The following is a 116484-nucleotide window of genomic DNA, read 5'->3' on the forward strand; positions in this document are numbered from 1 at the left end:
GTCTGTAGCAACTAGGTCTGGGTTGTTCAACAGGTCCTCCCCTATTGCTTTTCCACACTGTCCGTAGTTGTAGTTCCTACAGTCCAAATACACATAATTATTCTAGCTACATAATTCATGATAATATAAATTTCCGCATCACCGCCGTTCGTATACAATCATGTACCTATTTTACATAAACGGACACATAATTGTATACAACCGGTTACACTTGAGATTTTCTGATAACTTAAACGATAAAGAATTTAATTAGATGTACTTACCAAGAAAGTTGAATTGGACCACGGCCATAATACTGCTTACCAGCAGCACATGGATAATTAGGATCCCAGGCACAATAAGATCCAGGGTTTTGTTCCTTGAGATAGCAATACCCCCAAGAGTATGGTCCATCAGGTGCACTTGCCCAACCCCCTGGACAGTTACATATAATCATCATGCAAAGTAAGTAATTTAGTTGAGGCAAATAAAATAAATGAATCGGATTGCAAAAAAATAAAGGGTAGTTAATTACAGATATAGTTTGTATGAAATGAAAATGGTAGCAATTTGTACAAAAAAAAATTGACCCTGGTCACTTTGGGATAAATCAATCTCTTGTGTATATTTCTGAAATGGTAAATTGATAATAATTTTTTTAAAAACTAACTGAATTACTGACCTGTAGTTTCATGTGAAGTTTGGGCTAAGAAAGCAGCAATTTCCCTTTTTTGGGTGGCAGCATCTCCAGTTTTAGCAAAGTTAGGAAAGGACTTGGCAGCTGCAATGAAAGCATCATAGGTATAAAACCCCTTAGCTGGGCAACCACCATCATTCCTATGCTTAAGCATCTGATTAAAGGTGTTACGTGACACAAGGCTACCAATGTCACCGCCACCGCCACCACCGCCGCCGCCACATTGGCTTTGGCAACCAGTGCTGCAGTAATCAGGTGCAGTGCCACACCACCCATACTTGCTGCAGCATTGCCCTCCTGGACACAGAGCACCCCCTGCCTGCCTCCCACACTGCTCTGCTGTGCCTCCTTGGATGGAGGACAACAAAAAAAGAGAAACAAATGCCAAAAGAAAGCACCACATTGTTGTGTCAATTTGTTTGTGATATTTGGTTGAGTTTTTAAAAGGATCAGTGGATGCATGGGTGTATATATAGGGTGGAGGAACAGAGGAAGTAAGAGACTTTTTTCTTTTCTTTTTGGGTAGTTTCATGAATTATCCAAGTCTTTTCGGGCATTTAGTCAACATTGGTGGGAAGAACAGATTTTCTGATCTTATCTAGCAAATCATAGCTCAAGTCTAAAGAAAGGTTTAAAAGAATAGAAATTGTGGGGTATGAGGGCGGCTGTTGGTGCATTTTTTTTAACTTCATGTTCATGAATGCTAGTGAAGGATATCTCCAGTGCTAATTGACATCCATGTCTCTGTGTCCATAAAGCTCATGTCCCCAAATATAGACATATACTACACAGAATTTCAGGAATTGAATGGTATAAAAATATATGTATAGCCAAAAACTTATATTATGCATGAAATGGTGGGAGAGGGATGGATGGCAGGTTATGGGTCAGCAAAACATGTGAAAACCATCCTGAATTAGTTATGCTTGTGACAGAAATGCTTCCACAAATAACAAAAAAATGGTTCATGTTTTCTAAAATGTTTGGTTGAAACTTGAAATAGACAAAATCTCCTTTTGGAAAACATTGATTGAAACAAACACTTTAATTTTAATTGAAACATTGTCAAATAAACCTTATATTTAGGGTATTTGACATCAACATATATCGAGCGGACAAATAAAATGCGATTAGGTCAAGTGATAAAGGCGGATCATGTTAAAAGTTCCTTTTCCTTCCATTCCATTGTAACAATAATTAATAATAAAAAAAACTTTTTGGTTACATAAACAACTCTTAATCCTGCTTAGTCCACGTCTTAAATAAACTCTTCATTTAATTGGGCTAAAATAAGTCCAGCTAGTGAGCCTTTAATCCTACTTAGTCCAGGTCTTAAATAAATCCTTGTTTGACGCAAGGCATGATTAGTACTAAATGGTCCAATCTGTGTCGTAGTCTTGTGTAACAAAGAAGGCCTAAAAGTCTCGTTTTTGGCTAATACAGATATCTATAGAGTTGCTAAAATGAATTCCGTATGTGGCAAGGAACATGGTTCAATCCTTTTCAAGTACACCAACAATTCATCACGAAGTTGAGAAATTAGGTTTCGATGCCTTGCACTTGGACAACTTTAATTACCTATTGATCCAAGTTCCTGCTCTATAAAATGCACAAGTACACTAAAGACCAAAACAAACTTTAATAAAAGTGTGTTTGGAGAGAACTTTAATGATAATGAATTGATGTCCAAAACGAACGTGTGAATTAAAGTATTATCCTTATCTTGGACACAACTTAGGACTATGAAAATGACTTCGTGCTTGTCTGCTTGCAAATACATTGTATGTATTGTTTCTAATTAAGCAAAATTATGGAACATGATTTCATTTTGTCCTGGCTGACAGAAATCAAATCATCTTTTTTACTTTTTCCATCTTAATTGCACTTTCCGGCTTAGGATCCTTGTCAAAAATCTCCATGTCTTTGATTCAGGGTGAAATTTGCGAAGACAAAAGTGGGCAAACAATAACATTTGTTTATGTATACAAGCAATGAAGGGAGAGAGGGAATTCAAACTCAAAACCTCGGGTGAAGAAATAACTATTCTTAATCACATGAGTTATAAGTCTTTTAGGGACAAACAATGACATTAAATATAAAATAAGCTTCAAGGTTGGAAATGAAGAAACACTAGTGTGCAACGGGGATAACATTGTTTTTCCATCTTCGACCAATCCCTCTACACCACGCGTGATAATTTTTCTACTTGACATAACGTGATTGGTCGAAGATAGCAAAACAGTGCTATCCCCATTTCATGTAAGTTTTTCTGTTGGAAATGCCCCATCTCCCACCCCAATATCATAATGAGTGACATCATTTGTTAAGCATATGATTTGGCATATACTTGGGAATCATTCCATATTATACCTATATTCTCTAACAAAACCACAGAATCGTACTTGGGTTTTGAGTGGATTTGGGCTTTCTTTATCAAGATGAACAGTCAATAGTGTTTCAGCCCATTTGAAACTTGGTTTGGCTCTTTTCATGGAGGTTCACCATATTTTTTTGAAGATGGTTTGCTTGTTAAAATTTTCAAACTCCTAAGGTTGATTGTTGTGCATGAGGCAGACAAAAACAACAAAGACGAGTTTAGTATGCGTTTTCCATGATGTGGAGGAACAGCATGAGATTGATAATGGATTCTATTGTCCCTGCAACAGAAAACCAGCCAGCACTGTTTTCATTGCTTAACACGTATATAATCTCTGTTCATATTTTAATGTAGATGCCATTCAACTTTGGTGAGTGAATGTGAATGTGATAATTTTTCTCGACACAGGAAGAATCTTGACAGCTCTGAACTCTGATATTAAATCTTGATGATTATTAACTTAATAGTTATTTCTGTAACTACTTTTAAGATGAATGTGACTCAAAACTTAGAATTCAATCTTGAAAAACAGAGAAATTTTTTCATTATTGTTGTGGAATAAGTTTATCAATTTACTCAATAGATTGTATCAATTTGATATCAAAGGATGTATTTGTAGTATACACATGTATGTTTTTCATGTACAAAATCGAAAAGCTAATATCTCTCTAGTGGTTAAGGATGTTGAGGAGGGAGACTCTTGTTTTGATCAATTGCCTAAATAGGCACTCAACTCCTTCTTCTTGGTCTTGAATGCATGACTCCAGCTTCTCGAGCTGGTTCTGGGCATTTTCGACACTTTTGTTTTGACTTTTGCTTGTCTTGTGTCCAATGAGTGAGTTCAATGCAGCATCCACTTGTGCAAATTCATTGGCTTCTGTTTCTTCCTCACAAGCAACTTTTTTGGAGTGCTTCATCTTGGAGACCAATGACCAGCTGCTTGGCTGTGATTTTGGTCCAGAGATGAAGGAAAGCAGTGACTCATACACTGCAAGAGTGACTGCTTCAACTTCTCTCAACTTGTTAACAATGGCAATAGACTCGTTGTCCTGGTTTGGGGAAGAGAAGATGGATCTGTTTTCGATTCCCTTGAGATTCTTCATAGCCTTTTGGATTGTCTTTTTCACCATCTTCCTAGAGGTTAAGTATTTCCTAACCTCACTGGTGAGTGCTCCAGATTCATCTCCTCGTGTTCTTCGTATGATCGATTGAAGATCCTGTACGCATTCCTTGGTTTGCAAGATAGCATCCTTGGTGCTGCTGCAAACATCCAAGAGCCTGAGAGAGCCATCTAATAGCTCATTAGTCCATTTCTCATTCTGCTCTTTGGCCAAGGCTTGCTGTGTGAGAGGCAACTGAAGCAGCTTATCAACACAATCATGCAAGTCTTGGAGGCCACTTAGTTTGTGGCATATTGATGATGAAGATATGGAGGCGATCTCAGAAGACCTCAGTCTACACAAATGTTCGTCAACTTCTTGAATGATCGGGTGTGGCCTTGAGGGGAAGCTGTTAGAGCGTGTGTGGAAAGCCATTTCTTCTTTGTGTGTTGTGAGAAGATAGAACAGAAGACTTGGAAACTTTTGATTGATGTACAATTCAGAGTGCTTAATATATAGTGTTGATTGAAGAGGGCGACACGGAATCTCATCCACTTCAATCATCAGTGAGAGGTAACATGATTTGGATTTGGATTTATATATGTTCCCTAGGCAATGTTTATGCAATGTCCCTTCCCACCCCATCATTCCAACTCATGAATTGATTAATTTAGCACATTAAAATTCTACAACCATTTAATCAATCATAATTAATATACGATACCATGATGTTTACACAAATACGTGGAGAGGCAAAAACCATTTAACTCAATTATGCTGATCAATGCATATGATTAGTTTAATTCATCTTGTTTTGCAGGTCCTTCATTCACATGATTGTTTGCCAAGGAGGAGGCATGATCTGCAAATATGCAATATTCTGCATTAAAATGTCACCATCCATTGTGTTTCTAAAATGTTGAAAAATGGTGACTTGCTTGTTAATTAGCAATGTTCCCCAAACATAAAGAAAAGCAGCATAATTTTTATTATAATAAGAAGGGTGTGAGATCTGAGTCTGCCATGTTTATGTTTACTATAATCTGTGTTTACTGTTTCCTGGAAGAAGATTGTTTATGTCAATGTTTGAACTGATGTTACTATTTTCACCAGCCAGTGTTACCGATAACAAGGTCTTGAGGATCCTCTAGCACCCACAAGAATCGTTGTAAACAAAATCGAGCAACACTATAAACTTTCTTTTAGTCTCCCTTGAATGTGAAGTGTTTATTATTGGTTATCTTCCTTGAGAGAAATGGAATCTTCAACACTCAACTCCCTAAATCGCCACTGAAAAGTATTGACGAAATTCTGAGCTTATTCAATATCTGATCTTAAGGTTCAAAGGGAGTGCAACTTGTCCCACATCGCTTGATTCATATTAGACACTACGCTTTATAAACGTCAGTACCGCCGAGCTTTGTAACGCAAGCTTGTAACCCGAGTGGGGGCTTTGAGGTGCTGGAACATTGGCCCAGTATTAGCTGGCCGGGTTCGGGTGGGCTCTTTACTGGCCCGCCCATTCCAAGCCAGGAGTTGAACCCCGTGGCTCGAGCGAAGGCTCTGGGTTACTTGGTTTCTAGAGCGGAGGGAACCGCGTAAGGCTGGCTTCACAGAGCAACGACTACCTCTCGCTCTTGGCAGTGGAAGGATAACGGGTCGGTGGTCACTTGGATCCATCATGGCTCGCTAGACTGTCCCAATTGAACCAAAACCTTTTTTGGCTCTTGGCGAGAGAGCCATCTAGCTCATTAGTCTATTTTTTTCATTCTGCTCTTGTGCCAAAACCTTGTGGCAAGCCATTTCTTCTTGTTGTGTATTTTGAGAAGATAGAATAGAAGACCTTGAAAGAAGTGGTTAATGTAAATATCTTTTCCATGTGTTTGCTTAATATATAGTGTTGGTTGAGGAGGGGGACATGGAATCTCATCCTCTTCAATCATACCAGTGAGAAGGGTAACATGATATTGAATTGGATCCCAACTCATGAACTCATTAATTTAGCTCATAACTACATATTGGACAGAGTTCTATAAACTAACGTGCTTAACCCTAATGCATAAACTCAATTATATGCTGATAAAGTTCATGTTATTTTTCGGGTCCTTGGCATGATTGTTAAGCAAGTAGCAGGCAAGATTTGCAATCTGTATTTTTCAATGATCATGTGCAATTGCGTTATGCTTCCATGATGTTGAAAAATGGTTTGTAGCTAGCAGACTTTATGAATTGGACTGCTGCCCAAACATTTTATTTCGAATTAATAAGCAAAGCAAAAGTGGATTGGCTGCCTACTGTGGTTGGAGAGATTGACAGAAGTAAATGTATAGGTTTTGAATTAAATCTGTACAGGTAATGGAAAATCGCAAAAAACTTAAAAAGGTGGCGGTCAGGTGAAGAGCGGACCTAGGCCTAGTGTAATCGACATCTGCTCTGATAAGCCACCATGGTTGCTACTGTAGAGTAGTCCACAACGCAACCATGCCGAGAGCACTGTGCCATAGGTTGTCCATGTCTTAACACTAAGTTCCAAATTCCACCTTTAATGCCCCCACATTGGGTCACAAGCTCACATTACTAAGCTTGGCAAGCAAAGTTTTAGGAGTTAACAATATTAAGTACATAACACATATTATACTTTTCCAATGTGGGATCTACAATTTTTTCAAGAGAGCAGGAAAAGCAATAAAACTCTATTATGAGCAGTTCGGTAATCGTCTCGTATAGAATTGAAGGCCTTTGGAGAATTTATTGTGTATGCTTCGTGCAAGTATATATACATCACAACCGTATGGCCGAGTTTAGACATCCTTCTTGGTATAATGTTTATTGCTCAAAGCGTGTGGGAGTCAAATACTCCTTTGAATGCTAGTAGACATTAGTTGTTGATTATTTACCATCTCCCTTGAGATATTTGATTTGCTTGCAAAATTCCCATGTGATCTCAATCATAATTTCAGAAACTCCTGTGAATTTTTTGAGATTATCCCACGTGAGGATGAAACATTTGCCTTTACAAATTTGTTTCGGGGTCAAACACTGACTTTCCTTTTTTTGTAATTTTTCTTAATCTTGGTCTCTATCTGTTAGGAAGATGTTCTCTGAATTAACTTTAACTGACGCCATGGATAGCATGATAATAATTGGAATATTTACAAAGCAAATTGGGCACGAATTTGATATCAGATAGATGATGTACTTGGGTTGGCATCGTGGGTTATGGGAGGAGGGAGGTAAAAAGGAGGTGGTCATTGGTCAAGTCAAGAGCGGATCTCAGTCGGCCCAGAGTGAGATTAGATGCCGTTATGTCAGCCACAGCTGCTCTGACAAGTCAACTGTCAGCGGATCTCAGTCGGATCTCAGTCCACAATGATGCCAACCAGCCAACTGAGATTAGCCGTCAACTTGGGAGCCAGATACGTGGCCCCTCAGCATCTTTGTAGAAGCCTACTATAACCATAGGGGCAAACACCGGCACTGGACCTGCTGTCCGCGTCTTAACAAGAGACCTTCCCACATTCCACCTTTAATGCCCCCATGTTGGGTCACAAGCTCGTTACTAGGCTCGGCAATCAAAATTTTAGGAGTTAGCAGTATTAAGTAGTTAAAAAATGTTATGTTTTATTCAATGTGGGATTTACTGTTTTTTTTTATTTTTAAGATAGAAGCAGAAAAGGACTCTATATTTATTACAAAGCAATCTTCCTTCCGCATTGGTTAAAGGGATGATTAAACCAAGGGGAACATGCCAAATTGTATCCTGTTTGTCCTTCCAACAGAAGGAAGCCCTAGCCTTAAGGTTCATCCAAAGGTCCAAAATTTCTCTTGGTATTATGTTTTCGACTGAAAGTGGTTGATTATTTATGAATGGTTGTATGTGACTTTTGGACACCAATGACCAGCTGCTTGTCTGTGACTTTGGCCCGGAGATGAAGGAAGGAAGTGATTCAAACATTGGAAGAGTGACTGCTTCTACTTTCTCTCAACTTGCTAACAATGGCAATGGTCTCAAGATCCTAGTTGAGGAAAGAGAAAGTTGATCGGTTTTCTATTGCCTTGAGATTCTTCATAGCCTTGTGGATTGTCTTTTTCACCATCTTCCTCGAGGTCAACTATTTGTTAACCTCACTTGTGACTCCAGTTTCTCACCTCCCTCCCCGCCTTCTTCGTAGGATTGATTAAAGTTCTTGTGCACATTCCTGGGTTCGCAACAGGGCATCCTTGACACTGCAGCAAACATCCAAGATCCTAGGTGAGTTATCTAATAGCTCATTAGTCCATTTCTAATTAATTATGGGCCAAGTCTTGTCGAGTGAGGGGCAACTGAAGCAACCTATCAATACAACCATGCAAGTCTTGGAGGCCACCTAGTTTGTGGCTCTGATTGATAAGGAGGATGCGGAGGTGGCCTCAGAAGGATCTCAATCTAAACAAATGTTCATCGACTTCTTGAACGGGTGTGGCCTTGAGGGGAAGCTGTTGGAGCGGATGTGGAAAGCCATTTCTTCTTGCTGTGAGAAGATAGAATATAAGACCTTGAAGAAGTTGTGGTTAATGTTCTTTTCCATATGTGTCTGCTTAATATATAGGGTAGGTTGAGTTGGGGGACATGGAATCCTGAGAGAGGTAACATGATTTGAATTTGATATCAGAGGATGTATTTGTCAATGTTTTGAAAGGCGAGGCGTTAGAGTGAGGCGTTTTATACCTTATGAGGCGAGGCGTAAGCTTTAAAGCGTTGAAACGTAAGCCTTTCGGGTATTGAGTTATTATAATTACAAAAATATAAAACAGCTATTTAATGTATTAAATGCCACTCTAGAATATAAATTAACCATCAAAGCATGTTTATTTCAAAATTTCTCTTACTATTGCTCAATTCTTTACTATATATCCTTTTGGTTAAATTATCTCTCTAAGTCTAGTGCCTTTCTACCTAGTTCGAATAGATAAAAGAGTAGATTATGGAGGTGGACTGAACTGATGGTGGAAGGCGGGAGGCGGTTTCTGTTGGTCTGTTTAGGAACTTTGGCTTTTGGGAGAGGGAAGGAATAAATGGGTAAACTAGTTTCCTTTGAACAAAACGGTGCGTGTCTAATATTAAAACTTAAAACTGAAACGCACAGCTTAACTAAAGGGAAACAAAACAACACAGCCCGTGCAAATGACGTCGTCTGGAATCAGATTTTTCAAATAAAGGAAGTCTGTCTTCCTCGCGAGGCTTGCGCCTTTTACAGCGTATTTGTGTTTAGCGGCCGCCTCGGACCGCCTCGACTTCAAGGCGTACGCCTTTCATGACATTCGCTAAACTGAGCTGCGCCTGAGGCGAATCACCTCCGCCTCGCTCCGAGGCGCGCCTCAACGCATGCCTAGGCATGCCTTTGAAAACACTAGTATTTGTATACAAGTAGGATGTTGAGGAGGGAGACCCTTGTTTTGATCAATTTGCCTAAATATATAGGCATTCAACTCCTTCCTCCCGATCTTGAATTAATGGATGGCACTAGCTTGATGCATGCTCCCTCCACAAATTAAATTTTAATGCCATAAAAAAAGAAAAAAAAAGTAAGTTAAATAAATAAAGATTAAAATTCAAGTTAAAAATAAAACTTGTAAAATGGTGGCGGTCAGGTCAAGAGTAGACCACCTCGGCCTGGCCCAGTAAGTTCGTAGTGGGCGGGCTCAGCTGCTCTGATAAGCCAAACTGCTTTTCCACAAATAAGCCACCAACACAGGGCACCACAAATTCCTGGGCACTGGCGTCTTTGAAGAAAGCTACTTTTGTGGCTGGGCCACTAAGTAGTGCAATTAGATAATGGGCTGAACTTAGGGCATTGGGCCGTCGGTTTTCTACGTGATAAGACCAATTTTACATTACACCTTTAATGCCCCCACATTGAGTCACAAGTCCACATTACTAGGCTCGGCAATCAAAATTTTAGGAGTTAACAATATTAAGTACTTCACAAGAATAAAATCCCAGACCAGCATATCAACTCATGAGCTGATTCATTTTGCATATAAAATCCCAGAGTCTGCTATTATAATTGAAGAATCATTAAATTTTAATGTGATGATCGCACATGGAGAGGCAAAAACCATGCATCCTATTAATGTAGGTGATTAGTTAATTCATCTTAATTTCATGATTTTTGCTCCAGGAGCTAGTGGAAAAACCATGCAATTAATACCTACAGATTAATTTATATAACCATGCGATATTCTGTTTCCATATTGTAGAAAAATGCTTTGTAGCAGACTTGATGAACTGTTCCCCGAACAACACGAAAACCAGCACAATTATCTCTATTGGATGTGAGATCTGAGTTTGACATTTGAGTGTCATTGATTAATTAGTCCCACTGATTTGATTATTTTCCTGGAGATAATTAGGCATGGACAAACTTGACATCGATTTAACATGTTTGTGAAACTTATGAGTTTTACCAGCAAATGCTTCGTGTTATGATGTTATTAAGTTTTATCAGAAAGAAAAAAAACCTAAAATAAAATTGAGGTTAATTCATTGAACAGTGATCCTTCCAGTATTAGAATCAATGTTCGAAAAATCCGCCTAGGTGGTGCCTCCTAGGTGTTAGGCGGAAGGACACTGCCTAGGAGCCAGGCGAGAGGACGTCGTTGCCATTTCACCCTAACCGTTAGGGGTAGGTGCTAGGGAGTTAGGCGGCTCCTGGGCGCCTTCCTAGGCAGCCTGGGATGATCTGGGGGCTTCGGTGGGTTGGGTGGCTGCTTCTCTACTCTTCTCGACCTAACTAGTGATAGCGACGACTTCTTTTCTACTCGTCTGTGGTATCTTTGAATTTTTCTTCTTTTCTTTGTAGCTGATGCTGAGCTCATCTTATTTCAAAGGTGCGCAAGAGGAGACGATTGAGATAGAGAGAGATGGGAGGTGATGGAGGCGGAGAGATGAGAGATAAGCGAGGATAGGGTTTGTCCGAAAAAAAGTGAAGATAGGGTTAGTGAAACACTGTGTTTCACTTATGGGCTGGTATTTTAATAAGGTTCTCTCATGAGCTTGGACCCATATACTAAAACATAGCCTAATTGTGTTTTATACAAAAAATACTGTAATTGAAGTAAATTGTGGAGAGAAAAGTATTGATTGAGTATCCGAGAAAGTATATTGTAAGTGTATATATTGTTCATGTACAAGCATGAGCCAAAACAATTTTGGATAAATCATCCAGAACTAAGTTAACATCCTAAGCTAGTGGTTGAGGATGTTGAGGAAGGAAACTCTGGTTTTGATCAAAGGCCTTGAAAGGTGTTCAAGTGACTCTTCTAGATCTTATAGGCACAACTCCAAATTTTGCATTTGGTTTTGTGTGTTCTCAATGATGTTATCAGATTTTGCTGCCTTGTGACCAACAAATGAGCTCAAAGCTCCATCCACATTTGCAAATTCATTTGCATACGTTTCTTCTTCCTTATATGCTGGTACTCTTTTACGGTGCATCAAATTGGAGACCAGTGACCATCCACTTTGCTTTGATTGTGTCTTCGGACCCGAGATAAAAGAGAACATCGTTTTAAATACAGTCCGAGTAACTGCTTCCCCCTCTTTCAGCATGCTAACCATTGCCACAGCCTCAATCTCTTTACTGGAGGGAGAAGCACCCTTCAAATTTCCTAAGGCCTTCTGAATCGCCTTTTTCATCATCTTCCTGGTTGCCAAGAATTTCTTAACCTATCTCAACAATGTCCACGCCGTGTTCCCTATTTCCCCCAACTTTCGAACTCATCACCCATTTCTTTTAACATTTGTTAGGCAGTGCACTAGTGGCATTGACTTTCTTTGATACAAGAAATGTCTTTCACCATAATTTCTCACCTTCTGCCTTTTTTGTGTATTGAATTTTGGGTGAATGCCCAGCTAATTGAGTTGATGAATGATTGCTAAGTTCAGCTCATCTTACGGATCGTCTTTCTCATTGTTGTCGAAATGGAAACCAATAGCACCTCCCAGACCTCCATATCAAGTTTGTTTGGCCAAACACACATTGTGCGTTATTGTCTGGTGCGTCGTATGATAAAGCAACATGCATTTCATCTAGGAAAAAAGAACATGAAAATGCCAATGCGGGTGGCAGGCAGGGGCCTAGAGCCTATAAGAGCAATAAGAGCCTAGGCGTTTCTTTTTATTATTATTGTTTATAATTATTTTTATTATAAATTATAAATTTATACCAAAATCATGCAAAATAAAATGATTCATAAATTAAAGGCCTAAATTAGGAAGTGCCTTAATTAATATAAAACATGGGGAAAAAGTTAAGCATAAAGCATATTAGTTAAAAATAGGGAGCTTCACTAATATACCCAAAATATGGGCTGAAATTATAAAAAAAAACCTCATATGGAATGCACTTTAGAAACACATCAAAAACTCATCTATTACATAAGAAATTGATGTTTAAGTTACTATAAATTACGTGACTGCCATTGATCAACTTATGACATCTTATTTCTAATGCATATATACCCTTGTAATGTTCCAGTCTAGGGTAATAACATTGCTAGTTTACTGTCATATTGATTAATGACTGTAATGTTCCAGTCTAGAGTAATAACATTGCTAGTTTAATGTCATATTGATTAATGGCTGTAATATTCCAGTCATAGTCATATTGATTAATGGCTGTAATGTTCCAGTCAAGGGTAATAACATTGCTAGTTTACTGTCATATTAATTAATGGTTGTAATGTTCCAGTCTAGGGTAATAACACTGCTAGTTTCCTATGACATCCTATTTCTAATGCATGTCTACCCCCTATAATGTTCCATTCTAGGGTAATAACACTACTAGTTTTCTATGACATCATACTTCTAATACATGTCTACCCCTGTAATGTTCCAGTCTAGGGTAATTACACTGCTAGTTTTCTATGACATCTTATTTCTAATGCATATCTACCCCTGTAATGTTCCAGTCTAAGATAATAAAACTGCTAGTTTCCTATGACATCCTATTTCTAATGTATGTCTACCCCTGTAATGTTCCAGTCTAGGGTAGTAACATTGCTAGTTTACTGTCATGTTGATTAGTGCTTGTAATGTTGCTATTTCTAACACATGTCCACTAAAGAAAAGATGAAGAAAGAACAAACCAGACCAACTCAAAACAAGCCAAGCCCAGATTGTTAATACTATTATATCATAGAAGTACATTGGCAATACTCTGTCATAGAAGTACATTGTTAATACTCTATCATAGAAGTACCCTTTTGATGCACGAGTCTCTATTGTACCCTTTTGAGTTTTTACTTTTCCAAAGTTAGTAGCAGTATAAATTTTTTTGCATTTCCATGTTTAATACTTGTATTTTACAAGCACGTATATTTTTCATGTTTAATACACTAGATTTTGTACAAAATTTTCAATAATACACATAAAATTCACGTATTATGCACACAATTTTCACATACTATTGAATAAAACTAATATATATTAAAAAATTTAAATCCATAAGGTATATATATCAAAACTAGCAAATTAATATCTATAAAGTATAAACTAATGCAAATAGAATGGTTTTCTTTTTAAATAAATTGTATAGCCGCATGGCTATACTACGGTTTTTTATTATAAAAAAGGGAGACTTTGGAAAAGCCCAAAGGAGAGAGAAAATTTTTAAAAGAAGCCAAAATGGACAAAATTGCCCTTATTTATTTTTTGATTTCCTAAGGAATCCTTTACATTTGCATGTCTTTGGTTTGAAAGTTGAGAGGTTTTTCTGTCTTTTTTGAAAAAGCTTTGGCTTTTTCCAAAAGTGAAAGTTTTTTTATGGGTAAAACCTAAATTTACTTATAAGGAACTAGTTTAGCCGGTGGCTATACCCTATGCGTTCCTTTAATTTTTAATTTTTTTTTTTTTAAAAACAAATAGTATAGCCACGATACTCTAGATTTTAAAAATACAGTATAGCCGACCGGCTTTACTAGGGTCATCTTGTTTATAGCCGCGCGGCCCTTTTCTAAACCCTAAACATAACTCCATCGTCATCCTCGTTTCTCTCTATCTTGCCTCATAGCATCATCATCATCCTCATTTCTCTCTCTCTCTCTCCAGCGCCCGCCTAGAGCGCCTAGCCCGCCTAGAGCCTGCCTATCCCCAGCCTAGCCCGCCTAGCCCCCGCCTAGCATGCCTAGCGCCCGCCTAGGCCATTTATTCAACTCCATTCAATGCTTTTTATGAAATAGCCTTTCAGGTGACCTTAATTGCTCCAGGGGATGTTCCTCTGTCTATTGTAATGACGGTATGCACAACTCTTGGGGCAGTAGCCCTGACTTCTCTACTAACAAAGATATTGGCTGGGACTTACGCCCCTGTGGATGCTGCCAAACTGTCAATGAGCACCAAGCAGGTTAAGTTAAATATAATAAACTTCAGTAATATTATATTATCCATCAGCTGGGGCTCATTGTCTCTATTCTGTCATCTGTAGGTCGTTGTTGCTCCAATTTTGTTAGGTTCTTGTATGTCTCTATTCTGTTATCTGTGGTTAAAATTGTGATACCTTTTGCACCACTTTTTGCTGTTCTAGCTAGCTGCATCACTGCTTGCATGCAGGTACATTTGTTGTGCATATAAATATCTTTTTAATTACTTATATGTAAAATATGATTGTCTTGCCTGTGGTTCCTTCCAAATGTGCTCTCTTTCTCAAACATACTAGATTTTATTTTGTGGGCCAGTATATTATCTGAGAATGTTGGGTGGTTATTCTTTCTGTGCTGTTAGTACATATTGCCGGTTTCTTTGTGGGGTAAGTTGCCTTTAACTGTTGGTGACTTTAATTGTTAGGTGTGTTGTCGTGGAAAAAGCTCAAGGTAATGTATACCATGCTTTCATTATGTAAAGATTCACTCTAATTTTAGCTCAAAAATTCTAAAAAAATTGCGTTGTAGCCTTGTATTAGTGTATTATTGCTATTTGATTTAGCTTCTGTCAAGTTTGTATAAATTATTGAGTGAAGTTAACTATAATTTGAAAAAAGAAAGTATTCATAATTTGTAAGCAACAGTTGAGAAACTATAGTTTGCTGTCATAATGACTTCATAGCCAAAAAAGCTTTCACAGTAAGAAAGTATATATTCAATCTTCTCTGTCTATGTGGATTTTAATTTGACATATGAAGACAGAAGCTAGTTTTGTATACGAGCATTGTTGGCAGAGTTTGCACTCATACAAATATTCTTTAAGGTTGTGGTGCCGGGCATGTTTGTTTAGTTTGTTTTGGAGTTTTTGCGGTGCAAATGTGCAACTTGAGGAGTCTTTTTTTATCAAGGAGAGTCTTAATTTGCAGGTATATATCAGCAGCTGTTTGCGGGTTTAGAGAAGCACAAAGACGAGCAATATCAATTGAGGTATTAATCAAATAGAATGTAAACCTTACGAAATGATCTGGCTTTCGGTGAATCCTTGTGTTCCAGTTTTGTTTCGGCTTTGGTCAAATTGGTAATAAAGATATAAAAATTCTCTTCTTAAACTTTATTGTAAGAACATGGAAGATCTTCATTGTTTCATGCTCAGATTGAAATGTCGAAACTTTCATAAATTTTGGTGGGCATGCAACACTAATCCTTTCGAAGTTTTCCCTAACCTGGCAATATCTGCTGTGAGTATGAACACAATGGGCAGCAGCAGTCTGGGTGTCCTTGGAGATATGTATCCTTTTGGCTCCATTAAGTCTCTTACAGTTGATGTTAAGTGACCTTAAAAGCCTTTTCTAAGTTTCCTGGCATACTTATGGAGTTGAGATTCTCTATTTTATTTTTTATGTGAAGATATTGTTAACTAATAGTCTAAAAACAATGTCGTTTCAGGTCACACATCCTATTTTACTCTAGCACATCTTGTGGTGCTTAGTTTTGAGCCAGATTTGAATTCTTCTACTGGAAATAGTATAGCCGAGCGGCTATACTCGGGATTTCACACATAAAAATAAAGAGTATAACCCTGCGCGGCTATACTCTTTCCACAACTTTTGTTTATCGTTAGCTTAGAGCATTTTTCATTACTATTAGGCCTTTACATGAGTCTCTATTGTACCATTTTGAGTTTTTACTTTTCCAAAGTTATTAGCCGTATAAAAAATTTAGCATTTCCGTGTTTAATACTTGTGTTTTACACGTACGTATGTATTTTTCATGTTAAATACACTTGTTTTTTACAAAATTTTCAATAATACACATAAAATTCATGTATTATGCACCCAGTTTTCACATACTATTCAATAAAAATAATATATATTCAAAAATTTAAATCTATAAAGTATATATATCGAAACTAGCAAATTAATATCTATAAAGTATAACTAATGCAAATAGAATGGTTTTTTTTATAAATAAATCGTATAGCCGCACGGCTATACTACGGTTTTTTTATTATAAAAAATAGTATAGCTGTTCGGCCCTTTTCTAAACCCTAAACATAACTCCGTCGTCATCCTCGTTTCTCTCTCTCTCTCTCTCTCTTTCTCTCTCCAGCGCCCGCCTAGCCCGCCTAGCCCCCGCCTAGCTCGCCTAGACCGCCTAGCCCCCGCCTAGCCCGCCTAGATGGCCTAGCCCCCGCCTAGACCGCCTAGCGCCCTCCTAGCCCGCCTAGCCCGCCTAGGCCATTTATTCAACTCCATTCAATGCTTTGTATGAAATAGCCTTTCAGGTGACCTTAATTGCTCAAGGGGATGTTCCTCTGTCTATTGTAATGACGGTATGCACAACTCTTGGGGCAGTACCCCTGGATTCAGGTTTTGGGAGAAGCTTACCAAGTCTTAAGTGACCCAGGCCAACACCAAGCACACGATGCTTTTGGAAAATCAGGGATCTCAACGTTAGTTTCTTGCTCTTAATCTGTGAATTTATGAATTCTAAGATTGAAAGGTGTCTGACACGCACTCATAGGTTGCCTGCATTTGTCACAGTGTATGTGTGTGTTAGCTTAACACATAGTTGCGTGTTTCTGACATTTTTTGAATGGTTCCCTTTCTTTCAGCGACACAATTATTGATCCTGCGGCAATCTTCGCTATGCTTTTTGGTAGTGAGCTTTTTGAGGAATATATTGGCCAGCTAGCCATGGCATCAATGGCTTCACTAGATATTTTCTCAGAAGGGGAGTAGTTCGATCCCAAAAAGCTGCAAGAGAAAATGCGGGTACTGTTTTGTTTATTTATCCTCACTAACCCAGTGATCCAAATTCTGCCATTTATGTAACTGATTCTGCAAAGGAAACTAAGAACAAGGTTTGCGTTTGCTGTTGCTTTGGGTTTATTTGTACAACCTTTCTATTTACTGAGACTCTTGCACAATCATTATCGATGTTCTCTTATTCTAGGGCCAAAGTCTTTAATTGATGCATGGTTTCAAATTGTAACCTTTTAAACTCGGTGAAAAACATGCTTCTCTATTTCTTCAAATAGCTGTCTTCCCTTTCCGAAACCATCATCTACTCTTGTCTTAGCTTTCCCACACCACCAAACCGTAGTTTCACAGTGCCAAATTTTTCTACCTGAAATGACACAGTCCAAATGGTCCAAAAATTCTTCAGGATTAACAAAATAAAGAATTTGGGTGCAGTGCAGATAAACAGGTATGCATTTTCTGGTGGAAAAGATTCAATAGAGAAACATAGAGAACTTGGAGCAAATCTCGAGGTATTTGAATTGTCTCACATGTTATAATAGAAATTTGTCGTCCTCAATTGGTTTGAGAGTGATATTTGTTGCTGGATCTACTACCTTCCCTTCTCATTATAGATTGTCCAAGCAAGAAAAACAATTCTGCTTATCTGTCTGCACTTACATGCCAATTTGATTCATGTCTTATAAGATTTGTCTGTCAGTACTTGGTGCCTTTTAAGTTATTGAGGAAAAAGAAATTTTGTTGGCTTGTAATTTAGCTACTCATTTTATGATTTCATCAAGGATGGCATTCCTTTAAAGTCAAATAAGTACTGTTACTTTTAAAAAAGAGGACCCCTAGCTCAAATAAAAACTGAGTATGCTACTTAAAGGGTGTAGCCTACCTCTTATTTATTTATTTATTTATAAAAAGGTAGGCTACACTTTTAAGTAGCATAATATGTATTTTACTTTTTGTTTATCCGTTTTGTGTTTGTTCCTGTGATGGAAGGGTAAAGTTCCCCATTGCCTTGAAAATCTTTGACTGGTCAACAAGTCAACTTTCTTTAGTGTGCGAGCGTGCCACTGCTAGTAGTAAAAATCCTAGCAAACTTCCTTAAAAATGGATAACTTGCGCCCCAAGTTACTAATTTATAAACAAGCGATTGTGAATTTGGGTGAGGAATATCTCCCAAGTAAGTTATTTTCCTGCCTAAGACTGATGAAGGCTTCATAATTTATCACAATACAAAATTGGTAGTTCTGGCCAAAATAAATTATAGTAAAGTTGACTGTTTTAGGCAGAACTGACTTTTACAAAACTAGAAAGGGAAAAATCAACTCTAGAAAGATAAAAAGACAGCTGGAATTCCATTTCTGTATGGATAGAAGCTTCTGATCTGGGCTAGACTGGGTATGTCAGTGCTGGATTAGACTGTAACTAACTTTAACTGCTAAGCTTCAGCTGTAAATTGATACTAAAATTTGAGTTTGGCAGAGTTTTAATCTATTTCGAGCCCTGGAAGGCTTTTTGAATGGGCGGAATTGTGGCCTCTTCAGTCTGAAAGGGGCAGAAGTGGCTGGACTTGGGGATTACTGAGCTGGAACTGCACTGTGGTAACTGTTCTGCTTGGTCAGGGCTCTCCATAAATTTTTTGAGGTTTTCATATTTGTAAAAACCTGAACTGTAACACCCCGACCCCAAATTTAACCCTTATTTAATTATTTAATTATTTAAGGGCATTTTGGTCATATTTTTAACCGGAGAGAGTTTGGGGCAGTGACTAGTATTTTTGGATAGGTCGTACTGAGACGAGTTCATAGACACGTAGTGGGCTCGAATCGGAGTTGTAACGAGAGAGATATGGTCAAAAGAAGCCCAGTGGCATAATTGTAAATATTTCAAAATGAGATTTTTTATAAAAATCTGGTTCTCTCTCTCTCTCTCTCTCTCTCTCTCTCTCTCTCTCTCTCTCTCTCTCTCCCGCGACCTCTCTCTCTCCTCGTAACTCCGGCCACCGGCCACGGCTGTGGACGGGGCCGGTACCAAAATGACCAGGGCGTCGTCCTCTTCCTACCCCACCCATCTCCCGCCGCCAGCCGCCGCGGATTCGCCGGAATTTGGAGATGAAGCGGCCGATGTCGTCCAAACTTCAAAGTCGCCGATCTCCCTCCTCCGGCCGCCAAATCCGACGAGCAAGGTATGGTTTCTCACCTATTTTTCATGCTCTAGCTGCCTGTTGGGTAGGATTAGATCGATTCTTAGCGTAGACAACTCGATTTTCGAATTGAAAATCGGCCGAACTTCGGCCGCCGTGATCGGCCATTTCCGGCCACTTTTTGAGGTAGGTCCAAGAACAAAAGTGGCTCCAAATAGGGTGTTATACCTAGGGTAGGAGTTTGGAACCGTGGTTTTGAGATTTTCCGGCGAAGTGTTATCGCTTTGGGCACCCACGCGCTGCCGGCACGTGCGGCGCCGCGTGGGCACAGTAGAAAAGTAGCGATGTGTTCCGATGAGATCCTTAGGTTGTCACGAGTGCGTAGGATTTCGCGGATCTCAATTCGGACGTCGTTTGACTATCAAACGGATAATCGCATATTGCGCGTTATCCGGGTTCGATAGGTTGGGACCGTCGGATGGTCCCAAATTTAATATATGTTAATCTAGGTATTTATAGGATCGTGTAGGAATTCACGGATCGTGAATCGGAGTCCCGGATGTTCCGAATAATAATTTTAAGTTTATATTTTATATTAACCGTCAGATCGTGCGATCGTGAGCAATCCGACCGTCCGATCTGAACCAAACTCGCAGGACAAGTGTCCTGTACCTGGTAGAACCCATAGAGACTTTCGGATCGAAAATTGGAGGTCGTGGGTTCTGCAGGTCCGTTTGACCAGGGTTAGAGTAGTTTGACCCTTGGTTGACCGTGAGTCTCCCGGAGTAATCTCACCATTCTAGGGGGAATTTATCGGGAGCTAGACTATTGTGGAGAGTTACAAAATATTAGAATTATTTATATAATTATATATGGTTGTACAAGGGTACAACAGAGTCTAGAATGTCAGTTTGGAGTGCTATACGCACTACTTTAGGTACCTCCTCGGATGTTGGATTTACTACAAGTACCACCAAGTGAAAGTGAGGTCCCACGTGGTGTAGGTTATCCGGTGTGCGGACAGGCCCCATACGTGGCGTTGGTTGTACCGGCGTATGGGGAGATTTGAGTGCCTGTTCAGGCGCTTAATCAAAACCAGAGTTTCCCTTCTCAACATATTTAGCCATTAGGCATGAAAATCCTCATGCAGTATAGAATAGGCATCCAATTTTGTAGAGATTAAACAAACATACTTGTATATTAAAGAGATATATACTTATTTTCTTTTCAGATTCAAAAGTAATATGCCCCTTTGACACAACATATCTGCTCTCTGTCTTTGCTTTTTCCTTTTTTTTTTTAATTTCAATACCAATGCCATGATAGGAAAAATCAAAGCTAATTCAACCAAGTGCCCGTTTTGTTCAATACTTAGATTTCAACCATAAGCATCAGAATATGAGGCTAGCTTCTGCCAAATTTTGTGTAATTTAATTCGTCTTATCGTTGTCAAGATTCCATTTGTCTCAAATTGTGATTAAACACATATAACAATTCTTAAGATTCACATCGTAGAGTAATTAAGAATGATAAGTTTAACACAATGTGCATGGTAGATTTAAACCTCCACATGTCTTTTTCCAACAGTAGGGGACATAGTTGCTCCAAGAAGCCTAAATTATTTCCTTGCATCATTCAAAGACAAAAAGATCGTGGCGTTTGCAGGTCTTGCTTCCTCTGAACACTCAAAATTTGATGGATTTAACAAAATTAATGTTATAATTGAGTGTTGTGTTTGCCTGTACATGTCAGCTATGCAATGGAAGTTGGAACTCACAACATGGGTTATGGCAAGCTGGAAACTTTCTGATAATTTGTTAAATAATGAGGAGATCAAATAACAAGAAAAGAAGTTGGAATACAATAACCAGCTAAGGTGCTGGAAGTGCATCCCAAAATTGGGACCACTTAAATCATCAAGCACTCATCAAAACCCAACACGAAGAGAGAGAGAGAGAGAGAGAGAGAGAGAGAGAGGCAAATAAACAACAACAAATTTCTGGCTATTGAAAAAAAAAAAAAAGCAAATCATCCGATTTGGGTTTTCATTAATTTTAACCCATAACACCTAATTTCATCCAATTACAACAGTATCAAAACACAAGAAATTAATACATACGTACCACATTTTGGAACTTCTATATGTTTTCTCAAGTTGGGAATTGGAATTTATTTTCTTATACAATCGACAATTTTTTTATTTTATACAAATGATATTCAATTTTAATCTTTGGAAAAAAAAATATTCAACTTTAATCTAAACTAAATTAGTGGGTGGAGGATTCGAACTCTAGTGTCAAGTAGGGAGCTGCTGAGTGGGGAGCATATCCGTTCTAACCAACTTGGCTAAGCCCATTAAACAACAAAAAAAAAACAAAAATTAAGGTAAATACTCTTAACCGCTCCACAAGCTCTCGACTTGACTTTTCTACTTGTTGAGGCATTTCATGTTAACGAAGTAATATGGGGCATTATCAAGTTGATTACCAAAAGCAGTCATTCGTCATATTCGAAAATATGTGACAAACCCTTATGAAAAAAGGGAATAAAATACTACAAATTGATGATAGCAGAGCAGCCCAGATAAACACAAGCATTGCTTTGCTGTATCATCAAGGAAGTCACACGTGACACTGAGCATTGACAGGTGATTATAATTAGTTAATTAAGGTAAATTGTTGCCCTACAATTAATCTCACACGGCATTATGGTACCATTGTGGTTAAAGTATGCACGTGTGCAAGTGTGAAGCAGCCTTCTCTTGTCTTCCAGAGAGGCAGGGCTTGCCTAACCAAGAGGCTTCATCTTTGTATTTGTCTGCAAATTAAATTAATTAAAGACTACACCACATTACAATGCAAATTTGAGTTTGCATGAATTATTTAAGCCAGCCCCCCTCGTGCAGCCACATCACTAACACATGAACCAAATCTCAATGGTTAAAGGCTTTGGAGATACATTGAGATATGGACAAGCTAAAATAATTGTGTAATGAGTTGGAGTTTGTGTTGGTGTTAGGGAGCATTGCATGAACATCGCTGAGATGGTGTTTTAGATCCAAATCCAAATCATGCTATAAACTCCCATTGATTTGTGTGTGATGATAAGATAAGATGCTCTCTGTCTCCTCCTCTTTGAGGCTTTGCTCCATTATATATATACATGTAGAGTAGGTGTTGAAGGAAAGGAAAGCAAAAACCCAAGTTTGAAATTGCTAACAAAGCTGAACAATATTTCAAGGCCATCATCTCTCTCTCTATCTCTCTCTTTTCCTAGCAAAGAAGAAAAAAAATGGCTTCTGCCTCAGCTTTAAACCCGAAATCCAACTACCATATTCGGTCGATCAGCCTGCCTTCGAAACCACACCCTCTATTTCAGCAATGTGAAGATCATTTGTTGCGAATAGCAGCTTCTGATGCCTCCTCTTCATCCTCATATTCGTCATCTTCCATAAGCCAGAAATTGAGTGGCCTCTTGGATTTGCATAACTGTCTCAATGAGTTGTTTCAGTTGCCCCTCACCCAAGAAGCCTTTGTCCGAGAGCAAAATGAGAAGTGGGTAGATGAGCTTTTGGATGGCTCTCTTAGGCTCTTGGATGTGTGTACAGCAGCCAAGGATGCCTTGATACACACAAAGGAGTGCGCACGCGAAATCCAGTCGATCATGCGCAGAAGAAGGGGAGGCAAAAGCGGGTTCACAAATGAGGTTAGGAAATACTTAGCCTCAAGGAAGGTGGTCAAGAAGGCAGTCTGCAAGGCCCTGGGGACTTTAAGAACTTCTCAGAAAAAATCCACCTTCTCATCCACCAACAAAGACAATGTAACTGTGGCTTTGATTGGTGTGCTGAGAGAGGTTGAAGCCGTCTCTCTCACAGTGTTTGAGTCCCTTCTGTCCTTCATCTCTGGAGCAAAGTCAGCATCAAAGATGAGAGGCTGGTCTTTTGTTTCCAAGCTGATGCTCACCAAAAAAGTTGGTTGTGAGGAAGACAAAACAGAAATAAATGAATTTGCTGATGTAGATGCTGCATTGAGCTCCCTTGTGTGTCAAGAAACAAGCAACTCTGACAGCATGGTCGACAGTGAGAACGTGCAGAGTGAGCTGCAACAATTGGAAATGTGCAGTCAGGATCTAGAAGAAGGGCTCGAGTGTCTTTTCCGGCGTTTAATCAAGAATAGAGTTTCCCTCCTCAACACCCTGAGCAACTAATTGTGAAAATTTTGCTGCAGTATCATGAACATCCAAGATTTTTGTTGCCTAAGATGCTAGGTCTTATGTACATAAATGAATATACATGTATTGTCTTTTGTAATACAAAATGATGAATACTCTTTTGCTTAAATTGCGTCTACTTTTTCTCTCTCTTCATAATCATTTATTTTTCGGATCCCACAAGGTTCGTTCATCATACTGATCATGAATTCCTGCAAGCTCTCATTCTGTTGATTACCTTTTAAATTTTCCAATTATGATCCTATAAGCAAGGTATCAATTAAGACATTTAATGGAAAGGGGAACTTCCTTATAGTCCAATTACAAGATGAATAAGTCTTTAATTTTTCACCCCTTCAACAAAAAAGCTATTTTAACCATAGAAGTTAGTTCTTCTCTGTCAACTGGGAGTCTTGAGAGGTAAATTTATAGGAGTTTTCAAAATTATGATTGAGATCACATGGGATTTCTGAAAGCAGATTATATCAAATGTCAAGGCTGTCAAGATGCTAATTGTCCCAAGAGAGATCATCAATAATCAACATCAATTAAGGCTATTCAAAGGAGGACTTCATTCTCACATGCTCTAAGCACTGAGCATATGCTGGCTGTCCTTCTGTTAGGGGGACAACAGGATAGCTTGGCAGGCTAGCTCTGCATCTCACACTATTTTTTTTTTCAACAAAACAGAGATTAAAAACCCGTTTTCAAGAAGAAGAAAAAAAAAGAGAACTAAAAATAGGTGAAGTCTAAGATACGACGTTGCTTGCTTTCTTGCTATACAATCTTTTTGAAATCCATAAAATCCATATGATCTTTATATCAGCCAAAATTATATTTAAATATTGTTTTTTCATGTAGTCATGGGGTGAGTGTGGAACTTATTTAAATTGTTGGTTATTGAAAAGTGTTTACAATTTGTGCAAGTTGAGCCATAATGAGACATTGGATTGGAGAAAAAGGCATCATCACATTCAATTCAAAAGGAAAAAGATTTTTGTGCCTAGTGGAAATATACAACCACCACAACCAGATAGGCAGATAGCAGGAACTTCACACATAAGCTTCACAGTCTGGTTTGTTACTAATGTAAACTACATTACAGCTTAATGTCAATTAATTAAGAAGCTTCATCTGTGCCGTATTTCTCGATCTAATATCCAGGATTACAGCGGCGATTAGCATAAAAAAACGTATTTATTTTCACGTGCAAACGTGTCACACACCATTATTGCTGCTGCATGAAACAGAAGAGAGAGAAAAAAAACAAACAAACAGGTGCAAGTACAGATGGGGAAGACACTAAATAATAGGTATTGCCTTTTCTTGGGTATGAGGAAAAGGTTTCAATCCCTTCGTGCCCTTGTTTATTTTTTATCACCATTGCTCAAAATATAATATAGCATGGCATCAATATGGAGCATTATCTTAAGGTTAAGAAACTTTAGTCGTATGATTTTATATGTAAAAATAATTGGAAATGAGTTAAGATGCCAGTGAAGGGGAGACCATGCTGAGATAACACTTGGCCAAATCAAAACAATCTTGTATGGGAAAAGGTTGATAAATTTTTTTGTTTACCTTGGAGTCTTCTGTAGATTAGGCAGATGCAGCCTGTAGGCATGGCGTGGAACTATTGGAAGAAAGGTAAATCACCAGAATGTATTGTACATTCAACCCAGAAACCTTCTCTTCTCTGGATGGAAAGGGAAATGGCTGCCACAAATTAAAATTTTCTTGCTCACTCTGTCGAACGCGGATTAAAGTTAAAAAATGAGTGGGGCTAACTAATGACAATCACATGGCAGACTCAGATCTCAAACCCTTCTAATTATAATGGCAATTGTACTGGCTTTTTTTTCTGATTAGGGAACAGTCTAATTTGTCTAGCCTGCAAAAAAACCATTTTTAATATTTCGGAAACACAATGCATGGTCATAAAACTAATGCATATTGCAGATCTTGCCTGCTCCCTGCTTAACAATCATGTCAAGGACCTGCAAAGAGTCAATGCCACTCGTGCAATCTCATATTTAATTTACAGATCTCTCTGTCCAATATGTTCGTCATGACTGAATGGTTATTACATTATGAAAGCATGCAATGAGATTTTATAAGCAAAATGAGTTGGTGTGCTGGTGGGAGAAGAGACATTGTGTAAACATTTCCTAGGGGACGTATAGATCCAAATCGAAATCATGTTATCTCTCACTGATGATTGAAGTGGATGGGATTCCATGTCCCCTTCCTCAACCAACACTATATATTAAGCAGATGCATATGGAAATGAACACATCAATCTCAATTGTACATTAACAACAAGCTCTTCTCTTCTTTCTTCTCACAAGACACAAAAAAAGAAATGGCTTTCCACACTCGCTCTAACAGCTTCCCTTCAAGGCCACACCCAGTCGTTCAAGAAATTGATGAACATTTGTGTAGATTGAGGTCTTCTGAGGCCACCTCTACATCATCATCATCAATCAGCCACAAACTGAGTGGCCTCCAAAACTTGCATGATTGTGTTGATAGGTTGCTTTAGTTGCCCCTCACTCAACAAGCCTTGGCACAAGAGCAGAATGAGAAATGGACTAATGAGCTATTAGATGGCTCTCTGAGGCTCTTGGATATTTGTAGCGCTGCCAAGGATGCCTTGTTGCAAACCAAGGAATGCGTACAGGACCTTCAATCAATCATGCGAAGAACACAGAGAGGTGAATGTGGAGCACTCACAACTGAGGTCAGGAAATACTTGACCTCTAGGAAGATGGTGAAAAAGGCAATCCACAAAGCTATGGGAAATGTCAAGGGATCGAGTTTCTCATCCCTCAACAAGGACAATAAGACTATTGCCATTGTTAGCACTTTGAGAGATGTTGAAGCAGTCACTTTCACTGCGTTCGAGTCCCATCTTTCTTTCATCTCCGGTCCAAAATCACAGCCAAGCAGCTGGTCATTGGTCTCCAAGATGATGCAATCAAAAAAAGTAGCTTGTGTGGAAGAAAATGAAGCAAATGAGTTTGCAAAGGTGGATGGTGGCCAGCTTCTCAATTTCTCTTTCAGGTTGCCTTTTTGATCCAAAGATGAAGTCTTTCACACAACCTTCAGCAAACTCTGCCGCCCTCTTAATCTGCCATCACAACTTTGTGCCATTAACCTTCGAAACACTTAACGTACACCAAGTATAGAAATTATTCAATAAAACCGATATCTATCAAAGGAACCTATGACAATCGCCAATTACCAGTGAAGAAATTAAAAGTTTTCTAAGACAGAGGAAAAAGGAAAATGAACACACAGAAGAATCTCAGCTCAGCTAAAGGCATCCTGCCTTATAATATACACGGTGAGACAAAACATGCTTTATGTTAAACAATCTAGTCTTTAACCACCTAATAATACCTCAGCACTAATCTTAGCCATAATCTGTTTCAAAGGCCATGATGCTATCCTTACAGACAGAAACAACAAATTTTTAAAAAAGACGATCAACAGCACCTCTAGCAGGCAAGGTACTTTGCAATAACAAACCTTTCATGTCTGCACCTATTTCTAAATTCTAACTCAGAAAATTTGCCACTATTCCATTGAGCATCATATAGTTCTAGTTTCATGAACACTCCTACAAGCAGTCCACTACACAAACTGGTTCACATTATCATTTTTATAATGAGATATGGCAACAGGAGAGACGTCGTATAACAAAAACAGTTCAAATCACATAACCCAAATTTGGTCAACAACTAGCAACTGAAGTTCAAGCCCAAAATCTAAAGACCCCAAAATTTTGAACTAAAAGTGCAAACAAGAAGAGAAAATTGTAACCCCAAGACTAATTTTCATTTTCTCCCTACCATTTCTTAACAAGATCCAGTAGTAATTTTACAGAAAGAAATCACCTGAAGAACAAAGAACATACAGGGTCGAGAGCATTGGGCTCAAAGCCATAATCAGTAACCAAAGAGTAAAAGTACAGACTTTGACACTTGTTCAAATTTGAACTTGAGGGTCGAGGTCTTTTAAGAGTCATTGTATATAGTTATTTTTGCCCTGTCTATATATTGGGAGGAAAAAAAATCTGAATTTGTCCTAACCACTTGAGCTACAAGTCTTTTGAATATATATTGTTTCTCACATTACTTATTTCCACAAATCACAATTTGGCACATTTGTAAAAATAATTTTATCAACAACAAAAGAAAAATATTTGCACACCTATCAAACTGAATATGGCAGGAAAATAGGACGCAAATTCCCACCATAAAAGCTTGAAATACTTAGCCAAATAATTGGTAAGCAGAACAATGGCCATGTTGCATTACTTTCCAAAATGACTATAGACCATTTACTATTCAAAACCAGATATTAAGAAACTGAAAAGGAAAATGCAGGGGCTGTATATCTCAGTAGCATACTAGCAAATCATGTTAATGAATCACAAAACTGCAACTCAATCAGTTTAATCAGAGTTTCCCTCCAGCATTGGTGGGTAAAGAGAAATCTCATATACCTGTATTGCATCATGTATGCTGCTGCCACTAGTTTGACTCGAAAGGAAGCGGAGCGGGTGAGCTTTGGCTTGGCTATCTTCTTGTCCTCTTCAAGAGAGATTAGTGAAAGATTGGCTGGGTTCTTGATCATCAGTTTAGCTACCAGATATCCTGAGATGCTCCAGGTCTGGTACTTCCTCGCTTGCTTCCCGATATATCTCCCTGCCTTGCCGTCATAGTATTCTGGCCACCCATCTTTTGAGAGCCGCTGCTCCACCTGTTCAACTGCTCTCTTAGCAGTCTGAGGCCTCCCCGTCTTGATACATGCTGCAGTAAGCAACCACAGCAGTGCTACAAGACAGATGCAACAACATTAACCAATTGTTTTAGAACAAACATATAAGTCAGAATTCTGCGAACAAGGATCAAAATATCATGAATAGAACAACCATTTGGCACGCTTTCCCAAATTACATTCAGAAATGTATCCCACAACATTTATATACCAGAAGATTTCGATTGGAAAAGTGGTTACAATCAGCAAATAAAGACGTTTAAAATAAAAGATACTATGTCAGGTAAGTAGTACTTGTAGCCTAGTTTACTAAATAAAAACAATAACTAGCCTACTCATATAAAGTGGGTACTAATGTTCATGAAATGTAATTGAAAGGTCTCAGTCAAATAGAACTAGCACAAGGCTTCAAGTAGAAAAATAGAACTGCAAATTGTAATATCAAGCAAATAGACATGGGACATTATATGAAAGATTTACAAATCAAAGGAAACTAACAAAACCAGCCTTGAGCCACCGATACTTAAGCAAAAACCTTTATACTGTAATGGTGAAAATGACTAGAGGTGCTAAAATGAATAAACATAGCACGTAGCAGAGACAAATCAAAACAAGACGTGAACAAAAAGAACAGAAAAGATAAAGAGCTAATGCAAATAGCACATTGTGATAACACCATCTCCATGAGACTTACTTGGCCAAGAGCCACCATTGTGATAACTCCATGAAACTTCGCTGGATTATTTGTTGTTGTTTGGAAATCTTCTTTACAAGTTATATCCTTGAACACACTCACTCATATTGTTAATATTACTGAATAAATGGCCTAGGCAGGCGCTAGGCGGGCTAGGCAGTCTAGGCGGTTGCTAGGCGGTCTAGGTGGTCTCTAGGCGGGCACTAGCGCCTATAAAAAAAAAGCCATTTTGGAATCTCCAAGGTCAGGGACGAGATGACGATGGTGCTATGTGAGAGAGAGAGAGAGAGAGAGAAGAGGGGGTAGAAGACGGCTCGTGTTCGAATGAATTCATGTAGATGCATTCTATCTCGTAATCATTATATTGTATTTATAGCGTATAGCCGCACGGCTATACTGTTAGATATTCTATTTTTTTAAAATTAAAATATATATAGTGGGATCCTTTTTTAAAAAAAAAATTTCTCTGATTTTCGTATCGATAAGAGTAGTTTATAACATTATCCATTACTATTAGGTCATTACCCGAGTCTTTATTGTCTCCGTTTGATTTTTTACTTTTCTAGAGTTATTACTAGTTCGAAGAATTTAGCACTTTCACATTTAATACTCTATTATACACGTACATACGTATTTTTCAATAATACATCCATGTTCTGTACATGTCTTAAAGACTCGGTAAAATTAACATTTTTTAAAAAAGTAAACGTACAATACTCGTATTGTAAATATACGCAAGTATTTCTCATGTTTAATACATGTATTTTTTACAAAATTTTCAATAAGACACAAAATTCACATATTATACAAATAATTTTCACATATTTTTTAATAAAAATAATATGCATTAAATTATTATATAGTGGCCGAGTAATATCTACTTTGGATATGTTGAAACTAGCAAATTAATATCTATAGAGTATAAACTAATGCAACAAAGATGGTGCTTTTTTTCTTAATTTTTTATTTATTAAATTGTATAGCCGCGCAGCTATACCTTTTAAATATATGGTTAATTATGAGTCCCTAAACTTTGACCCGATTTGCATTTGAGTACCTCAATTTTCAAAATGATTCTCGTGGTCCTTTAACTTTAGTTTCGTTTGGATAAATGGTCATGCCGTCAATTTTGTTAACTTTTTCTGTTAAATACAAGGACAAAATAGGGATGGTAATTTTCCTCACGGGTAAGGGTCTTCATGGGATTCGACCCTAATGGGTCAGGTATGAAGGACAAAAACCGAGTATGGGGATGGGTACGAGGAATTTTTTGGGTATGGTGTTTGGGGAGTGGTAGGGATGGTATTTTAATCCCCAACCCGAACCCTCCCCGTTTAGAATATATATATATATTGATGAGGTATATATATATTATAGTATATATAAATATGCTATTAAAGTGATTGTACCGACTAAGTTTATATTTTATATTATTATATTATATACTTATATAATTTATACAAATCTTAAGCCATAATACTTATTTATTTAGTTAACTTCCAATACATATATATATATATATAAACATTCTTGTCTTGTAAATATGTATTATTTATATTCATTATCTTGCCTTAGTACGTTTTTTTATCTTTCAACAAAGTAGTTATATATTAATTTTTTCTTCCCTAATGGGGAGGGTCGGGGAACCCATTCCCCAACGAAGGTAGGGATGAGGAATCCCTGATATGAATATTGCAGGTATGAAGGCGGGGATGGGGGAAAAAAGCTTAACAGGGATGGGGATGAGAATGACATACCCATCCCCGATTCGACCCATTGCCATCCCTAGGACAAAATGGTATTTTCATATTAAAACAAAAAAATAAAAAATAAAAAATCATATCTTTAAAATAACAATCAAATCAAATCAAATAAAAAACCAACAAAAAAATAAATTCAAGTTTGGGGAGAGTAGAAATTGGGATAGAAGGGGAGAGAGAGTTTAATTTTAATTTTTTTTATTCATATTTTAATCAACTTTAATACAAAAATACCATTTTCCCCCTGCATTTAACAGAAAAGTTAATAAAATTGACGACTAGACCATTTGTCCTAACGAAACTAAAGTTAAAAGACCACAGGAACCATTTTGGAAATTGAGGTACTCAAATGCAAATCGGGTCTAAATTCAGGAACTAATAAAACGATTAACCCTTAAATATAATGTATTCCATTGGTAGATTCATCAAAGTTTATGTAGCGGAAGTTTGATTCGCTACATGATCAGGACAATGAGTGGAGCAACTGTTGTTCTTGGACCATGGCCAGAATTAAGAGCCGAAAACTGGCAGAAACTTCAAGCGATAAAACAAGTTCCAAAATGCAAAATTCGATCCCAACCAACCCGACCATCAGCTAAGTCACGTTGAAAGGATGAGAAAGCATACCTGGATCGACAAATTTGGTGGCCGGAATTCGACGGAAAGTTTTGACAAATCGGAACTTTTTCGAGCTACCACAGGCGAAGAAGTGGCTGGACTCATCGGAGAAGGGGAGGAACAGGTAGAGGAGGTTGAGACGGTTCTAATGCAAGTGGTCTCGCAGCCAACGGTGGCCGGACGGAGGCGATGTCGTCGGCCAAAGATTGGTGGTTGTTTTGGTCGAGAGAGAGAGAGAGAGAGAGAGAGAGAGAGAGAGAGAGAGAGAGAGAGAGAGAGAGAGAGAGAGAGAGAGACTACGGGAGGGAGAGAGAAAAATGAGGGAGAAAAGAAAAAAAAAATCTAGGTTTTAAAAAAACTGACTTTGAAATATTTATGATTATGCTACTGGGCTTCCGTATATCATAACTTTTTTGTTGTAACTTCGATTTGAGCTCATTACGTGTCTACGGACTCATATGTCCCCACCCACTTTATCTTTCAAATTTTAAAGACAAATTTACCTTTTATAAAATGACCATTTGCCCTTTCTCTTTGAAACACAATGTTTTCATAAGGCCAACGCCATTTCCATTTCACCCAACGCCAATGACGTTTTCCTCGAATTTGAAAAACACTGGGTACAATATAGACGAAATGGGATTGAATTCTTTTCTAGCAAAGCTTTTCTTTAAATTCTTCTTCATTATATGGGGGGTTCTATTTACCCCAGCAAACATCTCATGCCATCTAACAAGCCCACAACAAATCTGTAGAAATGGTTGAAGAAATTAGTTAAATGGTAACTTAATTGCTAATCTGGTGGGAAGAAGGTTGCTGGCAATAGCTCTTTGATTGTGGGTTAGACAAAGTATATATCTTTAGTGTCTTTATTGGATATCAGACCACAAACTGACTGCAATTCCAAATTATGCTTCCAATTGGTTGCCTTTCTATGCACTCTTCTTTCACTCCAATTTCGATCTAATTCCAATTATCAGTTCTGTGCAACCTTACAGAGAGAGGGTTGTTTTCCATAAGGACGAGGGGCAGCTTTGGGGAGGTGGGGTTGGGGTGGATTATTTTTTACGTTTTTTAAATTTATATATATATATATATTTGCCATAATATTATAGGTTTTGCTTGAATTAATAATGAATGGATATTTTAGGAATTATGGTGGGTGGAAAGATAGGATTGTATTTTTTCAAATTTATATGATAGGTGAAAAGATAAGGTGGGTAGAAATAGTAGCACTCCGCAATCTACGTCATGGTGCCATTCAATTCCCGAAAATCTTTTCCGAACAAAAAGTCAACTTTAAGCCTATTAAAATATTCTCGGGGTAAATTTTTCCTTTACTTGAATAATTTAATAATTAAATAATTAGTTAGGATCAAGTTATTACATCCATTATCTTTAATTATCTGAGTTTAATCATCTTCTGAATTTTGGGTTGATGAATTGTTTATTCTGTTTGATGGGTTATTTACGCATGGGAAAAGAGATCATCCTATTTTAGTTTTACAATTTTATTTAACTATCATCAGTATTGCAAATTAAAAAAGATGGACAAAAAGCAATCACACAGAGCTGATATGTTTTGTGTCAAAGGAGTATATTACTTTTGAATCTGAAGAGAAAATAAATATATATATCTCTCTTTCATATACAAGTATGTTTGTTTGATCTCTACAAAATTGGATGCCTGTTTTACTGCATGATGATTTTCATGCCTAATGGTTGAATATGTTGAGAAGAGAGACTCTGGCTTTGATCAAGCGCCTAAACAAGCACTCAAGTCCTTCTTCAATGTCTTGAATGTTTGCCTCCAATTCTTGGAGCAAATTTTGCAGATTCTCGGCTTGCGCTGCACAACCAGATCTGCTTGACTTGTGACTGATAAGGGAGTGCAATGCAGCATCCACCTTCTCAAGTTCATTCGTATCCGCAGCTTCCTCACCCTCACAAGCTACTCTTTTAGGCTGCACCAGCTTGGAAACTAATGACCAAGAGCTTGATTTTGATCTCAAATTTGAACCAGCTATGAAGGAGACCAAGGATTCAAACACAGTGCCGGTGACTGCATCTAACTCTTTCAACATGTTGACAACTGCTGGAGTCTCATGGTTCTTGTCTTTGCACTTACTTTCCTTGACCTTTAAGGCCTTGTTCATTGACTTCTTGACATCCTTCCTAGATGCAAGGTATTTCCTAAACTCACTCATGAAGCTCATGTCACCTCCTCGTCTTCTGCGCATGATTGATTGAAGTTCATGTGTGCATTCCTTTGTTTGTAAAAGGGCGTCCTTAATGATGCCACACACATCCAGGAGCCTCAAAGATCCATCGAATAGTTCATTGATCCCTTTGTCTCCACACTCCTGGGCTAAGGCTTGTTGACTGAATGGCAAGAGAAGAAACTTCTCAACACACTCATGCAAATCTTGAAGGCCACTGAGTTTGTGGCTTATGGATGATGATGATGAAGAGGCGGTTTCTGATGCCTTCAATCTGCACAACTTCTCATCAAATTCTGTAACGAAAGGATGTGATGTTGAAGGCAAGCTGTTTGAGCGAGCATGGAAGGAAGCCATTTTGTTTTTTAATGAGAAAGAGAGAGGCCTTGTGCTTTGCAGTTGAATGTGCAATTGGGTGTTTCAGTTTGCTTTCCTTCCCTTTGGCATCTGCTCAATATATATTACATGGTTAGGGAGACAAGAGCAACTCATCCTCTTCACAGCTGAATGAGTCGCAACGTGATTTGGATCTGGATCCGAAAACTATATCAGCGATGTTTATGCATTGTCTCCCAACACCGGATCAGCAACCCATCACCAACCATATTTTACTTCTAATATAGCATGATTATCTTCAATTAGGTAACAATATTATGTAATGCATTGCACTATTAAACATAAAATATGTAGAACACGAGTGGTATTGTACCATCTTTCTATATGTAAAAGAAAGATAATAGCTCTTCTATCCAGCATTCCAGCTCTTCCTGCCTGCCTCTGTGGGGACGAGTTCTGTTAATTCAATGTCTCGATTATCATGTAACACAATATTTTATTTTTGTTTATTAAAATCATGTGGTTTCATTGTCTATGTCAGAATCACTCATCATCTTCCAATTCCCACCAACTAGTTTTTATATCAGAATCAGATGCATGCATATGCATTTTCTGTTTTTTTTTTCTCTTGATGAAATGCATTTTCCTTTGCTTTATATTCTGTATGTCTTACAACGCATTCCAGACAACCACCTTACATGCATTAACAAGTTGGTCATCAGGCATACCATGATTGTTGTTTGGCCAGACAACTTAATTTGCAGGTATTGGAGATGCTTGGTCACATTTCAACGACAATGACGAAGATGATCTATAAAATAAGCAAAACTTGGCAATCACCCAGCAACTCAATCAGTTGGGCATCCATATCTGTCACAAAAAATTCATTAAAACTAAGAATGCAAACGGTGAGAAATTATGGTTATGGCAGCTTCTTGTATGACACAAAGTCAATGCCATTCGTGTACTCTCTATGTAACACAGAATGTGGCGTCACAAATATTAAATGACATAGGTGCTGAGTTGGGGAGTTGAAAGGTAGGGAACAGGGCAGGGACATTGTTGAGATAAACATATTCAAATCACAAAGATCCAAAGCCATTCATTGTTATATGAATAGGATGAGATTCTTCATGTTTCCTAACAATCCACAGTATACTTGAATAGTCAGTCATCATCCTCTTGTATATATTAAGCAGATGCCCATGGAGGAAGATAAACCGCTAGATGAACTTGTACAATAATTCACTGCAAAACTTTCTTCTCTAAACAGAAAAAAATGACTGCCACAAAATCCAATTGCCATGCTCGCTCAAACAGCGTTCCCCTCAACAACGCACCCTCTCATTTCAGAATTTCATGAGCAGTTGTGCAGATTGAGGACTTCTGGAACCGCCTCTTCATCCTCTACATCAGTAAACCAAAGCCTAAATGGCCTTAAGGATTTGTATGATTGTGCAGATGAGCTGCTTTTGTGACCACTCACTCGACAAGCCTTAGCTCAAGAGGAGAACGATGAGCTATTGGATGGATCTGTTAGGCTATTGGATGTATGTAGTGTCGCCAAGGATACCTTGCTCCAAACCAAAGAATGCACGATAGAAATTTTATCAATCATCCGCAGAAGACGGGGAGGAAAAACTGAGCTTGCAAGTGAGGTTAAGAAATTATTGATAATCAGGAAGGTGATGAAAAAAGCTGTCTGCAAGGCCTCAGGAAATTTGAAGGGTGTTTCTCCCTTCAGTAAGGAGCATGAGGCTGTGGCTATGGTTAGCATGTTGAAAGAGATGGAAGCAGTTACTCAGACTGTGTTTGACTCCATATTTTATTTTATCTCGGGTCCAAAGACACAATCAAAGCCAAGTGGGTTGCAACTAGTCTCAAACTTGATGCGCCATAAAAGAGTAGCATGTAAAGAAGAAGAAGAAGAAGAAGAAACAGATGCAAATGAATTTGCAATGGTGTATGCAGCATTGCACTCAACTGTTGGTCACAAGACAAAAGAATCTGATAACATTATTCAGAATGCACAAACCCAACTGCAAAATTTAGAGTTGTGCATACAAGATCTAGAAGAGTCACTTGAACACCTTTCAAGGCGTTTGATCAAAACCAGAGTTTCCCTGCTCAACATCCTCAACCACTAGATTAAGATATTCAGATAGTACTGGATGATTCATCCAAAATTGTTTTGGCTCATAATTGTACATTAATGAGATATACACGTACAATATACTTTCTCGGAAATTAATCAACACTTTTCTTTCCACAATTTACTTCAATTACAGTTTTTTTATTTTATAAAACTTAATAACGTCAAAACCTGTAGCATTTGCTGGTAAAACTCACAAGTTTCCCAAACAGGGTAAACGGAATTTGAATCTATCCTTGTCTAATAATCTCCAGGAAAATACTCAAAAACAGATAACCAATCCCTGGGGCTAATTAATTTATGACACTCACATAACAAACTCAGATATCACACCCGATAACAATAATTGTGCTGGTTTTCGTGGTGTTCGGGGAACAGTCCAGTTCTTCAAGTCCGCTACGTATACAAAGCATTTTTCTACAATAGGGAAACACAATGCATGGTCATAAATTAATGGATATTGCAGATCTTGCCTGCTCGTAGAGCAACAATCATATGAAATTAAGATGAATTAACTAATCACTTACATTAATCATAATCAGCATAATAGAGTTTGTAGCATATGAGAAGGATGGCTAGGATGCATGGTTTTTGCCTCACCACGTATTATTAGAAACAGAGTCAATGCTGCTCGTGCAATTACATATAAACTATATATTTATTATTTATGTCCAATTGTTAATAGGGATTTTGAGCAGACCTTGAGATTTTATATGCAAAATGAATCAGCTCATGAGTTGTTGTGCTGGTGTGGGAAGAGACATTGTACAAACATTGCCTAGGGAAAATATATATCCAAATCGAAATCATGTTACTGCTGGCTGGTGATTGCAGTGGACGGGTTACCATGTCCTGTCCCCTTCCTCGACCAACACTATATATTAAGCAGATGCATATGGAAATGAACACATCAATCTCAACTGTGCATTAACTACAAGGTCTTCTCTTCTATCCTCTCACAACACACAAACAAGAAATGGCTTTCCACACTCGCTCTAACAGCTTCCCCTCTAGGTCACACCCGGTCCTTCAAGAAGTTGATGAACTCTTGTGCAGATTGAGATCTTCTGAGGCCACCTCTGCATCTTCATCTTCAATAAGCCACAAACTAAGTGGCCTCCAAGACTTGCACGATTGTGTTGATAGGTTGCTTCAGTTGCCCCTCACTCAGCAAGCCTTAGCACAAGAGCAGAATGAGAAATGGGCTAATGAGCTACTAGATGGCTCTCTCAGACTCTTGGATGTTTCTAGCAGTGCCAAGGATGCCATCTTGCAAACTAAGGAATGCGTACAGGATCTTCAATCGATCATAAGAAGGAGAGGAGGTGAAACTGGTCTCACAAGTGAGGTTAGGAAATACTTAACCTCTAGGAAGATGGTGAAAAAGGCAATCCAAAAGGCTATGAAGAATCTCAAGGGAACCGAAAACAGAACCACATTTTCTTCCCTCAACAAGGACGATGAGACATTTTCCGTTGTTAGCAAGTTGAGAGAAGTTGAAGCAATCACCCTCGCAGTGTTTGAGTCACTTCTTTCCTTCATATCCGGGCCAAAATCACAGCCCAGCAGCTGGTCACTAGTCTCCAAGATGATGCAGTCAAAGAAAGTGGCTTGTGAGGAAGCAACAGAAATAAATGAATTTGCAGAGGTGGATGCTGCATTGAACTCACTCATTAGACACAAGGCAAGCAAGCCTAGTGCTGATGATGCCCACAATCAACTTGACCAACTGGAGTCATGCATTCAAGACCAAGAACAAGGACTTGAGTGCCTATTTAGGCAAATGATCAAAACAAGAGTCTCCCTCCTCAACATCCTAAACCACTAGACGTATATTAGCTTTTTTAATTTTTGTACATGAAAGACATACATGTGTATACAAATACATCCTCTGATATCAAATTCATATACATAATGATACTTTTTCCCTTGAATTGCCACTTATCTTTCCTCTTTTTTCAAACGCGTTCCTTTCCGAAGCTTGTATGGTTAATTAATGCAAGTACTGAAGATAACTTTCTGCTTAGTCTTAAAAACTAATTCACAAAAGAACTTCTTTTTCTCCAATTACAATTTGAAAAAGAATTAACTGCAATTTCTCAATCGTACACAAGGCTGAGTGGTATTTCACAGGAGTTATAACAACGTATGATTGAGTTCACATGGGATATTTGTGCAAATTATATCAAATGTCAAGGCTGTCAAGATTCTGTTTGTCTCACTCTCAAGTAAGTAAGATAATCAATAATCAACAGTTGATTACTTTCAAAGGAGGACTTGATCCTCACATAAACACATGCTTGCTGAATACAATTTTGGTTACAGAAACATCCTCTGATCTCAAATTAATACAATTTTGGTTAAATTGCGCTTGAAATAGTATTCAATTTGGTGCCGATCCTAATCCTGAATTCCTTCACTATTTACTGAAACTTTTTTGCACTATTTGGGTTGTAAATGTTCTAATTGTCATGCCATCCAAGGCGTCAATTAAGGCAGAAAACATCTTCCTAAGAGGAGTTCAAAGATTTGAACAAACAGAGACCAAGCTTAAGAAAAATTACAAAGAATAAAACAAAAATTAAACAGCTATAATGTGAGTGTTCAAAGCAAGCACTGAGATCATATGGGATATATTACAAGAAACCATCTTCCTAACAGATAGATAGAGACCAAGATTTTTTTAAAAAAATTACAAAGAAATTTTTTTTATTTATAAACAGTTGGTACTGAAACCATTAAAAGAACGCCCAGTAACTTATTTGGCACGGTATGAAGTATTTAAAATACAAGAAAGAAATATCATTCAGGCAATATTTTAGAAAGTGAGTGTTCAACCCGAAAGAAATTTGTACTCGGTGGAAATGTTATTAATGCAAAATTTTCATCCTTGACGTTTGATACCCTCAACAAATTCACACGACTCTCTAAACTTATGATTGTGGTCACATGGGATTTTTGCAAGCAAATTATCAAATATCTCAAGGGAGCTTCCTCTAATATTGGACTCGTGCGTACAAGATCTAGAAGAGTGTTGCTTGAACACCTTTCAAGGCGTTTGATGAAAACCAGTTTCCCTTCTCAACCACTAGAGTAGAAAGAAAAAACAAAAACTCAACTAGTACTGGATGATTCATCCAAAAGTATTTTTGCGCAATACTTGTACATGAAGATAGTCAATAATCAACAACGAATTGCATTCAAAGGAGGATTTGACTCTCGCATTCTTGAAGCAGTGAACATAAAACATCATGATATAGTTTTATTCCTTTTCTCTTTCTATTCTGAAAAAACAGTAAATCCCACATTGAAAAAACATAATGCTCGTTAAGTACTTAATATAGTTAACTCGTAAAACATAGTTTGCCGAGCCTAGTAACGCGGACTTGTAACCCAGTGTGGGGGCATTAAGGGTGGAATGTGGAAAGTTCTTGTTAAGACACGGACAACTTACGGCCCAATATGTTCTCGGTTAGTGCCTTAGATACACAAGTCTAGGCTCGCCGTATGTTTCCAGAAGGACTACATTGGGCTCCTATAGTCTCTTTAGGCTGCCCGGTTGACGTCTTTGCCCACGATGGCATAAGGATGTTGGCTTATCAGAGCAGCAGTGGTGAACACGACGGCATCCAGAGCTATCCGAACTTACTGGGCCGAAGAGGTCCGCCGCTCTTGACCAGACCGCCACCTTTTTAGCCAATTCCTCTTTTTTTCTTTTTCAAGTTTTATTTTTGAATTGAATTTTCTGTTTTAATCATTTTTATTTATTTAATTACCTTTAGAAATACCACAGCGCTGCAAACATCCAAGATACCCTCAACAAATTCACAGGACTCTCTGAACTTATGATTGAGGTCGCCTTCTCAACATCCTCAAACCACTAGATTAGACAATTCAACCAGCACCGGATGATTCATCCAAAGTACGTTGAAAACCAGAATTTCAAGGCGTTTGATGATTCATCCAAAAGTATTTTGGCTCATACTTGTACATGAATGAGATATACAGTTGTTATATACTTTCTCAGATACTCTTAATTGAGGCCCTTTCATGTCTAATTATATCCAGGGAAACAATCAAAAACAGATTAACATTAACAAATCAATGGGACTAATTAGTTAATTATTACTCCAATGGTAGACTCAGTTCTCACACCCAGTAATGATAATTCTGCCAGTTTCCGTTTCGTTTTGGGGACAAACAGTCCAGATCACCAAGTCTGTTACGTACCATTTTTGTACAATACTTATTAATACAGGTTGCAGATCTTGCCTCCTCCTTGCCCAGCAATCATATCAAGGACCTGCAAAATACGATGAATTAACCAATTATAAACTCTGATCTGCATAATTGACTTTAATAAATCATATAACACTATGGCTAGGAAGGATGCATGGTTTCGTTTGGTCGACATAGGGTTATTAGGTTAATGCCACTCGTGCAACAGCATACTCTGAGATTTTTATATGCAAATGAGTTGTTATGCTGGTGTGGGAAGAGACATTGCATAAACATTGCCTAGGGAACATATAGATCCAAATCGAAATCATGTTACCTCCGGCTGGTGATTGAAGAGGATGAGATTCCATGTCCCCTTCTTCAACCAACACTATATATTAAGCAGATGCAGATGGAAAGGAACACATCAGTTTGAATTGTACATTTAACCTATTCTTTCAAGGTCATCTATTCTCTCTCACACAAGACCAAAAAAGAAAAAAGAAATGGCTTTCCATACTCGCTCTAACAGCTTCCCTTCAAGGCCACACCCGATCGTTCAAGAAGTCGATGGACATTTGTGTAGATTGAGGTCTTCTGAGGTCACCTCCGCATCATCATCATCAATCAGCCACAAACTAACTGGCCTTCAAGAATTGCATAGTTGTGTTGATAGGTTGCTTCAGTTGCCCCTCACTCAACAAGCCTTGGCCCAAGAGCTGAATGAGAAATCTACTAATGAGCTATTAGATGGCTCTCTGAGGATCTTGGATGTTTGCAGCAGTGCCAAGGATGCCCTGTTGCAAACCAAGGAATGCGTGCAGGACCTTCAATCAATCATGCGAAGAAGGCGGGGAAGTGAATCCGGAGCACTCACAACTGAGGTCAGGAAATACTTGACCTCTAGGAAGATGGTGAAGAAGGCAATCCACAAGGCTATGGGAAATCTCAAGGGATCCAGTTTCTCATCCCTTAACAAGGACAATGAGACTATTGCCGTTGTTAGCACGTTGAGAGCTGTCGAGGCAGTCACTCTCTCAGTGTTCGAATCACTCCTGTCCTTCATCTCTGGCCCAAAGTCAAAGCCAAGCAGCAGCTGGTCATTGGTTTCCAAGATTATTCACACCAAAAGAGTAGCTTGTGAGGAAGAAACAGAAGCAAATGAATTTGCACAAGTGGATGCTGCTCTGCAATCATTCATTAAGACAAGCAAATCTGACCACAAAAATGCAGACAACCAGCTCGACAATCTGGAGTCATGCATTCAAGATCAGGAAGAACAACTTGAGTGCCTTTTTAGGCAGTTTATCAAAACAAGAGTCTCCCTCCTCAACATCTTAAACCACTAGATGTTAGCTTTTTCGATTCTGTACATGAAAAACATACATGTGTATACAAATACATCCTCTGGATATCAAATTGATTATACAAAATGATTTACTCATTTGCTTAATTTTCAACTGTTCTTCTTCTTTCGTCAAAGGCATTCGTTTTCTGAACAGATCATAAATTCTTGCAACTACAGCGACAAACATTTTACCATTTATGTTTTATATAAAAATAAATAAATAAAACTTACCCTAGTCTAATTACAAGATGAAAATTGATTTAACTCTAACTCCCCAAAGTCAAACCTGAGGTAAACTCACAGGAGTATCAAAAACTATCATTGTCACACCTGGGATTTAAGCCAATTATATCAAATGTCAAGGCTGTCAAGATTCCAATTGTCTCAAGAGAGAGAATAAATAATCAACAATCAATGGCATGAAATGGAGGACTTGATTCTCACACGCTCCAGCAGTAAACATATGCCGACTGTCTCTGTTAGGGGGACAATTAGAGACTAAAAAAGGGATTAAGTCTATGATCATATGGCCTTACTTGCTTCATGCAATACATTCATTTAGAAAGCCTTAAAATTATTAGATCAGGCTTGCTGCTTGTTTAACAATCATGTCAAGGACCTGCAAAATAAGATTAACTAATCACATACATAAATAAGCATATAAAACTGCTGGACATGGGATCATGTCCACTCGTGCTATCACATATATAAGTAATTGATCTCTGTCCAATATGTTAATTATGATTGAGTGATTGTAACATTATGTAAGGAAACTCCGAGATTTTATATGCTAAATTAATCAGTTCATGCGTTGGAATGCTTGTGTGGGAAGAGACAATGCATAAACATCGCCGCTGGAGCATCTATCATGTTACCTCTCACTAATGATTGTAGTGGATGAGATTCCATGTCCCCCTCCTCAACCTACACTATATATAAAGCAGATGCATATGGAAAGAACCCTTCAGTTCTGAATTAGACATCAACCACAACTACAAGGTCTTCTGTTCTATCTTCAAACAATACAGAAAGAAGAAATGGCTTTCCACACTCGCTCTAACAGCTTCCCTTCAAGGCCGCACCCAATCCTTCAAGAAGTTGAAGAACATTTGTGTGGATTGAGGTCTTCTGAGGCCACCTCCACGTCTTCATCATCATCAACAAGCCACAAACTAAGTGGCCTCCACGAATTGTATGATTGTGTTGATAGGTTGCTTCAGTTGCCCCTCACTCAACAGGCCTTAGCCCAAGAGCAGAATGAGAAATTGGCTAATGAGATATTAGATGGCTCCGTCAGACTCTTGGATGTTTGCAGCAGTGCCAAGGATGTCATCCTGCAAACCAAGGAATGCGTACAGAATCTTCAATGGATCATATGAAGAAGGCGAGGAGGTGAAACTGCAGCTGTTACAAGTGAGGTAAGGAAATACTTAACCTCTAGGAAGATGGTGAAAAAGACAATCAACAAGGCTGTGGGTAGTTTGAAGGCAATAGCAAACAAATTCGCTTCCTCTTCCCTCAACAAGGATCATGAGAAGTTGAGAGAAGTAGAAGCAGTCACTCTTGCAGTGTTTGAGTCACTTTTGTCCTGCATCTCTGGGCCAAAATCAAAGACAAGCAGCTGGTCATTGGTCTCCAAGATAATGCAATCAAAAAAAGTTGCTTGTGAGGAAGAAGCAGAAGCAAATGAGTTTGCACAAGTGGATGCTGCATTGAACTCCCTCATTGGACACAAGACAAGCAAATCTCAACACCAAAATGTCGATAATGTGCAGAACCAGCTTAACAAACTGGAGGCATGCATTCAAGACCAAGAAGAAGGACTTGAGTGCCTTTTTAGGCAATTGATCAAAACAAGAGTCTCTTCTCAACATCTTAAACCAGTAGATATATATATATATATATATATCAGATTTTCAATTTTTAACATGAAAAGCAATACAAGTAATGTATACAAATACAACTTCTGATATGATATGAAATGGATATATAAACAATGACATATATGCTCCCTTTTTCTTACTTCAAAAGCATTTTTTTTCCAAACCTCAAATGGTTAATCGGTACAAGCAGTACCCTAATAATTTCAAAGAAGAAACTAAAATAGAAGCAGAGTTCCCCAATCAGGCAAAAAAAAAAAATTTAAGAAGAACCTGACTTTGATTTTGGCATTGTAGCTTCCCAAATCTGAGGAAGAAAACCGCAAAAAGGTTTGGTTCAATTGGGACAGTCTAGCGGGCCACGGTGGATCCGAGTGACACCGACCCGTTATCCTTCCACTGCCAAGAGCGGGAGGTAATCGTTGCTCTGTGAAGCCAGCCTTACGCGGTTCCCTCCTCTCTAGGAACCAAGAGACCCAGAGCCTTCGCTCGAGCCACATGGGTCAACTCCTGGCTTGGAATGGGCGAGCCAGAAGATAGTCAACCCGGAACCGACCCTCTAATACTGAGCCAATGTTCCAGAACCTCAAAGCCCCCACTTGGGTTATAAGCTTGCGTTACAAAGCTCGGCGGTAGAACCTCCTCGTGTAGGGTTTATAAAGCGTAGTCTCTGATATCGACCAAGCGATGTGGGATAACTTGCACCCGCTCTTACCTTGAGATAATGACTTTAGTTTTAAGGTCTATTTGGAAGCACAGAATTTCATCAATACTTGATCATTTGTGTGTTTCAGTGAAAATTTAGAGAGTTGAATATGATCGCAAGACTGTCAAGATTCCATTTGTCTCAAGGAAGATAACCACCAATAAACACTTCACGTTCAAAGGAGACAAAAAAACAAAATTGTTTATCGAAAAACTCACTGAAGCATTTTAGAGGATCTTCAAAAGACACTGTTAACATTGGGTGGTGAAAAATAGTAACGTCAGTTAAAGATTGATTTTGTTTTGTAAGAACACACTGTGGGAATCTAATTAGATCAAAACCCTAGGTCATATAATTCCTTTCATTTGGGGATTATTTGACCTAATTGGGAATTATTCAATTTAATTGGGGATTACCCGAGTTACCTAATTAAATTAGGAATTGATTTGATACCTACCACAATTAGGGATTTGATTTACCCTAATAAATTAAATCCCTAACTAATCAAATCAATTCCAAATCGGGGAGGAATAATTCCGTATGAATTATTCCTCTGAAACCCTAACCTTCGAGATCACTATAAAAGGATGACCACACACAAAGGTTAAGGTACGTCTAAATTCCTACTGAAACTCTGCATAAATTATTTCTCAAAAACCCTAGCCACCTCCTCTCTTTCTCTCTCTCACACAAGGCTCCGGCCACCGCACACGGCTCCGGCCACTTGGTTTTCCTTGAAACACCCTACCTAACTTAGGCATCGGAGGGCCTTTAGCCAACACCCCCGGGTGTGGTCCTTTTACTCCGATCTATTTTGCAGGGAGAAAGAGAGGCGGAGAAGATGAAGGAATCTTGGGCGAATATTCTCGTGGGACGGAAATTTGCTCCCACACACACACACCTTGGAGGTGGTTTATTTTACTTGGTATTTTTTGTTCAGGTAAAATTTAAAGTAACATCAGAGAAAGCTTCCTTTTTCTGGTGAAATTCACTGAAGCATTTTATTACTTAGCTGCCTTATTTCATATCTGCATTTTATTTTCTGAGTTAAGTACTTGACTCATAAGAAAAATCTCTAAGCACTGCAGAAGTTTTCAAAACAATAAAATGGATATCAAATCTATCAACCTCTAATTATCTCCCAGGAAATATTAAACACAGATTGGGACTAATTAATTATGCTGGTTATAGTGAAAACTATGCTGGTTTTCTTTCTGTTTGGGGGAACATTGCAATTCATCTATATGATGGAAACATTGCAATTCTTTCTGGTTTGCTAAATAACCAGCAACTTTCAATTTTTCTACATTATAGAAACATAATGGATGGTGACTTTTTAATACAGAATATTGCATATTTGCAGATCATGCCTCCTCCTTGGCAAACAATCATGTGAAGGACCTGCAAAACAAGAGGAATTAACTAATCACATATGTTGATCACCATAATTGAGTTAAATGGTTTTTGCCTCCCCACGTATTTGCGGAAACAGGGACGTCATTGCCACTCGTGGTATCGTATATTAATTGTGATTAAATGGTTGTAGCATTATAATGTGCTAAATTAATAACTTCATGAGTTGGAATGCTGGTGTGGGAGGAGACAATGCATAAACATTAGCTAGGGAACATATAGATCCAATCGAAATCATGTTACCTCTCTCACTGATGATTGAAGCGGATGAGATTCCATGTCCCCCTCTTCAATCAACACTATATATTAAGCACTCTGAATTGTACATCAACCACAACTTTCTAAGTCTTCTGTTCTATCTTTTCACAATACATAAAGAAGAAATGGCTTTCCACACTCGCTCTAACAGCTTCCCTTCAAGGCCACACCCAATCGTTCAAGAAGTTGACGAATGTTTGTGTAGGCTGAGGTCTTCTGAGGCCACCTCCACATCTTCATCATCAATAAGCCACAAACTAAGCGGTCTCCAAGATTTGCATGATTGTGTTGACAGGTTGCTTCAGTTGCCTCTCACTCAACAAGCCTTGGCACAAGAGCAGAATGAGAAATGGGCTAATGAGCTATTAGATAGCTCTCTCAGACTCTTGGATGTTTGCAGCAGCGCCAAGGATGCTATCTTGCAAACCAAGGAATGTGTACAAGATCTTCAATCAATCATACGAAGAACACGAGGAGGTGAATCTGCAGCACTCACCAGTGAGGTCAGGAAATACTTAACCTCCAGGAAGACGGTGAAAAAGGCAATCCAAAAGGCTATGAAGAATCTTAAGGGATCCAATTTCTCATCCCTCAACAAGGACAATGAGTCAATTGACATTGTTAACAAGTTGAGAGAAGTTGAAGCAGTCACTCTTGCAGTGTTTGAGTCACTTCTTTCTTTCATCTGTGGGCCAAAATCACAGCCAAGCAGCTGGTCCTTGGTCTCCAAGATGATGCCCTCAAAAAAAGTTGCCTGTGAAGAAGAAACAGAAGCAAATGAATTTGCACAAGTGGATGCTGCATTGAACTCTCTCATTGGACACAAGACAAGCAAATCTCAAAACAAAATTGTCGATAATGCGCAGAACCAGCTCGAGCAGCTGGAGTCATGCTTTCAAGGCCAAGAAGAAGGAGTTGAGTGCGTATTTAGGCAAATTATCAAAACAAGAGTCTCCCTCCTCAACATCCTAAACCACTAGATCCATATATCTTAGATTTTTCGATTTTCTACATGAAAAACATGTTTGTATACAAATACATCCTCTGAGATCAAATTCAGATACATACTGATTATATACTCTTTTGCTCAAATTATCAACTAGTCTCATCCTTCTACGAAAGCATTCACTTTGGGAACTGATCATGAATTTTTGTAGTACTGAAACTAACACGATTTCCATCCTCTATATTCCGATTATCATCCTGTGCATGGAAAAAATGAACTTACCCTTATTGTCTAATTACAAGATAATGAAAAGTGAATTAACTCTAATTTCCCGAAATCAAACCTGAGAGGTAAACTCACAGGAGTATGTAAAACCATCATTGTTGTCACATGGGATTTGCGCAGATTATATCAAATGTCAAGGCTGTCAAGATTCCAATTGTCTCAAGAGAGACAATAAATAATCAACGATCAATGGCATTCAAAAGAAGACTTGATTTTCTTTAAGCAGTAAGCTCTGTTAGAGGAACTATTAGAGAGACTAAAAAGGGTTTTACGTCTATGATCATATGGTCTCGGTTGCTATACAGTCATTTATTTCTATTTCTTTCTAGTAAACTTGCCAGCATATCATTGAATGAAGAATTTTCTGGTAAAACTCTGTGACCACTAAACAAAATTTCAAAACTGAAATGGATGTCAAATTCCGGTTATCTCCCGGGGACTAATCAAACACAGATTAAAATTAACGAACTGTTGTAACTAATCAACGACACTAACACGGCAGATGCGCATCTCAGATCCAAGAATGACAGTTGTGCTGGATGTCGTTCTGCTTGGGAACAGTCCAATTCATCAAGTCTGCTACACACCATTTTTCTACATTTTGGAAACACTGACGCTATAAAAAAAAAAATGCAGATTGCAGATCTTGCCTGCTGCTTGCTTAACAATATCATGTCAAGGACCTGCAAAAATAAGATGCATTAACTAATAACATACATGAATCATCATAATTGAGTCTATGCATAAGACTTAAGCATAGAAGTGGCTGGACACAGGGCCATTGGCACTCATGCTTAATATTTAATTTATGGATTGCTGTCCAATATGTTAATTATGATTGAGTGATTGTAACATTATATAAAGATAGTATGAGGTTTTATATCCTAAATTAATCAGTTCATGAGTTGGAATGCTGGTGTGGGAAGAAACCTTGCATAAACATTGCCGAGGGAACGTATAGATCCAAATAGAAATCATGTTACCTCTCACTGATGATTGAAGTGGATGAGTTTCCATGTCCCCTTCCTCAACCAACACTATATATTAAGCAGATGCATATAGAGAGGAACAAATCAATCTCAATTGTACATTAACTACAAGGTCTTCTATTCTATCTTCTCACAATACACCAAGAAGAAATGGCTTCGCATACTCGTTCTAACAGCTTACCCTCTAGGCCACACCCGATCATTGAAGAAGTTGATGAACTTTTGTGTAGATTGAGGTCTTCTGAGGCCACCTCCACATCTTCATCATCAATATGCAACAAACTAAGTGGCCTCCAAGACTTGCATGATTCTGTTGATAGGTTTCTTCAGTTGCCCCTCACTCAACAAGCCTTAGCCCAAGAGCAGAATGAGAAATGGACTAATGAGTTGTTAGATGGCTCACTCCGGCTGTTGGATGTTTGTGGAACTGCCAAAGATGCCTTGTTGCAAACCAAGGAATGCGTCCAGGACCTTCAATCGATCATGCGAAGAAGGCGGGGAGGTGAAACTGGAGCTCTTACAAGTGAGGTTAGGAAATATTTAACCTCCAGGAAGATGGTGAAAAAGACAATCCAAAAGGCTATGAAGAATCTCAAGGGAACCGAAAACAGATCCACCTTCTCTTCCCTCAACAAGGAGAGTGAGACTATTTCCATTGTGAGTGAGTTGAGAGATGTTGAAGCAGTCACTCTCGCAGTGTTCGAATCACTGCTGTCCTTCATCTCCGGCCCAAAATCACAGCCAGACAGCAGCTGGTCATTGGTCTCCAAGATGATGCAATCAAAACAAGTAGCTTGTGAAGAAGAAACAGAAGTAAACGAATTTGCAGGGGTGGATGCTTCATTGCAGTCACTCATTGGACACAAGACAAGCAAATCTCATTCCCAAAGTGCAGATAATGCACACAACCAGTTGGAGAAGCTGGACGCATGCATTCAAGATCAGGAAGACGGACTAGAGTGCCTACTTAGGCAAATGATAAAAACAAGAGTCTCCCTCCTCAACATCCTAAACCACTAGATATTAGCTTTTTCGATTTTGTACATGAAAAACATTACTTGTGTATACAAATACATCCTCTGATATCAAATTGATTATACAAAATGATATACTCATTTGCTTAAATTCTCAACTAGTCTCTTTCTTTCTTGAAAAGCATTCACTTTGGGAACTGATCTTGAATTCTTGCAACTACTGAAACTGACACGATTTCCAATCCGACTATCATCCTCAGGTCTCTGCATTCCGATTATCCCTATTGTCTAATTACAAGATCACAAGATGAATTTACTCTAATTTCCCAAAGTCAAACCTGAGAGGGGTAAATTCACAGGAGCATTTGAAATTATGATTGTCACATGGGATTTGCGCAAATCATGTCAAATATCAAGGCTGTCAAGATTCCAATTGTCTCAAGAGAGATAATAAATAATCAACCATCAATGGCATTCAAAAGGAATTGATTCTCACAAGGTTTAAGCAGTAAACAATGCTGACTCTCTCTATTTTAGAGGGACAAATAGGGAGTGCTAAAAAGATTAAGTCTGTGATCATATTGTCTTGCAATACAATCATTTAGAAAACCCATACAATTCATATGATTTTTTTCAGTCAAAAGTTTTGTTTAAATAATGTTTTTACGTGCAAATTTTGTCACATACAATACCATTGTTGCCATTGCCTGAACAGAAAAGAAAAAGAATGTATAAACCTATAAATACACATGGGAAAGACACCAAGGAAAATTTATCTCCTTTCCTTGTATCTGAGGAAAAGGTGTTGATTGTAATATAACTTGCCCTGCTGATTTTATCACCATTGTTCAAAATATAAAGTTCCATCTACAAGCCTGAGTAACACACTTTCGCGGGTGCACAACAAACGTGACACCCTTGTCACGGTCAGCATATTAAGACGGGTTGGAGTCACTTAAATTATATCCACCATTTCTAAATCACAACGATAGTAAGTAGCTGTATTTGGCTTCTATATAAGACCAGTGAGGCAGTGAGAGAGTGAGAGGAGAGAAGCACACATTCACTAGTGCAACAAAAGATATCGATGTTTCTGTATAAATACATTCTCAATGGTAAAGACAATTTGATTCCCAGCTCAGATTTTATACAAATTTTCGTTGGCCTCAACAACTGTCAATTGGTGGTGGTGAATAATGGACTATCACTTATTACATAGTTGAATTTCATGATCCCCGGCCTCCTCGTTGCCGCTTTTCTTCTAGTGCAGTTGCTTCATTTAACATGTCGGCGGCGTCCTTGTGCATGTCTAGCTTGGCTAGAGCAACTGACTGCATGTAGAAGGCCGTGGGCCAGTCTGGATAAACACATTGTGCTTGCATTGCATCTCGAAGAGCAGCATCAGGTTGCTCATTTAACAGATAGCATAAACTGCGTCGTGCAAAAACAGTTGGGGACACCATAGTTCCAACATCTATGAACTGCACGCAAAAAACCCAAAAGGAACCACTTAAGTTAACATCACTACTTAAGACCCAGTTACTTCAAGATTATAACTCGATGAGCCCATCATAACACATTAATAAATAAATAAATAAAAGCTTCATAGCCATCGTAAATCTAATCAACAAAAGACTACTAAAGACTACATCAGCAGTAATTTGATTCAAAAGTGTTGAGCAAGAAAATAAATATGGTAACACTTACAGTTGAGGGCATAATATTATGACATAATCTACTGGTGGAAGGTTCCAAGTCAAACGTTCAGTCAAGTTCTTGACATATTTCCGGCCCAAAAGATTTACCATTATATCTAAATTAAAAAGCACACACGAGCTACAAAGTTATACCTGGGAGTAACAATCAATGGCAGTTTTAAAATCTTTGTCACGAAATGCATAGTCCCCTCGCTTTCTTGCCTCCAGCATGTCTCTCATTTGTTGAGTCCACTCTTGGAAAGATAACTGAACCCATCCAAATTCAAAAAGATCTCTTAGCACAAATTGAATGAACAGGGATATGCAAGACCTCTAGTACCACTCAACTACCTCATTGGTTCCTTCATCATCTCGGTAGTGCGTCATAACCAAGATCTGATGGATTGCTGTGAGGTCCATCCGAGAACAGGCCTCGCCCATTGCAGAAAGGGGACGTTGTGGGGTTGCAGGGGCTTCCTCATGCTTTGGAATTCCAAGCATGACATAAGATGGGACCTGCAATCCAGACCTTTGTTACTAGCTTCTTAATGTGAAGTAGTGCTCCTTTATCATCTTAAGAGCACATCCATCGATTACAAAACATATTTGACCTCATATTAGGTCCACAGACAAACATAGTTTTGGCCATGTAAGAATATGTGGATGCCAGGGAAATGCAATAAAGGAGGTTAAACTAGACTATTTCATAATCCAATTAGAGAAAAGTATCTTACTTCAGGTTTGGTCTGCAGTGGAGCAAGTGTCGCAACAAGGTCCTTCGTATTAGGCCGCTCTCTGGGTTCATATTGGAGACATTGAGAGGCAAGATTAACAACCACGGTTGCTTCCTCCGTAGAAAATTTCCCCTCCAAATGTGAATCCATTAAGAGAATGATATTTTTCCCCCGTATCATATCAAGAGCCTGTTTACATGAATATACATCAAATATATACTAGACTATGTTCCGTTTATTAAAAAAAAAAAGACCAGCACTGAACAAATCTCACCTTAAATCTTAAGTGATATGTAACTGGTGAACAACTTAAACTTCTAGCATGATGGAGGAATACCCATCATTTGTTAAGTATTGTTATAATTCATAAAGTCACGAAAAATCTTCTCATATACTGAAATGAAAAGTAAATTGAAATTCACAATTCCAAGAAGAGATTATGTGAGAACTAAGATAACCATGAAAATAGTTTTTAGAAGAAGCGAAGGGAGTGTTTTTGCATAACATCAAGATGGGTGGATTGCACGGAGACAGAATTAAATTATATAAAACAGGGATGTTGTTCAATATTATTTGTCCACTAAGATGTGGAGGTTATGAAGAAAACTGTTTCTCAAATCCAGCATGCTGAAGAGCTTGAATACTCAAATATATATCTGCATATCTTATTCGAACAATCAAATTAGTATAAAAGATCCACTAAAGAATATTTGTAATTAATTAATTTCAACTTTGAGTGACAAATACTAGTAGACACAATCCAAGAGGACTATAGCATCAAGATACATTTGCCCTAAAACGCATAAAGCATGTTATATAGCAGTGCACTTACATGACTTGGAGGGATGTGCTTTCCACTTAGCAGATCTAGAAGGACAGTGCCAAAGCTATAAATAACACTTTCTGGAGTGACCCTTCCTACAATGTAAATTAAAAGACAACTGAAGGCATATCTCATGCAGGAAAATTCCTTTACATAGGAAAACTACAATAATAACTAGACAATGATCAAACGGATAGGTGATATTTAGACTAGAGATGTTATTACCATTTCTTAAATACTCAGGCGGCGTGTAGGCAAGATTCGTGCTATAACTCTTCCCATCCCTACTATTTCTCATCAAGCCAAAACAGGAAAGACGAGGATCACCATCCTACAGGTCACATTCAAATACTAGAATATCACCCTTAATATTAATGGACACTGAAGTAATTGAAAATATATATATTTTTAACTATGAGAATCAAATTTGAGAAAGGAATACCTCGTCAAAGAGAACCCTATAAGCATTCAAATCGTGGTATAATGGACGGCCCTCAGTACTACAATAATCTAAAGCTTCAGCAATATAAAGACCCACTCTTAAACGCATAGCCCACTCAATGGTTTGATTCTCCCCTGTCAAGAACAAGTCGAGACCAAAAATTTAATCTTAGATATAACAGAATGCAGCCACTAATTTCTCAATTTGGAGGCACAAAACCCAAAAGTAAAATTGATCTCCTATGCAAAACTCAGGAAATTAACAGTACGAAGACAAGCACAATACAGTCACATTAAATAGAATACTATAGCAAAAACCACCTCGCCGCACCTTCCCCAAATGAAAGGCAATATAAAACATCATCTAGGATTAGCAAAACTACTAGATAACAACATGCATAAATAGACCAGCTAAGATAAATGGCATAACTTGTCATGTTGTAGAAAACTAATGTCAATGTTACATTTCAATGTTTGATTGTTTAAGAACTATGTACTTAGAGATACTTCACAAAAGTGTCACTGAGTAATCTTAGAAGCTAAGCTAAAAAGCAGCATTCTTGATACACCAGTTAATGTATAAAGTGGGGTAAAAAAAGGAAAAGAAAGGTGTTGACACATACAATGAAACAAATGCTTAGCTAAAGTATCAGTAGGCATGTACTCAGCAACAAGCAGCCTCTCATCACCATCACAGCAATACCCAATTAAATTCGCAAGCCTCCGATGCCTCAGCTTCCCAACACCCCAAGCTTCCTCCTACAAAAGCAAAAGCCCAGAAATTTAAAAACCCACAAAGTATTTCACATACCCACTTCACAAAACGATTGAAAACCACCAAAACGACCAAAAGTCCCAAACCCAATGAAGCCAAAAGCAAAAACAAGCTTACCGCAAACTGCTTGGGATCAGGCCAAGCCATCTTGGTGAACTTCTTGACGGCGATCCAACGGCGGTTCTGCAGCCGCCCTTTGTAGACAAGGTTAGGGGCTTTCTCACCGCTCTCTGAGACTATGTAGTCGGAGCTGAAGTTGTTGGTGGCTGCTTTGAGGTCCGAGAAGGAGAATTCAGAGAAGGGTGGAGCTCCGCCGGTTTCCGGGTCGGATCCGGGAGATGGGTTCGGGTGGTGGGTCGGAGTCCGGCTGTTGTTGGCATGTGCTTGGGTTTGGAGCTTCTCTGGTTGCTTCTCTGTAACCTTTGATTCACAGCAACCCATGACTTGGTTTGTGTGTTTGTGTGCTTCAGCAGCTTCTTGGAGTTGGAAGAAGAAAAAACTAGAGGAAAACCATGAGCTGGTTCCTAGCTGCCTCCTCAGCTTGAGTGCCTAGTGGGTTAAGACTTAAGAGAGACTTGAAGAGAGAGAGAGAGATGAGACAGTTTTGTATGTGCTCTCTCTCTGTCACAGCTTCCTGGCAGTTTAATGCTAAAGGTTTAGCTTATGGTAATTAAAGCATTTCTAGTTGCTACAGTTTTATTAGTTAACCTTCTTTTATTTCTTTCCATTTTTCCACTGAACACTTTTGGTCATTTGGTTTCAATTTTCCTAGAAGCAAAAGAATTTAATTAGTTCCTTTTTTGACAAAAAGAAAAAAAAGATAGGAATGCAATGCAACATGTATCTCTTTTTACATCAATCATCACCATTTTAGTACTAATCTTGTCCGAACAATTCTTTTCCTAAATGTTGGTAATTTAGCAAGTTTTATCACATTAATATCATTAGTTTGTGAAATTCTATTTAGGATTATAAGATTCTGTCATCTGTCTATATATGTGTGTAGTTTTATATATAATTTTTCTTTATGCATTTCATGCGTGTAATATTGATTGAGAGAGGAACCGAATAGATAAACTCGGATGTGAAAATAAATGCTCTTAACCTACTTGTGCTACATAGTCCTTACTTTTTTCTTTTCTTTTCCTTAAACCCCACAAGAATTTCCCCTTTGAAATTAGATTTGGAAGGTTTATGCTTTCAATTAAATTATGCTCAAGTGGGGTAGTTTATTATCATCACAAAGTAAAGACAGAAGAAAACATGGTTAAACAAATACCAAGTTTCCTGGTGCAGTTGACCACAAAATAAAATATAAGGGCACACACACAGTAAACAGGCAGATTGCAGAATCAAAGCAAACCCTTCTTCCTTAGTTTCTTCCTTTTAATAATAGTATGTGTTTGGAACAAACACAGAATCTCATGACCTGTTATTTTGCATCATAATTGACCTACGGATTGATTTGTATAAGAAAAGCCAACTGATTTTTCCCATTACTCAAGTTGTCTTGTTCTTTTGCTTTCCTTGTAGTACTTCATCATGACAAGATACCAGAACTTGTTTGGTTGTTGCATTTTGTTTTCTTTAATGCATATAATCTTGATCTGTATTAACTATTTTTAAGTGTGGCCTATCCAATTGAAAAGGCATATATTCTCTTCTCATAAAGGTCCAATTTTTCTTTGTGGAGACAAATCATTATATGCCACTTACTGTGTTTTAACAGTTGCATTCATTCATTGTAGGCAGGTACCATTCAATAATGTTATGTTATGCTCAAAAGTTCGAAAACACAATTCACGTTTCTTTTTTGGTTTTTTTTAGTATATACGATAGTCTAAATTGTAAGAGACGAAGGGTTTTTTATACTGTCAAAGTATTATGAGGATTCGAATCTGAAATTACTTGTATGCAAATCAATGTCATTTTCTACTCGACTCAACTCCGTTGAGTTTTATTATTTGATATCAACATTGTGAGTTTTGCCAGCATTGGCTTGGTCTTGATTAAATTGTACCCCAAAAAGCAATAAATAAATAAATCCTTGGTTATCATAAAAATGCTGATTATAATGCACATAATTTTAACTCATTGGGTGGAAACTCAAGACTGCCAGCAAAGTTTGTAGCCAAATCAAATCTATCTGCAGATTCTGCACAGATACCAAAGAGGGGAAAAAAAAATAGAGTGAAAATATGTCAATCATTTGTTTGGTGGATGATGAAAATGAATATTTTTCAAGACCTGGTGAAATTGAGAAAAAGACTGGCTGGAGTGGTAGTTGTTGGTTCCCAATTCCCATTCGTCCATTGCTTTTAATTCCACTCGCAAAAGAGAATAAGTTAGACAATCGAAGAACTATAGAAAATTGTTATTTACCCATGATAGTCACAAGTTGTATTCTCATACTCTCTACTTGTACAAACCCCATTTTATATTTCATATGGTGATTTGGAATTGGGAAGTGTGACTTCAGCCTAGCTTTTTTAACAATTTGTAGAGGACAAAATAACCAAAAATGTTGCATGAGCAATTGATCCTAATATTATAAGAGCAATGATAAAGTATGAGTGACTAAATTGTAATATTCTAAGAGTTATGAGATTAATGTTTAACGTGATCGACTGACAGTAGCATTCTTCAATGTTTATATTCATACCATAATATTGCAAAAGCAATGTTAAAGCGTAAGCTTTAGCATTTTTTAATGAGTTATGATAAGCCAAAAAAATTTAATGAGTTATGATAAACCCTAAATTATTTGCAACGAAAATAGTACTGTTTTGTTATAACATTTTAAGAGTCATGATTCATTGACCATAACAGTGTAAAAGCAGCATTAAACCGTAAAGCTTAACATTCTTTAACGAGTGATATTAAGGCATGAACGACTGATCATAACACTCTTGAATGTTTATGTAAAAATGGTCAAATGGCCAACCTATGGTTCTCATTTCAAGGAAAGAGGCACCCTATGGCTGCCTAATGTCGTGTGGACTATGGACCAATCGATGGGACGTTTGGGGCAAAGTCTTGCTGTATTGGATGAAGAGGAATCATAAGCTCATAGACGCATCCCCATTCTGAGATTAACATGAACGTGTTTAACTGAATTGGGCTTGGCATCATATCTTTTGGACTTTTCAACACATATAAAAACCCAAGAAAGTGAATTCCATTCAACTGTCAAGAAGCAATGAATTTTGTCAACTCTCAAGTTCAGTCTGTTCAAGGGTTTTTTTTTTCACAGTTTTCTGCTGAATCACGGAACTGGAAGCAAAGTGAGCTAAGCATAAACATTAAAAAATATATATATAAATATTCCCAAATCCAAACGTAGTTTTTACTCTAGAGAGTCTATAGGATGTAAACCTCAATAATTGAAGAGACTAAAGTCACATTTCACACTTCACTTCACAGCTTTTTACTTTGCATCCCCATTCAAACACTCCATGAAACGTCGCCGTTTAACAGAACTTTTATTTGGTTCGTTTTCTTATTAAAGGTGCTGTCACTTTGTTCAATTGCCAAAGGTTGTCTGTACAATAATTGATGTAAATGAAATACTGAAAAAGAAAGAACAAGGAAAGAATAAATTTTATACAAATATCCAACTATTTTTGGGCATAGAGAGAGACTTGCGTCACTCCAAGCACCCCATACAGACTACACTGAAACTCATCATCATCACAAAACTGAAAAGGACAGCCGCTTACTTGAATTATTTTGGCCAATTTGTGCAAAGTCTTGGTACTTTTGATTTGAGAAAGTAGCTCTCTTCTTGCCCTTCATTCCACGTCTCTCATATGCTGCCAAATTGCAATATTTAGCTCAAGAAAGGAGCCCCCACTCCATAGAAAGTAGATTTCACTGATTCACGGAGCAGTAAGAGTAGTTCAAAATGTGATTCTACGAGCAATCGTCGATTCAGCAAACACTTTGGCCAGAAGCAGCTTTAAAATCATTTCTGTTGTCAGGCAGTGGACCAAGTTGATTCATAATCAGCAATAACTTATCTTGTGCTTGCCCCTCACCTTTGCCTGTGTGCATTGTTGCCCATTGTCTTTGCTCGTATAAATATTCAGCCATTGTCGTCAATCAACTGTACTGGTTGTCTCCTTAAATTAAAACTGCAGAGCCAGCCCAGATAAATATCTTGCACTGTAAATGGGGAAGCCTCAAGCATGGCTTACTGCTGAGCTATTACAGATTATCCTGATTAGTGTTCTCTCAGCAACAATAACTAGCCAAGCAGACAACGAAATGGCCGCCAACAGATGGAGGAAAAGCTTGCTCCAAGGAATGAATTATTGAGCTCCATGGTAATAGACCCTCAAAGAACTAGAGAGCTTCCATTCATACGCCTTGACAGCTGACATGTGCAGATAATAAACCAAGTCATCAATGCAAAAGGGATAGTTATAACTCCATCAAACAACAGACCCTATGAAACCCTCTCTTCCTCTCTCGCAAGCCTATCTTCTTCGTTACGTTGCAAAAGCTCCTCGTAAGCTTTTGTGGAGTTATCGGTGAACCTTTCCATGGCCTCAAAAATGCGTTGCAGACTAGCCTGTAAAGTACTATTTCTAGTGTCACTCTGATATACAATCTGTCCACCACCTGAGAGAGTGTCAACATCCCCTGGTACTAGCACAATTTTCTTGTCTAATGCCTGAATTTCCTTCTGTAATTTTTGGTCCTTTCTATCCAAGTTCTTAACTTTTTTCTCTAGATCCTTGTGTGCTACCATCCTCTGGCGCATTTCAAGCTTATCTTGTTCCCAAACCTGTAAGACACTCGTGGTGAAGACACGCATAGTTTCAACGACCTCTCTTTCTGATATTCTCTCCAAAGCTTGTGACCATTGGTTACAGATTACAAAAACAGGAGGCGCACCTATCCTACCAGGTGAAAAAGGAACTATTCCATCTGGTGTTTCTTCGGGTTCATACAGAAGACATTTTAGAAGCCAATTGTTCAAAGCTCTCACATAACCCTTTTGAGCACTAATCCAAGTAGAGAATCTGAAAGTCCAGTTAATAAGCTCATGCTCAAGCTGCGATGTAGCATCAAGATGAGCATCACTAAGCCTTTTTCCAGATCCAATAGGACCTAAACCCCTGGCTTCTCTAATTACTTGGCACTGAGTACGATGACAATCAAGCATGCATTTCCACATCCGGGTTAACCTGAAGAAAAGAAAAGGAAAAATAATTAACCATAATGTCACACAGATGACATACACTTTGTCGTCCACAAAGTATACACTTCCAAGTGAGCGATCATTGAGAAAATAAAAGCACAAATAATAAATATAAGCCTCCCCAATATCGCCATCACCTAGCCAATCTTCCCTATTGCAAAATGAGGTTCATTGATTACTATAAGTACTTGTAGTCTTATTAGGAGTCTTCTATTAAGGTAGGTGTTCTTTAAGACACCACTATATGAAGTAAAAACTTCCAACATGAGACTTACCCAATTTCATATTTTTGGTACAAGTTATATAATTTTAGATTTGTCACAAGGGTTTTAGGAAGCCCTACATGAGGATCTCAAATATGACACACCAACCGACAAATATTATAAGGAAACTCTGATCAAGCTTTTTCCATTCTTCTAATTTTCCCCAGGCTCCTTCTAGCGTAATTACTTCTATTCTTTAATCACCAAGCCTAATCCTTATTAGTCACGTGCCATTCTTAGTCTTAAAGAAATCTAGCACAACAAATACGGGAAGGAATACCAATGGACCTCACCAATTCCATGGAGCTGACTGTTTTTGGGTTAACTGGGATTAGCAAATAGAAAGGTCCATTAAAAAGATTAAGAGATCACATTACCTGTAACATCATGATATCAATAAGATTGATTATGATATTTCGAATTTGAAATTATTAGTTATAAGTTATATCTAAGCTTAGCACAAGATATGTGCTCAATGACAATGAAAAGTAATCATATGAACAAATAGTATCCAGAAAAGAATTAAAATTAAAAACAGCCTCAAATTTTAAAGCTAAAACCCCATACAAATATACTAAAGAAGAGAAACTATTCATAGCATGGGTTGTGAGTGAAACAAATAACAAAACTTACAAACAAGCGCAGCAGAACTAGGAACATTGATAACATACCCTTGAATTAATTCATTCAGTTGTGGCCATAATTCTTCATCCCTAATCTTATTTATGGTCACAGATATTTTGTCAACAACTTGAATTGCGATTCTGATTTTTGTGGACAGACTCCTTATTAAAGTTCGAGTTGTATCAACTTTGTGAGCCTCCGCTCCCTTTTCATCTAAACGCTTCAGCTTACGGACCTTCCTGTCATGGATTACCCGCATCTTTTCCTCAGACTGAAAAATTATAAGAATGGAAACCCATCAGTCACAACTGACAAGGACACAAATTAGGAAGGGCAAAAACCTTGAATACGCCCAGTGCTTTAAACTTTTGGATAGTAAGCAAGGCAAGAGTACGTCACCAAAAGAACTAGTCAAACTCATGTAATGGTTAATGCTTGAATAAAAAAGAAAATTTTTCTGTTACTTATTCAGATAGACCCATGTTGGATACAGATTAGCCAAGTTTTAGCCAGTGAATTAAGAAGATGCTCTATCAATAAAGAGGCTCTTCTGAAGACAAACATGCACTGGTCAGACTTCAAATTAAGAAGATGCTTTCATAGAGATCTTGATCCAGGGGGGGAAAGAAATTAAATATTTGAAATTTCACATTCAACCAAAATAGAAAGTAAGAGACTTATTATGAAGAAGGAAACTAAAATACATTTGAACAAACGATCACGAACCATTTGTCTGGCGCAGCATAATTAGAAAATTTTGATTTGTTAAGAAACCCAGATGGCCCAGAAATTTCAAAGCCACAAAAATGAGCAAATAAACATGCAGCTAGTAACAGGAACGGAGGAAGCAACATACCTTTACTTCATTATAGAGTTTCTTCTCCCAAAGATACAGCTTGGCTAAGGTAGAAGAGAGATTTTTGGACCTCATCATCATTTCTTCATCAAACCCCAATTGAGCAGGACCAGCTATTTCAGAGGAGGCCGATGGCTCAGCACTCTTAGAAGTAGAAGGTTGCGAAGACACTAACGACATCATCTTAGAAGAAACTGATCATAAAGACCCACACAACACAAAAGTCAAATCTCTGCTAAATAGAGTTCAAATTCAACAAAAATTCAACAAAAATTCAACAACATAAAATCCCGATCTATAAACTTCCCATTTTAGGAAACTAAAACTACTACACACCAAAAGCATAATAGTTTAAAACTTCCCAGATAGATCAAGATTCAAGCAAGCAAATTTGTAGCAATCTATCCATTAAAAGGTGTATAATCCCATACCCACCGTGTTTTCGATTATGTGGAAGCCTTCCCACCTCGAGCATCTTGGCAATTTCGTTCCCGGACTCGGAAGCTCTCTGAAACTGAACCTCAATCTCTCGAGCTACTTCAAAAGCATCCCGAGACCCCGGTCGAACTTTAGGTGCACCGCCGCCATTGCCACGGTCCTCGCGCCTCTCGTCCTCATCCACAACCTTCTTCTCCACCACATGGACCTCATACTCAGCCCCACCACCATCGGTCTCCACGCTCGGCCTCGATTGATAAAGCGAGGAAGGCTGCGTTTCAGCTAACTCATCGTCCACAACAGCCTTGGAATGCTTCCCGCCATCGACCACGTGCTTGTGGTCTCTCTGCACCTCCTTCACCACCTCCTGCTGGTACTCCTCGTCTTCCAAATCGGGAATTCCCTCTTCGTCTCTCACTTCCTTCGAGTCTCGGCTCGGCGTGTAGGCCGAGTAGTACTTATCGTAAGTCTCGAACGGGTTCAAAAACTCCCAAGCCGAAGCTCTAGGCGGCGATGGCGGAGGCGGAGGCGGCTTCGCAGAGGTGGAAGCCGAAGCCGGCGGCGACGATATGGCTCCGTAAGGCGGCGGCGGAGATGAATTACCATAATACCCCCCACCCCCGCCACCGTAATTGTTGTACCCACCATAATAGGGGTAAGGATTAGCAGTGTTGTTTGGATTAGGATTTGAATTTGGATATCCATAATGCGAATTTGAAGAAGAAGAAGATTCACCCATGTGATACACGTTCTCTGGGCTCATGGGTTTCTGCTGATACACCACAGACGGTGTCGCTTTGTTCCTCATGTAATTCATGCGCATGTAACCATCTGGGTACGAGCTAAAACCCTCCTGGAAACCCTCCTGGCCGTTGCCCATGTAATCAATATGGCTGCCAGGGTGAGTATTGTGCAGCGGCGACGAGTGGTCCGAGTGGTGGAGCGAGCCCAAGTCGTCGTCGTCGGAATCGGAGTGAAAGTGAAGATGGGAGCCTGAATTTGAATGAGAGTGGTGCAGCGGCGACGATTTGGTGTCCCCTTTTCGGACAGGAGGGAGGTTGAGGTGGGGAGAAGGAGGTGACCCAGATGAATTGCCCACCTCCTGTTCGATGAATTTATGCAGAGAGTGGCCGATGTCTCTGAGGGAGTGAATATAAGCGAAGTGGGCTTCTGCCAGAGCATAGCGCTGGTGAATCGCCTCGTCGAGATAGCCGCAGCGCTCTCGGCATAAAGCCACGGCCGGAAGATCGTCAAGCTTGGAGCTCGTGCAGCCCATCAGGCTCGAAAAAGAAGACAACTTTAAGAGTGTATGGGGAAAGAGACGTGTTGGGTTAAGGCGAGATCAGCTGAAACATGACGGTGGGATTGGGATTCTCTGATAGTTGTTGGGTTTGCCTGTTTGTTTCTCGGAAAAATTTCAGAGCTTAGGGTTTGTGCGGAGGAAGATAAGAGAAAAGGAAAAGGAAAAAAGGAGGACAAAGGCGGGGAGAAGGGAATCTTGCCAGCGCGGAGTTTGTCGTCGGCTTGTAGCAGAGAGACACAGAAAGCAAACAGAGAGAGAGAGAGAGTGAACAGTGTATTTGTGTTTATGTGAGAGAAAGAGAGTGAGAGGCTATGTATGGTGGCATTGTGCGTCGGTGTGTATCAGTTTAAAAACTATTTTTTTAGTATTTTTATATATTTTATGGGTGTACTTTTTAGGCAATATTTTTTAGTTTAAAATTTTTTAATTTGGGTAACAACCAGATTAGTTGAAGATTGAGACGAGGGTTTCCTAAAGTTTCAGATGGTTTATGGGTGGTTAGAGAAGCACATAATTGGAAATTCTCAGTTCTAATTTGAAATCGGAAACCAAAAAGCTTGTAACTTAAGTTTTTAACACCAGCCATTCTCAATCCGAGATTCTGTGTTCGAATCATATCGATTGTATATAAAAATTAAAATTATAAAAAAATCAAATTTGGAAATGTTGTGGGTTGGTTGGGGATTGGGGATTGGGGTTTGGGTTTGGGTTTGGGTTTGGGAAAGGTCTCTGAAAATATTCTATTTCTGGGGGCTCTCAGACTTGGACCAAAAGCTACAAAGACTGAGTGACAAAACGAGACCCGTATGGGGTGTTTGGTTTGACGGAAAGTTTGACGCTTGTTGCCCCCTCTACATTTTCTCGCGGGTACTATTCCAGAAATACCCTTGTAGTTTCTCCTGCAGGTTTCTCTTTCTGCTCAATTTACGTAATCATTGACCAGAGTTTTTACCGTGGACTTGAATTTTTTTAACAGGTTTAGACGGCCCTGGTGTTGCTTCTGGCAACGTTCAAATGCAGTCATAAACCCTCTATTAAATTGTGCAACTTAATTATGATTAATCTTAATAATTTCATTTAATTTTGGGATACCGTTGGTTGGACTAATCTTTCAGTTACAAATTAAGCCATTACTAGTTGAATTATCTGGCCGTTGTTTTCTTCTTTCTTTACAATTAACTGGCCATTGTTTCCAAATCTTTCAGATTAGGTTGTCATGTCACAATTTTTGTGCTACGTACTTTCTGTTCAAATGAGATCTGCATAAGAATTGCATGACTGCCTCTTGGAATAACATGCTATTTAGGAGGCTGGTTCAGGAGCGGACATCTACAATAACGGGCTGTGATAGCCGATCGTCCAATTTCTCACAGTCCGTAGTCCGCACTTGATTATTTTTGTATAAATTAGTGGGTTGAAAGAGTGTTACCAAATGTGTGAAATACAGTGCTATGTACAGTACAACTCAAAAATTAATGGAGATTGCCTGAAAGAGGTAAAAGAGACAGAGAAGAAAGAAAAAGTGAATAAAAATAAAATTGTGAGCTGGGTTGGCATCTCAGAGATAGCAGCATCATTCACACAAAAGGCTAGGCTAGGAAGGTTAGCTAAAGGTGAAAAGAAGAAGACTGGGACCATATAACAATGAATTCCAATTTCATTCAAGGCTCATGAAACCTTGTGCTTTGTACCAATGTGTCGAAGTAAACAAATAACCAAAACTCAGCACTCCAAAAGAGAACCCAATTTGCAAGCCAGTGTCTAACCAGCAACAATTTCCCTCTTTTTTTTTAGTCATCTTTTTTCCAAATTCAATGACCTTGTGGTACTTGATAAACAGTACTTGTATTTAGAACTAAATTAAAAGATTAATTGTGTTTAGATGTGTTTAGTAGATGTCCACAAAAAGTACATAAACTAGCACTTTACTAAGATTTCATAATTGTTAAGGGACCATATATGATGCTTCTATTTTGAATGTTATGTCCCTCTTAAAGATCAGGAGGACTTGGATTTCATTTCCAAAAGAGTGTGGTGGTTGAAACTTCAAGAGGGTAGTTTTTGTGTTGTGTAACTTTTGTTTACTACCAAATGTAAATAGATTCTAAAGCTTAAATTTTCTTTTTATGTCTTGTTTTTCGAGTAATTTTTTATTACATCGCGTGGTTAGTGCACCGTCCAATAGACGTAGGATCTGTGGAATATTTCAGATACAGCCAACCACATGTCATAAAAAGCAATGTAGTAAGTTAGAGAATAATTTCACATGTCCTATGTGCACATCTGATGTACCCGAAACATATAAAAATTTCCCCTAGTTTTCCTTTTAATCCTTTCCTAAAAATCTGTTTTCCATATAATAATCTTTCTTCACTTTGAAGAATCTTCTTTTTTTGGGTTTTTTTTTTCTTTTTAAATTCAAAACCCCCCCTGACAAAAGTTTCCATCAGAATGTTTATAATTCCTTACTATAAATGCTTGCATTGCATATGCATGCTGGATATGCTGTAACAAGGAAAACCCTTTTCCAAGGAGAAGAAGAGGAATAAAATTTTGCTAAATTTTGGTTGTACCTAATTGGAATTGGGAGGTGAAAAGTTGTGGTCTAGTTGAGAATACTATATAAAAAAAATCAAATATAATAATCTCAAAATTAATCATTCTGATTCTGCATCAAAAAGAAACTGCTCACAGAGACTACTATAAAAGGTAAGACTGTGTCACTGTGGGAGCCAAAACCCAAATATTATATAATATAACATATATATGTATTTTTGTATGAGTAAAATCACTTCAAAACATGGGCATTTTGGTCAAATCATTGAGTCTAATTTGTAGACTTTTGAAATAATTAAGCAAAACGGTGTTTGGTCTCCCTTTATATTTCTAGGGTTTTAAGGATTGAGAAAGAAAAAAACTATATGTCAAAGACGATTTCATAAAGTCAAAATCATGCATTGACCTCCTTCTTCTTCTTTCTTGCAAATAAAATAGTGTCAAGCAGACGTGTTCAACTTGGTCAATACTTTGATATATCTGTATTGGAGCCTTCTCGGAGAAATCCAGAAGCAACCTTCCTTGGACTTGGACGCATTGTTCTCCAATTGGCTTCACCACAACCCACCAAGTTTTTCCCATCATTTTCCTTGTCTTTCCCAACCCAGTTTATGTGCTCCAAATCTGAACAAGAATCCCAAAGCTAACAAAGTACGGTAGGAGAAAGTCGTTACACGTTAGTTATATTATCTGACTATATGTAAATTGAAGTAGTAACCTAATCTAACGACATAACATATCAGATTATCTAGAAAAATAACATTACCTCGGGACAATGATTCTGAATAGATAATACCAATATTTTTCTTTGTTTTCAAGGATAGCAACTTAATTAAACAAATTGGTTATACCTTTTCTTCTCAAAAACCAAAAGCTCTTTGATTTGGAATATTCAAATTCCAACCCACGAGTGCACGTGCGGAAGGGTTGGTCCAAGACGGAAACTATAAAGTATAAGGCCAAGACATTGGCCTAAAATACCCATGCTGACCATGCACAATAATCCCGATTTAGTAATGTAAATTATGTATAATTTGAGTGTCATACATCATTATTCATCTTGAAAGGTGATTCCATTCCATGTCAGATTTATAAAATTTTATGTATAAAAAAAGAAGAAGAAAAAAAGATGATTCCATGCATTAAATTATTTATAGGAAATTATTTATAAAAATCCTAATGAGACACCTTGTGGCATATTTTTTTGGGTGCAGTGACCTGTCTTTCCTTTTTATGAATTCTATTTTAAATATACATATAAAAAAATTATATCATACATCATACTTCAATCTTGATCTAGAATTTAATATATTATAATTATGTAGTGCTAGCAAATTTTTTTTCTTTGTAGTTTAATCATATACTTCCTAGTGAGCACAATGAACAGGTTAGTGGCCAACTAGCAATGATGGAAGGTTGCTCAAAACCCAGTTGGAATTTGGTTATCAAAAGTTCATCTCAATTCGTTCATGATTGGAAGATCGAGTGCAACAGACTTATTTTGAAATGCAAATAACATTTCTTATATTAAACGAACCAACTCTAAAGAAAAGAAAAGAATATTACTATGTTTAACGAAAAAGATTCCAAATTTTGTATGACTATGTAATGTGATTGTACCTTATTTTGTTTTGAGTGTTTGGACACAAATCATGGATGAAAATGAGCATAATCTTGCATCGGAACCAGAATAATCTATAACTTAAAAATAGGTGGTACGTTACTAATTAAACCGATTGTTTCGAGATAAAATCTCATTAAGTTAAAGTATATTCTCAAATAATTGAATAAGAGGAAACATGAAATGAACTGTAGGGTGCTTCAATCTTGTCAAGATAACCCATTTGCCCAACCAAGTGTGCTCTTGACTATTTTACTAACACATGGGCAGTCGACTCGCCTGAACTTTACGTCCCTATCAATCAAAATGAATGATCAAATGATACAACCTTAGAACGTGGTTTTTCAAAGTGCCATCCAATGTGGGGAATTGACATTTTTTTAGAATAAAAATATAAAATATAAAGAATCTTTAGGTCCTATTTTTCTAAGCGTGTATGATTATTTGCTTAAATTTCCTCATCTGTTTGGTTCATATAGTCGTATACATAATCGAGATGGAGAGGGAAAGAATTGCAGAAAGCTATAGCCTAGAGATATCCATTCTATTCAAAAGTTGTTGAACATAAAGAGTTTTGAAAATAAGAGCAATTTACTAGAGGAAGGAAGCTCCTTGTAATTACTTTTTTTTATGGTGGTTTATCTACTGCTTCTAATTTATTCTTTTTTTCTTCTTCAAGTTTCCAAAAGTTAAAAGTACAATAGGGGTAGATGGGACTGGGAGCAATGCAACATCATTGATCCACAATCATTGAAGTTGCTTATTAGAAATGGGGAAAGAGGTGGTTATTTACACGCTTAGTCAAGGAAAAAGAACCGTAGAAAATGTCATTTCAATTTTTACGGTAAACTGTGTACATCATGTTATATTGTTTGATTATGAATATGAACTATTAATCAAACATAGCGCATATACTCATTGCTTTCTCCCAAACTTAAATTCTTTGTCTTAATTATTAATTTGAAGTAGCATCTCAGCTCTTTTTTTTTTTCTTCTTTCCCTTTTGGGTTTAGTAACTAGCTAATTGATAATAATGAGCTTAAAAACTTAAATATCTGAGAGAGAACATTGATAGCTTGGCTATATCACTAAAGTGCTCATGTGGGGACTATGATCTACATGTTCATCAGGTACTAGCAGAATTTAATTCCACTTGAGCACCTAATATTTCCCGCCCCACCTTGTTATTATTCGATTTAAGTACCTAATCTTAATATGTTCTTGCTGCTAATGGACCACTAATTACATAGGATAATTTTTTCTTATTGATTTTTTTCCTAGCTTAGCTAGGAAATGAAGCAGAATGATGATGACAAGAGATTAACTAGGACTCTGTCTTTTCTATTCAATAGATTTACCATTCAGTTGTCAATACATGGAACAATCGTCCAGCCATGATTGTGCAGTAAACATGCATACATGTGAAGAACAGAGTCAGAACCGGCTCTCAGATTTTGAGAAATTTTGTGCGAAATTTAAGACAAATAATATATATTATTTAAAATTTGGAGTCAAGTGTGGGGCATGTACAGTGACACCACTTGCACACCTTCTGGTACCGACTCTAAATAAAATGTAAAATAAAAAAGAAAAAAGCCAACGCAAGCATAACGATTCCTAACAATTGATAAATGTGAAATTAACAATGCATTAACGGTTAGAATTCACCCACCTACGAGCTACCGATTGACTGTAACTTTTGTTTCAACCGAGGTAGCTCCGTCTCAAACTTTATTCACCATGCTGGCGTGTATGTAATGTATCTTTTGGGATTAATTTCTTTGCTTTGGTCCCTAGTTACCTTAGTCCACACTTCAAGACAAAGTAAAGAGAAGGGGGTCAAAGGCCATGATTGCGGAATTGTACCAACCAAGAATTAACAACGCCATAGCATTATGATGACATACTACTATAATGTGTCGTTTTCACGTACTTACGCCATAATACCATGTCGTTTTCACTTACTTACGCAATGTTTCAAAGCTTTACGTATCCAGTCCAGGGTTTGCTTTTCTTTCCAGTATAGTTATGTTGAGATCCGACAGTTCGAAGCTTTTACATCTCTCAACTATCACAAACTCCAAAATCACTTCTTCTCACGACCAAAAGAAAGCCTTGTTGTGAGCCATCACCAAAACCCACAACCCATTTCAAACATCCACTCCTTTCACAACTCCAACACAACACTGAATTCCTTCCTACGTACTACCTACCAGATGGGATTAAGCTTTTTATTGGTGGGAGGCGGCAAATTAGTTCTCCTCTATCACCGTCGGCATACAATTATGTGCATTTTTTCTTGACTATGTGTCTATCTATGTCATCGAATCGTACATATAATATAAGATTACGTAATATAAGAGATTAGACATGTGATTCTATAGTAACGACATGTGGTAGCCTTTTGACTTGTGGGTTTCTTCATGGGGGTTAGGCTTTGCACATTGGTTTCATTCACATCCCCTATCATGATCCTCCTATAAGAATTAATTCAATGGTAAAGCTGGTCGATTAGGCTTGGTCAAAAATGGGGTCTTCATTTCAATATTTCATGGCAAGATCATTGCAGTGCACACCTTTTTAATGGATTTGACATGAAACATAAAACAAAACAAATAAATATTTTAATCAAATTTATGTTTGAGACCAAAATAATAAATAAATCCAATTAAGTCGAATTGTCTAGTTTAAATTGCATTAAATCATATTGAAATTCAGAAGAAAAAAAAGAATCAATTGAATGGATTGGATCTTATCATGTACCAAGAGATAGATGATAATCTTTGTTTTCTAAAAATTATATATATTTACTTTCTATGTTATTTCCTCAAGCGATCGATACTAATGTTAAATTAGACACATGTACGGGCAAGGTTGAGGATCAAATAGTATTTCTTGGTATGTATTGTAATCGTATAGTATTGCATTTGCCTTGACTCGCATATACGGAGCATGTGAGAAGGAGCAACGCCAACTTCTGTCGGCTGCTGAATCTTCTCGCAGGACTTGCTGTGGGTATGGGAAGATGGGTGGAGTGGAGTTGATGCACAGTTGGAAGGGCACTTTTGTCACTTAAAAAAAATGCTTTTCACGACGAACAACAATTTGTTGGGAAAGAACAACTTTCGCCGAGAAAGACCTATCCCGAAATAATTCGCTGGGAAAGACCTATTTTGAAAATTTCGCCGGTAAAGATATATCCCGATAAATTTTGTTGGGAGAGGCCAAATTTCACTGGGATAGATCTATCTAGAAAAATTTTGCAGGGAAAGACCTATTTCACAAACTTTCGCCGGAAAAGATCAATCACAAACCAATTTGTTGGGACAGATCAAGTTTTGCCGGGAGAGATAAAAATTTGCCGGGAAAATCTTGAGGCAAGAAAGAAAAAAGCTAGGCTTCACCCAATCTTCCAATCAAAATCTTACACTCATACCCTTAAAAGGTTGGGAATTTCAAGAAACAATCCCTATAAAATTAATCTACCCCGATAAAATTCGCCGGAAAGCACACCGTTTTGATAAAAGTAAAAGGTGCCAATGAAAGTATCTATCTTTACCTGAATGGTAACAGAGAAAAGTTACAGCACAATTACTTGTTCATGCTCAGTACAAAAACACATTCACACTGAAATAAAGTGGTAAAGAGAGCATGATTGGCTCCTTCCATGCAAAAATTAATTTGGTGGAGGCAGCAAGCAACACTAGTTGAAATTTAAAAGAACATTTGCAGAAACATCCTCAAACTTACATTGAATAACAGTAGAAACCCCCCCAATTAGATGGTATTGGCAATTAAGCCAAGCTATAGAAAACATTTTCATTTTCTTCTCTCTCTCTCCTCTGAATTACAGAAAGAATCCAATGTGGTAGCAGCACATACTGGAATTATTGGCTCATCACACATCTGCAGCAGCAGACAAACACAAGCAAAAGGGTTGGTACTTAATAATATTTATATGCCTTCTGTCCTTTAGTTTAATTATGCATGCTTAGTTTTGAAGGATCAAATCATCCGTTGATGTGCGTGATGGATTTTGTTGATCATTTACACAATAATTACCAGCCTTAATTCTCTAGCAATCATCATCAATAATATTGAACCCGAGGCTATATCTGTAATTATGTATAATTATTCAAAAGGTTCTGTCTCCAATTCGAGTACTCCAATCCAACCCTACTAATGTCTTTTTGTGGTGTACTGGTTGTACATACCACGTGCCATGAACGTGGACAAAAAGTTATTACAAGTAAAGTAAAATTTGGCTTCCAAAAATGTTTATATTTTTAAAATTTAGCATCATGTCTACGAACCGAGCTTAATATTAAAACATGAAACAAAAGTGCAACGGTCGGATATCTCACCTCTCAGTCTCAGTTCAGCCCTTGATCATACGTAAATGTGTTTTCTTTTTATAAAAAATTTAGCACGTTATGTTGTCTGACTTTTAATTTAAGACTTTTTTTTAGAATTTTTTCTAAGAGTATTTAGGGTTTTTTTGATGATTAATCTTCTTTTAAATAGATAACGGGATTATGTTTGATGAAATATATGATTGGTTAGGCAAATGGAATTACCTTAACTTTTGTCATCTGCATGACATTAATAACCCAACATCTTTTGTCTAACATCAGCAATGATTTGACAAGCTTGCAAGATCTTCAACATTTATGGCAGAAGCCAAAGAGCATTTCAAACAAAGTGAACAAAGTTGACCCATTTGAACACTGTGAAATGAAAATGCTTCGTTTTGAAACTACCGCGCTCACTTCTTGGTTGACATTATTTTTTGAGAGTCACCAGTTTCTACAACAATCCCTTCAATTTCAGTGGCCTTCTGTGTGGCATTTTCCTATACATATACATACATACGGGGAGCAGAGTTTTACAGAGATATAGTACATTGCAGATCAGTTTGTAAGCACATGAAGAAGTATTATCCTCCTGTCTTCTTCCTTCATGTGAAAATTAAATAAGAAAAAGCTACCTGTGATTTGATGAAAAGTGACTCAGCTGATTCAGAGAGTCAACAATCACTTTCACTTTCTCTCTGAAACCCCTCCATTCATTCACGTTGGGGAGGCAAACTGCCATGAAATCTTGTTGAAGAACAGAAGAATGTTAGGCCCTTTGCCACTTTTAAGGTCTTCCCATTTGTTTAATCAAAACATATATATATATCTAATCTTTAAAAACACAAAGTTTGAAGTCAAATAAAGGATCAAGTGAGAATATGCACACTGCCCTACCAATCTTTAAAGCCTGGTGTTGGGGAACTTTGTGCAGGGGTTTCTGATTGAGGATCTCCTTTAAAATTTCTTCCACTCAGCACACACATTCATAGTGAAGAGGTATAAATCATGATGTTCTTATAGAAGTAAGGGAAAGTTCAAGAACAACTGTAGAACCCCAAATTCCAAAATCCATGTAAACTACTAGGAGGATGTGAGGGGGTGACAATTTTCATGCCACTGCAGTGCTACACCTACTGCACTTGAAATTGTGGGTCTAACAGTAAAAGGACACTTAATGGGCTTAGCTGGACCCATTAGATACATCACATAAAAGAAGGCAAATGGGGACCATTTCTGCATCCCAATTACACAAAATAATGATATCAAATAATACTAAGATTTTCAACTAGCCTACGCTATTTTGCCCTATTTTGCCCCAAATTAAACTGAGCACATCAATTATTTGTACCATCTTTGGGCTTAGGAATTAATCTAGAAATTCTTAATAATCGGTTGAGATGTTACAAATCTTTCGTAAAGTGATAGGTACCGTCTAGTTCAAATGACGAAAGCGATTTGACTTCTTTTTTTTTTGGGTCGAAAGGAAAACTTCATTTGACATATGCATCAAATTTGAGATAAAATTTACAATCTGATTGAATTGTGTGCTTGGTTTTGTACTTAATTGGCAAAGGGATTTTGTTAATTTTGGTTGCAGTCAATTTTGGTTTCTATAATCTGTGATTGTTGGGTAGCTACCTGGAAATTGTAATAAGAATCATTTTCGAGATTTCTGGACAAAAACAGACAACCATATGGAGCAGGGAATGAGTCCCATCCTAGTGGTTTATTCACTCTAAAACTCCAAAAGAGAAAAAGGGGAAATAAGGAAAAGACAGCCAAAAAGGAAATGACCCAACTCTATAATTGCTTGTCCTTTGCTTTATATATACTACTTGAGAATTGAGAGATTGATTTGTATAGGTGAGACAGAAACGGTAAGAAGTGAAAACAAAAAGAAAATATGTGTGTATAATAATGCACATTCATAATTGTAATGATAATAAGAGTGAGTGACATTCCACCTTTACAAAATCATTATTATTTTTGATGGATTTGCCAAATTACATCAAATTAATTTTTGTAAATTGATTCTTTTTTTTCTTTATTTCTCTAAACGTTGTGTGTTTTTAAATACGTAACATTAACTTGATTCGTTTCTTAACCTTAATTTGTGAATTTTCGATTGGAGATCTATTTAATGTCACAACATCTTGTCACACCTACATATTTAAGGTGGCCAAAAAAACTTTGGTTTTTGTGGGACTACATCACAGGCATTAGATTGGTTGTCTAACTGAAAAAAAGGCTCATAGCCCTCTTTATCTTTAGTTCTTTGACCAGTAGGTTGAGATGGAAAACTCAAAAGTTCAAAAGAACACAAGCACGCACGCCCACATGCAAGCAATAGAAGAAGAAACAGCACCAGTAAGAAACAAAACCAAATGAAAATAATTCATACACCATTAACTTCTCACAGAATAGGAAAAATTAAATACCACAATGCACTGACACAGGTACATTGTTTTGTTTTGGTTTTTTTTTTGGACCACTCAAGAATTAATGGTGGGTGTGATGAGGAAGGTAACCTTTCAAAGGTGGGTACTTTGATGGATTTATGATTGGCCCCCTTCCAAGCTAAAACCTGCAACTCTCAAATACCATCAATTAGCTATCCACTTCTCAAAAGAAAAAAAAAACACCCAAATCATCTTTTCAGTCCATATATACTCATGGATTGTCTCCCAGTGGCGCCTACATGGCTTGTGTTTTGAAACCCACTTCTGTCATTACCAAAACTTTACAAAGTTTGAAGATTGTTTGCAGAACACAGAGATGGGAGCTACTTCCATGCACCTCTGTTTCAATCATTGTATGATAATCCATGAAATGGTATTTTGAGATGATGACTTAAAAGGATAATTTTTTTAGGGTTCTTCAAATGTAGGCCATGTCACGTGTAGAAACAAAGGCTCTTAATCACTTGGGTTACAAGTACAAATGAATATTTATAAAAAATAAATAAATTTTAAAAAGTTTCTTTGTCTTCCTTTAGGGCTTGAAATTTGAAATTGTGAGTACTAAGGTGGGGGAAAAGACATGTTACATGTGACAAAAGTTTAACTTATTTGAGAAATTAACTAGACTACTAGTGACTCAAATCAAAACTCATATGAAAAGCAACTTTGATAATACAAGGATGGTTTAGATTGGCCCACCTAGTAATAATCACTCTCTAACTTTTAATGTAATGTAGAAAGGGGAGGAGCGTAGAGATTCCTCAACCACCACCTAAATTGCCACTTTGAGCCTACATTCACTCTCTCCTCTATCACTCACTGAAGGATAGAAGAAGTAGGGCAAAAACCAGTAACGGAGTCAACACTTGACTAAAATCTTCACTGGGGTCTTGCTCTCAGGTTCCTCAAATTTCGCCCTTTTTTTTTTCGTCTTTGGTTCTATTTTCTCCAATATATACTTTCACAAACACCAGCAGCAAAAGTAAGTGTTTGCATATTTGGAGGAAACCAGGGGATATGTGAACCCATAAAAACGTTGGGCAGATCTTGCATTAAGTAGCAAGGTTTGAGCACGGCCCTTGGACCCATTTTGTGAAAATAATCCGAACACATAATAGTATTGGGTCTAAACTATCTGGAAGAAAGAAATTGGGCCTCATAGTTCTTAGAATATATATAATACATTTTGATGATCGTGAAAGCAGAGGTACTGCGATTTCTATTTTCATTTGGCAAAAAGGAAAAGCTTACATCTTGATGTTACAAGAAAGTACGCCACGAACACTATGATTTGAGATTCAGAAATTTGAAAGCATCTCATCTGAATTTTTGCTCTCTAATTGACTATATAAAGAAGCAAAAAATATGGAGATTCTACAAGAACTATGTGAACAATAGAACACAAAAGAAGGAAAGGTGATGCAGGAAAAAACCAATTCAAGTGTAATACCTCTGCATGAGTGTTATCAGGTATCATCAGACTTGTCGATACATACATGGCTTCATTTACAATTATACAATGCTCCTTTTTCAAAAGTAAATGTCAGATTGCTTAGATTGTGCTTTGAGATCTTTCAACTTCTTCAAAATGTTGGTGAAGTAGTCCTGCAGATATTTCTCGAGTGTGACTATGTCTTTTCCGTCAACACCAAGAAGACTAAATGTCTCGTTCATTGGAACAGAGAAAACAGTATCACTTGAAAGAACCTACAAATTCCAAAGAGATTATATTCAGGCTCCAAATGTTGCAAACCAACAATTACAAAACTGCAGTGCAAAAGCCATCAAGAATATAACAACTTGCTTTCACATAAATAAGTGTCAAAAGGCAAAACATAAGAACTTACCTCTGAAAATGCCAATCTATCAGCAACATCATTTGTCCACTCAAAAAGCCTAGTCAGCTGACGGGTTACTCTCAAGACAGAGACTGGGACTGTAGTTACATTTGCCTCTTGCCCCGCAAACCTTTCACACAATGTTATTACCTAAAAGCAAAAGGTACTTTAAGAAAAACCTGCACCTTGTTTCATAGAAATAGCTCAAAAAATTATCTGCTATTATCTATTTCTTAAGATTATAAATGAGTGCTGCTAATATAAATAGTAGATCATAGGGTGTACTCAGTTAATTTTAGGGGTCGTTTAGCAGCACTCATTTATATTTATCCCAAGTTTTGGGATTGATACGTAATCTTTTGGTCAATTTCGTAATAATGGGGTGAGGTACAATCGCTGTTGGAGGAAAGAACAATTTTATACTGTACAAATTAGAGGAGGAAAGAACAATAAAGGGTCTGATGGTGGTACATATTCTTACTCACCTCTTGGGTTGTCCATGCTCGAGGGCCAGCAAATGTGAGAAGCTTCCCATTGACTTTCTCATTTCTTAAAGCTACAAAGGTCAGGCGAGCTACATCCTAATACAAAATGAATGTATTCAGACACCGTGTGTAGAGAGGTAATATAAAATGTGGATTCAATCATCAGGGAAACAATCTAGCATATAACCAACCTGAGTGTCCATGTACGCAATTCTTGTGGGGGCATCTGTTCCCCAAACTGATTTCTCTTCCAATATAGGTACCGCATACTGCCCAATAATCCCCTGAGAAGTGAAAAAGAAAAGATAAACTTTTGCACTTAGTACTAACATCAAAATAGATATTCACAACCGAACACAAGAAACCATAACTATGGGACGATACGGTACATGATTATGATTGTTTTTATGAAATCATGTCCCTGGCTAGATTCTCTTCAGAGCATATGGACAAATCTCCATGTACATGCATATACCGTTTCAGGGTGTGTGCGCTTGTATGCATGCCTGTGTCTGTCAAGTAATTGAAGGATATTTAGACATGCTACTTGTTATCACTCTATCTAAATTAACCGTTCTTTCTGATAAAGAAAGTGAATGGGGGTTGGAGGAGTATCATATGAGACTAATAAGAAGATAAGGAAATTGATTTGAAACATCAAGTTGACAGGTGAAGCACAAACTTGGTTATTCCAGTAACAATATCGTAAAAGAGGAAGTCCAAGTTTCAGTTTGAGTGACACTTACTTGCATGAATCCACATAAACGAATTATAACGTGATTTAGGCCTGAATCCTGGAGAAACTTTTCAGTGCAATACTTGATCTCCATAAGGGGAACTTCGGGATGCTTGTCACAGTTGTGGATAGAATAGAATACAAATTTTTGGATTCCCATTGCTTTTGCACATTGTATAAGAGCAACTTTTCCTTCCCAATCTACCTAAACATAAAAAATGGTCAGAGAAGAAAAAATATACCAGACACGTTATTAAGTCTGATCATATTTTCTGCCATGGATAAAATAGCCCTCATAATCGCCAAGGACCTTGAAATGGAATAGGTAACAAGAATCTCTCAACAACTTTCTGGATTCATTGGGACCATTTATTGAACGGTTACACCTTTTTCAATTTTTTCTTTTTCAGTTTCTTCATTGAACAAGAATAAACACAACAACTTATTGCTGAAAAAAAAAACAAAAAAAACAGAAGCAAGTCCATATGACAATGTCACAACACTGTAAAGCAAGTAGGAAAGGAGCAGTAGACAATGACATTCTTTGATCGAATGTAATGAACTAACTGCTCATCCTATGATCAATGGTAGCCTCAAAAGATGATCTACAGTTGGGAATTAATTTCTAGGCTGATTTAATCTGTTTCTATTGACGAGCAAAGAAACAATTAACTGACAATTAACTGTAGAAACTTACCGTTTTGATGGGCTCCTCCGGACGGCCAGTGGCACAATCAATGACAGTATGAATACCAACCAAAGTTGCAGGTATGGTCTCTGGTTTGCTAAGGTCTGCCTGTTTATCACAATTTTACATCACACATTCAGCAACAAAGTACTTGAATTTCAAAGAAGCAAAACAAATTGTCAAACCAAATATCCCTGATAGTAAGAAAAACCAAGAACCCTAATAGAACTTAAACTATAAACAAGAATTTAGAGTGAAAATTTAGAATTGAAGGGAAGTTGTATTTACATTGACAACAGTAGCACCCCAATCTCTGAGGAAGTCAGCAGGGGCTGGTCTAGGCCTAACCAGGCACCTAACATCATAGCCTTCATCTAATGCTCTTCTCACAATCTGCCTACCCAAAGTCCCAGTGGCACCAACCACTAGAATACTGGTTGGCCTCACAGGAGTCCCTGGAGCAAGATTCACAGCCCCAACCCCTGCCCTGGCCGTACATCTCACTAAACGCCGCGTATTAGTTCCTGCACACACAAAATAAAAAAAATGGGTTCTTTTCAATTTTGTAAAAAGAGCAGCAAAAATTAAAGCTTGCCCAGTAGAAGTAGGAAGATGACGAACCTATAATGGTGGAGCGGGAAGAAGAAGAAGATGATGATGAAGAAGGAAGGAGATGGTCGGCAGCTAACGTACGGCACCATGAGAATGAGCTCTGATATGCCGTCGTTTTGGAGTCATTATGATGATGGAGTTTACCGGGTGTTGCCAGCTGGGTAGGAAGCCTCCAAGCCATTGCTGCCATGTTTGAGGCACTCTCTCTCTCTCTCTCTGTGGCTGACTGGTGGCAGACTCGTTTTCTTCTACAGAGTGAGAAGGAGCAATGGATCCCAATGGTGCCACGTCCTTCTCCAAACTGGATTAGGAATTTAGGATTTTCCACAACGTGTCACAACTTTTGGGGGACTCGATCCGACCCGACGGCCCATAAGCAAAGGTTTCTGTCACTAGGCTGGTTCAAAGCTAAAGCCCAATGTTGGAGACGACGGACTTGGTTGAGACGCGAGAGAGAGGGAGAGAGAGGGAGAAGTTCTTCCACGGGGCAGGTCCTGTAGGATTGTAATTTTAAATTTAATGTTTGCTAGATTCAATTTGGGATGATTGGTTGGGAATTGCGCTAATTGTGAATTTGCAAACTTAAAAATTTTTAAAAATTCAGTTTGGCTTAACTCTCTAAATATTGAGAAAAAAAAAAAAAAACCAACTGGAAATTGAACTGGATATAAACTAGTCCGGGTTAGTCCAATTCTCTTAGGCATTTTATTGAGAAATCGGACTGAATTAAATCGGTTGAATTTTTTCAGTTTCGAGTTTTGAAGAGAATCAGGCCGAATCAAACTATGCCCACCCCTAATGTAAACCCCACTCTCCCAATAATTTGTTAAAAAAAAAAGGTGTCTTGAAACAAACATTTCATCCTCACATCACATGCATTAGAATTTAAAGTTGGACCGTGTGCATTAATGGGTGCAAAGTAGTCCTAATTTACTTGAAGCCAAATCAATATTTAATCAATTGATAAAATCCTTACTAAGCCTCTTATGCAAATCTATTACGATCATGATTCATACACAAAGACTAAGGTTTAAAGTGATTACTTGCAAGTTGCACAAAGACTCACAGCGATAATCCCAATTTTAGGCAAAAGCATTTGCGTGGGTTTTATTTCTGCAATTCTCTTTTCGATTGTTTTTTTTAAGCCAAATTCTTTTCGATTGTTAGTTCATCACTTTCAATGGCTTGTCGGCCACATCTCGGATATTGTAATTTATATATACTATTTTCTTTTGTTTCAACAATTGTTGCCCATGGGGTCAAAAGAAGATGGTCATTGCTCACATCTCATTTTTTAAATAAAAAACTAGGATACATTTTTATTTTATTATCCTCAGTTTCGACTTTTACTCGGAAATTGTAGAAAAGAAAGAACACAAAAGCTAAAGTTGGTAAATCACGCTCCTCTATATTTTAATTTATTTATTACTATTATATATTCGGTCGGATTTTCTAATTAAATTTTTTCTGATATAATCTGCTTGATTTTTCCTCTACTTAGATATATCCATATTATAATAACAATATGTTTACGATCATTTACATACTAGGAATCCGACATACCAATCAAAGTGCATTATAAAATGCCTTTAGCTTTCTTTCTTTTCTTTTTTGTTTTGGTACTTTTATTTTGCTGTTGAAATTCAATTTGGACTTTTGTTTTCTTCTCCCGGGAGCTCCACTGAAAATAGAGTATTTCGTTTCTTTTTTGTATGGAGCACATTTGACGGTGGAAGACTAGAAGTCTACCACTAGAAAATTTCCTTGCATTAGGATGTGGTTTTCTTCGAAGCTTCTTCCCATAGGGTTGTAGTTGTTGGTCATTGTGTATGAAAACCTCCCGATGAATTCCAACTCAAAAGCAAAGGTTTGTACGTGAAGCGTGTAAAGGGAGGGCCATTGTGTTGTCACTCCCATATGCCTTTTTCTTTTCCTTAGGTCCTGTTTGGTTCACGAAATAGATTTGATGAGAAATCACTTCCCATGTTATTTCTTCAGAAATGAGAATGAAAAATTCATTTTCCATGTTTGGTAATGTCGGGAAAGTAACCGGGAGATTTCACTTTGTTTTCTTTCCCAAGTTTGTTTTGAGTAAGAATGGAAAACAAAGTTTGTATAATTTTCTAATTATACCCATATTAAATCAAATAAAAAAAGAATGCATTTAATGATACGTTGTAATTATAAATTGTTCATAAAGACAAAATAGTCATGAAAATTGTGCATTGAATATTGGCTCATTTTCCTAAACTTTCACATGAGAAGGGAAAACAAAACCCAAGTTAAGATGAGGGCTTCACTTTCTCATGTGCCAGGCAACCATTTTCCATGCCTAGACTTACCAAACATAGAAAAGCAATTGAATTCCCATTCTCAAGCCTCATTTTCCATGAACCAACAGAGCCTTAGTGTGTGAATGCCTAAATCTTTCTCTTTAGTTTAGTGGGCAATTATTTCACTTCTAATTTTTCCATCCCTGATGATTTTCCTAGAACCTTTCGTAACTAATTAGTTGTGTAGTCTTGTAGCTTCTGCTTCTATTTGTATGTCGTCCTCTAATTCTCAACATCCCTCCAAGCAATACATAGTGCTCATGTTATTCTCAATATCTATCAACCTCAATTTCCTCGCAAGAAAAAAAAAAACTATCGAACTATAGTGAGTTATTCTCATTCATTATTGTTATTTAATATTCATGTTTATTATTATCTATTTTACATATTTGGTGGTATTATATTTTAAATTGTGTCAATTAAGTACTTAGTCAATGAGATGTGTTTTTTAATCTGTATATTCTTTATTTGGGCACTTACATATGTGTTTATTGTTTTTTAATTCATTATTAAAGACTTTATATGCTTCCATCATATTTTGTTACATTTGTTTAATTATTAGTCCATGCAGATTCTATTTGAGTCTTACACAAAGGATTCTATATTTAATGTAAGTTTACAAACTTATATTTATATTATTTTAATTTATACAAAAGTGTTTTTTATGTGAACAGATGGTACATGTGAGAACCAAATAATATTTGCTTGTTAATTCTTTAAAGTAATTAAGAAATGTTGTATAATTATTCTCTATGATAATTTTAATATATTTAATGTTATTTATTATTTAATTATTTAATTGTTTTATTATTCATTATTAGATTGTATTATTTCATATTATTTGTCATAATTAATTGACATATACGATGCAATTGAGGGGTCTATTCTCTATTGTGTAATGCGTTGTCACTTCAACAAAAATCCACAGAACTTCGTACGTAAAGCGTGTAAAGAGGGGAGCCATTGTGCTTTGAATTTTTGTCCACCAACACTGATTGGCTAAATATTTCACTTATCGTTTTCCATCTCTGATTATTTTTTATATATTTATAAGTCATCTCTGATTATTTTCCTGGACCCATTTTGTCGATTTGTGCATGTCAAGTCATGTCAAGTCAGCTTTGTACAATTTCTAAGAAACCACTGCTTTCTATCTTTCTTTCTAAACAACAAATCAATATCTACATCCAATTTGGAGATTTTTTTTTATACCTCATTTCTCATTCTGAATATTTACATCCTATTTGGAGCTAGCCCAGATACGTGTTTTGACTTGTAAGTTGCAGGTTTTGGATACGGATATGAATTCTTCTTCTTCTTCTGTTCCTTTTTCTGCTCCTCTTCAAGAAAAGTACGATGTGTTTCTTAGTTTCAGAGGTGAAGACACACGCGATACTTTTACCAGCCATCTTCACAAGGATTTACTTCGGAAGAACATTGACACCTACATAGATCGCAGGCTCGAGAGAGGAGATGAAATTGCTCCTGCCCTTCTAAAAGCAATCGAGAGATCGAAAATTGCACTAGTCATTTTCTCAAAAGACTATGCTTCTTCCGCATGGTGTTTGAAAGAACTTGTGCATATACTTGGATGCAAGAAAAGCCATGGACAGATTGTTATACCCATTTTTTATCGCATAGATCCATCACATGTACGAAAACAGCAGGGAACTTGTGCACTTGAAGATCGTCCACTTAAGCGCAGCAGTAGGGATGAGGATGAGGTGGCCAACTGGAGGGCTGCTTTGGAGGAAGCAGCCAATATGTCTGGGTTTCATTATTCCAGCAAAACAGGGTAACTAACTCTCTAATTTGTATCAATTTCTACTTTTTATTATTTCATTCATACTGTACTCATACTATTGTTTGTCTTTCGTAACGATATTTGCCAGGAGGACAGAGGCCGATTTTGTTGAGGAAGTTGTCCAAGATGTTTTGACCAAATTGAATCGGGAATCGTCAAGTGATTTGAGGGGCCTGTTTGGAATTCAAAGGAAAATTGACAAAATTGAGTCGTTATTATGCTTGGATTCACCAGGTGTTTGCTGTGTAGGTATTTGGGGCATGGGTGGTATTGGCAAGACTACCCTTGCTGATGCTGTATTTCACAGGCAGTGGCAGTCCTCAAAATTTGAAGCTGCTTGTTTTCTCGCAAATGTCAGGGAGAAATCCGAAAAAACGGATGGACTAAATGAGTTGCGAAATACACTTGTTCGTGAATTATTGAAGGATAAAGATGTAAATATCAACACTCCGTCTGTTCCACCTCATATTCAAGATAGGCTCAGGCGTACAAAGGCGTTCATTGTTCTTGATGACGTGAATGCTCGAGAACACCTAGAAGTTCTTGTTGGTGATGATGATCGGTTTTGCCAAGGAAGTCGAATCATGGTAACTGCTAGAGATAAAGGCCTGCTTGAGCAAAAAATTGACCTTGAAAAGATATACAATGTTGAGGGATTAGGTTCTGATGAAGCTCTTGAGCTCTTTCACTCGCATGCTTTTGGAAATAAGTCCCCAACAACAGATTACACTGAGTTGTCAAGAGAGGTGGTGGATTATATTAAGGGCATTCCATTAGCTCTTAAAGTTATGGGGTCCTCATTCCGTCGTTGCAAGAGCAAACAAGAGTGGGAAGTTCAATGGAAAAAAGTGAAACGAGTTCCAATCGGAGAAATTCAGAAAGTGTTGAGAGTAAGTTACGATGGATTAGACGACAATGAGAAGGAGATATTTCTTGATGTAGCATGTTTTCATAAAGGCTATTTGAGGAAAAGTGTAGAAAAAATGTTAGATGGTTGTGATTTCTTTGGGGAAGCGGGAATCAATGACCTTATTGATAGGTCTCTCATATCAATTTCACAAGATATGGTGTTAAAAAAAGCGAAAGAGGAATACTCAGGACGGATAGTAGAGATGCAGTCAGTAGAACGGATAGGGATGCATGATTTGGTGCAGGAAATGGGTAGGGCAATTGCTCAAAAACAAGGCAGTAGGTTGTTTAATGCAGATGATGTCTATAAAGCGTTGACAAATAACCAGGTACGTAGTAATATTCACATTTACAATAAACAAGTCAGATTATTCCTACAAATGTAATTTTGATTAAACTTTTTTTTGTATATTATATTCACATTTATATTTACTCTTGATTGTCAGAGAGATGGACATGTTCAAGCCATATCCTTTGACTTGAATATGATTGGAAAGCCACACTTGAAAGATGCGAACTTCAAAAAGATGTATCAACTCAGATGGCTACGTGTTAGTTATCCATATCTTTTGAGTGGTTCTCTTCATCTTCCCAATTCTCTTAGATATCTTTACTGGCAGGGATATCCTTTAGAATCTTTGCCATCAAAATTTTCTGCTCAAAATCTTCTTGTCCTTGATACGCCGTACAGTGAATTTGGGGTGCCACTGTGGAATGAAGACCAGGTATATTATATATGTTTATTTTAGTTCTTGTATAAGATGTGGCCTAGAAAGTAATAATCTACAAGCTAATAAGTTATTAATTCTGTTTAATTTGTTACAGAGTCCAGTGAATTTAAAACGTATCAATCTTTTTTGGTCCAAACGTCTAACTGAAGTCCCAAATCTCTCTCGGAGTCTAAATATTGAGCATATAAATCTGCGAGGCTGTGAAAGTTTGGTTGAAATTCCTTCGTATTTTCAACATCTTGGCAAGCTTACTTATCTTCGCCTTGGGCTGTGCGCAAATCTCAAAAATCTTCCCGAGATGCCATGCAATCTTGAATTCTTAGATTTGTCTAGGACAGCAATAGAGGAATTGCCTTCATCAGTTTGGTCTCACGAAAAAATATCTCGCTTAGATATTAAATATTGTAAACACCTTAAGAGTCTTCCAAGCAACACTTGTAAACTGAAACTCTCGAGTTCTTTTAGTCTAGAGGGCTGCGTATCTCTTTGCGAGTTTTGGGAGCTTCCCAGGGGTACAACAGTGCTAGAGTTGAGTAGTACAACAATAAAAGAATTGAGGAATGAATCAATAGAGTCTGTTATTGGTCTCACTGCAATTAACCTGAACGATTGCGAAAGCCTTGTGAGTCTCCCAACGAACATTTGGAAGTTGAAATCTCTGGAGAGTCTTGATCTCATTCGTTGCTCCAAATTTCAATTCTTCCCAGAAATCTCAGAGGCTATGGAACATCTGGAGTTTCTAAATTTATCAGGTACAATGGTTAAAGAGGTACCCAAATCAATTGGAAATCTAGTTGCGCTTCGAAAATTACACATGGTTGAGTGCAGTATACAAGAAATCCCTGATGACCTTTTTAGCTTAACCTCATTACAAGAGTTAGATCTAAGTTTGACCGAAATTAAGAGCATACCTGCAAGCATCAAACAAGCTGCTCAGCTGTCTCACCTGTGCCTCAATGGTTGCAAGAGCCTTGAATCTTTACCAGAGCTCCCCCCATTATTGCAATGTCTTGAAGCAAAAGATTGCGTGTCACTGAGGACAGTGTCAAGTTCAAGCACTGCACTCGCACAAGGTTGGGAAAAATATATATTTTCTCAAGGGCTTCATGAGAAACATATATTTTCTGATTGCAGAAAGTTGGATGAGAATGCACGAAGCAACATATTCGGTGATGCACAACTCAGAATTATGCGAATGGCAACTGCGTCGTCGAAGTTTAAAGAAGACAAAATTGAACAACCATCATATGATTCGGATGATAGCTATGATGATTTTGAAGAGGTCTCTCTCTCTCTCTCTCTCTCTCTCTCTCTCTCTCTCTCTCACTTCTGTTGAAGAAGTTGCTCTTTGTTTTTCACGAGTTTAATAACTATGATCTCCATATCCATGCTACAGGGATTTTTACGCAAGAGATCTTTCGTTGCCATTAGATGTTCAGGGAGTGAAATTCCAAATTGGTTCAGCCATAAAAGTGAGGGATGTTCAATAAAGATTGAGCTTCCTCGTGATTGGTTTAGCACAGATTTCTTGGGTTTCGCTCTATCTCTTGTTGTTGACTTTGCTCCATGGGGTATGCAGCTTTTATGCAAGTTCAACTTCAAAACTAGTAATGGTGAAAGCCATGAAGTCAACCATCCTTTGTCTAGTCTGCACCCGAAAAATTTCATTACAAGGGAGTTATTTTCTTGTGATGAGGTGTTTGTGTGGTGGCATGATAATTTCTTTGAAGAAGTTGTAGAGGGAGCTCAAAGCCCCACTGCGTTTTACAAACTTGTTACTGAGGTCAATGTGGACTTCACCGTATGGACTTCACCGTTGAAAAAGTGTGGGATATGTCTGTTGTATGGCAAAGATGCTGAGATGATAAAGCAGAGGGCTTTGTAGATCAAGCCGATATCCCTAAATTCATAATTTCAGTTTATTTGAGCTGTTTGCAAGACTTGTGGCTGAGGATGCTTTTTGAGTTTCTTAGGCTTAGGGATGTCTTTCTTGTTTTAACCCTTCGTCCTCTCCATCGCCAAGCTTTTTGTCTGAGGATGCTTTTGAGTTTAGTTTCTCACGGTCATGCCCCATGTAATTTTCTTCATTGAATTCAAGTATTAAATTGTTAAAAGTTAACAGTATTAAATTTTGCATCAATTGGATTTCTGCTTCAACTTGGAATGGCTTCATTCTTAATCATAAAAGGGAAATTGGCACCTTTCTTCAGTTTGCATTTCTTAAATGAAATACGTTTTTCTATCAACGTCACCATAAAGCAATTGCTAAAGATTAAAATTTTTGAGAGATGAAGAAAGCAGGGCCATCGTTGGGCTCAATGCCTATCATAGAACACGTACTTTAAAGGTACAAAAGAAGAGCAAGGATTATATAAACATTCTTTCGACCCAAAAAAAAAAAATTTCATATAAACATTCCTGCCTTACGGCAAGAATCATCAGAGAAAATGTTTTAAAAAAAAAAAAATAGAGCAAAAGATGTTCCAGTAGCTTCATTTACAAGTTTCAAAATCTGAATATTGACTAAATTACGACTCCGTTCTGTTACTCCAATGCTGATGCTGCTGCTACAGAGGCCTTCTATGTACATTGTGCGCCCTTGTTATTACCACCCTTCAGTGTAACAAAATCAATCTTGTGCGCACAAGTAACCTATCAAAACAAACCAGCAAAGAATTTTGGTGATGAATTTGTTTGGACAAATCAGCTAACTCGCGGAGGTGGAGATCCAGTCTAGTCTTCTCCTAATTAATTCAGTCTAGTCTGAAAAGAACTCTTCAAGTTCTGGTTCGTCAGGTTTAAGTAAAAGACCTGGATCTGAAACTCTTACACTAGGCAGCACTTTACCCTGAGAACGATTTATGTTCATTTCCGTATAATCAATCTCAGACCAATCCTGCTCATCCTCAGTTATTTGCTCGTCTGTCACGTAACCACTGTCCTTTTTCATGTCATCCTCCTTATGTATGTTCTGGCTGTCATAACTTTCATTTTGAGGAATTGGAACTTCATTGGACCTTGTGCTAGATGCTCTACATATGCAGGCTGCTGGGTTTTCATGGAACTCACCCCTGCCAGGCTTTATCTCATTTGGCTCTCCCATGAATCCAATTTGACTAGTTCGAAGCTTGGAGGCAAATTCTTCCCAAGTCATGTTATTACGATTCATGAACAACGGAGACAGTTTTTTAGCATTTGGACGGATTGTTGGTTTATGACCAAAGTATCTCCTGCATCAGTAAGCAAACTAGTTATAAACCAAAACATGATCAAATCAAACCCTTCCACCAGAAGACAGAAATGTATCCTTGAACTCAAGTTTTAATACCTTCGACCAGCTAACATTCTAGCCATATTGCCGTTGTTGTTGGTGATGAAAACATCACTTTCATCACAAACAATAAAGTCAAGTGCAGCCATTCGAGAAGAGAAGGATGAAAATGGTGTCAACTCCTCTTTACTTGCTATAGTCTCTTTTGAGTGGAAGTTTGGGAAAAGTTTCTTCAGTGGTGCCAACGTCTCTTCACCTCCGTATACTTCACCTGATGCCACATACAAGTGAATATCACTTCCAAAACCCAGTGCTCTAAGCATAAGGCCAACTTCCTCTGGAGTTAGCGGGCATCTGCCATGTCTTCGTACCTTGTCAGGGTTGCTTGCCTGCATGCAATATAACCCCAAAAATCAAATGTAGTTATAATGCAGATATACAAATTATATAAAACAGGTCGCTATTGAATGACATCATTCAAGGCATCAGTGAAGCCTTACATGTAAAGTTTTCCACCTTTTCCGAATTTTCCCAAGTTCTTTCCTTTCTTTTTCTCCTCCACCAAAATCACATCCAGAAAATGCCAGCATATCAGGCTCAAACCTATAGCATGGTCTACCAATATCAGAAACTTTTTCCTATGCACTCCAAAAGAATTTGGAAAACTCTAGCACAAAACCTATTCCACCTATCAAAACAAACTAAATAGAGGCTTTTGTGCTGTACAACCCACCCGTACATATAGCATGCTAAAGAAAACAAAATTCAATCATTTTTCAAGACAAAACAAACATTAACTCTACAAAGAAATTATCTGCACAAGCAAGTATTCTGTCGAAGGCATAACTTGCTCACAGTACATTAGCATGTACAATAGGAAAAAAAATACTTAAGCAGCTAAATTTTTTTTGCAATTTACCTCAAATGCAGGGCAATGAAATGCTTGCTTTTCATCCTCATTCTATCAACCAACTTTTTCCCCATTTCATTAATAAGGTCAGTAAACTTCAAGGCATGATAATTTGCTCTACACCTAAGCTTTTGTAAATTTGAATCCAACTTATTTGAAAGCCTGTAATCAAACTTTGTGAGCTGAACAGCCTGCACATTAGAAAGCATAATAAACAACTGTAAATTCTATATAACCTGAAAAGGCACTCATTCAAGCACCAGAAGTTTTTCTTCCTCGGTTATATGCACCAGCATATGATGATTAACGAATTCTTTACAAAAATGTGGTAGGTTCTCCTGAAAGACACTTACATGCTTTTTATTAAGAACAGGCACTAAACGATTCTGGTAGCATTTTGCATTGCACTTCCTTGGGACACGCATGGTATATGGACTCATTGGTTTTCCGGCCTTTGTTGGAAGCTGTTTAATGATTTCAACATCTTTTGATAGAGATGATATAAACCAGTCTACATCAAAGATTTCATCAAAGTTGCTGCACCAAATACCCAAATAACAATATTAATCCACTGACTGTTTTGCTTACATTTAACTTGACAGTAGTTTTTTATCTGTGATATGGTGAAACTGACCTGGAATCCTTCCAAAATGATTTCTGGTCCAGCTTGGGAACAACAAGGGTAGCATTCAAGATATAAGCTGCAACAACAGCATCAGTTATCTGTAACAGAATCAGGAAAGGAAGCATCAGATGCTGATTCAGCAGCAAAAACATGCAAGATTACAAACCAGTCTTGTCACTCAGGGAATGAAAAAGTTACAAAGTACAATCAACTAGTCCTATACAAGAGCTACTTATAACAATCCAAAATTAGACTAAGAAAGAAGCAAAACAAACCACAATGTTCTTTGAACTAAATTTCTTTTAAGCCTTTACATGAACAAATTAGACCAATAAGTTAGCCTTAAATGGAAGAAAACTAAGATGGGATTTGATTGGATTACTATGCAGCTCCAGCTCAATCAAAAAACTAACCCCTGTTCTTTGTTGGTTTAAGCCTCCACTAGTAGCAATCAACAAGTAGCGATTCGAATGTGTTTTCACATCAGCAGCTGCAACATTGAAGACATTGGTTTTGTAAATCGAAAGCCTCAGATAAGTTAAGAGCCTAATAATCAAAATTAAAGTCTCCTATAAATTCATCACAGATCATAGAATCGATTCAATTACGACGTCATGACTCATGAAATTAACAAAACAAGACTTCAATCAATGCTGCTATGCATATTCCAGATTAAGAAGAATTATCAAGTTTTAATTGAATCTCAGTCTGAATATCAAATTTAAAAAAATATGGGTTGAGAAATTATCAAGTTAAGAGAAACTAGAAAGCTTCTTCATTAGATAGAAAGAAAGAAAGAAAGGAAAAAGAGCAGAAATGAAATAAGTAATATCTAATATACTTTACTTGCAAAGTTATCGGCGGCATTGCTGCAACAGTGGAACATATCCGATTTCCTTGTGCTCCATAAATCTCGACCTGAGCTCCCTCCACTCTCCTAAAAATAACAAAATCAAAACGAAAATAAATTAAATTGAATTCTACACAAATCAACATCTTTTATTGGAGCTCCATTAAATTAAATATCGTACCGGAACACGAAACGTGGCCGTTTCATCCGAGTTCGACCGGGCCTCAACGACGCCATTGTCATCCTGAGCTCAAAAACCACAAGAAATTGTCCCTAAAATGTAAAATCATTACAAACCGTGAAAACCGGAATGAGAGGTCATCAAGAGCGTGCTTGCGTACCGAGGAATGGTAGTGACGCAAGAGCGAGAGGTGATCGTGGTGATGCAGAACCGGAGACGGAGCGAGGAGAGAGAAGGCGGCGAGGAGGAGTAGGAGGCAACCAGAGACGGCGGAGACGAGGGGGAACACGTGGTGGCGGAGACGGCGGAGGTGTCGCCGGAGAACGGCGGTTCTGAAAACGACGCCGCTGAGGGGGGTGACGTTGATGACGCTGTTCATGTTGATGCTGCTGTGGCCGTTGCTTACGTCTCTCTTCTTCTTCTTCATTGCTGGTGTTGTTGTTGCAGAGCAAGAGAAGAAACGAAGTCGTTGTATTTGAAGCTGGAGGAGGAGAAGAACATCAGGTGATTATTGTGTGAGAAGAGAAGAGTCTCGCTGTGGCGACGAGTGATGCTTCGACGACGGCGTTTTGAGCCTCCTCGTCATGTACACTTTCCCCCGCAAGAAAACAAACAATCTTCACCAAAAAGGCCCTCCCCTAAAACCCATCGCGCGCGCGTAATTGTTAATGGGTTTCGTTTGGGTGTGTTCTGCTCGGAGAGTATTAATGTCCGAATGGTGATGATGATGTGTTTGATGTGTAGTGTGGGATGAGTTAAACGATTCCTAAAACTTTGGTACGAGCGCCATACACATAAAGTCCAACAATCTTTATTTATTTCCGGCAAGATCTTTGTTTCTCCGTCACTCCTCACGTGCAACTCACGTGCTCAATGACCTTTTCTCTCTTTATTTTATTTTATTTCCTCCGACGACAAATGGACTCCAAAGGCCAGCACAAGCGCGTGCCTCAGCCGTTCCATCACTGAATGCCGGCCTTTCCGTCGCAGCAGGAGCGATTGATTCTTTCGCGTGCCTCTGCGCGCGTGATGCTGCTCTTGTAGCCCCTCTAATTGTCGTTTAGGACTTGTTAATAACGATTACGATGTGATTTAAGTGCGTGCTTATTGTCGTTTAGTGCGTTTGACGTTTCAAAAACCTGGTGGTTTAACGAAACGGATCAGCAGCATGGTCATTGGTCAAACCATAATTATCTTTAAAAGATTTGACCAAACTTATAATAATAAGAAAAGTTGGGTATAAATGTTTGGGCCTAAATTTGGCACGCCAAAAGACAGGCCCATGGTGAAATTACCTGCCCAGCCCAAAAATTTGAGGGTAACAAAATTAGGATCCAGACAGGTTGGGCTTCAGGCCAGGATGTCAAAAACAAAAAAACCAGGCCCAAGAAAGACCAACGTGGAAACTATCACTTGGGCTTCAAGAATCAGTCCATAAATTTTGTTGGGTTCAAACTCAAGGGAATTAAAAAACACACCCACGTGACTGCCTCAGCTTTGAAAAGTCAGCAATTCCAACTAAGTTAAAAATATGAGAGAGACATCTCTGAAACACTGCTAGCAGAAGATCAAAAACTCATCTGTGATCGGAGATTTTGCTCCAAAAAGCAAATACACCATCTTCCAAAGAATTCACAGGTCACGCTTTCTAAATTAGAACGGGAAACAGGGAGCTGTTCAGAAAATACAAAAGAAAAACCAACCGCCATAAAAAGCCCACACAGACGGTGGCGTTGATTAAAATAGAAAGCTGCTACCCAGGAAACCAGGGAAGGGACTGATTTAGAAGGTGACTACTGAGAGCTATCTACCATGATTGATAAAAATCCCTTTTACTTTACATTATAGAAGATCTTTTTACTACCCATTATTTTAAATTAAAACCACCTCCCCAAGAGGGTCTCTTATAAAAACAGAAGTAGGCAAGGAAGACAAGGACAACACATTTTTTCATCAATCAATCAAAAATAACAACAAGAAAACAACCAAAAGCTCACTTGGGTTCCAAGAGAAACCAGCTTTAGATCACAATTCCAAAGTTCAGACTTAGAAAATAAGTCTTCTAAAATGATATCTCTCTCGTTACAAATTTGGTTCAGCAAAAGCCAAAGCAAGCAGAGTTTGAGTTTTCACAAACGTGGAGACCTCAGCAAACTTATGAAGAATCCTGCTCAAGCAGAACAACGCTCGTAGTGCAATCCCTAGCCTACCAAACCTTCGAGAATAGCCACTTCTGCCCCTTCAAACTGAAGAAGCAGCAGTTCTGCCCACTCAAAAGCCTCACGAAGCATGAAGTAAACATAAAGCTCTGCCAAAATCGAACTTTGGTATCGATTTATAGCTCAGCCTAGCATCTGAAGTCACGAAGCAGTACGGACCGGCCCAGGTGCGTCCAGTCCAGCCCAAGCTAGAGTCTTCCATTCAAGCAGAAACGGAGTTCCGGCCGCCTTTTAACCTTCCTAGCGTCGATATGCATATTTATTGTTTTGTAAAAGGCAGTTCTGCCTAAAACAGCCCAACTTCTATCGAATATTTTTGGCCAGAACAGCCATTTGATACTGAGATAAATTATGAAAGTCTTTACCAGTCTTAGGCAAGAAAAGAACTTACTTGGGAGATATTCCTCACCCAAATTCACAATCATTTGTTTTAGAAGTTAGTAACTTGGGGCGCAAGTTATCCACTCTAAAAGAAGTCTGCTAGGATTTACATTTCTAGCAGTGACACGCTCACACACCAAAGAAAGCTGACTTGTCGACCAACCAATGGTCTCCAAGCCAGTGGGGAACTTCGCCCTTCCATCTCAGGAATAAACACGAAAACGGGTGAACAATAAATTTAGAGAAAAACAAAGTCTAGAGCTCTGTGTTTTGTGGATTATTTTGTGTGTGCCAAATTGGGTTTTATATGATAAGGACACAGATTAGGGTGTGAACACAATTTTTTTTTCTTAATTAGTTGTTAATTAGGTAAAAATAAAGATAATTGTTAGTTAATGGGGTTAGTTGAACGATAATTTAATTAAAATTATTGGGGGATGCATGATGTACCTAACGCTTGGCTAGGGTAGGTTGTACTTGGTGATTAAGACATTGAAGGAAGGAGGAGAAAATGAGAAAATGTCAAGAGGCAGAGATGGTGATTAATTAACCACATGGGTGACTGAAAAGGAAAGAAAGATGATTAGGGAGGGACCATTTTGTCAGCATTTTAAATTACATAACAAATAATAGAGATTTGACAGTTTGTTGGGGCTGTTGGAGATCTAGAAGCCTATCCATGCAAAAGCTCTTTTGAACCTATGGGAAGGAGGGTTTTGCTTGTGTCAATCTCCTACTCATAATCGTGAGAAATTTAATCGTTGATGTAACGTTAGTTTATATAGAAGATTGATCGTAATATATGTCAAGATAATAATTCTCTTAATTTAGAAATAACATGTTAGAAAAATTTCACTAGTTGAGATGGTTAATGCCACAAATGAACAAAACATGAGTCATTTTCTTATATGAATATATTGTCAGAAATTTAAGGTGAGCGCAATCATAGCGTTATCGTGGCAATGATGCTTTGAATTAAAATAGGCCATGGATATTGCACTATTTGGGATGTCAAAGAAGGGTCGTTTTGTTTTGTAAGTAACACGATTAGACTCCAAAAAGCCTCATTTCAAAGAAAAATAGGTTTCTTTTAACATATACTCACCACAAACAATTTTAGAATTAGACTCCATAAGCTCAACTTTATCTCCCTCAACAACAAAAATTACGCTTATAAAGTTTGAATTGGTCTTTTGTCTTCATATACATGTATGAGTAAAACTTTTATAAAGTGAATGTGTTGTGCTTGCCTCTTACATAAAGAGTGTGAGACTCACAAATTCCTAAAGATGATTCCATATGCCTATAATTGTGAAGACGGGCACATTAGTTTGGTTTCACACCTTTTTCGTTTTCGTGTAGGTATTGTTTATCTTGATCAGATTACATGCTTTAAGATTTGGCTATTTGATTTTTAACGTTGTTTGGGTGTATTCATAGATGGAGTTTGAAATTTCTTCTACCTATGTCCCTAAATGCACTGATAAATGCTCTTAATCACTTGATCTACAATCCTTTTATTACGCGGGATATTGCTTTTTTTTTTTTTTACATCGATATTTTAAACTACTCTAGAATATAAGGAGACGAACACACTGCTCTAGTTCAAACGTTCAGTATTTAATTGTATTAGTTAGTTATGCTAAAGCTTGCTTGCGTTTGCAAGCTTAGAATAAAAAGATAGTCGTGAATGTGAATGATATGTTTTTGTCACATTCAATTGTTTTGTAGCCTAAAATGCATTCTCAGCCGAAAGCGCCATCTTATATTGTCAAGCAAGTTGCGCACTACCATGTGAATTATTCAACTCTACCCTGTATTGTGTAATGCTTCACGTGATACTGATACCACCCCAATCCCGACGACAAATGTAAAATGTTAGTGAAGCTAGTCAATAAAATATATATAAAGAAAAAATTAGCGTATAAAATACAATAGAATAACAGAGGAGTTCGGGTTTAGGAGAAAAACTAAGTTGCAATGCGTTATTTCCGATCAATAATGTTATAGTACATAAAAGTGTTATCATGCGTGTCATAACGTTATTGATCAGAAATAACAAAATAATGCTATTTCCGTTTTATAGAAGTCTTTCTCCAAATTTGAGATGCTTGGTTATAGAGTGAGTACGGTCCAATTAGATTGGTTTTACTCTTAAATTTTTGCCAAATCGATTACAAATGAACGATTTGATTTCAGCTTAAATTTTTTTATAAAAAAAATCATTGAAGAAAGAAACCAACTCTTTTTTTTTTTGGTCGTTTGGGCTGTATGGGCCTAGGACCAATCCTTTTTTCCTTTTGCATATTTTCAACTTTGTTGATGACAAAAGAAAAATGCATAACTATTTTTCATTTAGTAGCACATCAAACCATCATAAAATTCAATACCTTATCAAACTTAAAAATTTCAATAACTAATATAATTACAACCTAAAAGTCAATTACTTCAAAGTATATGTCAAAATTCAAAGTATAAATAAGAAGTCGGTCCGATTCGATTTTTGTGGATATATAAAAGCTCAAGACGCAACCGAATTAAACTAGTAATATCATGTTTGATTTTGAATTGTTTGACTTCTTTTTTTGTCAAATAAAATTGGAGATTCAGATTAGAAAATTTAATCGGTTTGGCTGAATTGATGCCCATCCCTACTTAGCTGGTTCATCTTCTTCAATCTCATCGCAACCACATTTAAGGCTCCAACATAACGTTATTAGGCTAAATAACTTGGGCTTAGACCACCACAATTGACATGCAATATTCATACACACACCTGCTGTCTAAGTTCTTTGGAAATTCAAAGACCGTGTCAAAAAAGTTGGTCATCTGCCAAGTTGGTGATGATAAGTTTAACACGTCAAAATGTGTGGCTAGGGCAAATAATTTGATGGTTTGATTGGTTCTTCTTTGCGGTCAAATTAATTGAAGGCATTGGGGATGCAGTTTACAAAACTATCCATCCATATCCAAACTGTTAAGCATTGCAATCCTACAATGGTTTAGGCGACCACCAATCTCTTAGGCACAAGGGCTGGTGACTGGTCCAAGGTCACTCTGCATATCAATCTCAACTTTCATAGACCACCATTAGTCAATGGAAGAAGCTGCCGTCTCTCTTTCTTAATTTGGTCCCCCAACAAAAAAACACTCTGATGAGCAGAGCTTAGATTGGGGACATTGGCATTAAGACATTTTGCTTTTTATTTTTGTTATTTTGTCTAAGTATTTTAACATTGCATAACAAAAAAAGTATTGTTTTGGATTCAATTGAGTTTTTTTGATTTTTTTCAATTTTTTGTTATGTTAGAATGTATAGAATTGAAAAATTGGAGAATAAATGAAAATAATTTCATACACTAAGAATCAATTAGAACATGACACAACGGGCGAATTGAGCGGTTTTTTTCCCCTCTAATTGAGCTCCAATAAGTATTTTGTATAAAACTTATAGTTGTTGGGGTGCTTAAGCTAATTCGCTGAGAATTAAAGAATGCAAAATGAAGCAATTTGCTTCGACGATGAAAATACCAAAAAAGGATTAGACTGATTAAATTAAACACAAATGGACAAAAATTAAAAAAATAAGTGATTTTTCTGACAGAAAAAAAAAAAGAGAGAGAGAAGTGAATTTATTTTGGTGAATTAGGATTTCCAGAAGTTAAAATGCCGCTGCTTGGGATTGCGTGAGGGCTCCTGCGTCCATAAAAAATTAACCACGTCAACAACCAAAATAAAAAAAAATAAAAAAAAAATAAAAAACGAACAAACACACAATCGAAAAACGAAACCAACCGAAGCGAATCTCAGAAGTAGTAGAAGAAGAAGAAAGTGAGGAGCTGAGAAAGCATGAGCAGCCCCGGGAAGCTCAACTCCTCAAGCTCCGAATTGGACCTGGATCGCCCCAACATCGAAGATTATCTCCCTTCCGGAGCCTCCATTCAACAAGAACCACACGGCAAGCTTCGCCTGTAAAATCTCTCTTTCTTCTCTTCTATTTCCTTTGTGCTCTGTCTGTTTGGTTCTCCAGAAACCGTGGGAAAATGAGCAAGAATTTCATCAACTTATATACTTTCGCAGGCGTGATTTGCTCGACATATCGCCTACCCTTACCGAGGCTGCTGGAGCCATTATCGATGTAAGTGCTCGTTCTGATTCATTTCTTTACTCATTGTATTGAAGATTCAATCATTTTAAGCTCTGATTCTATGGGGATAAAGTAAATGATTGTGTGTTTTAGCTAGAAGCTAGCTAGCTGAGTAATTAATGGGCTCTAGATTGCATTGATTTGGCCAATTTTTGTAAAGATGAAAATTTTATCGAATTTTAGTTCATGATTATGTTAATTCCTATGATGATCGTGAATGGAAATGAACAGGACTCATTCACACGGTGCTTTAAGTCGAATCCTCCAGAGCCATGGAACTGGAATGTGTATTTGTTCCCTTTGTGGTGTTTTGGAGTGGTGGTTCGCTACTTCATTCTATTTCCTGCGAGGTTAAAATTTTCAATCTTCTGTCGACAAATTCAAATGTTTCATGCATTCTTGCCATTGCACAATAGCTTTACATGAGTTTACCGGAATTACTCTGACTGATTCTGGATGGGTGTGCTTCCATGGTTATGGGATCTTATATTATTGTTTGTTTAGTCGCTTAATGCAGCTCCATCAATTGTGCAGGGTTCTAGTATTGACTATCGGATGGATAATTTTCCTTTCATCCTTCATTCCAGTGCACTTCCTGCTGAAAGGCCATGATAAATTGAGAAAAAATTTAGAGGTGCAGATTCTTATCTATTACTTATTTCCTTTAACTGATTTCTTCCCAAAATATGTGATTCCGTTTTTGTCAATCAGCATTGCATTTTTCACTATCTTCTGATAGTGAGGTTGGGTATTTTTACCTGCTATATATAGGTATCAGGTGAATTGATGTTGTATTGCATAATCTTCAAAAATTGCTCTAGTCATATAGGTCTACACATTGAATCTGTTTAAGCACTCTGAAATTAGTAGAAATGTGTTTTTGCAAAGAACTTTCTTCTTCGTTCTCACTGGTTAGAACAATGATTTATGGCAAGGCTCATGAAAAATTATCTAGAGTGACCCAACAGGGCACAAATGACTGAAAAATTTATGAGTAAACCATCCTTACATGAAAAATGAAGCAATGATTTACATGACTAGTGACTCAATCATCTGTAATGACCCTCCATGCTTATTACGCTATGATGTTTGTTTTCTTTTTAGAGGTGTTTGGTGGAGTTGATTTGTAGCTTCTTTGTTGCCTCTTGGACTGGGGTTGTAAAGTACCATGGGCCACGACCTAGCATGAGGCCTAAGCAGGTACTGTTTAACTCTAAATTTCCTTTTTAAGATGTCATAAAATATTTATGTATCATTTTATACAATCAATATTCATTTTTAGGATGCCTTTCTTGAGCTTTTCTTTCATGGTTTGAGCAGGTTTTTGTGGCCAATCACACTTCCATGATTGATTTCATCATCTTAGAGCAAATGACTGCATTTGCTGTAATTATGCAAAAGCATCCTGGATGGGTTGGTAAGTGTCAATGTTGCTAAACATTTTCTTAATTAATTATTAAAATTATATAATTTGAAAAAACTATCAGAATTGGAGTATTATAGCATTATCATAAATTATTGCTTATATATGTATTGGAAGTGTGGCTGCCAAAAGTTCAAAACATTCCAAGGACACTTGAGTTATGCGTATCCATGAAATTCAACAATTAACACGCGTGATTCATTTTTGAAAATGCTAGGTTAAATTTGTCCACTTTATGTAGTGTTTCTACAGTAATGATCCATCTTAGATGTGTAGGTTGTTCAGGCCATTGATGGAATTGAAGTTTTCTGGCTTTGCGTGCAAATTTCTTGTTTTCCTGGGTTACAATATGAACGTGATAGTGTTACCGTTTCTTAGTCAAAGAAATGTCCCTTCTGTAGTAGTTTTCTTCTTATGCATTGATCATTGACGTTGTTCAAGTAAAATTCTCTAATTTTGAATTTTGAAAGAGGAGGTTTGGGCTTTTTTGGTTGTCAGCACTTTTCCATTGTTTCTTACCAGAAATAGTGGATTTTGAACAATCTAGAATGGCAAAAACTATGTTTGTTTTTCATTATTATATATACATAAGAAATGGAATCAAATTGAGGATTCTCTTCTTTTATGCTTCTTGTGAAGGATTGTTGCAAAGCACTATTTTGGAGAGTGTAGGATGCATTTGGTTCAATCGTTCAGAGGCAAAGGATCGGGAAATTGTTACAAAGAAGTAAGAACTAATAGAAAGTGCACAGTAGCTTTTTTCTTCTCTTTTTAACCGCACCATTGTCCATGTCATTGTTATACGAACTTGTACAGTTGTTCCTTTTTTCAGATTAAGGGATCATGTGCTGGGGGTTGACAATAACCCTCTCCTTATATTTCCTGAAGGAACATGTGTAAACAATCACTACACAGTTATGTTTAAGAAGGTAACTGTCTTCTAGTTTTAGTTTTGCTCAGTTTTAAATATATATTTTTATATAAATAATATTCATGTTGACTTTAGGACATATATGTACTGAACATGTTTTTATTAAGTTCTTGGTAGTTTTTATTTTCTCTAACTTTCATTTTCTATATGATGTAGGGTGCATTTGAGCTTGGCTGCTCAGTTTGCCCTGTCGCAATCAAGTACAACAAAATTTTCGTTGATGCTTTTTGGAACAGCAAAAAGTAAGGAGTGGATTATGACATACTAATTTAACGTCCACTGAGACTTGTGTATTTGCTTAGAAAATAAGTTCCTTAGTTGAATCACCGCTTGTGTTTTTCACATCACCAAGAAAGTTCTTGTTGACTTTCACCTTCCACTCTGAAAAGAGTAAATATTCTATTCGAAGGCTTAAAATGTTTCTACGATGCTTAAACATAGTCATAATACTTAGATTCCATCCCATGAAACTTGGCCATTGGCTGTGCTTTGGATCCATGATTTTGTAGACACTTACCAACGTTTTGGGGCCTTTGGTCTATTGTGATGTGCAGTTGGTGATGCCAATAATATGTTGTTTTGCAGGCAGTCCTTCACAATGCATCTGCTACAGCTTATGACGTCATGGGCTGTTGTTTGTGATGTGTGGTATTTGGAGCCTCAAAATATTAGGCCTGGGGAGTCCCCCATTGAATTTGCAGAGAGGTTAAAAACATTCTTCTCTGGACTTGTAATCAATAACACCATGCTCCCCCCTGCACGGTTGGTATGGTCTTGTTTATCTCATTCGTTTGAATCCTTTTATGCAGGGTCAGAGATATAATTTCTACGCGAGCAGGACTTAAGAAGGTCCCATGGGATGGTTACCTGAAATACTCTCGCCCAAGCCCAAAGCACAGAGAGCGAAAGTAAATCAAATTTATTTTTCTTCTTGCCCTTTTTTTATTTTTATTTTTTCGGAATTAAAAAAAAAAGGAAAAAAAGATGCTAAAAACACTATTCATCTTCTGAACCCTTTCCTTGTAGCTGTGTACATAAGGCCTAAAAGCTTATACAATGCAGTTCACAATTGCGGGGCTTATTGGTTATTTTCTTTGGCAGGCAACAAAGCTTTGCTGAGTCCATGCTCCGGCGCCTAGAGGAAAAGTGAAATGTGTTTCTTCCGACTCTTTTAGTTAACTTTTTCTTAGCACAGAGTGCATGTTCTACACTCAATTTCCTCTTCATTCGAGTAATTGGTTTAAACCTGAGAGGAAGCTGCGTTTGATATAAGAAGTAAATGAATAACTTACTATCTTCCTACCCAGTTGTTTTCTTGAATACACATGATGTACGAAGCTTGGTTCCTGTGGGGTTTACTCAAAATTTTGTAGGAACTTGAAATAGCTGTGTTATCTTTTGGAAAATTCTTGGTCTAGTTTTGTGTCAAGAGTAATTTGAATACGCTTGTCAACATGAATGTACACTTTACAACTGTGTGGCAAAATCAAGACTCAGGCAATTGAAGGGTTTATAGTGCGGGTACTACACAACTTTGGCGGTACATCAAGGGCTTGTTCTGGGTTTGTTTTAGGGCCTAAAATGAAACTAAACCATGAACCAAGATCCATATGGTCAGGATCAAGCCCCTTTAAAATGAAACCAAATGACTTGTGACATATTTGGGAATGCTATGTAGAAAGCACATAAAAGTGCTTCATGAAAAAACACGTACTGGGACGAGATGCTGCTTCAAAATGTACTAAAATATTGTGTGTATCATCTAGAAGCAATTTAGGTTTTTCTAATCATTCTAAAAGTAATCACAAATAGGCTATTGGTGGTAAACATACTCAGATTTAATTTAAGAAGGTAAAAAAAACAGAAGCAAATAAAATAGGTGACCCAAAGAGGACGGAATTCTTATAAAACAACACACAGGAATCCCTTTCACAAAACGAGAGCCTTGACTTTGCTGAGGATGACCCCAACCCATTCCACTTGGCAAACACTAATCATCCAATTAACATATGAACCCAATTTGCATCTGGGCCAGCACACACCAAAGAAAGAAAACCAATTCAAAAGGGGGAAATTGATAGAGCTCTCAAATCTTTGTTGCACTTTGAGAGTTTACTTAACAATGAAAACCCTAGGAGCCAACCAAAAACAAGTCAAATGCAAGAATTTTCCTTCTTGTTGATTTGTCAGCATAAGCTATCGGCCGTTTCGGATTTGATGTAGATTGACTTCACTTCGTCCTTTCATACAATCATAAGGCCCTTTGAAAACCAGATCCTTTACATGTCTCTCTGTCCGTCTTTGTTTTTTTGGGGCTGACCATCTCTATCATTTGCTCGTTTGGTCGTGCTGGGAAATGTCTTTGGCTTGCATTTTCTTCCCTATGATATTTGCCACAAGTTCTTGCGATATGTAGGTCAACGCAATATTTTATGCATACACACACGTTCTTGCGATATTATTGCGTACATGCCGGGTAATGAGCATTGTTAATATTCATAATCATAGCTTGACAGGTTGGTCCTAAACCCTAATATTCAGTACAATAATGTAAACAAAACAACGCAATGTTGCACCAGAAAAGCACCCCAAGACATGTAGCTCTAATCTTATTTTAACTCTTCTTAAAACTCTAAACCACCTACTCAAAAATTTTCTTTGGGTTTATAAACACAAGCACCGTAAAATCGATGAGTATTTTGTTTATCGACCGCTCAAATATTTGAGTTCTATAAAATTTGAAAGACGGTTTATAGAACGTATCTTTTTATATTGTTAGAGAAGATTCTGAGTTCAAATTTCATAGAGATGTTAGTTAGATTAATCAAAACAGAACATGAGATAGCAAAAAAAATGTTCCATTTCCTAAACATGACCCCACTGCATATAGTATTGCCGACGACAAACAACAGACGAGAACGCAGTTACGCAACCCCATAAAAACTCCAAAGTCCCAAGTCTTTCACTGTCCCCACTCAGTCAACAACGTCTCTTCCTGTTCAGTCCACACAAACCAGCTCAGAAAAAACCTATTGCTTACTTTTCCTTCTCCTCCTCATCGTCTTCTTCTCCTCCATTTAAACCCCAGCCCTCCCCATTAAACCCCTCACCCAACAAAACCCACAAACCAAAACTAATGGCTTTCTCTTTCTCTCTCTCCACACCCACCATACCCACACTCCTCTTCACCCTCTCCCTCCTCCTCTCATTTCTCACCACACCCGCCTCCTCCGCCACCTTCAACTGCTCCGCCACCACCACCTGCCAGTCCCTCATCGACTACGTCCCCGAAAATACCACAACCCTCAACGCCATCAAAACCCTCTTCAACATCTCCCACCTCCGCACCCTTCTCGGAGCCAACAACCTCCCCCTCTCCACCGCCCCGACCCAAAACGTAACCGCCCTCCAAAAGATCCTCATCCCTTTCACGTGCCTCTGCTCCAACGGCACCGGCGTCTCCAACAAGCGCCCGCAGTACATCGTGAAGCCCGGCGACGACCTCGACCACATCGCTACGGTCGTGTTCTCGAGGCTCGTGAAGTACCAGGAAATTGCGGCGGTGAATAATATTCCCGACCCGAGTCTGATTGGAATCGGAAAGAAGTTGTGGATCCCGCTGCCGTGCAGCTGCGACGAGGTGAACGGCGAGAGGGTGGTTCATTATGGACACGTGGTGGAAGCTGGGAGCTCGGTGGAGGCAATCGCGACCAAGTACGGGACGGACCAGGAGACTCTGCTGAGGATCAATGGCATTGCAGATCCCAAGACCCTTCAGGCCAATCAAGTCCTCGATGTTCCTCTCAAAGGTTCTTTTTGACTTTTCACCATTTTTAAAAAGTAATTTGCCTTTTTGGGTTTGGATTAACTAAAAGTTTAATGAGATTTTGAAGTAAGGGTTTATATTTAAAAGAGAAAAAAATGAAAACCCATTTGTATTAATTATAACTAAAACGGACTTACATCACTATCATCCTGGTGCTTAAAAATTGAAATTTTGGATAAGCTTTGAGTTTTTGTCCCCCTCCCCCCACCAATTTAGATGGCTTTGATTATAGGGTAAATATTAAAAAATAATGCCACTTGTTACTCAGGTTGGTATTATCTAAAAATATGTAGGAAGACCGTACACTCTTCAAATGATGCAGAAAGATAGGTAATATTATATTATTCATGTATATATGTTCAAGAATTTCTAGAGCTATTTTAATGGCAATACTGTTTTGCATAACTTTGACTATGCTTGTAAGGAGAGATTGAAAGTTTGTAGACTAGGGAAAAAGATTGACCAAAAGGAAAAAACGCTAATGAAAAGTAGATGGAAAAGTTGGGAGGGAGGACTTTTCATCCCTTTGAATTGTTTGTTAGAGTGGAAATATAAAGAGGAGATAAAGCCAGAGAGATTCTTGTAAGACCATCGTCGGTTGATTAGGCGCTACCGTGCTAGTTTAAGTCCGCTTGCGGTGATGATCTCTTGCTTTGATTGAAGCTTCCTTGATCTGTTATTTCAAATGTTTTGCAGTATGCCAATTGTTCTAGTTACAGAATGGCTGATGTTCCCAATTTTGTTTTTGCAGCTTGTTCATCTTCGGTATCGAATAACTCATTAGATGCCCCGTTACTTGTTTCCAACAACACCTACGTCTTCACTGCCAACAATTGCGTGAAATGCCAGTGTAGTCCTGCGAACAATTGGACGTAAGCCGTTTCTCATGAGTTTGTTATGTTTGCTTTCATTTTTCCATTAGAGGATTTTCTCACAATTTATGCAAACTTTCATCTCTAAACAGCTTGCAATGTGAGCCATCCACTGTGAATTCAACTGGATGCCCTGCGATGCAATGCCAAGGTTCGAGTCAGCTATTTCTTGGCAACACCACGACTTCCGGTTGCGATCAAACAACCTGTACCTATGCTGGTTATACTAACAAGACCAATATTCTTACAACCCTGGCAACACAGTCCACTTGTGCAGGTAAGCTCGCTTCACTCTGTTTCATTTTTGAAGTTTTAAAACAGGCCTGTAAACTGTGAAGCTTGTCGACCAGATTCAATGTCGATACAAATTGACAAAGCCTAGATGACCAGAAATAAGCAAAACCTACACATCAGTGACAGACATCACCAACAAATGCATTTATCTAAATTTTGAACTTGCTAACATCTTTTCTTTTGTTGGCAAACAGCTCCTCCTCCTGATAATAATAACAACGCATCAAGGATGGGTTTGCAAGGCTCCAGTTGGAGCTTCCTTTTCGCGGCAATTCACTTGGCGCTTCTTCTTCTTCATGTTCTTCAGTGAGACGCCAGTAACTTTTCATGACGACATCGTCCACTCTTTGCGTGTTCTAAGAGGTTGGGGAAACAGAACTACAATGTAATTCTTCTATACATCTCTTAATGGAACGAGAAAATATCAAATTTATTGACAAAGCACCATCATGCTTTTCAGAGGGTATAGTTTTGTATGTTTTTTAATAAATAAAAAAATGTAAACAACGAAATATATAAAAAAACCGTAGCTTGGCATAAGTTGGTAGATAAAACAAGAAAATTTTATTCAGTCAAATTTCACAGGGTAGAAATTCCCCATATACAAACAGGATTAGGCCTAAACCCTAAGCAATCACATAAAAGAAGAAAATAACAAGATTAATCAACGACCTAATTAGGTATACCATATGAAAGATGCACATTCGCCCCAGGAACAAACCCAGCAGAGTAAAAATCCATTGACATGTCTCTGATCACTTCCTTGGGAGGAGCAGTAAATAAGTAAAAGGGTAATTCTGGTCGAGCAGCAACTTTCTTCAGATGATCAACCAAGCTCTGGATTTTATCCGACGGATGAAAAGTTGCCTCCAATGTGTGATTATCAGGAAACCTAACCCTAATCACAGCCTTGGTCAACCTTGACCTGCACTTTGCCTGCTCTGCCTCCCTCATCTTCTGTGTTTTCAAAAACTTGTCTTCCTTCTTGGTCTTCCGAAGCCGGTAATAATCCTCTGCGGTGAACTCATAAAAGCCATCTGCACCCTCCACAGTAGGGTTGCGCTTGGCTTCTTCGGCCACCGTGTGATGAAGGTTGCCGATGAGCCGCCGTCTTTTGAAAGAGATTGGAGAAGAAACATCAGCCATTGTTAGAGACTTGACACTCAATCCAACAAATTCAACAAGAAAATCAAATACGGAGAGAATTGCAATTCGATGTTGTATATAGAGAGAGCTTAACGGTCGGCAGCATTTACTTTCCTTTTCCCGTTGGTAATAGGAACCAATAAAGTTTATTTATTTATTTGTATTCCTACTCTAAAAACCTTTCCTTCTTTTTATTTTATATTTTTTTTATGAACATTACTTCTTAGTATAAGTATATATTTGCCACAATTTAAAAAAAAAAAAAAAAAAAACCTAGGTTTGGAAAAAAAATAGCTTCTTTGTTCTTATGGTCACCAACACTGTCTTCACAATTTGGTTCAATTTTTACTAAGCTTTTTATCATTTCAATTTTGTCAATTTTAACATTAAAGACAAATTCTTGTGTTTCGTCAATTGAATGGAACAAGCATTAAAATTTGTGTAGTTTGTTTCGATTTTTATTAACATAATTTGATTCGATATCCGCTACATTTTTATATACATACCACTTAAATATTGTTACATTTACGCGACATGTTGTTCAATTTTCACTCAATTACAAGAGCAAAATCTGTCAACCAAAAAAAATTACAAGAGCAAAATCATTAAAATTAACACTGCACAATTTACTCTTGCAATTTATCCGATTTTATTTTTTTAAAACTGTCATAATCTAACCATGTGAAAGTTATGTTACACATAAACCAAAAAATAGAAAAGAGGTAGGTAGGTTACACGTGGAGTGGTAGTTACGTGGTGAGGCTAGACAGTGACGTGGCATGTGCTTGAATTAAACTCTGAAGAGCAATGATTTATAAGAAAGACCTCGTCGGTCTGGACTTGCATTATTTGCAGTACGAAGGTTTTGTAAACCCAACCGCAGACCACTTGGGCCTCTTTCAAGTTTAAACCACTCTCTCTCGCCGGACAGGGAGGACCGTTGGGCGCCATCTCTCAATCCTCAACCAACCTTGTTTTCCTCCTCTTCTTCTCTCTCCACAACCCTAAAAATCTCACTCTGTCACTCATTCACAGTCACTCTATACAAAGGTAACTCCTTTATCTTATCCCCTTCTTTACTTTTCGGTTTTTTTGTTCTTGGTTCCTTTACAAATTTTCCCGGGAATCAAACAGATTGTTCTGCCCACTCCTTTTTCATTTTCCCAATTGCTGCCGTCGCTTTATTCTGTGTAATTGCGTGGTATGTACGCATTTATTCCAATGCTTTGCAGTTATATGCTCTGTTTTCAAATGTGCTTCAATTTCTTTTCCCGAAACAGAGTTTTGGTTTTCACGGATATGAATTATGTATAGTATTCAGTGTTTGGCTGTCTAAAGTTGGTTCTTTTTCTTGGTCGATATACAATTTTATTGTTACATGATTGAGAACTAAACTATATTGATATCAAACCCTTCGTATTAGGAAATTTTAACTTATAATTTGGTTTTTTGGTTTAGGTTTTGAAGAAATATAATTTGGTTTTTTGGTAATACTTGGTGAAAATGGCGGCTACCCAATTCAGAGGTGGCGCACTTTCTGGCGGATTAACCACTAGAGTCAGTGACCATATTCCAACAACTAAGAAAGCAAGGTTGTTTAATTCATTGAACCAAAGCGAAGCTGGTAAATTTGGAGCACTAAGTGGTGGGAAGGATTTGAGCAATGCCAATGTTGTGGGGCGCTGTAGTCTGTCTGCTACACACCGAGCACTGTGCTTCCCGCTATTGACACGTCGCCGAAGACCCTGTTTCCCAGTGGTGGCTAATCAGTTGAGTTCTGATGTTGGTGTCGGTTCTTCTGAGGTTAAGGAAAAGTTAGCTTTAGAGGAAGAGCAAGCTCTCATAAATGGAGGGAGTGATGACCTGTAAGAACTTATAACCTACATGAACTTGTTATGTGTGAATTTGTGCTTTTATTCTTTTATTGTTTTGGGAATTTTTTTTTCTTAATTGATGCTCTTACTTTCATTAGTTTGACATGATTCTTCTAATATGTGATCTATTTTTCTTCCCTTCATAATTGGACATAAGATAGGCACGTTAATGGAATGGACTGTTATGTTTCCGTAAACTACTTAATACTGATCTGCCTACGCTGAACTGCCCATTTTCCTTGCAAAGAGATTCATATTTTTTCAAATTTGTTAGAAATTTATCATTTTGTAAAAACTCTGGTTTGTTAGAGTTAATGGTAATATGAGCATGATAGCTCTGGATAAGTTTTTCTACTGTGGATGAAAACCAGTCCCTCCCTTCCTTTGTCCTTCTTGATCTTACAAGGGCAAGCAAGCTGATGTTGTTTATTTTCACTTTATCTTGATATGTGAAGCTGATATGAGAAACATTGCTAACATATTCTTGGTCCTGTCTTTTTCAGTGAGTGGCAGAAATTCTTATGATTACTCTTAATTAGTTTTAGGTGATAGGGGATGCAAGATTTGATACCTATCTTAAACATTGTTTTATGCTTGTTTTGGGTAAATGATTCTTCAGTACCTGTCTATCGTTGAGCAACATTCCTATCAGTCAAACATATTCTCCAGATGTCAAACGTGAGCTGTTGATGCTTTCTTTACCTGCAATTTTGGGTCAGGCCATTGATCCGTTAGCACAGCTAATGGAGACTGCTTACATTGGTAGATTGGGTATGTTTCACTCCTTTAAATGAGTTCAACGACTAATATTTGTATAATGTATTTAACTTTGGAGCTTTTATTCAATGTTTTTGGCCTTTATGTTTTTCCATAGGTTCTGTGGAGTTGGCTTCAGCTGGTATTTCAATGAACATCTTCAATTATATATCAAAGCTATTTAATATCCCTCTCCTCAGTGTTGCTACATCTTTTGTTGCTGAAGATCTTGCAAAGAGTGAAAGTATAGCTTCTACTTCAGGTGAAGTTTAACTTTTTTTAATTCCTTGCTCATCTCTGTTGGACATAAATTTTGGTTAGGGTTCATGTCTAAATTAGAGCATAGGTGACTTCAAATTTCTCCATTCGTAATCTGAATTCGGCTAATCATTGTACAGAAAATGGTTGTCTAGGAGACATTACTAATGGTAAACCCAAACGTACTGATGGAGTAACTGAGAGAAAGCAGCTATCTTCAGTGTCTACAGCTTTACTATTATCAGTGGGGATTGGGATTTTTGAGGCCGTAGCCTTGTCTTTGGGATCTGGATTGTTTCTGAATATGATGGGCATATCGATGGTAGGTTCCCTGATCTAAAATTACAGCTCATACTGATTTGTTATCTGCCTCTTCTTATCTTTCTTTACATAAACATACAAACATATGTTTTCTGTGTGTACTGTGTACATACATGTTTACATATTTATGTGAATAATTACTATACAATTTTGTAGGTCCAGTGTATGTGTGGTTACTTAACAGGTGATAGTATAACTTTCGGGTAATTTTATTTATTTATTTGGGTCTGGGTGGAGGGAGCCATAGATTTTCTGTTTTTCTTCTCTCAAGTTCTTGGCTTTTAATTTTAAGCAAGAATTTTCTTTTTTCTTGAATATCACAGGACTCACCTATGCGCATTCCTGCACAACGGTTTCTTTCACTAAGAGCATTTGGTGCTCCAGCAGTTGTAGCGTCTTTGGCTCTTCAAGGAGTTTTCCGTGGTTTTAAGGATACAAAGACTCCAGTACTATGTCTAGGTAAGTGTTTGGTTATATATAATTGAAATTTTCTAGTGAAAACATCCTCTGTTGATTGAGGTATGCATATATCACATGTCATAAGACTCACAGACGTTCATTTATCTGTTTCTAAATTCTTTAATGTGTAGCTTTGAAATTCAATGGTTTTATGTTTACAATTATATACATTAATTGATTTACTTATCATGATGTTGCTTTTCTATCAGATAAATGATAACTTGATTATATTGATTCCATTTTTTGTGGATGGGGAGAGCATTGGGGAATTGGTGTAGCACAGTTTTATCAATTCCAATGCTATATATTTGTGATTCGTGTCATGATGGTATTCACCATCCTTTGATTGATGTGAAATAATCTGCAGTTTTTGGGATGGAAAATCCAATTTTCTTACAACCACACATGCACACACCTCTATGTGTGTGTGTATTACTGGTCTGTTATTCTCGCATAATGTATTTATAACTTTGTCCCCAATTAGTTGGTTTCTGTTTGTCTTTAGTTAAGCTTGAGTGGTTTATCTGGTTAATTAATGTATTTTTCTTTGTGCAGGTATTGGTAATCTGCTAGCTGCATTTTTATTACCCATCCTTATGTATTATTTTGGTTTGGGTGTAACTGGTGCAGCCCTTTCCACTGTTATATCTCAGTATGTGATTTTCAATACAGTTTCTGTTAATATTCCTTTTTTGCTTTACTTTGCAAATGAACATATTCTGGAATTTCCATTTTCAGATACACTGTCACCTTTTTAATGATCTGGTTTTTAAATAAGAGAGCTATACTATTGCCTCCAAAGGTGGGATCATTGCAATTTGGTGGATACATAAAATCTGGTAAGTTCCTTTTTTTTTTTCTTTAAACTTTTACCCTCTCATATATCTGAAAATATATGACTTTTTTTTTTTTCCCCAGTGTTCTGCTTCAATTATTTGCTTGACTATCAACGCTATCATAATATTTGCCTTTTTTTGTTTTCCGATTGAGCAGTGCATGTATCTGGACAGTGTGTCTTAATGTTTCATTTTGTCTTTGTGATGCTAGTTAAACCTCTTTCTCTTGTCTTCCTTTTCAAAGTTCTTTCCCTAATTGCTTTTGTTTTCAACTCTGGGATGATACAGGTGGTTTTCTTCTTGGAAGAACTCTTGCTGTTCTTACTACCTTGACATTGGGAACATCAATGGCTGCTCGTCAAGGTCCAGTAGCTATGGCTGCTCATCAGATATGTATACAAGTTTGGTTGGCTGTATCCCTTCTAACTGATGCAATGGCTGCATCTGGTCAGGTATGCTCTCTCTCATTTTATCATCGCAGTTCGTATCTACTCATTTCCATTTGGCGATCCAGATCAATCAGTGGGTGAAGTCTAACTTTCAGTTTTACTTGACCCCGAGTGTGGAATTCTTTTCTTATTTTAACTGGACCAAATTTCACAGATTTTTGTCTGCAAATTGGGGTTTTGTGATGAAATGTGTGTCTTTGCATTTGGCATCAAATTTACACAGCTAAAATTTGTTTGTTTGTAGGCCCTGATTGCTAGTTATTTATCTAAAGGTGAATACAAAATTGTGAAAGAAGTTGCTGACTCTGCGTTAAAGGTATAGCTTTTTTGTATCATCTATAATTACATGGATGCTCCCAGATCTGCCTTATGTTTGGTGTAGTTTCGTTATGTTGCATATGCAGTTTCTTGATTTCATATGATAAACTTATGTGGATGTTTTTCCAGATAGGATTGTTCACAGGTGTTTCCTTGTCTGTAATTTTGGGATTATCTTTTGGTTCTTTAGCTACTTTGTTCACCAAAGATCCTGAAGTATTAGTAATTGTCAGATCTGGGATATTGGTACGTATTCAAATTATGTTTTGTGATCTATTAGCATGGCTATATTCAAATGCAGATGTCTTTAATACGGATAATGATGTTGTCTAATTTTCCACAGTTTGTCAGTGCTAGTCAGCCATTGAATGCTCTAGCATATGTTTTCGATGGTCTCCATTATGGTGTTTCAGATTTTGCATATGCAGCTCGCTCCATGGTAAGTCACTTCCTTAAAAGAGTCGAAATTATCCAGTCATGTCTTTATTCTTACTTTGGCTATGAAAGTTGTACATGTTGATTGTTTCTTTGATAATTTTTCTTTTTATAACAGATGGTAGTGGGGGCAATATCTTCCGCAGTTTTGCTATATGCTCCTTCTATTCTTGGCCTTCCTGGGGTTTGGTTGGGATTAACTCTCTTCATGGGCTTGCGTGCTGTGGCAGGCTATGCCAGGTAATCTATACTATGTCAAATTTTGTAAGTTGCTGGTGTATAAGTTTTGATGAGAATTATTTCAAGGCTTCTCTTGTCGGTGTTTTTTATGTGATATATGAGCATAATTGAAAAGAATATGCATTTTTTTTCTTCTGATTTGTAGTTTAGTATAATATGCTACAGACTGATCTACCTGTAGTCAAAATATGAACATGGCATTTGCTTCTTTTTCTTGTAGGGAAGGCAAAATGATCATTTGGATTTGGTTTTTTATTTGTCAGCATCATCACCATCTTTGTTGCTGTTTATTCATATCTTATTTATCTTATGTTCTCCTTTCAGATTTCTGTCAAAATCAGGTCCATGGTGGTTTGTGCACACGGGCATTCAGAAAGCCCAGGTTAGTGGACATCCATAATTTTCAAACAATGTAACTTTACTGAGCTGTTTGGATTTTTGTATAATTGTCACTTCTGTTCTTCTTTCGCATGCTGCAAAGATTTTTACTCTCTCTCTCTCGAATGACTAGTTAGAATGTGTACTGAAGTTAGAATGCAAAGATTTTGGTTGGAAATCTTATTAGAAGACAACATTTTAGAAATGGAATTTTATATGAACATGTTTCGAGCTTTTAGAATGTGCCCTAAACAAGATACAATTCTTTTTCAGCTAGCCATTTGAGTGTTTCCCATAAGCTGGAGAGAGGTTTCAGCTGTAAATCGCGGCTTTGGTTTGGATTACCATTCGTATTAGCCTATTAAACATTTTTTATTCATTCATAATTTTTAGTAGAAAAAAGAACTTAAACATTACTTATTATTCTTGTAAGTTATTGTTAATTTGCCTTTTATTGTGTATATTCAATAAATAAAAAATATTTATTTCTCTTCGCATGCTGGGTCACCATACGACTTAGATGAGAACTTCCAAAATACAACGCATGACACACGAAGAAAGAACTTCCAAAATACATTGGAAAAATGTGAAAATTGAGTTAATTGGAAAGCTATGAATTTATTCACGCAGAGACAAAACTAGAAATCAAATTCATTTGAAACTTTGAACTTTTCCATGCATAACAAAACTAGAAAATGGATTCAATTCAAATCTACAAATTTATATGGGCAGAGATTCTTGAGTTCCTTCAAGCTAGGAAGCCTTGCCCTGCAAATATAGTTGCACATCTTTTTTGTTTTCTCAGCCATTATTTTTGAAATTCAAGCATAAGCCTTTATGCAGCTAAAATACAAGGAAAAACTTGGACAAAGAAAAGGAACATTGAATCATCTTTTATGTCACTGCCACCACATTTAAGAGGTAACATAATCCATTGGTCCATAAGGCTCAAACAATTCAGCAAAGACTCCCTTCTTTCTTTTATGGTTCCATCCCATGTCCTTGCACAACTGGTCATTGTACCACAGATGCAGGGCGCCGATGCATGATCTCCGATAGTATTGGCCAGAAGCGTATTGCTTTGCGTATTTGTCCCACTTTTCCACATCTTTCTCCATCTCTTTTATGCTTGGAAGCTTAAATGTGCCTACAAAAAGCTCTGAAAGCCATCTGCATCTCATCTCAGAGGTGAACAAGTTGGAAATACTCTCGGAGAATCCAATTACAGCTAGTTGTGGAATTCTTCCATGTATGCATTCCCTGATTGAAATAAAATAATACCGAGCTACCATATTAAAATGCTGTAGCAAATAAAACTCCGAACTAAAATAATTTTGTACCGCATTTACTGATCTAGTATCTGACAGAATGGAGAACAGAAGCTAACCTGTAGAGGGGCAATATGGTCTCCGGTGAACCGACTATTTGGTCCTGCAAAGTTGGGGACACAAAGACGTCTTTGAGCTTTTTCTCACCTCTGAATCCAGTAGCCATTATGACCAAATCTGTCTTCACAGGGGAGCTTTCACCTTCAACCAATATGCCTTCTTGGCAAAAGCTGAAGGTGCTGCTGGGAGACTTTTTCAGTATGATGCTTCCCTCTTGGACCCGGTCAAAGAACTTTTCCGGTACCGTTGCGATCATGCAAGAGCTGATCTCTTGAAGGAAACTATGCATAGGTACCATACCATACTTGGCTAAACCAAGCTTCTTATTTACATGGCTTTCCAAAAATTTCGAAAATGCCCATCTCTGCTCAATCAATAGAAAGTTAGTTAGTTAATAAGCATCACAAATAAAGGGGTTATAAATTTATGATTGTCAAAATAAAGTTTACCAGAGGTGAAAGAATTGTTGCCAGGAGACTGAGTAGGAGGCCTTCACCAGGCTTATGAACCAAGAGCTCCGAGAAGCGACTAAAGTACAGGTATGCCAGGGGCAACCCCCATGGAAGATAGTCAGGAAGGTTCCAGTGTTCTGTCTTGTATATGACTGTGCATGGAAGTTCAACCCCTGCGCACCAGATAATGAATTAAGAAGAAAATGTAACACAAACTTGTGAACAAAATGGTCAAACAATTTTCTGTGCTACTTCTTGGCCTTATGTCATGTGACATTCAAATTCTGTGTGATATTTAAATTACCATTTGCATTTGAACACTCCATTGCAATGTCCATTGCAAACTTCTGAAACCCAACAACTGTTACTTGCTTTCCTTTCACCAAATTAGCCGCACTTATGTAGTCCATGTCGGCATAATTCATCGAGTGTATTACCTCTCCATGAAATGCTTCTGGTCCCTTGTTTGGAACATCGCTGAATCGCCCGAGGCAGAGGATCACAAAGTCCACCAGGTGAATCTGCTTGTTCTTACTTGATAAGTAAGACTAAAGTCTAAAACATTGAGAGTTATATAACATAACATAAATAACCTCGGAATCATGCATATACATGGACATATGTACGTAATATAAGTTTGTACATCAGTTGAGAGGCTATGTTTGTCTTCTGCTACAACTTTCCATTTCCCTTCGGAGCTGAAAGGCTCTCCGTTGCCACCCCAGAGACTCCAAGCTTGCATCTCATCCTCAGACGATGGCCCTTCATACTCAATCCCACACACTTTGGTGTTGAATTTGATATGCTTGAGCAAGTCAAAATGTTGAGCATATGATTTGACGTAATCCAAAACCTGATTTTGGGTTGGGAAGCCCTCTGTCACTGAAGATGGCCATGGGAAATCTGAGAATTGGTAATAATCTTTAGGAGATTGGATCCTGGTAGTCTCAACAGTTTTTGTCCACACTCCTCCAATGCTGCTTGAAGCTTCAAAAACAATAGGCTGAAAGCCCTTTGAAAGTGTGTACTTGCAGGCAAGGAGGCCACTAATCCCAGCTCCTATAATTGCCACCTGCTTTCCCATTTTTTATCCAAGTGTTTGATATCAGTCTTTGTATGATTTTGCTGCTATAGAGAGTGCTATATGTATATATAAGTGGGAGGAAGTAATTAAATATTATTGTCTAGCCACCCACATGTATATTTAATTAGCTATTCTTTGGTTTAATATACATTTAATCACATAAGGGAATCTATAATCAATCATGTATGTAGATTTGCCTCATCTCTGCATTTCCTAGGAATCCATCCAATCTAACATATTCAACTTTTTGCTGCAACTTGAAATTGGTAATTAGGTGAATTGTGTGAATTAAAATCCCAATGGACAAATGTACGACAACTATGACAACAACAATTAAATAAACTTGGAGATAATATGACTAGTCAACAACTAGTCATAGACCTATGAACATATAAGCATAACACATGCACAACGTATCAAATATTCAAATTCCAATAAGTCTAAAAGATAACTACATGACAATCTAGGCACTTAAAAGGACCCATCAATTTAGGCATTCTTTGTGCTAGCAACAACTAGAGTGATAAGTGTGTGAACATTCATCAACATTTTAGATATAACACATACAGTATGACTAGGCATATAAATCAAAGAATCACACCAGAAATGTTTACTCAGAAATCCACATTTGGGAAAAACTGGGGTTCATCACTCCGACCAGGCAATCCACTAAATCAAGAAGGTTCTTATAGAAAAAGTAATCACAAGCCCAAGCAATCCTAGGTCTATTTAGGAAAGGAGCGCTACCTCCATGTGCAACATTCTTCTCCAAACTTAGTTGAGCTAGCAGCTTGTCCTTCATGCAAATGGTAGCTAGACCTTCGGCTTCTTCACCCCATGGCACTACAACTTAGCTCCGGATTGATAGATTGATGAATATGTAGATTCAAGGAATAAAAGATCTATTTCTTCAAGAAACCATTTTTTGAAATTAATCCAAGAATTTGATCTAGATATGAATGGGAATGTTTAACTATCCTATATGTAGATTTTGAAGAACAAAGTAGATTTCAAAAACAATTTGAAAATCTCATTTTGGAAACCTCATACCTCACTCATCTCACCATTTGCAGAGGAGAAGAAGAAGATGACTCTCTTTCTCTCCCTAAAAAATGATGAATGAATGAGTGAAGGGGATTTCAAATATCAAAGTAGATTTTAAAAAACATTTTTCAAAATCTCATAATAAAAACCCAAACTTCACAGAGAAGGAAGAAAAGCAGAGAAGAAAGGCTCTCAAAATTCTGATTTGTCTAATTTTTTGTAAGAATGATCTATGAATGTAGACTTAAAAAAATAAATAATTTAGATTATTGAAAAAAATTCGTAAGGGACCCTAAAGGGTATCCCTCAACATAGAGAGTACATATATAGTGTTGTCCAATATTAAATAAACAAGGTTGCCTGAAATTTAGATCCCAGATTCCACAACAAAGTGAGAGTTTTTTTTTTTTTTTTTTAAATTTATTTAATAAAGAAAAAGCATAGTTGGAGTGGAGATGGTGCATGCTTAAGTTTAAATTAATGCTAATTAATAAAATAAAAAAACTTATACTAATTGTCTTTTCTGGTGTCAAATAATAAGAAATTTCTTAATAATTAATGATGGTGGCTCGAGAGCATCGTTGAGGTTTAAAAACATAAGTTGCCATGAATTCTTTTTAGGGCATGTTTACGTATCAGTAATGGGTATGGGAGGAAAGGGAATGATTTCCATTCCTGACTTCCCCTGCGTTTACTTGCAATCAGGAATGAAAAAATAAGTGGGCCCCACCTCAAAATCCGTAATCACATTCCCTCAAAACTAGGTATCAGATCGACTAGGGGGGACTAGTCGATACGATTCCCATTCCTGCTTTCTCTTATTAACTTCCAAAAATACCCTTACCACTTTACTATAATTCCAAAATAACTCAAACCCTAAAAAAAATAAAAATACACGCTAGAAGGAGTTCAAACAACTCAAACCCTTAACGTTACAACACATGTGACTTCTTTTGTGAATTTTATCTCACTTGATCAAAGATTTCTTAGCCAGGTTAGCTTGTCTAGCTTTTGGTTCAGAATAAATTGCTAATAATTTTCTTTGATAACGGATTCCCTCTTACTGATTAATTCAAAACCCCTTTTCCTATAGCTTTTGGTTTTGGGTGAATTTTATATATGTGATGTGGTGAAAATGTGTAGGGCATTTTAGTAATCAAATTAATTTGGATTCTGATTCATGAAAATTAGTAAACAATAACAATGGGAATCAACCCCATTCCTTTACTAATTTCGTATGTTTAGTAAACAGCTTAATGGGAATGATTCTTCCCATACCGATTCAGTAGTTCCCCGATTCCTAAATTATCTGATTCCTTACTTTCTCCATTACTGATACGTAAACATGCCCTTAGAGTTGATGGCCAAGATTGATGATGATAATAATACAACAAATACTAATATTTCATTCAAATTTGGGCTGCCTATTCTAAGACTTTTCATGGCCTCAGCAATATTGTATTTTATCTGCCAGATTTACGTATGGCCTCAACATGACAACTCTGAAAAACTCATATACTAATAGAAGGGAGCACATTGGTAAGCGCAAACCCTGATTTTCATTTGAAGCCCAGATCTAGTATGAA

The 116484-nt window shown here is 37.6% G+C and overlaps 19 protein-coding genes, 1 long non-coding RNA gene and 2 pseudogenes across 24 annotated transcripts in view; 11 read left to right on the plus strand and 11 right to left on the minus strand.

Annotated features, from left to right (window-relative positions):
• Positions 1–1353, minus strand: part of LOC18768537 (endochitinase 2) — a 1837-nt gene extending 484 nt beyond the window's left edge. Inside the window, exons 1-3 of the mRNA XM_007201228.2 lie at positions 662–1353; positions 264–414; positions 1–76 (exon numbers count right to left, since the gene is read on the minus strand). The exon at positions 1–76 is cut by the window's left edge and continues 484 nt beyond it. Coding sequence (XP_007201290.2) covers positions 1–76; positions 264–414; positions 662–1208 — 774 coding nt within the window. The 5' untranslated portion in view covers positions 1209–1353. The remainder of the gene's footprint in view (positions 77–263; positions 415–661) is intronic.
• On the minus strand, positions 3722–4588 carry LOC18767292. The gene has a single exon (XM_007201627.1). The coding sequence runs from the start codon at positions 4586–4588 to the stop codon at positions 3722–3724; it is 867 nt and encodes a 288-aa protein (XP_007201689.1).
• Positions 11382–12175, minus strand: LOC18766751 (annotated as a pseudogene).
• On the plus strand, positions 22629–23796 carry LOC18767219. The gene has a single exon (XM_007200765.2). The coding sequence runs from the start codon at positions 22745–22747 to the stop codon at positions 23657–23659; it is 915 nt and encodes a 304-aa protein (XP_007200827.1). The 5' UTR covers positions 22629–22744; the 3' UTR covers positions 23660–23796.
• Positions 25936–26765, plus strand: LOC18766897 (annotated as a pseudogene).
• LOC18766721 lies at positions 33160–34432 on the minus strand. Its single transcript, XM_007199379.2, has one exon. It carries the CDS (start codon positions 34093–34095, stop codon positions 33235–33237), a length of 861 nt encoding a protein of 286 aa, XP_007199441.1. The 5' UTR covers positions 34096–34432; the 3' UTR covers positions 33160–33234.
• On the plus strand, positions 35763–36221 carry LOC109946261. The gene has a single exon (XM_020553576.1). It carries the CDS (start codon positions 35763–35765, stop codon positions 36219–36221), a length of 459 nt encoding a protein of 152 aa, XP_020409165.1.
• Positions 37203–38054, plus strand: LOC18766564. Its single transcript, XM_007201448.1, has one exon. The coding sequence runs from the start codon at positions 37203–37205 to the stop codon at positions 38052–38054; it is 852 nt and encodes a 283-aa protein (XP_007201510.1).
• Positions 40709–41926, plus strand: LOC18766415. Its single transcript, XM_007199277.2, has one exon. It carries the CDS (start codon positions 40951–40953, stop codon positions 41791–41793), a length of 843 nt encoding a protein of 280 aa, XP_007199339.1. The 5' UTR covers positions 40709–40950; the 3' UTR covers positions 41794–41926.
• On the minus strand, positions 43036–44329 carry LOC109950538. 2 transcript variants are annotated; one of them, XR_002272766.1, is made up of 3 exons: positions 43946–44329; positions 43228–43388; positions 43036–43126 (listed from the first exon to the last, which is right to left on the minus strand). It is a non-coding gene; the product is annotated as an uncharacterized LOC109950538 (long non-coding RNA). The 2 variants fall into 2 exon arrangements; XR_002272767.1 differs by having other exon boundaries at positions 43951–44328.
• On the plus strand, positions 46175–47110 carry LOC18767035. Its single transcript, XM_007198999.2, has one exon. It carries the CDS (start codon positions 46175–46177, stop codon positions 47027–47029), a length of 855 nt encoding a protein of 284 aa, XP_007199061.1. The 3' UTR covers positions 47030–47110.
• Positions 48213–49459, plus strand: LOC18766312. Its single transcript, XM_007199209.2, has one exon. The coding sequence runs from the start codon at positions 48420–48422 to the stop codon at positions 49287–49289; it is 870 nt and encodes a 289-aa protein (XP_007199271.1). The 5' UTR covers positions 48213–48419; the 3' UTR covers positions 49290–49459.
• Positions 50286–54352, minus strand: LOC18766193 (probable serine/threonine-protein kinase At4g35230). Its single transcript, XM_007199734.2, has 9 exons — positions 53831–54352; positions 53562–53697; positions 52940–53073; positions 52723–52828; positions 52507–52592; positions 51675–51863; positions 51292–51456; positions 51094–51207; positions 50286–50724 (listed from the first exon to the last, which is right to left on the minus strand). Exons 1-9 carry the CDS (start codon positions 54152–54154, stop codon positions 50470–50472), a joined length of 1509 nt encoding a protein of 502 aa, XP_007199796.1. The 5' UTR covers positions 54155–54352; the 3' UTR covers positions 50286–50469.
• On the minus strand, positions 57185–62977 carry LOC18767041 (putative DNA helicase INO80). Its single transcript, XM_020570856.1, has 4 exons — positions 61098–62977; positions 60663–60856; positions 59854–60077; positions 57185–58905 (listed from the first exon to the last, which is right to left on the minus strand). The coding sequence occupies exons 1-4, from the start codon at positions 62374–62376 to the stop codon at positions 58161–58163; spliced, it is 2442 nt and encodes an 813-aa protein (XP_020426445.1). The 5' UTR covers positions 62377–62977; the 3' UTR covers positions 57185–58160.
• Positions 74700–78033, minus strand: LOC18768363 (uncharacterized protein ycf39). Its single transcript, XM_007200997.2, has 8 exons — positions 77763–78033; positions 77430–77665; positions 77151–77249; positions 76464–76658; positions 75909–76001; positions 75718–75813; positions 75242–75382; positions 74700–75101 (listed from the first exon to the last, which is right to left on the minus strand). Exons 1-8 carry the CDS (start codon positions 77941–77943, stop codon positions 74925–74927), a joined length of 1218 nt encoding a protein of 405 aa, XP_007201059.1. The 5' UTR covers positions 77944–78033; the 3' UTR covers positions 74700–74924.
• LOC18767545 (TMV resistance protein N) lies at positions 81206–85689 on the plus strand. Of its 2 annotated transcripts, none has more exons than XM_020570188.1 (5): positions 81206–81881; positions 81979–83128; positions 83246–83524; positions 83625–84812; positions 84927–85689. In XM_020570188.1, exons 1-5 carry the CDS (start codon positions 81388–81390, stop codon positions 85413–85415), a joined length of 3600 nt encoding a protein of 1199 aa, XP_020425777.1. In that variant the 5' UTR covers positions 81206–81387; the 3' UTR covers positions 85416–85689. The 2 variants fall into 2 exon arrangements, with proteins under 2 accessions (XP_020425777.1, XP_020425778.1); XM_020570189.1 differs by having other exon boundaries at positions 81982–83128.
• Positions 85820–90110, minus strand: LOC109950620 (uncharacterized protein At1g04910). The gene is made up of 10 exons (XM_020570190.1): positions 89528–90110; positions 89368–89430; positions 89183–89273; positions 88750–88826; positions 88346–88434; positions 88065–88248; positions 87721–87902; positions 87302–87404; positions 86859–87190; positions 85820–86760 (listed from the first exon to the last, which is right to left on the minus strand). The coding sequence occupies exons 1-10, from the start codon at positions 89792–89794 to the stop codon at positions 86289–86291; spliced, it is 1860 nt and encodes a 619-aa protein (XP_020425779.1). The 5' UTR covers positions 89795–90110; the 3' UTR covers positions 85820–86288.
• On the plus strand, positions 95516–99923 carry LOC18768434 (glycerol-3-phosphate acyltransferase 3). Its single transcript, XM_007199842.2, has 12 exons — positions 95516–95938; positions 96048–96105; positions 96346–96464; positions 96649–96748; positions 97219–97314; positions 97435–97531; positions 98177–98264; positions 98370–98466; positions 98625–98710; positions 99054–99173; positions 99278–99376; positions 99570–99923. The coding sequence occupies exons 1-12, from the start codon at positions 95817–95819 to the stop codon at positions 99616–99618; spliced, it is 1131 nt and encodes a 376-aa protein (XP_007199904.1). The 5' UTR covers positions 95516–95816; the 3' UTR covers positions 99619–99923.
• LOC18768150 (lysM domain-containing GPI-anchored protein 2) lies at positions 101332–103926 on the plus strand. Its single transcript, XM_020570819.1, has 4 exons — positions 101332–102277; positions 103046–103166; positions 103259–103443; positions 103655–103926. Exons 1-4 carry the CDS (start codon positions 101605–101607, stop codon positions 103768–103770), a joined length of 1095 nt encoding a protein of 364 aa, XP_020426408.1. The 5' UTR covers positions 101332–101604; the 3' UTR covers positions 103771–103926.
• LOC18768350 (plant UBX domain-containing protein 1) lies at positions 104002–104845 on the minus strand. Its single transcript, XM_007199958.2, has one exon. The coding sequence runs from the start codon at positions 104604–104606 to the stop codon at positions 104133–104135; it is 474 nt and encodes a 157-aa protein (XP_007200020.1). The 5' UTR covers positions 104607–104845; the 3' UTR covers positions 104002–104132.
• On the plus strand, positions 105441–111425 carry LOC18767078 (protein DETOXIFICATION 45, chloroplastic). 3 transcript variants are annotated; one of them, XM_020553616.1, is made up of 16 exons: positions 105441–105656; positions 105741–105807; positions 106065–106471; positions 107100–107251; positions 107355–107498; positions 107635–107816; positions 108139–108274; positions 108830–108926; positions 109013–109113; positions 109399–109562; positions 109804–109875; positions 110007–110123; positions 110221–110316; positions 110431–110552; positions 110877–110934; positions 111204–111425. In XM_020553616.1, the coding sequence occupies exons 3-16, from the start codon at positions 106110–106112 to the stop codon at positions 111213–111215; spliced, it is 1815 nt and encodes a 604-aa protein (XP_020409205.1). In that variant the 5' UTR covers positions 105441–105656; positions 105741–105807; positions 106065–106109; the 3' UTR covers positions 111216–111425. The 3 variants fall into 3 exon arrangements, with proteins under 3 accessions (XP_020409205.1, XP_007201721.2, XP_020409206.1); XM_007201659.2 differs by lacking the exon at positions 105741–105807; XM_020553617.1 differs by lacking the exon at positions 105741–105807 and having other exon boundaries at positions 107650–107816.
• LOC18766783 (probable flavin-containing monooxygenase 1) lies at positions 111570–113869 on the minus strand. The gene is made up of 5 exons (XM_007201635.2): positions 113414–113869; positions 113075–113291; positions 112768–112943; positions 112318–112682; positions 111570–112190 (listed from the first exon to the last, which is right to left on the minus strand). Exons 1-5 carry the CDS (start codon positions 113852–113854, stop codon positions 111845–111847), a joined length of 1545 nt encoding a protein of 514 aa, XP_007201697.1. The 5' UTR covers positions 113855–113869; the 3' UTR covers positions 111570–111844.

The sequence above is a fragment of the Prunus persica genome, chromosome G8 (assembly GCF_000346465.2).
Source record: "Prunus persica cultivar Lovell chromosome G8, Prunus_persica_NCBIv2, whole genome shotgun sequence".
NCBI classification, from domain to species: Eukaryota; Viridiplantae; Streptophyta; class Magnoliopsida; order Rosales; family Rosaceae; genus Prunus; species Prunus persica.

What these genes read in the sequence shown, in the direction of transcription:
- LOC18767292 (XM_007201627.1), bottom strand. Translation starts at nt 4,588, where the DNA reads ATGGCTTTCCACACACGCTCTAACAGCTTCCCCTCAAGGCCACACCCG.
- LOC18767219 (XM_007200765.2), top strand. Translation starts at nt 22,745, where the DNA reads ATGGCTTCTGCCTCAGCTTTAAACCCGAAATCCAACTACCATATTCGG.
- LOC18766721 (XM_007199379.2), bottom strand. Translation starts at nt 34,095, where the DNA reads ATGGCTTCCTTCCATGCTCGCTCAAACAGCTTGCCTTCAACATCACAT.
- LOC109946261 (XM_020553576.1), top strand. Translation starts at nt 35,763, where the DNA reads ATGAAAAAAGCTGTCTGCAAGGCCTCAGGAAATTTGAAGGGTGTTTCT.
- LOC18766564 (XM_007201448.1), top strand. Translation starts at nt 37,203, where the DNA reads ATGGCTTTCCACACTCGCTCTAACAGCTTCCCCTCTAGGTCACACCCG.
- LOC18766415 (XM_007199277.2), top strand. Translation starts at nt 40,951, where the DNA reads ATGGCTTTCCATACTCGCTCTAACAGCTTCCCTTCAAGGCCACACCCG.
- LOC18767035 (XM_007198999.2), top strand. Translation starts at nt 46,175, where the DNA reads ATGGCTTTCCACACTCGCTCTAACAGCTTCCCTTCAAGGCCACACCCA.
- LOC18766312 (XM_007199209.2), top strand. Translation starts at nt 48,420, where the DNA reads ATGGCTTCGCATACTCGTTCTAACAGCTTACCCTCTAGGCCACACCCG.
- LOC18766193 (XM_007199734.2), bottom strand. Translation starts at nt 54,154, where the DNA reads ATGGGTTGCTGTGAATCAAAGGTTACAGAGAAGCAACCAGAGAAGCTC. An exon ending in ATAGGGTTCTCTTTGACGAG is followed by an intron (nt 52,829 to 52,939) that starts GTATTCCTTTCT and finishes TGTGACCTGTAG; the next exon opens with GATGGTGATCCTCGTCTTTC. An exon ending in AGCACATCCCTCCAAGTCAT is followed by an intron (nt 51,864 to 52,506) that starts GTAAGTGCACTG and finishes TCATGTAAACAG; the next exon opens with GCTCTTGATATGATACGGGG.
- LOC18767041 (XM_020570856.1), bottom strand. Translation starts at nt 62,376, where the DNA reads ATGGGCTGCACGAGCTCCAAGCTTGACGATCTTCCGGCCGTGGCTTTA. An exon ending in TCCACATAATCGAAAACACG is followed by an intron (nt 60,857 to 61,097) that starts GTGGGTATGGGA and finishes CTTTATGATCAG; the next exon opens with TTTCTTCTAAGATGATGTCG. An exon ending in CTGAATGAATTAATTCAAGG is followed by an intron (nt 58,906 to 59,853) that starts GTATGTTATCAA and finishes TCTTTTCTTCAG; the next exon opens with GTTAACCCGGATGTGGAAAT.
- LOC18768363 (XM_007200997.2), bottom strand. Translation starts at nt 77,943, where the DNA reads ATGGCAGCAATGGCTTGGAGGCTTCCTACCCAGCTGGCAACACCCGGT. An exon ending in GGGGTGCTACTGTTGTCAAT is followed by an intron (nt 77,250 to 77,429) that starts GTAAATACAACT and finishes TGTGATAAACAG; the next exon opens with GCAGACCTTAGCAAACCAGA. An exon ending in GTTTATGTGGATTCATGCAA is followed by an intron (nt 76,002 to 76,463) that starts GTAAGTGTCACT and finishes TTCACTTCTCAG; the next exon opens with GGGATTATTGGGCAGTATGC.
- LOC18767545 (XM_020570188.1), top strand. Translation starts at nt 81,388, where the DNA reads ATGAATTCTTCTTCTTCTTCTGTTCCTTTTTCTGCTCCTCTTCAAGAA. An exon ending in CATTATTCCAGCAAAACAGG is followed by an intron (nt 81,882 to 81,978) that starts GTAACTAACTCT and finishes GATATTTGCCAG; the next exon opens with GAGGACAGAGGCCGATTTTG. An exon ending in CACTGTGGAATGAAGACCAG is followed by an intron (nt 83,525 to 83,624) that starts GTATATTATATA and finishes AATTTGTTACAG; the next exon opens with AGTCCAGTGAATTTAAAACG.
- LOC109950620 (XM_020570190.1), bottom strand. Translation starts at nt 89,794, where the DNA reads ATGAAGAAGAAGAAGAGAGACGTAAGCAACGGCCACAGCAGCATCAAC. An exon ending in TCATTTTGGAAGGATTCCAG is followed by an intron (nt 88,249 to 88,345) that starts GTCAGTTTCACC and finishes TATTTGGTGCAG; the next exon opens with CAACTTTGATGAAATCTTTG. An exon ending in TTCATTGCCCTGCATTTGAG is followed by an intron (nt 87,405 to 87,720) that starts GTAAATTGCAAA and finishes ACCATGCTATAG; the next exon opens with GTTTGAGCCTGATATGCTGG.
- LOC18768434 (XM_007199842.2), top strand. Translation starts at nt 95,817, where the DNA reads ATGAGCAGCCCCGGGAAGCTCAACTCCTCAAGCTCCGAATTGGACCTG. An exon ending in TTCATTCTATTTCCTGCGAG is followed by an intron (nt 96,465 to 96,648) that starts GTTAAAATTTTC and finishes TCAATTGTGCAG; the next exon opens with GGTTCTAGTATTGACTATCG. An exon ending in AAAGCATCCTGGATGGGTTG is followed by an intron (nt 97,532 to 98,176) that starts GTAAGTGTCAAT and finishes CTTCTTGTGAAG; the next exon opens with GATTGTTGCAAAGCACTATT.
- LOC18768150 (XM_020570819.1), top strand. Translation starts at nt 101,605, where the DNA reads ATGGCTTTCTCTTTCTCTCTCTCCACACCCACCATACCCACACTCCTC. An exon ending in CCTCGATGTTCCTCTCAAAG is followed by an intron (nt 102,278 to 103,045) that starts GTTCTTTTTGAC and finishes TTGTTTTTGCAG; the next exon opens with CTTGTTCATCTTCGGTATCG. An exon ending in AGTCCTGCGAACAATTGGAC is followed by an intron (nt 103,167 to 103,258) that starts GTAAGCCGTTTC and finishes ATCTCTAAACAG; the next exon opens with CTTGCAATGTGAGCCATCCA.
- LOC18768350 (XM_007199958.2), bottom strand. Translation starts at nt 104,606, where the DNA reads ATGGCTGATGTTTCTTCTCCAATCTCTTTCAAAAGACGGCGGCTCATC.
- LOC18767078 (XM_020553616.1), top strand. Translation starts at nt 106,110, where the DNA reads ATGGCGGCTACCCAATTCAGAGGTGGCGCACTTTCTGGCGGATTAACC. An exon ending in TTGCTGACTCTGCGTTAAAG is followed by an intron (nt 109,876 to 110,006) that starts GTATAGCTTTTT and finishes ATGTTTTTCCAG; the next exon opens with ATAGGATTGTTCACAGGTGT. An exon ending in TTGTCAGATCTGGGATATTG is followed by an intron (nt 110,124 to 110,220) that starts GTACGTATTCAA and finishes AATTTTCCACAG; the next exon opens with TTTGTCAGTGCTAGTCAGCC.
- LOC18766783 (XM_007201635.2), bottom strand. Translation starts at nt 113,854, where the DNA reads ATGGGAAAGCAGGTGGCAATTATAGGAGCTGGGATTAGTGGCCTCCTT. An exon ending in AACATAGCCTCTCAACTGAT is followed by an intron (nt 113,292 to 113,413) that starts GTACAAACTTAT and finishes AAGAACAAGCAG; the next exon opens with ATTCACCTGGTGGACTTTGT. An exon ending in CAACAATTCTTTCACCTCTG is followed by an intron (nt 112,683 to 112,767) that starts GTAAACTTTATT and finishes TTGATTGAGCAG; the next exon opens with AGATGGGCATTTTCGAAATT.